The sequence below is a fragment of the Zingiber officinale genome, chromosome 4A, assembly GCF_018446385.1.
Source record: "Zingiber officinale cultivar Zhangliang chromosome 4A, Zo_v1.1, whole genome shotgun sequence".
Classification (NCBI taxonomy): domain Eukaryota; kingdom Viridiplantae; phylum Streptophyta; class Magnoliopsida; order Zingiberales; family Zingiberaceae; genus Zingiber; species Zingiber officinale.
Genome location: NC_055992.1, coordinates 101,660,543 through 101,787,675, shown reverse-complemented (window position 1 = coordinate 101,787,675; position 127,133 = coordinate 101,660,543). Strand labels below are relative to the sequence as shown.

Sequence of the window (127,133 nt, the reverse complement as noted above, 5' to 3'; positions counted from 1 at the left end):
GAAAACTAGGGCCGCTAAAAGATATAGCACCGCACCAAAGGGATTGGCAATGTACACATTAAGCATTAGATTGGGTATGTAAACACCAACCTTCATCACAGCCTCATATGATCTCAGGTACATACACTATCTTACGAACACACTGACATACATCACTGCCACTAACGAATGTCACTGTCATCGCTTTGCTTGTGTCCTCCTTGCCTCTTCACCTCCGCAAGCTAAGTCCGGCCAACTCCACGTCGGATATACAAAAATTGAACTGGCAGCCACTTAAGTGGCTACTTGGTGATGAAGAGGTTAGCAATCCCTTGCCCAACGTAGTCCCGAACCACACCACACATGAAATCAATGAAGCTTCGGCCCCTCTCCAGAGCTTTGACCACCAGTAGGCAGTAAGTACCCTCACCAAACCAATGAGTATCGTGGCATCTCCTGGCCTTCACCCTTCCGTGTCTTCTTTCACCCAACGGAACATCCAGCAGTCATGACTAAGGGGGACTCCATCAGCAGCTCAAACCATTTGATCTGGCCCAGAATAGGCGTAGACGACACTGTGCATCCTCCACAATTGGCAGCCTTCATCCGAAACAACAACCATCTTCAGCAAACACTAAGCATGGAAGAAATGTCACTGCACCATCTGAAATTATCTCTTTCCATTCTGATCAGACATCACGGCGAAGCACCAGCAAGTGCCCATGCTCTGGCCACCCCGCTAGCCCCTCCATGCGGGAACAAGTCTCATCGGCCAAGGCAAGGGGGTGACTCTATGTTAAACAGAGAAGAGTTTTGCTCAGTGGCGTGTGAACCAGCAGTCCTCCATGAAGCCCAAATGCCTCTAAATCGATCAAGCTCCCTCACCAATTGATTAAAACCTATAGTGAAACAGTGGCTTGATGCGCATAGTACCCGCCTCTGGCTGAATCGATCACGTCGCACGCGCTAATCGATTGACAAAAAAGTGAACAATGAAAATGACGCGCACAGTGCTCGTGAATCGCCAAATCAATCCAAGATTCTCACCAGTCGATTACGCCGTGTGTAATTGATCAATGAGTTGATCAACTCCCACCTTCATGAATCTCGAATCGCAGCAGCACCCATCTCTCTTCTTGCTCGTTGCCAGCAGCCTCCCTTCCCTCTCCTCTGCACTGTCCACCATGCTGGATCGTCTACCGACCAGCTGCCTTTGCCTCTCCATGTGAGCTCCCATGACCAGTGGGAGGTCGTGAGCGTATTACGGGGTAGAACTTGTTACAATGGGCAGGGGTCAATTTTCGACAAAGTCGAATGAATAATCCTCCCCTACAGTAGTTAACAATAGTTTCTCCATTTATCTCCTTATATATAGCCATGAGACCAATAGTGTGGGACCATTAGGGTGACGGATTCGACCTTTTTACTATAATAGTATATTTTCAAGTAGATTGATGCATTTGACTTGATCTCGTCCAAAAGTGGAAAAGATGGTTAGCTAGGGACGTGACTCTACGATTAACTTGATGAAGACTTCACACGGTCCTACAAGACAAGAAGTGTTGTACCGAGACGAGAAGGGGTTTCCAGCGTTGTCCCTCCAATGCTCAAGTCAATCCTTGATACAGTGGAGAATAGTGGAAAAATTGTAGCAATGAGCATGTTGAATAGCAAAGCAATGCATACCTCCGCCTGTGGATGGAAACCTCCTTTTATAGTGTCACTGTAGTGTATATGCAATGAGAATGTACGTTTTTCAAAGTGTTCTAAGAAAAGATAAGTCAAAAAGTATCCTTGATGCCTTTTTTTAAACGAGCACACAAATCTCTGATATGACAGGCTAAAAGCTTCTAAAGTACAATTTATCTGTTAGACATGCTCTGTTATCAGTGGCACAAACCTCCAAAAGAGCACAAGGAGATAAGCAGGTGGATCCCCCTGTTGGCCGGCCAGGAGCCACTCGACGGGGATAGAGGCTGCTCGGCGAGGACGTCTCAACTCAATCGCATCGAATAGAGCCACTTTCCTTCACTTAGGTTTCCTATTACTGAAGGGCTGCCTTTCACTCGACCGACCATGACATCCGATCGATCAAGACGGTAGTTAGGGGATTCATTGTTTGTCTCTTAGCCCCAATCGCAGGTTTTCCGCTTACGGCTGTTCAGACGACCTCATGTGTCCGGATGACCCTACTCATTTGGCTAACTATACCCGATTGGTGGACCTGGGCTTTTGACTGTCTTGACTTTGACTTCCACATCGGTCGCTCTTCACTGCTTTGGCCTATCTTTGATGGGGCGCCCGAAGGTGGCAGCCAACTGTACCGCGATGATGACAATTGTGGAGTGTGATGATGACACCCTCAGTGCTAGAATGGGTCGAGAGTAGCAGGCGACAACCACTGAAGGGCAACTATCGGAATGTCAGTCAACTCAGAGATAGAGGGAGGCGTAGCGCATGTTATCAGTGCACAGAGGGTGGAGGCGGCGTCATTGTTCGGCCGTGGACAATGGAGAGGAGGCGTTGATGGGCGGCTGTGGATGCCAGAAAGAAGAGATAGGGAAATGTGTCGTTGGTCAACTGGAGATGAGGTAAAAGGAGTGGTATTCACGTGAGGGAGCAGCCACGCCCGTCGTGGGACTTGATGCAGCGCTGGCGTCGGCGTCCGAAGGCATGTCCGACAATGGAGGTGACTGCACGCATGCGGGGAAGCGACGACAAAGTGTTTGGCAAGCAGTGAGAGAGATAGCAAGCACCCTCTAGCAGTAGCCTGGTCGCGGAAGGGGAAGAAGCGGCGACGTCCTCGTGGGTCCGTGCGATGGCGGTGGCGTGAGGGGGAGAAGGAGGTGTCGGCGTGCATGGCTATCGTGGTGGCGGAAGACCCCAACCCCCTTCTCTCTCCCTTCCTCACGTGAATAGTATCTCATAAATACCAAAACCCTCAACCTATGAAAAAACCAAAATGCCCTCTCTATTCTTCATAATTCCCTTTGAGCCTTATAGATATATTCGCATCACAGCTAATAGGTATTATATAAACCCTGGAGCTTAAAACTTTAAAAAAAAAAAAAAAATCCTAAATTTTAAACCGCGATTATAATCTTGTAACAAAATGAAACAAACCTTACCAAAAAAGAAAATTTCATAATAGACATAAATTAATAAAAACTTTTAAATATCAGAAATATCAAAATTTATCTTAAATGTCTTAAAAATAAAAATTATTAAAAATAGTAAAAAGACTCTTTAAAGCGTCTAAATGGTAGGATTTGGATCTAAAAATTGATAATGACATATTTTTTCATAACAAATATAGATTTTAAAATTTTGCAATGATACAAAACTAGATTCCAAATTCTGAATTAAAAATTTTACCTTGTGAAATATTGGGTCCTTCAATGTTGATCCGACATCATTGAAGGGTGGGAATTCTATTGGAACCTATATAACAGCCTTGAGGTTGAATGACAACGAATGGATGAATAATATATACAACAGTTACAACACTAACGATCACCACCACAACAGATCAAGTGTTGATACCATTTGACACATCAGTATGAACTTGCAAGTGGCCTTGAAAGGAAGAGATACGCCCCCACATGATTGGTACAATGTTAGTACTATAATAATATAGTGTTGCTATAATAGATCATGCGGTGAATTTCTAATATGTAAAATATATTGTGGATCCCTTGATCCCATATAAATGGTTATTGTTGGATAAAATCCTCAATGATGTATATGTTGGGATGTATACTATAAGTCTAGTTTTTGTATGAACATATATTTTTGAGATATTTTGAAATGAGAAACACTTTGATCAAATGTCTGCATTTTATATTTATATATGTCGATGCAGTTGTCCATTTAATTTATATTATAGATAACATGGTATGTAGTGCCATACAGAAGAACATGTTATCAGTTCCTTATAAATTATAAATAGTAGCTCACAACCAAGATGGATAGGGACAAACCATTGGAACGGTTGTAGTGTAATTTGGTAGTAGTTTGTCTTAACTATAAAATTACACTAGTACACTATGTGTGTATTAAGCATGATCAATTGAGGTTGTTCGATTTATACTGACTGCATAAAAAAATAGAACCTCTATTATTATGGATGTGCGCACTCTTAATCTTGATATAATAATAAACACATATACTTAGTATTTATTTCTTTAACTTATCAATGGGTGAGATTTATTCATTAAATCAATAGGCCCAATAAGTTGGGAGATAGTACCATTTATATGGTATATTGTTGATTATAAAAGAAAACTGTGTCCTATTTATTTTGGTTGATGATGCCCCCTTGAGGAGCTCATAAGGATTATCATGTAAACCCTGCAGGTGAACTTAGTCCGACATGATAATAAAATTGAATGGTACTACTCTTGGAGTCAGATGTTAATTAAGTGAGTTGTCAGTAACTCATTTAATTAACGAACATACGATATCTTAAAGACAGGGAGATTAACATACTCATGATAAGTAGGAGCCCATATTGTAATATAGGATTGATGTGGTAGTTCAATAATGACCCTTTAGTGGTATGGGTTATTATTGATGAACTTGAGTTGGGTGTTCGGGTCGAACACAGGAAGCTCAATTTCATCAGGAGGTCAAAACCAATTCCTCCTCTCGATCCTTGTTGTATCCTCTATAAAGTATCACATCCACCCATCCATAACCGGATTTGGTTTAACTTGGTTTGGTTTAACTTAACTTGGTTTGGTTTAACTTAACTTGGTTTGGTCTAACTTAACTTGGTTTGGTTTAACAAAGTTTGTTTAGATTTTTTCTAAACAAAATTTTGTTAATTTTTCTTTCCTTGTAACCAACGACAAGTCTATAAAAAGGAGTATGATGTGGCCTCTAAAACCTAACTTTCTTATTCTCCACAATCCCTTCTCTTCTTGTGGTTGCTGCCCCCTCTCCTCCTCCTAGGGTCGACGGCACAAACCTATTCTCCTCCCCCCTTTCCATCTCCTCCTCCTTGCTTAGGGGTGGCGCCCTTATCCCCTCCTCCTCCTTGGTGGGCGGCGCCCCCCCCCCCCCTTCTCCCTTGTTGGCCGACGCCCCTTCCCATCCACTTGGAAGAAAGAGAAGAAGAGCAAGAAAAGCAAGAAGAGGAAGAAGAAGAGAATGAAGAAGATTAGAAGGTGTCTCATCCTAATGACTCTTTTGTGGTCGGTGGTTTTGGAAGAGAAAAAAAGAGAGTGCTGTTGTCTTGGTAGATCGTCGTCCACATGACGTCCAAGAAGAGGAGAGGAATATAACAGAAGATCAAGATGTCTTTAGCTACGAAGAAAGGTACAACTAGTATTGGACTGCGGCGGTCGGCTAGAAGGGGGTTGAATAGCCTGTAAAAATAATAACAAGAAACCCTTCTCGAGTTTTCCTAAACTAACACTTGCAAAATATAACAGCACTAAATTAAAACAGAAAAGAAGAGGTACACAGGGATTTACTTGGTTACAACCAGGGAGGTTGTTAATCTAAGGAAGATGTCGCACTAGTATCTCCTTTAGGCGGAGAAGCCTCTTACAATGATGAAAGCGCAAAAGAATGAAGCTAAACTCTAAAAGAAGCACACAAGTGTTGGAATTACAATTCTTGAGTTGTTGAAAAGCTTTTGGACCAAGGCTGTATTTATAGCCTTGGTCGGGGCGCCCCGAAGGGGTTTCGGGCGCCCTAGGGGGATAAAACTTTATTCCCAACGAGATGGATTGGGCTTGACATGATCTGGTCAAAAAGCCACTTCTGGGTGCCCGGAATGGTTCCGGGCACTCGGACGGTTCGAGCGCTCGGAATGAATCCGGGCGCCCGGACCACTAAGTCAACCAGGTTGACTTTCTGGTTCGGGTCTTCTGTGTAACGCCCGGAAATTCTCAAAGCTAAATTAGAAATATTCTATGATTATTCTGGAATTTTTAGATATTTTTCCGGAATTTTTATGATAACGGAAGTGGCAAAAACAAATAGAAAACGAAAACGGCCTAAGCGGGGATTGAACCCGAGACCTATGGTTTACGGATAATGTTAGTAACCAGTTGAACCCAGCAGGGCCGTGCTGAAAGGAAAGGGAGGCAACTAAATTTATATTAGAGTTGGGCTGAAATTACCCACTTAATATAAATAGGGAATTTAATGGGTGAAGAGTTATTTTTTTTAACGTGACTTTTCCTCCTCACCCTAGCCACGCCGCCCCCTTCCCTCTCCTTCTCTCGGCGCCAACCACAAGAAGAAACCTAGGGTTCCTTTCCTAGGGCTTCAAGGACACCTTCCGGCGACATCTCCGACACGAGAACGTTCCCCTCCGCGAGAAAAACGCGTAGGCGCAAGAGGATCGTCGAGAAGATCGTCTCCACCGGAGTTCTAGCGAATAGAATTGTAAGGAAATTAGCGTACGAGGTAAGAAACCCCTCACCTGCAGCATAAGTAGCTCCGTTTGGGTTTCCACGCATTAGTTTAGCTATACGCAGATTTTTTTTTATCGACGCTTAGTGTGAAATTGATCCTCCTCGCAGGTTTAGGGATTTAGTGAGCACTTCTAGATGGGTCGGACACGTAATCCCTCTTCAGTGGGGGTTTCTAGACGTTGTCGGGTGCCTAGAAGTGGTCTCCCTAATAGAGAGGAGAGTTGGGACACACTAAGTGTTCGATAAAATAGCTAGTTAAGTAAAAATGCAAATTAGGCATTTTAACCGCTCAGTTGAATGCATTAGAAGCATCTAAATCAGTAAATCAGTTTATTCTAGCTTATATGGGACTACGGTCCAATGGGTGGGCTCCCACAGTCGCCTCTGGGTTTAGACAACCTAGCTCTAGGTTCAGATAACCTAGAAACAGCAGTTTGGAACAGTTTAGCTATATTCAGTATTTTACTTTTCAGTTGGCACTGTACCGGATTAGATATCCATTGGGTTGGACTCCCACAGTCGTCCCAAGGTTCAGATAACCTAGTAAACCCTACTAAATTCGGGACTTGCAAACCCGGGTTTAGTTAGGGATGCGCGCACAGTAAGTACAGTTGCCGGGCCCAACAACACATGATTATTATTTTGATCTACTATGCTATTAGTTTTCAAAACTCATAAAATCAGTTATGTTAGTTGAGTTTGATTTCAGCTTCAGGTTAACTTCAGTTAGCGTAGTTCTCTATTGTTGTTCTATGTGATTAGCTTGCTATGCCATGTTTCAGCTTACATGTTCAGTTATTTCAGTTATGCTTGCAACCATAGTATGCCATGCCAGTACATGTTTTCAAATAGCATTCTTTTAAAAGCATTCTTTGCATCGTTGCATGTTTTAGTGAGGTAGTTGGTTTCTTACTAAGCTTTAAGCTTACAGATTCTACTTTCCTTATACTGCAGATAAAGGTAAAGGGAAAATGGACTAGCAGAGGAAGCTGGAGTTCAATGCAAAGATGGTGTGTGTGGCAGGAACTGGAATAAAAGATTCTCAGGGATTTTAGCCAGCTTAAATAGTTGAATTCTTAGTACTTCTTCCTTCATGCATTTTTAGACCTTAGAATATTTAAACCATGGGAGATTTATTTAATTTGTTAGTAATTATATTAGAATGTTGGTTAATAGTTGCTAGAATATATTTCAATTGGTTTTAGAATTGTTGTGCGAGGTTTTGGCACGCCAGAGTGCTGAAATCAGAGTTTCAGTGCGAAATCAGAAACTCCGATCGATCCATGGATCGATCTGGGGTCCCCGATCAATCCATGGATCGATTGAGGGCTGATTCCGCGAATAGAAGACTTCTGGATCGATCATCCGATCGATCCAGTCACATTCTGTCGTGAACAGAAGGCCTCTGGATCGATCGGTCGATCGATCCAAGCTATTCCTCGCAACAGAAAGGTTTTTGATCGATCATTGGATCGATTGACCTATGTTGGATCGATCAGCCGATCGATCCAAATAAAGTCCCGTGCACAGAAGCACACTGGATCGATCACTGGATCGATCAGTGAGCCTGGATCGATCAGCCGATCGATCCAGATTACAACCCGAGCACAGTAGCAGTCTGGATCGATCCACGGATCGATCCAACAGAGAGCCATCGACCCAGTTCAGTCTGGATCGATTGGGAAGTTCAGTTTCGACCAAGAAACTTAGCAGATCAGCTTCTAGTCCATAGGGGATGTGGGATACACCTTGTATCCTTTAGATTACACCCTTCAGCATATGTAGAACCAAGAATAGTTAGCAGTTAGCAACACAATTTAAATTAGATCAGTTTTCTGCACAGTTAGCACAGCATAACTGTAGCGATCGGCCTTACAACCTAGTAGTAGAAGGTGGGTCGTTACATTCTGCTTCGATGCTGCTCGCCTCGGTCCGGGTCTTCCGCTCTAGCTCCGCTTGCTTGGGTGATCTCTGCCATCCGGAATAGGGCTCACCCGAACCCAACTTCTGGTCTTCTCGAGTAGGCTTCTGCTCCGGCTTCTCATCCCTCGGAACCATCGCGTGCTTCCTTCTCGTCTGCCAGCATACTCATCCGCAGTTTTCGTCCCTCGGTCGCACCTCGTGCCGACTTTCTCGCTAGCTGTGTCCTTGCTCCCTGAGCAATCTTCCGCTCTGGCTTCTCGTCCCTCAGAACCACGGAACGCTTCCTTCTCGTCCGCCGATGTACTTTTCCGCGGTGCCTCATCCCTCGGACGCACCGCGTGTCGTCCTTCTCGCTAGCTGCGTCTTCCGCTCGACTACCTATGCTCCTAAGCTCCTGCACACTTAGACACAAGGTTAAAAACACACAGGACCTAACTTAACTTATTGATCACACCAAAACAACCTTGGGGTTCCAACAATCTCCTCCTTTTTTATGTGAGCAATTCAACTATAGCTAGGGTAAATAGATAAAAAAATAAACTAACTAAGTTTTCAATAAATTGCAAAAAAGATAGAAAATTTATTAAATTTAGTCTACCTCCCCCTAAACCTATACTTTTTCTTCTCCCCCTTTGATCACATAAAAAAAATGGGGTTCAAAGACAAACTCTAAGGGAAAAGATTTGAAACTTTAAAAAAAAATTGCAATAATTTTCAACAAGAAAAAAAATATCCTAAGTTAAAAAATTTATAAGTAACACTTTAGGTAAGAAAACTTTCTAAGTAAAAACTCTAAGTATGAAAAATTTTCTAAGTAAAGCTTAGAGTAAGAGAATTTTTTTAAAAAAAAAAATCCTAACTTAGGAAATTTTGCAAAAATATTTTTGAAAATTTTTCTAAGTAAAAATTTAAGTAGAAATTTCTAATTTCAGAAGAACTTTTAACTTATGCAACTTTAGTTTTACACAAAAAAAAAATTCTAAGTCAAAAATTTTTGAAAAAAAAACTGTTTTAAAAAAACTTTTTAAAGCATTATTAAATTTCAACCTTAATGCTTTATCAGAAAGTTAATTAAACATTTTATTTCAATATTTTGGTTTCCATGTCGTGGTGAGGCACTAGGCCTTCTTAGTTATTGGAGCAACAACCACTTCCTTACACAAAGCTTCATAAAGAAAGTTTAATATCTAATTTTTTTGCTGAAAGCTCTAAATTTAATTAGTTCAAGTTCAAGTCAGACGGGACTTTGGAACCCAATATAGATTCCAGCTTACTAGATTGACTAAAAATTTCTTAAGGGCATATCTTTTTGAAATGTTCCTAATTTGTCCCTTATGATGTCTAAAATACCAATTTAAATTGTTAAATTTTCTAACATTGGTATTAGATGAGCATGCACGGGTTTTCAAGTTATCTACATGTACTTTCATATTATCATTTTCTAATTTCAATTTTTTATTATCTATTTTTTTTAAAATCTTCTAACAGACAAGATTTATCTAGAATTAATTTCGATTCATTATTTTCTTTTTCTAGCATGTAACAGTCTTTAGTTAAAAAATTTACAAATTTGAACATTTGGTCAGGTGGTAGAGAGCGTACCTGACTTACCTTGTCGCCTGCTAATGCTCCCCCTGTTGAGCTGCTCTCTTCTGAAGACTCTCCCCCTTCATCTATGCTCTCGATGTTCATTGAGGATGAGCTTACTTCATCTTCTGGTAGGTACTCGGCTATTAAGGTTGTTCCGGCGATTTCCTCGGTTTCAGATTCCTCCGATGATGATTGGGTGTCCATTGAGGAGTTGGATGCGGCTTCTGTTGGTTCTTCATGGAGCTTTAAGAATTTTCCCCAAAGTTCTTTTGCACTCTAATAGTCATCGATTTTGTCGAGATCTTCAACCGGTAGTACACTTAAAAGGTGAAATTCAGTCTTACCATTCGATGTAAAATCATCACGTTACTTTTTGGCCCAGAGGTGTTTCTCGATTTCCTCTCCGTTCGTATTCTTCGGAGCTTCATAACCATATTTCATTATTAACATTAAATCAAAATCTGTTTTAAAAAATACCTGTATCCGTCGCTTCCAGAATGCGAACTCCCCCTCAAAAGTTGGTGGATAAATGTTAGCTCCGACCATCTCGTTGCTTCAGTCGACGGTTAGTCCTCCTGAGGCGTCCTTGCTCTGATACCACTTGTTGGACTGCGGCGGCCGGCTAGAAGGGGGGTTGAATAGTCTGCAAAAATAATAACAAGAAATCCTTCTCAACTTTTCTTAAACTAACACTTGCAAAATATAACAGTAGTAAATTAAAACAGAAAAGAAGAGGCACATAGGGATTTATTTGGTTACAACCGGAGAGGTTGTTAATCCAAGGAAGGTGTCGCACTAGTATCTCCTTCAGGCGAAGAAGACTCTTACAATGATGAAAGCGCAAAAAGAAAGAAGCTAAACTCTAAAAGAAGCACACAAGTGTTAGAATTACAATTCTTGAGTTGTTAAAAAGCTTCTGGACCAAGGTTGTATTTATAGCCTGGGTCGGGGCATCCCGAAGGGGTTCCGGACGCCCTGGGGGGATAAAATTTTATCCCCAATGAGACAGATCGCGCTTGACGCGATCTGGTCAAAAATCCACTTCTGGGTGCCCGGACTGTTCGAGAGCCCGGAATGGATCTGAGCGCTCGGACCACTAAGTCAACCAAGTTGACTTTCTGGTCCGGCCCTTCTGCTCCGGTGCTGCTCGCCTCGGTCCGGGTCTTCCTCTCCGGCTCCGCTTGCTTGGGTGATTTCTTCCATCCGGAATAGGGCTCACCAGAACCTAACTTCTTGTCTTCTCGAGCAGGCTTCCGCTCTGGCTTCTCATTCCTCTCTTGCCCGCCAGCGTACTCATCCGCAGTCTTCGTTCCTTAGTCGCACCCTATGTCGACCTTCTCGCTAGCTGCACCTCTTGCTCCCTGAGCCGTCTTCCGCTCCGGCTTCTCGTCCCTCGGAACCATCGAACACTTCCTTCTCGTCCACCGGTGTACTCTTCCGCGGCGCCCCGCCCCTCGGACACACCGCGTGCCATCCTTCTCGCTAGCTGCTTCTTCCGCTCGACTACTTGTGCTCCTAAGCTCCTGCACACTTAGACACAAGGTTAAAAACACACAGGACCTAACTTAACTTGTTGATCATACCAAAACAACCTTGGGGTTCCAACAACTAGTTCTTTAATTTTGCTGCGTAATTGGTTTTATTTTCTTCGTGTCGATTTTGGATATCGATTTTGAATACCTACACAAGAGTCTAGCGATCTTGTACTTCGATTAAGGTGTGCTTTGATCAATCAAAAACTTACTTAATTGATCAAACACATGTCTGATCGAGCATGTGGGTTGTTTGGAAAAGTTTTGTGCTTGTACAAATTTTTATATAGGGGATTTACACATAACGGAATTTCTAGCGCCTTCAATTGGTATCAGAGCGAGTTTTTTGGTTTTGTATGATTGGTTTTCGGTTAAATTATGCACTGTTCATATATAATTTAGGCAAGATAATAGTAGAATATGCAAAATAGATTAACTCTGTAGTTGCAGGTGATGTGCGTAAATATTATGATCGTTTATGCATGTTTTAACGCACATTCACTTGCTTTATACGTATATATTCTTTGCATGATCGCCTCTTTTATCATGAACTCATCATATATACTATTTTATTCGGATATCTGCTCTTTGTTTGATTTTGTGTTGACAGGGATAACTTTCAGAGCAAAAACAGCGATTGTCGACGCACCGAAACGAGCCAAAGAACACAGTCGTGCAACCTCGCATGACCGTATGGCCAAACAGGAGAGGAGAAGTGCACGGTCGTGCAACTCTTGCACGACCGTGCGGCCAACCCAGAGGCAGATCAGAGCATGGTCGTGCATACTTGCACGGTCGTGCCCCCCACGACCGAAGCCAAGCAAGGAACGGTTATGCAACCCTGCACGGTCATGCCCAAGGAACCGGACTCGAAGCTCACACAGTCGTGCCAATTTGCACGACCATGCAGTGCAGCCAAAGACAAGAAATGACACGACCGTGCCATCCTTACACAGCCGTACCGCCGCAGCCGCGCCCTAGCCTATAAAAGGGTTTTAACCCTTTTCCTTAAGGGGGGAGAGCCAGGAAGCGAGCCGTAGAATCGATTTGGTGTCGTTCCACGCTATCCAAGACCTCCGTCCAGCAACACTTCATCACCACATCAATTCCAGAAGCAAAGGATTGGATCCAAAGATCATTCGTCGTCGTTGGATAAGCGTCTTTTCTGTTTCTCTCTTCTTGTTTGAGAATTGTATGCTTAACATTATGTCTTCGGGTTTTTCTCCAGCGTCTATGGAGTAGATTCCTTGTTCTAGGATGAGGGAGTAGTTGTGGATTGGTTTGATGTAAGACTCATACTTTTGCCTCATTTCATTGGATGATTTCGCTTACTTTGTTTCGACTACTCGATCTTTATATCGTGTTAATTGATTATATAGGAATTGCCTATCTCGTAGAGAGAATATCCTAGATCGTATGCCCGAGGGGCCCTAGTGACAGGGATAACCCGTTCATAGACATCTAGGGTACTCCCTTGAAAGGAGAGACAACTCCTCCACAAGGAAGTAAGAGACCAAACTAAGCTCCTTATCTCTATCCTTAGTGACATCAATTAGAGTAGTGTTCTTGTGATCTACCGAGACACCCTAGTGACAGGGGTTAACCGTAACAGGATTTCATAAGGATCTTCTTTATTTGGTACCTAAGAATAGATACTTCAGCTTCCGACGAATGCATGTTGATGGGAAATGAGTAAAGGATAAAATGTGATACATCAATGCCACCACAATAAAACTGAACTCCTAGGACTCTTCATAAACAATGTCTATTACTTTTTCTTTGCCAGTTCTCATTTCCGTTTCCAACCCTCTTTTCTGTAGATAACTTACAACCATCGGTAGTTTAGCTAATCCTAAGTGAGCTATCGCTAGTGCTTATAACCAGTCCTTGTGGGGTTGATAATCTTTATTAGTGACGACGAATTCGTGCACTTGCAGAATCGTAACAAGTTTTTGGCGTCGTTGTTAGGGGTTGCGTCTATAACATTAGTGTTAATCATATTAGATTAGACTACACTTTGTTTTTTTTTCCTTTATCATTTCTTTTTCTGATATTCTGCATTTTAGAGATAAATAATTTTATTTTTTTCTCTTTATTTTCTGTGTTCTTATTAAAAAACATAAAAGAATATATAATATTATTTCACTATCTTCTTTACTATATTTTATATTTTATTTTTTCATGCGAAGAATTAATCTTTCAGGACAACTTCTACCGTTTGATCCAGAGATCGATAGGACTTTCTTGAGAAGAAGAAACTTACAAAAAACATTTCAAGCCACACAAGAATCTTCAAAGATGGCTGACAAATTGTTGAAGAATTATGCAGCACGTTATGCATGAGGGGTTCGGTCTAGCATCACTCAACCGGCAATCGAAGCTAATAATTTTGAAATCAAGCCTGTAATAATTCACATGGTTCAGCAGAATCAATTTAGAGGAGAACCGCATGATGATCCAAACCACCACTTAGAGCTTTTCTACGAGATTTGTGGTACCATGAAAGTGAACGGGGTCCCTCCAGAATCAGTAAGATTGTTTCTTTTCGGATTTTCCCTGAAAGATAGAGCAAAGCAGTGGCTAAATTCCCTTCCAGCAAACAACATATCAACTTAGGAGCAGTGTGAGTAGAAATTTCTGGACAAGTTCTACACACTAAGCAAAAATGCCCACATGAGGAACTTGATCGCCAGCTTCAAATAGATAGACTCAGAATCATTATTTGAAGCCTGGGACATATTCAAAGTATGCTGAGACAATGCCCCCATCATGGCCTTGAGAAATGGTTGGTTTTACACACCTTCTACAATGGAATCAACTATCACACGAAGGTATCCCTCGACTCTGCAGCAGGAGGAGCACAAATGAACAAGAGCTTTGATGAAGCTGAAGAGATTATAAAAAATATGGCACAGAACCACCATCAGTGGGCAACTGAAAGATCTGGTGGTGCTTTCTCAGAGAATCCATTAAAGGCATCAGGAAAATTCGACGTAGATGCAGTCACACTCATGTCTACAAAGCTAGACGCTCTGACCAAGAAGCTTGAGGCCATGGGAAACAACACGGCCAATGCAATAATTTGTGTTTGTGAAACTTACGGAAGTATGGATCATGCTCAAGATACTTGCCCCCTACGGTCAATACAAGCACAGATAAACCAACTTGAGCAATGTGATGCGATAGTCAGTTACAACCAAAAGTAGAACAATCCATACTCCAACACATATAACACTGGATGGAGGAACCACCCAAATTTCTCATACCAGAATAATCAAGACTAAGGACCAACAAAAACAAAGCTATCAACCTAGGCAACAGAGCTACCCATCTGGACAACAGACTTATCAACAGCAACCTTCACAGCTGTACCGAATCGAAAAGATGCTTGAAGAAGTGTTGGATCGAGACGCACTAGAGGGGGGGTGAATAGCGCTCGCGGCTATTTCATTCGATTCGTAAAACTATTGGAGTTAAAACACGCAGCGGAAAAGAAAAGTAACAAATACGCAGAATGAACACGAGGATTTATTTCGTTCGGAGCCTATCTCGACTCCTACTCGAAAGCCCGTGGTCGTTAACCGCTTTCGGTGGGCAACAACTATAAGATCGAAAATATTACAAGCTTAATACAATTTAGTGCAATAAGAAAAATATATCGAACAACAGAATCTAAAGAAATGGCACTCTGGGTCGTCGGGATCTTGAAACAACACGTTGAGGTCGTCATGTAAGCAGCGCACAGGAGAAAGAGCTCTAAAAGATTGATATTTTGAAGAGCTGCTTGTGACCTTCTTTTATAGCATGCTCAAGGCGCCTTAAAGCCCATCCAAGGCGCCTTGAGTGAGTCGAATCAGCCGCGGAGATAAGAGCTGAACTGGTCGAACCTTATCACTTGAAGGCGCCTTCACTGATCTCCAAGGCGCCTTCAGCCTCCAGTCCAAAGCACCTTGAGCTTCCTTCAAGGCGCCTCCAACCCCTCTAGACAGCTGGCTTCGGCTTGCACCCGAGGCGCCTCCAAGCTCTATGGAGGCGCCTCGGACACTGTTCATCCGAGGTTAACTTGTGCTCCTTTGGTCCTGCAAAAGTGTTAGTCCCAAACACTTACCCTGCAAGACAAAGTTAGCACAAAACAACAGTAAATATGATAACAGAATATAATGACAGTCTCCGGACTATCCGGGTTTGACTTCGGATTTCCAACCGGAAACCTTAGGTCAACCCGACGCCTACTATTCCCTCTACGGAGAATGCGTCCTCACCTACTCCACTCAGGAGATTTACTTGATGCCAGTGCGATCCTCCAGATCGATTGGACTTTTGCTCGGTGCTCGATGCTTCCGGACTTTCTGCTGGACTTCCGCTTCCCGGCTGGTCCAGTCTTTCATCTGATTCGCGACACCAGGACTTTCCACCTAGGGTTACCCCCCCCTAGGCTTTTGCCTGAAGCACTCGACCCACCAAGACTGTCCACATAGGGTTACCACCCCCTATGACCTAGGGTTACCATCCCCTAGGGTTTTTACCTTGCCTAACCACAGTTAGAGCTTTTGCCTAAGTACACTTAGGACTTTCCTACAATCTCATTCAGACTGTTAGATCACCACACATCTTAACTTTGAATCCTTTGTCATTATCAAAACTTAGGTTCGATCGTCGAATGCTTCCCGCACCAACAATCTCCCCCTTTTTGATTATGGCAACCCAAATTCAAAGTTAAGTAAAACAAATGCATGAATATATTAAAAGATTTTAAGTGAGCAAGCTTAAGTATATAAATTCAAATAAAAGCATAACTTAAGCTAACACTTAAACTTTGTGATGCTCCCCCTTAATACAGGGCTTCCCTTTTTGAATATTTACTTTTGAATTTCCTACTCTCCCCCTTTGCCATTTATCAAAAAATAAGCCAGTTTTAAGCAATTTTTTCTTATTTAAAAACAGATTAGGCTTGAAAGACTGGATAAAAGCTAAATTGACTTTTGAAAAATTTTCACCTAAGTTTAAGAGGCTAATATTTAGTAGACTGTTAAGGACGATTTTAGCCACTTTTGAAACTTAGTTGTTTTTGAAATATACTTAGCTAAATTTTGAAAATCTTAAAGAAAATTGAAGTCTCTTTTTACTTAGCAAAAAAAAATTTTGAAAGCAATGATTTTTAATACTTTTAGGTAAGTAAAAAAAACTTAGCTAGAAAAAAGTTAGATTTGAAGGTTGGCTAAGTTTGAAAAAGTTTGAAGGTTTCTATATGAACTACTCAGCTTAGTCTTTTGCAAACATTGAATTTTGTAAATAGAGCTTAAGTTAAAAAGACACTTAGCTTAATTTGAATAAACCAATATTTATTGTTGAAAATATAGGAGTAAGAACTTTTTAATTTTTAGGACGAAGAGGGAGAAACTAAATATTTAATTTAGTTTATTTAATCATAGGAGAAACTAAATATTTAATTTAGTTTATTTAATCAAATTGGTTGGTCCTTAAGTCCAAGCATGAGTCAAAATTTGTTTTAATCAAGTATTAGAGCCCTAAAGTACAAGCATGGTTAATCTTAATATTTCCTTCAGCAACTGTCTAACCTTTAGCTACTTGTTGATTGCCTAGAGGGCAGCAGCTTTCATTTGGTTAGTCGAGTTAAGTCATTTAATCCAGTTAGTTTTGACTAGAGCTGGAAGACTTGACTTGATTACTGTTAATAAAGTATTTAACGCCCAGACTCATATTGATGCACAGAAATAAGCATTCTTGAGTCCAGGCTGTACCCTATGCATCTCACACCATTCTATGTTTTTCAAACACAAGCAAGGTATACCTAGGTGTTTGTGAGATGCTCTGGTTTAAATCTAGGAGAACAGGATTTCTAGGGTAGAGTCTAAACTAAGTCCAAATTTTGAAAATTCTAAGAAAAGGGGATTTTAAAATCATTATTTTTCCTAGATTTTTAAAAGAATAAGAGAATGAGTTTTGAAATAAGATAATGAATTTTGAAAATTAACATCTATTCTACCCAGCACATTTCTATTTGTTTTCTAAGTGCACTGAACTCAAGTTCAGGTAAGAGTTTTGTGAAAATGTCAGCTAGGTTTGATTTGGACTCAACATAGTTGAGTGCAAGTTGACCTTTAGCTACATGATCCCTTACAAAGTGGTGTTTTACCTCTATGTGTTTAGTCCTAGAGTGGTGAATTGGATTTTTAGTTAGATTAATTAAGCTTATATTGTCAATTAGGATTTTTATATTTTTGTATTTTTAGTTGAAATTGATTTTTAAAAGATTTTTAAAAGAATTTTGAAATTGTTTTTTTAAAAGAATTTTGAAATTGATTTTTAAAAGAATTTTGAAATTAATTTTTTAAAGATTTTTAAAAGAATTTTGAAATTGATTTTTTAAAAGATTTTTAAAGAATTTTGAAAGAATTTTGAAATTGATTTTTTAAAAGATTTTTTAAGAATTTTGATATTTATTTTTAAAAGATTTTTAAAATAGATTTGGAATTGATTTTTTAAAAGAATTTTAAAAGAATTTAAAGATTTTTAAAAGAATTTTGAAATTCATTTTTTAAAAGTTTTTTTAAAAGATTATTTGAATTTTAAATTCCTTAGTCATCTCACCCGATCAAAAATTTTCAATCAGGGAATCTTATAATTTCTGTGAGATGAATTGAGCTTCAATTTAAGGGTTTGGTTTAACTTTGTGTTAGATTCAGGTTTAGCTTTGGGTTCAACAAGTAAGCGTTCTTTGGATAAACTTCTGGGCTATGGTGAGTCACAAGGACCTCATTAATTGTTGGATCGAGACGCGCTAGAGGGGAGGTGAATAGCACTCGCGGCTATTTCATTCGATTCGTAAAACTATCGGAGTTAAAATATGCAGCGGAAAAGAAAAGCAACAAGTACGCAGAATGAACACGAGGATTTACTTCGTTCGGAGCCTATCTCAACTCCTACTCGAAGGCACGCGGTCGTTGACTGCTTTCGGTGGGCAACAACTATAAGATCGAAAATATTACACGCTTAATACAATTTAGTGCAATAAGAAAAATATACCGAATGACAGAATCTAAAGAAATGGCGCTCTGGGTCGTCGGGATCTTGAAACAGCACGTTGAGGTCATCACGTAAGCAGCGCACAGGAGAAAGAGCTCTAAAAGATTGATATTTTGAAGAGCTGCTCGTGACCTTCTTTTATAGCATGCTCAAGGCGCCTTAAAGCCCATCCAAGGCGCCTTGAGTGAGCCGAATCAGCCGCGGAGATAAGAGCTGAACTGGTCGAACCTTATCACTTGAAGGCGCCTTCACTGATCTCCAAGGTGCCTTCAGCCTCCAGTCCAAGGCGCCTTGAGATTCCTTCAAGGTGCCTCCAACCCCTCTGGACAGCTGGCTTCGGCTTGCACCCGAGACACCTCCAAGCTCCATGGAGGCGCCTCGGACACTGTTCATCCGAGGTTAACTTGTGCTCCTTTGGTCCTGCAAAAGTGTTAGTCCCAAACACTTACCCTACAAGACAAAGTTAGCACAAAACAATAGTAAATATGATAACAGAATATAATGACAGTCTCTGGACTGTCTGGGTTTGACTTTGGATTTCCAACCGGAAACTCTAGGTCGACCCGACGCCTACTATTCCCTCTACGGGGAACGCGTCCTCACCTACTCCACTCAAGAGATTTACCTGATGTCAGTGTGATCCTCCAGATCGACTGGACTTTTGCTCGGTGCTTGATGCTTCCGGACTTTCTGCTAGACTTCCACTTCCCGGCTGGTCCAGTCTTTCACCTGGTTCGCGACACCAGGACTTTCCACCTAGGGTTACCCCCCCTATGACTTTTGCTTGAAGCACTCGACCCACCAAGACTTTCCGCATAGGGTTACCACCCCCTATGACCTAGGATTACCATCCCCTAAGGTTTTTACCTTGCCTAACCACAGTTAGGGATTTTGCCTAAGTACACTTAGGACTTTCCTGCAATCTCATTCAGACCGTTAGATCACCACACATCTTAACTTTGAATCCTTTGCCATTATCAAAACTTAGATTCGATCGTCGGATGCTTCCCGCACCAACAAGAAGCTCTCTCAGAGCAAAAAGAGATGAAGAATGAGATTAAGCAGTTGACTCAAAGAATGGAAAATTCTGAGAAACATCAAAAGATGCAAGACAACCAGATAGCCCAGTCCTTCTCAAGAGCACAGGGAACATTTCCAGGAAAGCCTAATATAAACCTAGTAGAACACTATAATTGTATCGAGCTGAGGAGCAGACGAACTTTGGGAGACCCCAAAATCACTATTCAGAAAGGACCTGACTCAGAGGAAGAGCCCTCACCCCCATTGCCCAATCAGATCCAGAACAGGGATGGAGAGGAGATCAACAAGAAAGTTGAAGGAACTCTTCAAATTCTCCCTCAAAGTCAGACAATTTCTTTCCCTCAGAAACTAATAACATCCAAAAGGATGAAGAGTTCAACCGATTCCTGAAGAAGATTAAGAAAATTTGCGTAGAAGTACCACTGATAGATGCACTGCACCAAATGCCGAAGTTCGCAAAATTTTTAAAGGGAATTTTATCTAACAGGAGGCAAAAGGGCGACTTTGAGACTATAGCATTAACTGAAAACTGTAGCACTCTACTTATGATAAATATTCCACCAAAACTTCAAGATCCAGGGAGTTTTTCCATACCTTGCAAAATTGGTTCTGAACTCATACAGAGAGCTTTCTGCGACTTGGGAGCCAGCGTTAGCCTACTTCCGTACTCCTTATGTAAGAAGTTGGGACTCCAGAACATTAAACTGACTACTATATCACTGTAATTAGCTGACCATTCATGTAGATAACTAATAGGAATAGTGGAAGACGTGCCAGTAGAAGTTGATGGATGTATCATACCCACATATTTCATTATCCTGGATATGGAGGAGGATCCCAAGGTACCGATCATTCTTGGAAGATCATTCCTTGCCACAGTTGGAGCCCTCATTGATGTGAAAATTCACAAGTTATCCTTGGATATCGGCAAAGAAAGGATTGAATTTGATTTATCTGATTCCTCTATCTGCGACCCCTCTTCTCAGGTAAATTCTAGCAAGATCAGCATACACAAAGCCGAGGAGTGCAGTTTCCATGAGAGTTCCCCTCCAGCAAGCAATAAGAAATACATTTGTCCTGCACGAGAGAAACTAAAGGTGCAGACTGGAGCATTAACCCTAGGAGGAGAGTCGTGCTTCCACGAGTTTAGTCCACATTAACTGAAACGAGGTCGAGCTAAAGACCTAAAACAAGCGCTTCTTGGGAGGCAACCCAAGGGGTTTTTCATTTTTTGTTCATCATTCCGTTCATCATTTTATTTCTCTAGTAAGTTCAAGTCGAGTACTTTTATTATTTCTTTATTTTTGAGTATTCGTTTTCAGGATGTGCAGAGCCTTCACGAGCTGGTCGTGAGCGTTTCATGGGCATGGAGGCGTCAGAGGAACCAAAATGGTGAAAGGTGAGTCTCCGTGTGCTTAAAGGAGTCGGCGTGTGACCCCACACGGTCGTGCGAAGCAGACAGAGGGACAAAGGCCACGGGTCGTGCAACCTTGCACGACCATGTGGCCTATGCAGAGAAGAGGAGAACATGGGTCGTGCCAATTGGCACGGCCATGCAAGATCGCCAGAGATGAAGAAGACTCAGGTCGTGCCAATTGGCACGGTCGTGCGACCTATGTAGAGAAGAAGGAGGAATGGGTCGTGCCAAATGGCACGACCGTACGACTTTGGCCGAAGGAAGAAAAGAGGAGGTCGTACCAATTGGCATGACCGTGCAGAACCCCACCTAACCCGACCGTGTCTATAAGACACAATTGTACCCCTACTCGTGTGCACCGCCTACTCCTCCAAAAGCCCTAATTTTCATCTCCTTCTCTCCCAAAAAGCCTTCTCCTCCCCACTACACCTCATCAAATCCTAATTCCCACCTCTAGAGTTCATTTTTGCTTAGATCTACATCTAGATCTAACACTTCTTCAAGCCACAAATCCAGAAAGAGAGAAGCAACTTCCCTATTTTCCTTCCTTCTCCTCCTCTCCCATCCTCAAGACCCATCTCCATAAGAAATTCCTCAAAACCTTGCACACCATGTTACAGATCTTGAAGAGACTTCATCGAGGAAGCAGTGGATTTGGCAAAGGAGATGCACCGAGAAGCGACAAAGGCAAAGGGAAGACGTCTTCTTCAAAAGGGAAAGGAAAAAGAGTGGCACGCGACAAAAGTAACGAAAATGAGTTCAATATTACTTTTAGAAATTATGAACAAAAAGCTAGATATGATATCCTTGTCGCTAGAAAAATTATATGCACTAAATATATGGATCCTATTACTATGGATATGCTAGGAATAAGGGATGATGTAGATTGGATGATTAGTTCTTTAGATTGGAATGATATTATGTACGCTCATGCATCAACTTACCCCCGCCTAGTCCTTGAATTTTTGACCTCGATTGATGTTAAATTTTCATCTGAGGATGACTATGTAGGGGTCATAACTTTTAGGATGATGAATAAAGAAGTTCGGTGGATTTTTAGTGATTTTAATAATTATTTTGGTTTACCCATTGGTGGTACCCATGGATTTGATGATGAGATTATATGGAATGAATTTTGGACGTCAATAACCAGATCAAAGGATCCTTACGAACCTTCTAGAGCTAAGGCATCTCGCATGAAAAACTCGACCTTTAGATACCTTCACCGAGTGATGAGCAAAACGATCTTTGGTCGAGGAGAGAGTGATGCAGTGGTTAGAAAGGTAGAGCTATATTCTCTTTGGGCGATGTTGAATAAGGTGGATTTTGATTCCGAATTTCATTTCTTACAGAATTTATTGAGAGCAGTTAAAGCATCTTCCGGGATGATAGTGTTTGGTGGATTGATCACCCAAATAGCATTCAATCTGAGTTGTGAGCTTGATCGATTAGAGGTCATTCATGGAAATGACAAAATCGACATTGATTCTTGTCATGCAATGAAGATGATTTGTCGGGATGAGAATGGGTTTGTCTTCCCTAGGAACAATGGTTTTCCATTACCCCTTCCTTGCCCCAAGCGCACTTCAATTCGCAATCCCGCGAACTGGCTGATTACTGATTTACACCTCGAGACTATTCCCTCCATTATAGAAGAAACCGAGTACCACCAAGAGACCTCGTCATCAGGATTGCCGCACCCTTTCGGATATCCGAAACCTCCTAGGCACTCTTTTGCCTATGGTACGGGACCCTCTAGATTTGATTTTTCTGACTTCCATGCCTCTTTAGACTCCCTTCATGAGAAGCAAAAAATCCAACAACGATTGTTGGAGGGTCGCTTTAAGTTATTTGACGACCAGTTTAGGGAGGTACAGGATCATTTTCAGTTTACTAGGGACTTCTATAGTCAGGTGACAGGGTTCGTTCAGGACTATGAAGTTAACCAGGAAAGAATGAGGAATTTTATGGATGATATGGATATCACTAGATAACAAGTAGATGCCCTTTATCAATATCATCAACACCTTGACCATCTTCCTGGTATGCCTAGATTTCCCCCTGGCACACATCAGGGACCCCCTTATCCCCCGCCACCGTATTGATTTCATTGGGACGATGAAATGTGTAAGTCTAGAGGGGTGTTGTGTCTATCTACACATCCTAAGTCGAGTCAAGTTTTTCTTTTCTCTTTGCATATTTTACTAGTTTCATATTTCTATTTGCATCTCATTTGCACTTTGCTTTGTTTATTCGTTTCATGTTTCTATAAAAAAAAAACTAGTTTTGAGGCATACTTGAGAACATCAAACCTTCTACTTTTTCTGCTACGTGCCCGATAGCAAAATGACCAGCATTTTCTTAGTTCATGCGTTGTCAAGATAGTGTTAGTATGTTTGGTGTATCTCCTTTTTCTATCTTTAGTAGCATGAAATAAGCTAAGTATTGTATGGATTTTGGTATAAGTTTAGGCCTAATCTTAAAGATCTTATTTTCACTACACTTAAGTACTTAACATTGAATAGTAGAAATATTTTTGAAATAGTTATGATTCATCCAAATTGTTTAGTACTTTTGTTCCCATGGTGATTTCTTAATTACATTTTGGTTACTGGATGACCTCGGATCATGGAAGCTCATTTGGAAAAATCTAAATCCCAACATATGCATCTCGTATTTGTGACTAGTGCTACACCTCTTTAGCACCAAAAAAAAAAGAAGAAAAAACAAATATTGAATAAGGGATAAAAAAATAGTTGTCGTGACTGGAAACTAACAATTCACCTCTTTGAGACCGAGTTAGGTTACTGGGGAAATGAATGTTATGTTTCTCTTGATTCTGAGTAGTATCTTCTGAGACATTGTGTAATTTAAGGAAAACGAACCAAGTGTGAGGCAGGTAAGTACCTATCACCGGGAACATTAGGAACTCAATTGTATGACGACTTAACTAGGGTGGAAAATTGAAACTTAAAGAGTTTGAGTTACTCATTGCACCGAGTGTTGGTTAATCCTAGGAAAACGTACCGGTTCCACTGTACAAAAATTTTTGTACAAGTGTCAAACTTTTCCTTAAATAACCTATTGTGTTCTTTAGATGTTAAATCAGGAATCACAGACGGAAATTAACATCATTGATTCCAAATTTAACTTATCTGCTCTTAATGGTTTAGATTTGAATCGCAAGCGGAACTTAACACTATTGATTCAAATCTACCTAAACTATTAATTCCATAAATATTAATTTCCAAAATTGGCTTCCAGGACTGCATGGCGAGGCACATGGCCTTCTTGGATATGGGAGCAACCACCACCGCCTAGGCAAAGCCTTTTAAGAAAAGCTAATATTTATTTCCTTAAATAACTTTAGATTAACCAAAAAGAACAATCAAATCACAAATTCGAAAAAGAAGAAAACACAAAATCGAAAAATAAATTCGATAAACTGGATCTAATTGTCTCTTGTATTTAGAATTCATACAAAGAAAAATAACTAGTATGATGTGGAAGAAAACTACTAGTTATACATTCTCTTTGTAAGCTAATGACCTCGAGATCTTCTGTCATATTCCTCGCCTCGCCTTGGATGTCGTGTGGGCGACGATCCTCCAAGATGAACACCACCCAAAAGCTTCCTCCTTCTTCTTCTAAAATCCGGCCACCACCACCACCAAGGAGAAGAGGGCAAAGGGAGAGGAAGAAGGGAGAGGCCCGGCCACCAAGAGATCACCCAAGCAAAAGAATAAGAGTTGTCTCTCATGAAGCCCCCTCACCCCTTCTTTTATATTACTTGCCCAAAGCAAATAAGGAAAAACTTTTTACAAAAAATAAAATCATCCAAGAGTTTTTCCTTTTCCCTTTTTATTTTTCCTTTTCTTTCATCTTGATTGAATCAATCACCAATCAATGGTTGAGATCAATCCTATTTGGTTTAGGATTGGGATTGGCCGGCCCCTTGCTTGGACACCAAGCAAGGTGGCCGGCCACCATATTTAGGAAAGAAAAATAATAATTTTTATAAAATTTTACAAGAAGAAAACTCTTATAAAACTTTACAAGCTCTCTTTCCTAAAGTAAGAGTTAAAAAAGGAAAGTTCTAAAAATTAAAATCATGTTTTAAAATTTAAAACTTCTCTTATAAAATTTTTTTTTTTAACATGGTGATAGAAAATTTAAATTTTAAAACTTCTTTTCCCTTTTTTTCTTAAACCATGAGGATGGTTAAAAAAGGAAAGTTTTAAAATCTTTTAAACTCTCTATTTAAACATGTGGCTTAATTCAAATAAGGAAAGTTTTAAAAATTAAAATCTCTCTTTTAAAACATATAGTTTTCTACAAAAAGAAGATTTTAAAATTTTAAAACAACCCTCCTATTTGAATTAATGTTGGTCGGCCCTTACAAGCTTGGTCACCAAGCTATAGGGTGCCGGCCCCTATAAGAGGATGTGGCCGGCCATTGCTTGGTCACCAAGCAATGGTCCGACCCCCTTCTTGGACACCAAGAAGAGCCTTACATTTGGATGGACTTGAGGCTATAATGAAGCTACAACAGGGACCTAGAGGAGAAATTGGTTTTGGCCTTCCGATGAGCTTGAGTATCCCATGTTCGCCCCGAACACACAACTCAAGTTCATCGATAATAACTCATTCCACTAGAGAGTTATTACCGCACTACCGCACCAATCCCAAATTACATTATGGGCTCCTTCTTTTCATGAGTGTGTTAGTCTCCCTGTGTTTAAGATTACGAATGTCCACTAATTAAGTAAGTTACTGACAACTCACTTAATTAATATCTAGCACCAAGAGTAGTACCACTCAACTTCATTGTCATGTCGGACTAGGTCCACTTGCAGGGTTTAACATGGCAATCCTTATGAGCTCCTCTTGGGGACATTCTCAACCTAGATAACTAGGACACAGATTCCTTCTATAATCAATAACACACACTATAAGTAATATCATTTCCCAACTTATCGGGCATATTAATTTATCGAGCTAAACCTCACCCTTTGATAAATCAAAGAAATAAATATTAAATATATGTGCTTGTTATTATATTAGGATTAAGAGCACACACTTCCATAATAACTAAGGTTTAGTTCTTTTACTAAGTCAGTACAAAAAGAACATACCTAAATGATCCTACTCAATACACTTAAAGTGTATCAGTGTAATTTATTAGTCAAGATAAACTAATACTTAATTACACTACGACTATACTGATAGTTTGTTCCTTTCTATCTTAGTCGCGAGCAACTGTTTATAATTTATAGAGAACCGACAACATGATCTTCTAAGTGTGACACCACACTCCATGTTGTCTACTATATAAATTAATTGAACAATTACATTTAATAAATAAATACAGATATTGACCAATGTGATTCTTTTATTTTAACAAATAAATGTTTACAAAAGCTAGGCTTTTAGTATACACTCTAACAATCTCCCACTTATACTAAAAGACTAAGCTGTCATATCTGTTGCCTTACATCTGATTCCCATCCCCACCACATGTCGATTAAAAGCTTTCGCCGGAAGGGCCTTTGTGAAAGGATCTGCTAGGTTATCTTCTGATGCAATCTTGGCGACGACAACTTCTCCTCGCTTGACGATGTCTCATATCATGTGGTACTTACGCTCAATATGTTTACTTGCCTTATGAGCTCGTGGTTCTTTCGAGTTTGCAACTGCACCGCTATTATCACAATAAATTGTGATGATCTTGGGCAAACCAGGAATCACATCTAAGTCCATTAGAAAGTTCCTGAGCCATACAACTTCTTTGGCTGCCTCAGAGGCTGCCATATACTCAGCTTCCATGGTTGAGTCCGAGACGCATTTCTGCTTAACGCTCCTCTATGCAATGACTCCACCTCTTAGAGTAAACACATAGCCTGATGTTGACTTACTATTGTCCCTATCTGATTGAAAGTCCGAATCCGTGTAACCCACAGTTAGCAACTCTTTTGCTTGGTAAACTAGCATATAATCTCTAGTTCTTCTCAAATACTTCAATATATGTTTTATCGTTGTAACGCCCACCCTTCTTACCCAACCAAAGGTGGCGCTACGTTCTTATACTACTTACGTACATGCTTTAGTTATAACAGCGGAAGAATAAAAACTTTAAAGAATTTAATTTATTAAGCATAATATCACATATTCTGATTTGTTCAAAGGTGCATATGTTGATTCTATAACTAATCATATTAATTTGTCCGGATCGTTCTTTGCCGAGCCACCACCACACACATCACTATCTGCTCCTCCTGTTGCTCCTCTAGCTCATCCAGCTTCTTTATCTGCGGTACAAGGAAAGTAAACTGTGAGCACTCATGGCTCAGTAAGTTCCTTTCCTACTCACTAAAACCGAAAATCATCGTATATTAATATCATGCATAGTATCATAAGCATATGACATACAAGGGTATCATATTCATATCATAATATCACATGGCATTATATCTAATCATCAGATAATTCAAGCACATATGTAGGCAATGCATCATGAATTTGAAAACTTTATACTTATAAGTACTTGAAATTAATATCATCATTGAGGGGATCCCGGTTTGTACCACATACATCATGCGCGCGCTTCTTAAGTAGGTCCAAGGTAGCAAGTCTTGAACCCTACCATACATACATACTAGGCCCGAGTCTTACTCCATCGACCTAGGGCATTCAGAAGCCCATTACTGACGAGGCCCGAGTCTTATTCCATCGACCCCGGGGCATTTACGGAGCCCACCCTTGGTACAAACCATACAAAATAACATATCATGCATAACTATCATATCATGTCCTTAACAATCTTTCATGCATTTCCTTTTTCGTTTCTTTTCATTATGTATAGCATTTCCTTATGCTATCACATATCATGGCATATTACATAATATAATTTCATTCCTTCATTATGTATAGCATTTCCTTATGCTATCACATATCATGGTATATTACATAACATAGTTTTATTTCTTCATTATGTATAGCATTTCCTTATGCTATCACATATCATGGCATATTACATAACATAGTTTTATTTTTTCATTATGTATAGCATTTCCTTATGCTATCACATATCATGGCATATTACATAACATAGCATTTCTTCATTATGTATAGCATTTCCTATGCTATCACATATCATGGCATTTACATAACATAAATTTCATTCTTTTCTCATTATGTATAACATTTCCTATGCTATCACATATCATGGCATATAACATAATTTCATAGCATATCCTAGGTTTCTTTCCCTTTTTCTTTTATTTCCTTCATGGCCGAAACCTACTAGTCCTTAAGCTAGGTCTCTTAAGTGACTTAAAGCATGGAAAGCTTAAGTAAATATCATGGCAAAAGTTACTAAGAATATCATACATAAAATTGGATCATAAATAAGCTAGGACTCTTGTGATCTTACTTGTCTTATATCATGTACTCATTTTCTACATTCCAATTAAACATGAGAGCATTAATCAACTTTCATATCATGACCCCACAAAGGTCTTGAACATATTAACATTTTGTTTAAGCTTTTCTAAGCTATCCATTTCATCATGGCCGAAAACCCTAAGAAAGAATTCATGAAGTTCCAACAATATTCAACGTACGAATCTTTTAAGATCTTTGTATTCTATCACATAAGCATGTTTATTTAAATTTAAGGGTCTTCCTAACCCTAAACCCTTCCTTGGCCGAAATATAGGAGTGGGTTTTCTTTTATTTTCAATTATCTTCTAAGCAAGAAAACTAATACATGATCCTTAACATTTCATAGGGAGAACCTCGTACTAGTTGGGTAAAACAATAATTTCCCTAGCCTCTTAAAAATATTTTTGGCCGAAATTCTAGGGTTAAGTACTCCTTTGATCAAGCATCATATAGGTGTAAAAACATGAAGAAGATCCCTTTTCTATGGCATAGAAAATCTATCATGTAGTGTAGACTTAGTTACACCTCACTAGATTTCGAAAGCTCTTCTTAACCGAATTTTCTCAAACTTGTTTCTAGGTTTTAAAATCCTCATAAAATCTGAAAAATATATAAAAAGCCTTGTACCACAGGTGAGGGGAAGCTTACTGAATTTTCTTAAATTCTTTCCTAGGTTTTCTAATCCTTATAAATCCGAAAATCACATAAAAGCCTTGTACCACAGGTGAGGGGAAGCTTACATTCTTCGCTTAAGTTTCCTAGAGTTGAGAACTTGCTTGTGAACCTTTCTTCCTTGCTTGCTTTGCTCGGCACCAATGGAGGAGAGGAGTGGCTAGGTCTTTTGGTGGAGAGGAGGAGGAAGAAGAGGCTTCTCTTCCTCTTGTGTTGCTCGGCAACAACAAGAAAGAAAAGAGGGGGAGAGTGAGGAGGAAGAAGGTGTTCTTCCTCTTGTGTTGCTCGGCAACAAGAAGAAAAGAGAGGGGAGAGTGGGTCTCGGCACAAAGGGAGGAGAGGAGGATGAGTGGGTTGAGGATGAAGTTGAAGTCCCCCCTCCATGCCTATTTATACTAAGATGAGGGGAGGAAACTTGACTTGATTCATCCTCCCTATTAATTTCTCCCCTTAAATGACAAGAATATTCTAAAGAGATGCCTTTTGTGTTCTCTCTTTTCTTTCCCTTAATTTCTCTCTTTTCTCTCCTTTAATAAAATTTTCTATCTCTCCTCTTACAATATCCTCTTCTATCCCACTTGGTTAACACATGCATGCATCCACAAGAGAACCAAGGATCAAAACTTGGTTATGCATATTTTTACTTCTTTTTACTTCCTTTTCTTTTAAGTAAAAAGAATCCTTTCTTATTCTTAACTACTTAGTCCTTTCTCTCCTTATCAATAATTCTCCTATCCCCTTTGGTATCCTATACATGTTCCTTACAAGAGATCCAAAGTTCAATCTCTCTTCTAACATTTTATTTTCTTTTGTACATAATAATTCGTATATTACTATATTATGCATAAATATTTCATACATATATATATTATCTCATACTTCTTCCTTTTGTCCATATTAATTTCATACCTTTTAAATCATGCATAGATGATTTATATTCTCAACTTTATTTTTCTTTCATAAAGTTTTAATCATCTAAATCCATCTTAATATTTAACTTAGAATATTTACACCTTCTTTTCATTCGTACTCTCATTATCCTCACTTTCTTATCTAGGCTTTCTAGGGGTGTTACAATCGTAGTCCAATGTCCTTGTCCAGGGTTACTCTGACATCTGCTGACCATGCCCACGGCAAAACAGATATCATGTCTTGTACACAGCATTGCATACATAAGACTTCCTACAGCCGAAGCACAAGGAACTGCCTTCATTTCCTCCATCTCCTTTGATGTCTTCCGAGACATCTCTTTAGATAAGGCTACTCCATGCCTAAAAGGTAAGAAACCTTTCTTGGAGTTCTGCATGCTAAAACGAGCAAGGACCGTATCTATATATGAAGCTTGGGATAGACACAACATTCTTTTCTTACGATCCCTTATAACTTTGATCCCAAGAATGTGTGCACATTCTCCTAAGTCCTTCATATTAAATTGTTTGGACAACCATACCCTTACGTCCGATAATACCTTGACATTGTTGCTAATTAACAAAATATCATCTACGTATAGTACAAGAAATACCACCACGTTTCCGTTACACTTCTTGTATACACAAGACTCATCCGGACACTGGATAAATCCATCTGACTGGATTACTTCGTTAAACCGGATGTTCCAAGATCTTAAAGCTTGCTTCAATCCGTAAATGGACCGATTAAGCTTGCACACTAGATGCTCTTTGCCTTTTTCAATGAACCCTTCTGGTTGCTTCATATGGATGTTTTCTTCAAGACTTCCGTTAAGGAAAGCTGTCTTGACATCCATTTGCTAAATCTCATAATCCATATGAGCAGCAATGGATAAGAGTATCCGGATAGACTTAAGCATGGCTACCGACGAAAAAGTCTCCTCATAGTCGATTCCTTTTTTCTGAGTATACCCTTTCACAACAAGCCTTGCTTTGAAGGTTTCTACCTTCCCATCTATCCCTCTTTTCCTTTTGTAGATCCACTTACATCCAACGGCTTTTACACCATCAGGTGGTTCTACAAGCTCCCAGACTTTATTAGAGTACATAGACTCTATTTCAGAATTCATTGCCTTTTGCCAAGATACTGCATCTATATCTTGGAGTGCTTCATCATATGTCCGGGGATCAGGTTCATGTTTACCTGGGATCAAGTCCGAAGACTCTCCCAAAAACATGAATCTCTCAGGTTGCCTTACAACCCTCCCACTAAGACGAGGCACCGTCTGTGGTTGTGTATCATGTGCAACACGTGTTGCAGTCTCTTGTGGTACTTCATCCTGTACTGTTGGTACTGAAGTGGATGTGCCCTCTCTAATTTCTTCTAGAACTATTTCACTCATAGGCTTATAGTTCATTACATAATCTTCTTCTAAAAATTGAGCATTGGTGCTAACAATGATCTTCTGATTTTTAGGATTATAAAACAAACCACCTTTCATTCCCTTAGGATATCCAACAAACAGACAAATTTCTGTACGTGATTCCAACTTGTCAGTATCTCCCTTCAGCACATGTGCTGGACTACCCCATATCCGGATATGATTTAGACTAGGCTTACACCCATTCCATAATTCCATGGGAGTAGAAGGAATTATTTTAGAAGGTACCATATTCATAATGTACACTGTTGTTTCTAAAGCATATCCCCAAAACGAATTTGGTAATTCTAAATAACTCATCATCGATCTAAGCATTTTCATAAGAGTCATATTCCTTCGTTCTGCCACACCATTCTGCTGGGGTGTACCAGGTGCAGTCAATTGGGATTGAATCCCGACTTCTAATCAGTAATTCCTAAACTCTCCAAAGAGGTATTCGCCACCACGGTTAGACCGTAGTGTCTTGATACTTTTACCAAGAAGTTTCTCCACATCAGCCCTATATTCTTTGAACTTGTCAAAGCATTCAGACTTACGGCGCATCAGGTAAATGTATCCGTATCTTGAATAATCGTCTATAAAGGAGATGAATTATTCATAACCACCTCTTGCCTGGATAGACATAGGACCACACAAATCAGAATGGACCAATTCTAACGCATCTTTGGCTCTATACCCCTTGGACTTAAAAGGTCTCTTGGTCATTTTACCTTCCAAGCAGGATTCACATGTTGGAAAGTTTTCCAACTCTAATGAACCCAATAGTCCATCGGCTACAAGCCTTTGAATCCTACTTAAGTTAATATGTCCAAGCCTTAGATGCCAAAGATATGTTTGGTTCATTTTCGAAGGTTCTTTTCTCTTATTAGAGTTAGAAGATGTGTTATTAATTTCCATATTTTGCTTTGTGGGAGAAATTGGATTTAAAGTGTATAAATTGTCAACCAATGCACCAGAACAGATAATCACCTTATTTCTCTTTATAACGACATTGTTACTAAAGGAAACTGAATATCCATCCATATACAATTTAGAAACTGAAATTAAATTCTTTCTAAAACTGGGTACATAAAGACAATTTCTTAAAATCAAATTTCTATTCCTATCAAAAGATAAGTAGACATCTCCCACTGCAACAGCCACCACCTTAGTAGCATTGCCCATGTAGACGGTTATCTCTCCATCAAATAATCGTCGGGTTTCCTGGAACCCCTGCAATGAATTACAGACATGATCAGTGGCTCCTGTATCTACACACCAGGTACTGATAGATAACACCGCTAAACATGTTTCAACTACTAGAGTATGAGATATACCTTTATTGTTCTGATTCCTACGAGGACAGTCCACCTTCCAATGTCCAGACTTCTTGCAGATGAAGCACTTGCCCTTCGGCTTCTTCATTCCAGCTTTCTGTCCTGTACTCTGAGGTTTATTCACCTTCTTTGCTGAAAAGACCTATTTCTTCTTCTTCTTGCCTTTCGACTTAGAAGTAGAACTATTTTCAGCATAGTGAATCTGAGAACTATGACGAAATATTCCTTCTGCTGCCTGTAGTTCTGTCAGAAGTATCGCCAACGTATACTCTCTTTTGTTCATGTTATAGTTCAGGCGGAACTGCTCAAAACTTCTGGGTAGCGTTTGGAGAATTATATCGACCTGGGTTTCCCCATCGATTTCTCCTCCAAGGACTTGTATTTCATTCAGATAAGCCATCATTTTGAGGATATGGTCCCTTACGGGTATCCCCTCAAACATGGTGGCTGTCATTAGCTTTCTCATTGCCTCTTGCCTAGCAGTCCGACTCTGGTGCCCAAAGAGTTCTTTGAGATTGTTCATTATATCATAAGCTATTGGTAAATCTTGATGCTGATGTTGCAATACATTTGACATTGATGCCAAAATGTAACACAGCGCCATCTCATCAGCTTTTACCCATTTCTTATGATACTTAATCTCCTCTGGGGTAGAGTCACCGTCAGGTGCATCAGGGCAAGCCTCGGTCAGTACAAACTTATAGCTTTCAGCAGTAAAAACTATGTCCAGGTTTCTTTTCCAATCAATATAGTTGGGACCAGTAAGTTTGTTCTCTTTCAGTATAATGGCTAGTGGGTTGAAAGTCATCCTAAGAATCACAAAAATAAACTTTGGTCAAGACTCTAAATTTAGAATAATATTGATTCCTCAAACAATACTATTTTAAATTAACCAACATCTCAAATCACCGTGAATATTGCATGCTACGTTAGTGTGGACGTATACAAATTCAATATTTGTAAGAGGAGGGTGTGACCCATTAATTTTATTATCCTGTCATCCTAACTTTATGACAAATAAAATTAATAGTTGATTTCACTTTGGTCACACAAGACAATAGTAGTGACTCCGTTAGGAAGGATACTATTGAATGCGTCTAAATGTATACCATTACTTGATACTAAGTCTATTAAATAGGATTGTGCCCCTTCAGTTGGAGAAGATCACACGCTCCTAAATAATTTCCTATAACCATCCATAAAAGGAAGTTTGATCTAGTGATCCGCAACAAACCCATCCGTTGTGGAGGGAGGCACTCAGAGCCAACACGCAGGCTTGTTGCATCACTTACAAACCAGTAATTGAGACCATGGGATTTATTAAAATCCCTCTCCCACTTAGTTATTTAAAAATGAGGATTTTTAACCTATCCTAGCATACATCACATGCATATAAACATCACAGTAAATAAAAGCAATAAATTTGGAAATTAATTTTCCAACTATTATGGCATTTTCCATCACTGTCTTCAGTATGCTCCAACCCTAGCTGCTGCCATCTTTAGCCACCGCCATCGGGTCGAGTTGTCGCATCCTTCTTGTTTCTTATTCCGCTGCGCCTCTGGTGCTCCAAAAGTACCACGCCTTGCAAGAATCCGATACGCGATAAAAATAGAATTTTACATATATCGATCCTATATTCCACGAGGGAATGTACATGTATTTTAGATCGAACAAAAAATAAAATTCTAAAAATAATACAGCTCCTGCTGTATTTTATACATACAATCATGCACACAAATAATGCCCTTGACATGTCCAAGGGTCCAATCACACACAATATCAATAAGACATAATAGTTGGAGCCTGCAACCAAAGAGTTAGCACATCCTACTACTATCCTGCCTAAATTATGTATGACATGTGCATAACATATTTGAATTCTAAAAATACACAGAGGCAAACCCTAGCTCTGATATCAATTGTTGGTTAATCCTAGGAAAATGTATCGGTTCCACTGTACAAAAATTTTTGTACAAGTGTCGAACATTTCCTTAAATAACCTATTGTGTTCTTTAGAAGTTAAATCAGGAATCGCAGACGAAACTTAACATCATTGATTCTAAATTTAACTTATTTGTTCTTAATGGTTTAGATTTGAATCGCAAGCAGAACTTAACACTATTGATTCAAATCTACCTAAATTATTAATTCAATAAATATTATAATTTCCAAAATTGGCTTCTAGGACTACATGGCGAGGCACATGGCCTTCTTGGATAAGTGAGCAACCACCACCGCCTAGGCAAAGCCTTTTAAGGAAAGCTAATATTTATTTCCTTAAATAACTTTAGGTTAACCAAAAAGAATAATCGAATCACAAATTCGAAAAAGAAGAAAAAATAAAATCGAAAAATAAATTCGATAAACTAGATCTAATTGCCTCTTGTATTTAGAATTCATACAAAGAAAAATAACTAGTATGATGCGAAAGAAAACTACTAGTTATACCTTCTCTTTGTAAGCTAATGACCTCGAGATCTTCTGTCGTATTCCTCGCCTCGCCTTGGACGTCGTGTGGGCGACGATCCTCTAAGATGAACACCACCCAAAAGCTTCCTCCTTCTTCTTCTAAAATCCGGCCACCACCACCACCAAGGAGAAGAGAGCAAAGGGAGAGGAAGAAGGGAGAGGGTCAGCCACCAAGAGATCACCCAAGCAAAAGAATAAGAGTTGTCTCTCATGAAGCCCCCTCACCCCTTCTTTTATATTGCTTGCCCAAAGCAAATAAGGAAAAACTTTTTACAAAAAATAAAATCATCCAAGAGTTTTTCCTTTTCCCTTTTTATTTTTCCTTTTCTTTCCTCTTGATTGAATCAATCACCAATCAATGGTTGAGATCAATCCTATTTGGTTTAGGATTGGGATTGGCCGGCCCCTTGCTTGGACACCAAGCAAGGTGGCCGGCCACCATATTTAGGAAAGAAAAATAATAATTTTTATAAAATTTTACAAGAAGAAAACTTTTATAAAATTTTACAAGCTCTCTTTCCTAAAGTAAGAGTTAAAAAAGGAAAGTTCTAAAAATTAAAACCATGTTTTAAAATTTAAAACTTCTCTTATAAAATTTCCTTTTTTAACATGGTGATAGAAAATTTAAATTTTACTTCTTTTCCCTTTTTTTCTTAAACCATGAGGATGGTTAAAAAAGGAAAGTTTTAAAATCTTTTAAACTCTCTATTTAAACATGTGGCCTAATTCAAATAAAGAAAGTTTTAAAAATTAAAATCTCTCTTTTAAAACATATAGTTTTCTACAAAAAGAAGATTTTAAAATTTTAAAACAACCCTCCTATTTGAATTAATGTTGGCCGGCCCTTACAAGCTTGGTCACCAAGCTATAGGGTGCCGGCCCCTATAAGAGGATGTGGCCGGCCATTGCTTGGTCACCAAGCAATGGTCCGACCCCCTTCTTGGACACCAAGAAGAGCCTTACATTTGGATGGACTTGAGGCTATAATGAAGCTACAACAGGGACCTAGAGGAGAAATTGGTTTTGGCCTTCCGATGAGCTTGAGTATCCCATGTTCGCCCCGAACACACAACTCAAGTTCATCGATAATAACTCATTCCACTAGAGAGTTATTACCGCACTACCGCACCAATCCCAAATTACATTATGGGCTCCTTCTTTTCATGAGTGTGTTAGTCTCCCTGTGTTTAAGATTACGAATGTCCATTAATTAAGTAAGTTACTGACAACTCACTTAATTAATATCTAGCACCAAGAGTAGTACCACTCAACTTCATTGTCATGTCGGACTAGGTCCACCTGCAGGGTTTAACTTGGCAATCCTTATGAGCTCCTCTTGGGGACATTCTCAACCTAGATAACTAGGACACAGATTCCTTCTATAATCAACAACACACACTATAAGTAATATCAATTCCCAACTTATCGGGCATATTAATTTATCGAGCTAAACTTCACCCTTTGATAAATCAAAGAAATAAATATTAAATATATGTGCTTGTTATTATATTAGGATTAAGAGCACACACTTCCATAATAACTAAGGTTTAGTTCTTTTACTAAGTCAGTACAAAAAGAACATACCTAAATGATCCTACTCAATACACTTAAAGTGTATCAGTGTAATTTATTAGTCAAGATAAACTAATACTTAATTACACTACGACTATACTGATAGTTTGTTCCTTTCTATCTTAGTCGCGAGCAACTGTTTATAATTTATAGAGAACCGACAACATGATCTTCTGAGTGTGACACCACACTCCATGTTGTCTACTATATAAATTAATTGAACAATTACATTTAATAAATAAATGCAGATATTGACCAATATGATTCTTTTATTTTAACAAATAAATGTTTACAAAAGCTAGGCTTTTAGTATACACTCCAACACCGAGCACAAAGAACTTTTGATTAGGTCATACTTAGGTTACTCCACAATCATGCTTATCAATGAAACTAGTTGATAGAGTTAGACGAATGCACTAGGAATTATGAAACACTACCAGGCGCTCATGAACATAGTTTGCATCGTTTTGCTTGAGAACAAGCAATGGTTCAAGTCTGAGGGTGTGATATGCGTAAATATTATGATCGTTTATGCATGTTTTAACGCACATTCACTTGCTTTATACGTATATATTCTTTGCATGATCGCTTCTTTTATCATGAACTCATCATATATACTCTTTTGGTTGGATATCTACTCTTTGTTTGGTTTGTATTGACAGGGATAACTTTCGGAGTAAAAACAGTGATTGTCGATGCACCGAAATGAGCCAAAGAACACGACAGTGCAACCTCGCATGACCGTGTGGTCAAACAAAAGAGGAGAAGTGCACGGTCGTGCAACTCTTGTACGGTCGTACGACCAACCCAGAGGCAGATCAGAGCATGGTCGTGCATACTTGCACGGTCGTGCCCCCCACGACCGAAGTCAAGCAAGGAACAACCATGCAACCCTGCACGATCGTGCCCCAGGAACCGAAGCTCACATGGTCGTGCCAATTGGCATGGCCGTGTAGTGCGGCCAGAGATAAGAAAGGGCACGACCGTGCCATCCTTACATGGTCGTGCTGCCACAGCCGCGCCCTAGCCTATAAAAGGGTTTTAACCCTTTTCCTTAAAGGAAGAGAGCCGGGAAGTGAGGCGTCAGAGATAGAATCAACTTGGTGTCGTTCTATGTCATCCAGGACCTCCGTCTAGCAACCCTTCATCACCACATCAACTCCAGAAGCAAAGGATTGCATCCGAAGATCACTCGTCGTCGTTGGATAAGAGTGTTTTCTCTTTCTCTCTTCTTGTTTGAGAATTGTATGCTTAACATTATGTCTTTGAGTTTTCCTCCGACGTCTATGAAGTAGATTCCTTGTTCTAGGATGAGGGAATAGTTGTGAATTGGTTTGATGTAAGACTCATACTTTTGCCTCTATTTCATTGAATGATTTCGCTTGCTTTGTTTCGACTACTCGATCTTTATATCGTGTTAATTGATTGTGTAGGAATTGTCTATCTTGTAAAGAGAATATCCTAGATCGTACACTTGAGGGGCCCTAGTGACAGGGGTAATCCATTCACGGACATCTAGGGTACTTCCTTGAAAGGAGAGACAACTCCTCCACAAGGAAGTAAGAGACCAAACAAAGCTCCTTATCTCTATCCTTAGTGACATCAATTAGAGTAGTGTTCTTGTGATCTACCGAGGTGCCTTAGTGGCAGGGGTTAACCGTAACAGGATTTCATAGGGATCTTCTTTATTTGGTACCTAAGAATAGATACTTCAGCTTCTGGTGAATGCATGTTGATGGACAATGAGTAAAGGATAGAATGTGATACATCAATACCACCACAATGAAACCGAACTCCTAGGACTCTTCATAAACCAAGTTTATTACTTCTTCTTTGCTAGTTCTCATTTCCATTTCCAAACCTCTTTTCTTTAGATAACTTACAATATCGGTAGTTTATCTAATCCTAAGTGAGTCATCGCTAGTGCTTATAATCAATCCTCGTGGGATCGATAATCTTTATTACTGACGACGGATTTGTGCACTTACAGAATCGTAACAGCAGGCATCCTAGTTCCAATTATTATGGCCTATTGTGTTTGTATGTGATTTGAACCCTCGGACATGTCGAGGGTATTTTATGTGTGCATGATTGTAATTATTAAATATAGCCGAAGTTGTATTAGTTTATTTTACATTTTGTTCAATCTAAATTACAAGTACATTTCTTCGTGAAATATAGGATCGATAAATGTAATTTTTTTTATTTCTTATTGTTGCGGTTTGCTATGCGTGGTGCTACCTTGAGGATCGGAGGTGCTGCGAAGAAGGAAGCAGGATAGATGCGACGACATAAACCCTAGGGTCGGCGGCTAGGTTTGTTGGGGCAATTTCCTTAGGTCAAGGTTGACCAGTTTGACTAAGCTTGAGATGAGTCAAGCTTGAGTCAGGATTTGAGTTTTGATGTTTGACAATATAAGGAGATTGCTGGAGCAATTGTCCGGCTATGGAGATGGTCAAAGGGTTGACCAGGTTGATGAGAATACAAGTCAAGTAGGTCAAGGTTGACAAGAGACTTGACTGGGAAAGTCCTAACTGGAGGTTAGGCATTTGGAAAGTCCTGGTGAGGAGCCAGGCAAAGGGAAAGCCCTAGTGTGGAGCTAGGCAGGAGAAAGTCCTGGTGAGGAGCCAGGCAACGGGAAATTCCTAGTGTGGAGCTAGGCAAGAGAAAGTCCAAGTGTGATCTTGGCAAAGGAAAAGTCCTGGTGAGGAGCCAAGCAATTGAAAAGTCCAAGTGTGATCTTGGCAAAGGAGAAAGTCCTGGTGAAGAGCCAGGCAATTAGAAAGTTCAAGTGTGATCTTGGCAAAGGGTGTAAGTCCAAGCATGTCGTCTTGGCAAGATAAGTCCTGTGTAACTTGGCAAGGAGAACCCGACAACTAGGATGAGGCCGAAGGAAGCTCCTGAAGGCAAGGCGTGAAGGATGGGGAGACATCCGAGGGACGTAAGGCTGATGGAGGAGGCTAGAAGGCTAGTTCGAGGTTGGTCGGGAGTGGTCAAATGCTAGGCATGGAGATCCAACATGTCACGGTTGACTAGGAGTTGGGTTAGAGACTTTGGACTTGAGATTAAGTCAAGTCCAAGCCGGTCAATCAATCGGGCGATCGATTGAACAGGGTCTAAATCGATCCATCGATCGATTTGGACTGTGCTACGATTGTGGGAAGGCCCACTCGATTGGGATGTGAAATCGCGAGCACAGAGACTTTCCCAATCGATCGGGCGATCAATTGGGAGCTACCAATCATTTGGTCGATCGATTGGGTAGCAGAAGCTCTCACGCGGACGCAAGAGCACAGAAAGGCGTTGAATCGATCGGGCGATCGATTCAGGCAGTCCCAATCGATCGATCGATCGATTGAGAATTGATCGTTGTGCAGGATGCAAGTGATGAACGACTGCGATGGAGCGGTGCTGATGTGGCAATCGATTGGGGTTGATTTCAATCGATTGGAGGCACTGTATATAGCCTAGGCGGAGCATTTTCTTCACCAAAACTTTGCGTTCTTCTTCCTGCGAGCTTACAGCGATCTTCACAGCGATTTCTCCAGCACTAATGCCAGTTCTTGAAGGCACTTGAGAAGCATCTTCAACGTTCAAGAGGCAACAACAAGTAGAAAGAAGAAAGGTGTATTCACTTTTATTCTTAGAGTTTCTTCTTGTATTTGTGTTTGTGTTGTGTGTGAGTTTGTACGAGGCTTCTCCGCCTCCGGCTACAACCGAGAAGGAGGGTTTTCATAGTGGAGGAGTGTGTCGTGTGTAGATCCTTGGATTAGTCACCTCTTCTTGAGGTGGATACCGAGTAAATCTACTTGTTAGCATTGTGTGAGTCTTGTATTTTATTTCCGCTGCATATCATCATCAAGACGCAACTGACAAGTGTGCGACGAGACGCTATTCACCCTCCTCTAGCGGGCACATCGGTCCCAACAATTGGTACAAGAGTGAGGTCGCTCTTCTATGGACTAACCACCAAAAGAGCAAGAAGCTAGAAGAAGAAGAAGATGGAGTCCGAATGACCGCTCGGATGGGACATCCGGATTCCACCACCGTATGACAAAGAGGACTTCAATTTTTGGAGAATTCGGTTGGAGACACGGTTCCAAATCGATTGGAACCAATGGGTTGTTTTGGAGGACCCATTTGAAGCTCCAACGGACAAGAAGGGTAAGCACCTCCGACCTCGACATTGGAGCGAGGAGCAACGGGAGCAAGCGGAGGCGGATAAGAAGGTAACAAAAATTTTGTTAAATCTATTACCTTCTAATATCATTGTGAGTGTAGGTGAATGCACAAGTGCATGTGATCTTTGGAAGAAGATCATTTCCTATCATGAAGACCCGTCACAATTCCAAGGAGTAGAGGAGTCCAAGGAGAAGGGCTCATTGGTCCAAGAAGAGAAGGACCAATCCGATGTTGACACAAGGTCAACATTCAAGGAGAAGAAGGAAGATGAGGAGAGATCATCCACATCTTCAAGAGACGAAGAGGTGGAAGCATCCACATCTTCAAGAGAGCAAGAAGTGGAAGCATCTCCATCTTCAAGTGGAGAAGAAGAATTAGAAGATGATGCTACCGTCACAATTCAAGCTACATCAAATGAAGGATCAAGTGTCATCCCTACAAGCAAAGGTATAGAAATTTCAATTATAAATAATAAAAGTCATATCATTTGCTTTGAGTGTAGGGAACATGGACACTATAAAAGCAAGTGTCCAAAATTGGCCAAAAAGAAGGGCCAAGTGGCAACCAAGGCTAAGGAGAAGCCTAAAGTGGTTGGTCCCACGGAATACAAAAGCAAGGAGCACATTGTGTGTTTCTCATGTAAACAAAGAGGACATTACCGAAGTCAATGTCCTAAAGAGAGGAAGCCAACCAAAGTCAAAGGAGGAAGCACAAGCCTAGGGGGAGCTTCCAAGGTAAACACCAAGGTATCATTTAATGAATTTATTCCTTTGACACAAGATAAAAAACATGCTAGAAATAATTCTTATCATCCTAATGTTATTTATCATGAGAATAGGAGACATAATGGCTTTAAGGATAAATATATTCCGCCTCATGCTAGATTTACCACACCTAAGATTAGGGAGGTAAATAACAACTTAGGCAATAACACCAAGGACTTTAGATATATGCCTAAGAATAGAAATGCTCAAGAATTTAAGGAAAAATCAAAATCTAGGGATTTATGGAGTGAAAACCAAGTCTTGAGGACAAGACTTGATAATCTAGAAAGGACCCTAGCAAGAATGGAAAACATGTTTAGGGGTCAAAATGAGCATAACCTAGGAAAAGCTAGATAAGAGTCATCCAATGGCTATAAGGGTTTGGGATACAAACATAAAGTCAAGAAGGATGTGACTTCTTTTCATAGGGTTCCATATAGCTATGGGGCCAACCCTAGGTGTAGAAGTCAAATCAAAGATACTAGGGAAGGAATCCGTAATTGCACTTTTGATAAGACCTATGTGACTAAAATTTTTAAGAAGTCTAATAAAGTCACAAAGAAGGTTACAAGGGAAGTTATTCCTAGAAGTGACCTAGTAGAGGTGACCAAGGCTTCTAAGAAGCCTAGAAAGGTCCTTATGAAGGTATCTAGGGAAGTCATCCCTAGTGAGTACCTAGAGCATCCAAGGAGTACCAATAGGTTTTGGGTTCCTAGGAGCATATTCTCTACACCCTAGATGGGTTTAGAGAGTGTCAACTTCATTTGAAAAGGTAGTTAACCCAACCTTGGTAAAGTTGACACTTGAGAGCATTTTCAAGGTTATTGTTAACCTTTGAAAATGAGAATGATTATTAGGGTTACTCTTTGAAAGAGTAATATATGTGTCAAGTTTTGAGGATTTTAAATTAGGTTAAATTGGCACACTTGAGAAAGCAAAAGAAATGTCAAGTTAGGACTTAGATAACTTCTTTAAGAGTTAAGAGAAAACCTAAGTCTTAAATCTAAGAAGATTACTCTTTAAGAGAGTAACATGTGCCAAACAAAATTTTGAGCATTTAATTCTTAATTTCAATTGGCACAAATAGGAAAGGGTAAAAGACATGCCAAGTTGGGTTGTAGCATTTCTTCAATAGGCAATCTAGGATTAGAATTTAAAGGCTTAGCTAAGGGATTAAGAATACTTAGATAGTCTATCTAGGTATATTTTATATATGCTAATTTGCCATGTTTTGTTTGTCCATCATATGTCATGACATCATATTTATTTTTCCATTCATGATTATTATGAAAAATACAAAAAAAAATACCATGTCATGTCATACATACATCATGTAGTTATAGGAAATTTTCTTTTGAAAACTACTTCTTTTTTATGTATGTCATAAAATATCATGCATCATGTTTAATTCCTTGCAATTAAGGACCAATGGCATTCACTAACAAGTAACATCCTTGGCGGATGTTTATAACCATCAAAATGCCTAGGTAGATATGCATGATTCCTTAGTTTAGGGCAAAACCAAATATACATCTCACAAAGAACCATAAGGTGACTTATATGTGTTTTAGTATACATTAGGTACATTTGAGACGTTAGGATGGTGAACAAAACTCAAGATATTTATTTAGTGCATTTTGTTGAGTTTTAGGTTCATCAAAACACATAGTTATGTGTTTTCCAATCATTGGGAAAGCTAATGTACAAGTCATGTGCATTGAGCCCAAAGAACATGGTTGGATATTGGTTTTTAAAATATTTTTAAAATGCTTTTGAAAACCTTGGTGAAGACTATCTTTTGATAGTATTCATCATTGAAAAGTTAGACACAAACTAGGAGAAAACATTGAAGTTTTCAAGAGTTTTCAAATTTGTGTCACTCTTTGAAAATATGAAGTATTTTCATAGAAAACTATTTTTCCTTGATAGAGTATACCCTAAATAATGTCTAAATGAGTTTCATGATTTTTAGAGGTTTGTAGAATTTTGGGGGAGTTTCTGAAGTCTGTTGAAATTGAGTTTCAAAGAAATCGAAAACCCAATCGATCAGTCGATCGATTGGGATGGATGGTTTTAATCGATCAGTCGATCGATTGGGAAGCCAATTCCCATGAACAGAGGGTCAGTGGATCGAGCAGCCAATCGATTAACCCAGGCTAGATCGATCAGCTGATCGATTCAGAGGGAATTTCTGTGAGCAGTAGCTTGCGGAATCAATCAATGGATCGATTGAAGTGATTTCAATCGATTGAGTCCCAACTTCAATCTATTGGGAAGTCTGATTATGGCTGGAAAAGCCTGATTTCAGCACATTAAGCCACTTCAGATTCCAATAACCATTCCAAATCCCTTGAAATACATTTGTATATATTTAGGGGGAGTTTTCTTGATGAAAACAGGTATGGATTGGTTAAGATAAATCAAAGTGAAGTTTAGGATGGGGTTTAGTTTCAATTTCGAATTTTGGAACCTCAAAACTTTAAGTTTTGATTTTCAAGGGTTATTAACCATTCCTAACCCTTTGGAATACACTTGTATACATTTAGGGTGAGTTTTCATGATGAAAGCAAGTATGGATTGGTTAAGGTAGACTTAGGTGAAATTTAGGTTGGAGTTTAGTTTCATTATTGAATTTTGAACTTCAAAACTTCAAGTTTTGGTTTTCCTAACTGTTTAGGAACTCCAAGTTATTGTTGGTGTCATGATAGAAGTTTGACCATGGTTTTAGGGGGAACTACTCCTTGAATGCATGAAAATTTATCTTCAATGACCTTGGAAGGGGGTTAAACCTTCGTGATGGATAATACTCAGGGTCAAGTATTGGGGAACAATGGAAGATTGGTTATCTTCATTGCTAGGATGATAAATGCTCTCGGATGAGCATTATGGAGTAGGTTACTGCTCAAGGGGGAGCATTGGATTAATGAAGAGAATCGGACCTTCATTGGTAAAGTGGAAAATGCTCTTGGATGAGCATTGAAAAGAATATTATTGCTCAAGAGGGAGCATTGAATACAATGAATGAGAGTTTCATTGGGAAGTTGATGCATGCTCTAGGATGAGCATTGTGAAGTGAAGTAGAGCTCAAGGGGGAGCTTAGGCGGCAATGAAGAATATGAGATATCCATTGTGGGGTTGCTAACAACATATGAGGTTGTAAACAACGTAGAGTTAACTCTTATGGAGAAGAATTTGTTTTCAGTTTTTGATGTGTGTCAAAGGGGGAGAATGGAAGGTTAAGTTAGGCTTTCATCCCAAGCAGGGGGAGTTTGCCCTGTAGGAAAGGGAGAAAATGAAGGAAACATTCATTCATGCCTTGTCATGAAAGGGTTAAGGGTATGGGATTTAGCCTTGTGATAAAGAAGAGGTTAAGGCTATGGGATTTAGCCTTGGTGTAAATAAGTGATTAAGGCTATGAGATTTAGCCTTGGTATAAAGAAGAGGTTAAGGCTATGAGATTTAGCCTAACTTAGAGGTATTCTCAAACATCAAAAGGGGGGAGATTGTTGGAGCAATTTCCCTAGGTCAAGGTTGACCAGTTTGACTAAGCTTGAGTTGAGTCAGGATTTGAGTTTTGATGTTTGACAATATAAGGAGATTGCTGGAGCAATCGTCCGGTTATGGAGATGGTCAAAGGGTTGACCAGGTTGATGAGAATACAAGTCAAGTAGGTCAAGGTTGACAGGAAACTTGACTGGGAAAGTCCTAGCTGGAGGTTAGGCATTTGGAAAGTCCTGGTGAGGAGTCAGGCAACGGGAAAGTCCTAGTGAGGAGCTAGGCAGGAGAAAGTCCTGGTGAGGAGCCAGGCAAAGGTAAATCCCTAGTGTGGAGCTAGGTAGGAGAAAGTCTTGGTGAGGAGCCAGGCAACGGGAAAGTCCTAGTGTGGAACTAGGCAGGAGAAAGTCCAAGTGTGATCTTGGCAAAGGAAAAGTCCTGGTGAGGAGCGAGGCAATTGGAAAGTCCAAGTGTAATCTTGGCAAAGGAGAAAGTCCTGGTGAGGAGTCAGGCAATTGGAAAGTCCAAGTGTGATCTTGGCAAAGGGTGTAAGTCCAAACATGTGGTCTTGGCAAGATAAGTCCTAGTGTAACATGGCAAGGAGAACCCGACAACTAGGATGAGGCCGAAGGAAGCTCCTGAAGGCAAGGCGTGAAGGATGGGGAGATATCCAAGGGACGCAAGGCTGATAGAGGAGGCTAGAAGGCTAGTTCGAAGTTGGTCGGGTGTGGCCAAATGCTAGGCATGGAGACCCAACATGTCACGATTGACTGGGAGTTGGGTTGGAGACTTTGGACTTGAGATTGAGTCAAGTCCAAGCTGGTCAATTGATCGGGCGACTGATTGAACAGGGTCCAAATCGATCGGTCGATCAATTTGGACTGTGCTACGATTGTGGGAAGGCCTAATCGATCGGCCGATCGATTGGGATGTGAAATCGCGAGGTCAGAGACTTTCTCAATCGATCGGTCGATCGATTGGGCAGCAGAAGCTCTCACGCGGACGCGAGAGCACAGAAAGGAGCTGAATCAATCGGGCGATCGATTCAGGCAGTCCCAATCGATCGGTCGATCTATTGGGAAGTGAGCGTTGTGCAGGATGCAGGTGATGGACGACTACGATGGAGTGGTGCTGATGTGGCAATCGATTGGGGTTTATTTCAATCGATTGGAGGCACTGTATATAGCTTGGGCGGAGCGTTTTCTTCGCCAGAACTTTGCGTTCTTCTTCCTGCGAGCTTACAACGATCTTCACAGCAATTTCTCCAGCACTCACGCTAGTTCTTGAAGGCACTTGTGGAGCATCTTCAACATTCAAGAGGCAACAATAAGTAGCAAGAAGAAAGGTGTATTCACTTTTATTCTTAGAGTTTCTTCTTGTATTTGTGTTTGTGTTGTGTGTGAGTTTGTACGAGGCTTCTCCGCCTCCGGCTGCGATCGAGAATGAGGGTTTTCATAGTGGAGGAGTGTGTCGTGTGTGGATCCTTGGATTAGTCACCTCTTCTTGAGGTGGATACCAAGTAAATCTACTTGTTAGCATTGTGTAAGTCTTGTATTTTATTTCCACTACATATCATCATCAAGATGCAACCGACAAGCATGCGACGAGACGCTATTCACCCCCCCCCCCTCTAGCGGACACATCGGCCCCAACAAGGTTTTCTCCTCCTCACCTGGTTAGGGTTGGCGGCGGCTAGGGTTGGAGGCAAACAGAGGACAGCGATGGATGAGGTCATAATAGTTAGAAATTTATTTTCATATTTATTGCCTTTATATGCTGTTTTGTGTGTTGTGATGTGTGTGCTGTGATGTGTGTGTTGTGATATGTGTGCATATTAAAATTCCTCAATTTAAATAACTAAGTAGGAGAGGTATTATTTAAATAAATTCCACAATCTCCATTACTGATTTGTAAGTGATGCATTCAAACTTGAGCATTGACTTTAAGTGCCTTCCTCCATATCGGATGAGTTTGTTTGTGGATCACTAGATCAAACTTCCTCTATGGATGATTATAGGAAATTATTTAGGTACGTGTGATCTTCTCCATTTGAAGGGGCACAATCCTAATTAATGGACTAAGTATCAAGTAATGGTATATACTTAGGCGCATTTAATAATATCCTCCTTGTCGGAGTCACTGCTATTATTTGTGTGACTGAAGATGAACCAACTATTAATTTTATTTGTCATAAAGTTAGGTTGACAAGATAATAAAATTAATGGATAAAACCTCCTCTTACAAATGTTTGAATTAGTATACGTCCATACTATCATGACATACGAAATTCACGGTGTTTTGAGGTGTTGGTGAATTTAAATTATATTGTTTAAGGAATCAATATTATTTTAAATTCTAAAAGTTTTGACCAAATACTTTATTTTGTAATTCTCAGAATTTCAAAATGGTTTTCAATCATCTTGCTGTTATTTTAAAATAAAACAAAATTACTGGTCCAAATTATATTGATTGGAAACAAAACTTGGACATTATCTTAACTGCTAAAGAATACAAGTTCATACTTCTTGAGATCTGTCCTAGCGTGCCTGATAAGAATTATAGTGAAGAGGAGATAGAGGACATAGAAAATGGGACAAGGCAGATGAGATGGCGCGGTGTTACATTTTGGCTTCTATGTCAAATATGCTGCAACATCAGCATCAAGCCCTACCCATTGCCTATGACATGATGCTCAATCTCAAGGAACTCTTCGAACACCAGAATCGGGCTGCCAGGCAGGAGAACAATAAAGGTGTATCTTATTCATTAGTTGTTGAAACATGTTTAGCGGTGTTATCTACCGGCACCTGGTGTGTAGATACGGGAGTCACTGATCATGTCTGCAATTCATTGTAGGGGTTCCAGGAAACCCGGTGACTACATGAAGGGGAAATCATCGTCTGCATGGGCAATGCTACGAGAGTGGCGGTTGTTGCAATGAGAGATGTTTATTTATCTTTTGATAGGAATAAAAATTTGATTCTGAGAAATTGTCTTTATGTACCATGTTTTAGAAAGGACTTTATGGATGGATATTCTGTTTCTTTTGATGATAAGCGGTTGTCAAGAAAAATAGGGTGATTATCTGTTCTGGTACATTGGTTAACAATTTGTACACTCTTAATCCAATAACTCCCATGATGCAACAAATGGAAATTAATAATACATCTTCTAATTCTAATAAGAGAAAGCAACCTTTGAAAATGAACCAAACATATATTTGGCATTTAAGGCTAAGTCATATTAACTTGAGTAGGATTCAAAAGTTAATAGCCGATGGACCTTTGGGTTCATTGGTGGTGGAAAACTTTCCAACCTGCGAATCTTGCTTGGAAGGAAAAATGACCAAGAGACATTTTAAGGCATAAGGGTATAGAGCCAAAGAAGTGTTGGAATTGGTTCATTCTGATTTGTGTGGGCCTATGACTATCCAAGCAAGAGGTGGTTTCAAATATTATATCTCTTTTATAGACGACTATTCGAGATATAGGTACATTTACTTGATGCGCCGCAAGTCTGAGTGCTTTGATAAATTCAAAGAGTACAAGGATGATGTGGAGAAACGTCATGGTAAAAGTATCAAGACACTACGGTCTAATCGTGGTGGAGAGTACCTCTTAGGAGAGTTTAGGAATTACTTATCAGAGGTCGGGATTCAATCCCAATTATCTGCACCTGATACACCCCAACAGAATGTTGTGGTGGAACGAAGGAATAGGACTCTTATGGAAATGGTTAGATCAATGATGAGTTATTCAGAATTATCAAATTTATTTTGGGGATATGCTCTGGAAACAGCGGCGTACATTATGAACTTGGTACCTTCTAAGTTAGTACCCTCTACTCCCACAGAATTGTGGAACGGGCGTAAGCCTAGTTTGAAACACATTCAGATTTGGGGTAGTCCAGCACATGTGCTGAAGAGAGACGCTGATAAGTTGGAATCACGTACAGAAGTTCACTTGTTCGTGGGATATCTTAGAGGAACGAAAGGTGGTTTGTTTTATAGTCCTAAAGATCAAAAGGTCATTGTTAGCAACAATGCCCGATTTTTAGAAGAGGACTATGTAATGAACCACAAGCCCATGAGTAAAATTGTTCTTGAGGAAATAAAAGAGGACACTTCTACTTTAGTACCAACGGTACAAGATGAGATACCATAAGTAACTGCAACACGTGTCACAAATGATGCGCAATTATAAGTAGTGCCTCGTCATAGTGGGAGGGTTGTTAATGAAAGATTCATGTTTTTAGGAGAGTCTTCAGACTTAATCCCTAGTAAACATGAAGCTGATCCCTGGACATATGATGAAGCACTCCAAGATAAAAATGCAGCATCTTGGCAAAGTGCAATGAACTCTGAAATAGAATCTATGTATTCTAATCAAGTCTGGGAGCTTGTAGAACCACCAAATGATGTAAAAGTCATTAGATGTAAATGAGTCTACAAAAGGAAAAGAGGGACAGACGGGAAGGTGAAAACTTTTAAATCAAGGCTTGTTGCGAAGGCGTATACTCAGAAAGAGGGAATCGATTATGAGGAAACCTTTTCACCAGTAGCCATACTTAAGTCTATCCAGATTCTTTTATCTATTGCTGCTCATATGGATTATGAGGTTTGGCAAATGGATGTCAAAACAGCTTTCCTTAACGGAAGTCTTGAAGAAAATATCCATATGAAGCAACCAGAGTGATTCATTGCAAAGGGCAAAGAGCATCTTGTATGTAATCTCTATCGGTCCATTTATGGACTGAAGCAAGCTTCGAGATCTTAGAGCATCTAGTTTGATGAAGTGATCCAATCTTATGGATTCATTCAGTGTCTGGATGAGTCTTGTGTATACAAGAAAAGTGACGGAAATATGGTGATATTTCTTGTACTATACATAAATGACATTTTACTCATTGGCAACAATGTCAAAGTGTTGTCAAACGTAAGGGTATGATTATCTAAGCAGTTTGATATGAAGGACTTGGGAGAATATGGACATATTCTTGGGATCAAGGCAATAAGGGATCGCAAGAAAAGGATGTTGTGCTTATCCCAAGCTTCATACATCGATACTATCCTAGCTTGTTTTAGCATGCAAAACTCCAAGAAAGGTTTTCTACCTTTTCGGCATGGAGTACCTTTATCTAAAGAGATGTCTCCTAAGACACCAAAGGAGATAGAGGAGATGAAGGCAGTTCCTTATGCTTCCGCTGTAGGAAGCCTAATGTATGCAATGCTATGTACGAGACCGGATATTTGTTTTGTCCTGGGCATGGTTAGCAGATATCAAAGGAACCTAGGACCGGGACATTGGGCTACCGTAAAGCATATATTAAAGTACTTGAGAAGGACTAGAGATTATATGCTGGTTTACTAGGCAGATGATTTGCTCCCTGTGGGTTACACGGATTCTGACTTCCAATCAGATAGGGACAATAGTAAGTCAACCTCAGTATATGTGTTTACTTTGGGAGGTGGAGCCATAACATGGAGGAGTGTTAAGCAGATATGTGTTTCGGAGTCCACCATGGAAGCTGAGTATGTAGCAGCCTCTGAGGCAGCCAAAGAAGTTGTATGGCTCAGAAACTTCTTGATGGACTTAGATGTGATTCCTGGTTTGCCCAAAATTATCACAATTTATTGTGATAATAATGGTGTAGTAGCAAACTCGAAGGAACCAGGAGCCCATAAGGCAAGTAAACACATTAAGCGCAAGTACCACCTGATACGAAACATCGTAAAGCGAGGAGAAGTTGTTGTCGCCAAGATTGCATCAGCAGATAACCTGGCAGATCCTTTCACTAAGGCCCTTCCGGTGAGAGCTTTTGATGGACATGTTGAGGGGATGGGAATCAGATGTATGGCAGCATAGTCTTTTAGTATAAGTGGGAGATTGCTGGGATGTATACTATAAGTCTAGCTTTTGTATGAACATCTGTTTTTGAGATATTTTGAAATGAGAATTACTTTGGTCAAATGTTTGTATTTTATATTTATATGTCGATGCAATTGTCCATTTAATTTATATTATAGATAACATGGTGTGTGGTGTCACACAGAAGATCATGTTATCTGTTCCTTATAAATTATAAATAGTAGCTCATAACCAAGATAGATAGGGACAAACCATTGGAACGGTTGTAGTGTAATTTGATATTAGTTTGTCTTGACTATAAAATTATACTATTACACTATGTGTGTATAGAGCAGGACCATTTGAGGTTGTTCGATTTATACTGACTGCATAAAAGAACAGAACCTCTATTATTATGGATGTGCGTACTCTTAATCCCAATATAATAACAAACATATATACTTAGTATTTATTTCTGTAACTTATCAATGGGTGAGATTTATTCGTTAAATCAATAGACCCGATAAGATGGAAGATAGTATCATTTATATGGTGTATTGTTGATTATAAAAGGAAACTGTGTCCTATTTATTTTAGTTGATGATGTCCCCTTGAAGAGCTCATAAGGATTATCATGTAAACTCTGCAGGTGGACTTAGTCCGACATGATAATAAAGTTGAGTGGTACTACTCTTGGAGTCAGATGTTAATTAAGTGAGTTGTCAGTAACTCATTTAATTAACGGACATACAATATCTTAAACACAGGGAGATTAACACACTCATGATAAGTTGGAGCCCATATTGTAATATGAGATTGGTGTGGTAGTTCAATAATGACCCTTTAGTGGTATGAGTTATTATTGATGAACTTGAGTTGGGTGTTCGGGTAGAACACAGGAAGCTCAAGTCCATCAGGAGGCTAAAATCAATTCCTCCTCTCGGTCCATGTTGTAACCTCTATAAAGCCTCGCATCCACCCATCCATAACCGGGTTTGGTTTAACTTGGTTTGGTTTAACTAACTTGGTTTCGTTTAACTTAACTTGGTTTGGTCTAACTTAACTTGGTTTGGTTTAACAAAGTTTGTTTAGATTGTTTCTAAACAAAATTTTGTTAATTTTTCTTTCCTTGTAACCAATGGCAAGTCTATAAAAAGGAGTAGGATATGACCCCTAAAACCTAACTTTCTTATTCTCCACAATCCCTCCTCTTCTTGTGGTTGCCGCCCCCTCTCCTTCTCATAGGGTCGGCGGCACAAACCTATTCTCCTCCCCCCTTTTCCTCTCCTCCTCCTTGCTTAGGGTCGGCGCCCTTATCCCCTCCTCCTCCTTGGTGGTCGGCGCCCTCCCCCCCTTCTCCCTTGGTGGCTGGCGCCCCTTCCCATCCACTTGTGGACGGCGGCTTGAAGAAAGGGAAGAAGAGCAAGAAAAGCAAGAAGAGGAAGAAGAAAGAAAAGAGGGTGGTGTTGCCTTGGTAGATCGTCGCTCACACGACGTCCAAGAAAAGGAGAGGAATACAGCAAAACATCAAGAGGTCTTTAGTTACGAAGAAAGGTACAACTAGTTCTTTAATTCTGCTGCGTAATTGGTTTTATTTTCTTCGTGTCAATTTTGGATATCGATTTTGAATACCAATACAAGAGGTCAGCGATCTTGTGTTTCGATCAAGGTGTGCTTTGATCAATCAAGAACTTACTTGGTTGATCAAACACATGTCTGATCGAGCATGTGAGTTGCTAGGAAAAGTTCTGTGCTTGTACAAATTTTTGTACAGGGGGTTTACACAGAACGGAATTTCCAACGCCAACAGTACATCCCTTTTATATCAAAGGAGGGAGCTACTCTTGAGCTAGGGTAGACTCTAGCTAGAGATGATAGACGGGCTAATACGTAACAGAGTGGGTTGGCCTATGGTAGGCCAGATATTTGGCGTGGCAGGGTGGACCAATCCATCATCTTGGAGGATTAGGAAATCCTTAACACAACTCAATCCAAGTTGAGTTGTAGGTTTGGAGGGCCAACCCAAGGGCCTATCAAAAATTTAAAAAAAAAAAATCATATCTTCAACATTTTACTTCAGAAACATTTTATCAAACAAATGTATTAAAAAATATGTATGTTAAATATAAATAGAGACAAACAAGTATTCATGTTTAGTGTAAAGTGTTGTTTTTTATTTAAAAATTATAACAAAGAAAAATAATAAATTGACATGAAATTTGGCTTACATGTGTCTTTCAACCAGCAGGCTAACCCAAGTCTATCGTGGGCTAACCCACACGAGTCACGGGCTTGGACGGGTCGGCCTGCGATAAGATTGGGTTGATAAAAATTCAAAATCAATCTGTTTAAATTATTTGACGGGGTAGGCCAATCTGATGAACTCAATCCAAATTGACAGCTCTAACTCTAACCTCACCTATTTCTTGAGTTTTTCAACTATACCTCTCTTTATATCCGTAGGATCGACACTAAAAGAATCATTATAATAAAGAATCTAATTTTTTTTAAGTTTCCCAACTACAAACATAGACAAATTTGTTATTCCTTAAGTTCCCAGATAGTCCGCGCTAGGTTGTCAATGGTCAATCTAGATAGTTTAAAATCCGGGTTAGGCCCTTGCATCGAGTAGTCCTGGTGAGCCTGTGGGACTATCAACCCCTTGAAAGAAAGATATGCACATAGTTGATTACTATATTTATACTTTAATTATTTTTTATTAAAATAAAATATATTTTAAAATATTTGAAAACTTAGGTACATGTTGAAAAACTATTAAAAAGATATTACACCCTAATTATTTTTCCTAAATTACTTTTCTTATTTGCCCTAACCAAATGTTAAAAAATTTTAATCAACTATTTTTTGACCAAGACTATTATACAAGTATTGAACCGTTTAAATAAAAAAAATATTTTGAAAGAAAAAAAAAAGTTAGAATGAGACATTCTTTTAATATTTTTTTTAAAAAATAAATTTTGTCGAACATTAATAATCTCAGCTCCCACATCCATCTCAATCCATCACCATCCTACAACTATTCAATTGACTTCCTAGAAAACACGTAAAACGTGTGGATTGATAATTTCTGTCATAAAACATGTAAACCATGTGGAATGACAATTTCTGTCATAACTATTGCTTGTAAATTAATGCACTATTGTCTATGGAGAGACTATTCTTTGGAAATGCTAACTATTTATTATCATTCTCTGATGCATATTTCTTCTTCTTTCAACTTAAGGTGTGCAGATACAGATTCTCCAATGAGTCCATCATTGCAGCTCATGCATTCCGTCATAGCTGTTGCTCCTAAATGTAGTAAGTTCAATGCTCAGTATACAAGGCTTACTTACAAACTGTTTTTCATATTCTCCTTTATTTTTTTTTTTTTTTTTTCCTTCTTCATCGATTCAAAATTATCTGTTCAACAGTTCCCGGAATGCCAATCTTTAATCTTAATATTTTAAGACGATTATGATTTACCGTTCGAAATCGTCATTACAGTTTCATTCGTTGATTCAAAATTATTATTATTTTATTTTAAAATATTTCAATATTAAAATCTTCTATTTTATCTTTTCAAAGTTAGAGCTTCAAAAACGTAGAAAGCAAATAGATGGTGAAGAATATTATACTAAATCCTTAAGTATTTTTGTTTTTTTATACTCATATTTTTTAATTTAACATTAATATTATTATATTTTAGTCTTATGAAATATATATATCACATAACTTATATCTTTTACTTAATCTTATATGGATGATATATATATAAAATTAAATAAATTATAATTCTTAATAAATTTTTTATTGAAATATCATATAAGTCAAATAATTTTTATAAACTCAATATTAAATGAATAAAATGATAAAATAAGACTAATAAGCAATTACGAAAGTTAAATAAGGTTAATAATCACATCAAAGAATTTATAAAATTAACTTTAATAAAAAAAGGTAGAATAGTATTATTAAAATATTATAAAATTGTCAGGTCAAACCACTAGTTGAACCGTCTGTTCACTAATTAATTAGGGATCCAATCCTTAACTAGCTCGTCTCTAGACAGGTCAATTACAAGTCGGACCAGTTGAATCGGGTCAACAGATAACCTGTCCATTGACCTGGTTCAGGTTCTAGGTTAGGTCTGATTTGGACACGTACGTCTACTGCAAGCATCTATAAATAGAAAACCAATGAAAATCCTTCACACCAATAAAAGGATGAATGTTCTAACAAAATTCTCTCATGTAATCTTTGTATTCCTGCTAATTGGTGCAGCACTTGTTGATCTAGGGCACAAGATGCATAGAAGTGGCAGCAAAACATATATGGTGAAGTAGTTTTGTTTGTATTTATCGTCTGAATATGATGGTAAATCTTTGTTGTATTTTTCAAATTAAATTTATTATAGTGCCAGGGCGGATCAATTGAAAGAATCAAAGTACAATTCCAGAAGATCCAACTTTCAGCTTCATCTTACGACACTGCATGGGTAGCTATGGTTCCTTCTCCAACTTCTCCTAACCATCCATGCTTTCCACAGTTCCTTGATTGGATAATAAAACATCAACATTCTGATGGATCATGGGGACTCGATCACTTCCAACCCTTTCTTGTTAAAGACTACCTGTCTTCGACATTAGCTTGTATTATTGCTCTAGAACGCTGGAAAGTTGGTCAGGAACAAGTCAGGAAGGGTAAGTGATGATAAACAGTGTTATAGCATTTGATTGATATATGTTAAATGACAAGTCATGTTGTTACTGCAGGTCTGAACTTTATTGGGAGTAATTCTTCATCCATTTTGGATGAGCACTTGCAGTCACCTATTGGCTTTAATATTATATTTCCCGGCATGCTTGAATATGCCATGAACATTGGTTTAGATGTTCCTATAGAACATCATGAGATAGGTAACATGCTCGGCCGACGAAATGCAGAACTACTCAGGTTGGAACTGTACTTTGTAGTTTAGAACACAAACTGTTCTTTTTTTCTGTTTGTAATTTCTTATATACAAAAAAATTGCTGGTCTTTTGTTGAACTTTAATATTTATAAAAATCTTGCCATTTATAACTCCTTTTTCCTAAATGTTCTTAGAGATTACTGAAACAGACTTATTTGTAACATGTAAGAGAACAAGGAAGTTGCAACGCAAGAGAAGCCTACTTAGCATATGTTGCCGAAGGATTAGGGAATGCACACGACGGGAAGAAAACTATGAAATATCAGCGAAAAAATGGATCATTGTTTAATTCACCTGCAACTACTTCTGCTGCACTGATTCATCATTATGATTCTAAGGCACATGAATACTTACATTCTCTTCTATTGAAGTTTGACAGTTCAGGTGATTGAATATTCTCATATCCTACGAAAATGGAAGTGGATTTACTAATTTTTACATATTTATTACTTTAAATTTACTCGTTGTTTCTTCACAGTTCCTACATTATATCCTGTGGATGTGCATACACATCTTCATCTGATTGACAGTATTGAAAAGTTGAGAATAGCCGAACACTTCAGACATGAGATAAAGAGCATATTGGATAAAACATATAGGTGCACTGTTAGATATTTAATTCTTTCAAATAGTTATGATTTTTTTAAAACAAAGTTTCCTTCTAAGTTCTAACATATGCAGAAGCTGGTTACTTGAGGAAGAAGAAATATATTCAGATGTAGCCACATGTGCCATGGCTTTTCGCCTTCTTCGATTGAATGGATACGATGTATCTTCAGGTGATTGCTATATCTATGTTGATATCGAATCAAATGTATGATACTTATTGGTGACTGTGATGTTGGTTTGATTTGGTGTAGATTGCTTAAGTCCGCTCGGTGATGAGCACTATTTTAACAATACATTGCAAGGATATCTGAAAGATGTCAACACTGTATTAGAATTGTACAAGGCATCACAGATCAAAATATTTCCCTACGAGCAAGGTTTAGATAAATTAGCCTCCTGGTCAAGAATGTTTCTGAAAGAAGCATTAACCACCAACCGAAATCCCCAACACCAGATGGGTTTACAAGAGGTAAATGGATGTTACTTGCAAAGAAAAATCATGTCTGAACATTCACAAATTTGGAGTTTTGTTCAGGTGGATTATGCTCTAAAGTTTCCGATTTGGTCCAATGTGGAACGTTTAGAGCATAAAAATGCCATTGAGAACTTCACTCTTGGCAACTTACAAGTTCTCAAAACTTCATACGAGTAAGATTCCAATATAATGTGTGGCAACAATGATATCTTCAGCTTTCTGCATTATGCTTCTGATTTTTTTTGAACCTCCAAATAGGCGTCATAGCATACAGGATAGAGATCTAGTGGAATTGGCATTGGGTTCCTTCAAAACTTCTCAGTGTAGATATCAGGAAGAACTCCAAATGCTCGACAAGTATTTTCACTATTCAATTAAGTAGATGACTAGATAGTTTAATCCTCCTCTTTTTTTTCTTTCAGTGATCATATTTCTTGAATGTGACAGTTGGGTGAAAGATAACAAACTAGATCAACTGGAATTTGCCCGGCAAAGGCATATTTTTTGCTATTTTTCTGCTGCTGCAACACTTTTCACTCCTCAAATGTGCGATGCTCGCATATCACATGCCAAAAGCAGTGTCCTTGTCACTGTGGTCGATGACTTCTTTGACATAGGGGGATCTATAGAGGAGCTTCGCGATCTCATTTCATTGGTGGAGAAGTCTGTGCTGTTTCCTGTTATTTGATCTTGCGTTATACTGTTCTCTAAAAGGTTCACAAGCAAAATCTCCGTTTGCTATTGATAATAGGTGGGATGCAAGTTGGGAAAAGGAGACCAATTCTGAGCAAGTTAAGATCATTTTTTCTGCTCTGTTCAACACAGTCAATGAGCTTGTGACCAAGGCATCGGCATTGCATAAGCGAGCTATCACCCACCATTTAGTTGAGGCAGTAAGATCTGAAAACTTTAAAAAAAAAAACAAAATCTTTACTTTAATTAAGATTGTAACAGATGATCGTATCGTTAGTGGCTTAGGTTGATGAATTCCATGATGCAAGAGGCAGAGTGGCGGATAACTAAGGAAGTTCCTTCACTGGATGAGTACATGAAGAATGGGGTTGTGTCCACTGCCCTCGAACCAATTATTATCCCAACACTCTGTTTTCTTGTTCCAGAACTTCCTGAAGGTGCCTTCAGAAATACAGAACACGAGAATTTGCTACGGTTGGTGCGCATATGTTTGCGTCTGCTCAATGACATGCAAAGTGTTCAAGTAAGAGAAACAAATGCATTAAGTTGGATTGATGTTTCTCGTTATTCTCATTCTTTTTTCGTTTACTACTTGTATGAGATTTTTTTTTCCCCTTAATTTGTTCACCGCAGATAGAAGGTATAGAAGGGAAGCTGAATGGCGTATCACTACGCGTTCTCCACAGTGGCGGTTTGATGTCCGAAGAAGAAGCAAAGCAGCAGATGCATGGGGAAATAGAGTCTGCCAGGACCGAGCTCTTGAGAATGGTGGTGCAACAAGATGGGAGCGTTATTCCCAGGCCTTGCAAGGATCTCTTCTGGAAGACATGCAAAATAATGCACCTCTTCTACATGAACAACGACGGGTTTACCGCGCTGAAAGAGACGGCGAGGGCTGTCAACGCAGTCATTCGTGAACCCATAAAAGCCAAGCTGATATGACAACAATATCAACGAGATTGAATTGAGAGAGGCAGCATTGGTTTGTTTGGTGTTTTACGGTTCTTCTTTCAGAACTTGATCATTTAGATTCTGATCGGACAGAATCAATAAAGTGAAACAGAACGGCTCGCTTGATTCCGTCTCAGTTCTTGTTTCTCTACCGTCGGAATCAATCATCAGTTCATGGGGAATTACGTCTCCACAACGTGGATTCTGTCAAAATTGCTCATTTAATTTATATGAACTCCACTCTTGGTTGTCCTAGTGATTGTTCCTAGATTCTCATGCATAGATTACGAGTCCCACAAGGAACACGATCGTTCTTCCTGCATACTCGGAGACAAAACCAGCCACCTTCTTATTTTAATACGCCTCCAATGGCGATCCTTCTGAGGTCTTTCCCTCTTTGAATATGTTGCCCTCTCCGTCCAGCTATCATCTTTAAATCCACTCCGACGCAGTCTTCTGTCTCTTCAATTGATTGGTTTGGCTTCATTCTCTCTCTCTTCTCTCCCTCTGGAATGGCTTCCATCTCTCGTGCTCTGCACTGCCCTGCTAAATGCTGCTCCGTCAAGGAGAGCGGCGGCTCCAACAAGAAGAGCTCCGTCGCGGTGAATGGAAGCGGCTCGCTCCATGGCCTCAAGGCGGCGGCCGCCGAGGTGGCGTATCCACTTAGCGCCGTCACCGACAAAAACATCATCGCACGCCAGAACATTCCGAGAGAGAAGCAGCTGGTGGACCCCTTCCGGCAGGGCGTGATCATCGACGGCGGCGTCAGGTACCGGCAGACCGTGGTGATCCGGTCCTACGAGATCGGGCCCGACAAGACCGCGACGCTGGAGACCATCCTCAATCTCCTTCAGGTGAATACTGAATACTGAAACTGAAACTGAAGCTGAAGATGATATGTTCATGGCGTGTTCTTGAGTGATTTGTCTGGATCAGGAAACGGCTCTGAATCATGTTTGGATGTCTGGTTTGTTGGGGGATGGATTCGGAGCTACTCATGGGATGATGAGGAACGACCTGATTTGGGTGGTCACAAGAATGCACGTCCTTGTTGATGAGTACCCAATTTGGTAAGTTCATCAGTATATGAAGGAGGTTTGAGTAGCTGAAACAGCCCCTTAAATGGTCTGATCCTTTTCTGGGACAAGTGAATTTTGTAAACTGTCCTTTTTATATATCTGACCATATCATGATCATATTGAATTTTTGCATATTGAGCCATATTCTTTCATCATTTTTATTGACAGGGGAGAGGTGGTGGAGATCGACACTTGGGTTGGAGCATCAGGGAAAAATGGGATGAGAAGGGATTGGTTGATTCGGAGTCGTCTCACCGAACGAGTCTTTTGTCGAGCTACAAGGTATGTTTGATGCCCTCCTTTTTCGATTTTGGTTGATTTTTCTTTCATAGGTCTTTTGATGGTTCGAGTTGGGTTGTAGCACTTGGGCGATGATGAACCAAGAAACTAGGCGACTTTCGAAGATGCCCGAAGAGGTGAGGGATGAGATCTCTCCTTGGTTTATCGAAACGCGGGCGGTCCAAGAAGAGGCACTCAAGAAGATCGATAAGCTAGATGACAATGCGAAGTATGTGAACTCCGACTTGAAGGTGAGTGATCGGTAGCCTAAGATCGACTTGTAGTATCGAAGATATACTTCAATGCTAATTTTCTAATGAACTTCGTGTAGCCGAAATGGAGTGACTTGGATATGAACCACCACGTAAACAATGTGAAGTATGTGAGGTGGATGCTTGAGGTAGTTGGCACACTAAAACATTTGATGTATCAAAACCTTAGCTACTAATTAACTTTGGTGATTCACTTGTATAGACTATTCCCGATCAATTCATGGAAAATCATCAACTCTCGAGCATTATCTTGGAGTACAGAAGGGAGTGCGATAGTTCCGATACGGTGCAGTCTATTTGTGAACCCGACGAAGAATCCATCCCTCGCGACGATAACATAAGATTCCTCACGGGATTCTCTCTCGCTCCGGAGTTTCTCGATGGTAGTGGATTGTTGGGAACATTCGACAAATGGCCAACGAGGTATACCCATCTCCTTCAAGTCAAAGGTGAGAAAAATGATAAGGAAATTGTGAGGGGAAAGACCTCATGGAAGAAGAAGATGTTCAAGTTTTCAAATTGTGATTGATAGTGTTGTTAAAAATAATAAAGTTTCCCCTATCTTGAGCCACACTCTTCTTCAAGCTCACACTCAGAAGTAAGTTTTGCGATAAAGTGCTCTCGACAAAGTTAGACCATATGATGAAGTTAATCCTGACTCAAAATCAAAAATAAATATATTATGACAAATAATAAATTAATCCACTGAACTAACGAAAACATATTCAATATTGTCTGTATAGATATGGTAGAGTCGTAAAATATTTAGTGTATTTATGGGATGTCTAATTAATTAAAGGATGACATATTTATCAAAGAATTAGAAGAAATATATATATCATGAAAAACACTTTTTTCCAAGCAAACAAATTTTTTGTCGTTTTCCGATAATTCTGCAATTGTCAGAATCTCTTCCCTCGACAGCTCCACCTCTCTCTCTTCGTCGTTCAGTGATTCCAACTGCTCGCCTTCGTTGCTCGCGTAAAAAAACAAAGATTCCAAGTATTTTTCAAATCCATTAATTTTGGAGAGCGTCAATTTGATAAAAATTTTATAAATAAGAAAATCTTCACGGATACTCATATAAACAGCCAATATTTTTAAGTTTATCGTGATGAAAATCTCTATAGTACACTATATAAATTTTAAATATCTCATTAATCACTTAGATGGTCTAATCTATATTTACCAAAAAAAAACATAAAAAAAATTTTAAGTATTGTTCCGGATATGAATGTGGCATGGGAGGAATTAAGGGGAGGTCAAAGGGCATTTGGGTAATAGAATGTTTAGGTTTTCTTTAGGGGAGAGGAGGCCTCGCGTTTTGGAAGGAGGGGCGCCGCCAGGGAGAGGGGGAAGAGGGTTCTGTTCGTGATTTTTGCCGCCGCCAGCCATCAAGGAGACTCTTTCTCCTCCTCTCCTCCCTCGCCGGCAGCCTCCGCGCGCACAGCGCCTCCCTCGCTGGCAGCCTCCGCGCGCACAGCGCCTCCCTCGCCGGCAACCTCTACACGCAGAGCAGCCCTCCTCCAGCACTTACCGGCAGTCCTGGTGCCGACTTTGCCTAGTGTTCCGGCCTACGCGCCGTTGTCACATTCCGGCCTGCGAGCCGATGTCGTACGCCGGTCGTGTCGCCGTTGTATTCCGATTGTGTGTCACCTTTCAGATTCATGCCACATTCGGCTCCGCGTTGTCACCTCCGGACCCAGCTCCTCTTCGGTCGGTTCAGAAGCATCCACCCTTCCGGGTCACGACGACTCGGTCAGTTTCACGACCAACTCACTCATCCATCCGAGGGCGCCCCCCTGGGCCAGGGTACGTTCTCGTACCTTCTTTACATTTATTTCAATATTCTATTATTATCCGGATATTTATGCATCTGTGGGATTCGCCTCGAGCACCGAGGTACCAGAGACCGGGGGAACCCGGTCGCTGGATACAGGTACAGTTGACCGTCAATAAAGTGGTATCATCAAGCGGGTCAGATGCAGCGAACAACCTTGTGAAATATACTTTTCTCGCCCCAATAGGTGATAAGATGGAGAAAAAAGCCTCGAATGGAGAACATGAAGATGGACCAATAAGCTTGCCACAGCTTGATCCATTGGTTTTTTTTCTCTCCAATTATATGACTTATTAGTCGCCGATCAAGACCCCGAGCCATTCGGCCGGTATATGATATCCGAGCCCGGCGCTCGATGTGAAGGCCCGGTGCAGTATCCGAGCCGAGCGCTCGATGTGAAGGCCCGAGCTGGTAGGGTATATGATATCCGAGCGCTGATGTGAAGGCCCCGAGCTGCCTGGGGATATGATATCCGAGCCGATGTGAAGGCCCGAGCTGCTCGGTATATGATATCCGAGCCCGGCCGATGTGAAGGCCCGAGCGTTCGGGGTATATGATATCCGAGCCGGCTCGATGTGAAGGCCCCCGTCGCCGAGATATGATATCCGAGCCGGCGCCGATGTGAAGGCCCGAGCTGCTCGGGTATATGATATCCGAGCCCGGCGCTCGATGTGAAGGCCCGAGCCGTTCGGTCGGGTAGCCCAGCGCTCGATGTGAAGGCCCCGAGCCGTTCGGCCATCCCAGCGCTCGATGTGAAGGCCCGAGCTGGTCGGCCGGGTATATGAGCCAGCGCTCGATGTGAAGGCCCGAGCTGCTCGGCCGGGTATATGATATCCGAGCCAAGCGCTCGAGGCCGTTCGGCCGGGTATATGATATCCGAGCCCGGCGCTCGATGTGCCCGAGCCGTTCGGCCGGGTATATGATATCCGAGCCTAGCGCTCGAGCCGTTCGGCCGGGTATATGATATCCGAGCCCAGCGCTCGATGTGAAGGCCCGAGCCGTTCGGCCGGGTATATAGTCTCACTAGGAGACCGACGAGCACCGTCGTTAAAAATCGAGAGTCGGGTCGGCGACTATAAACCTCCCGGGCGACCGACCAAGAGTCGGGACGCAGTCGGGCCGACGACTATAAACCTCCCGGGCGACCGACCAAGAGTCGGGACGCAGTCGGGCCGGCGACTATAAACCTCCCGGGCGACCGACCAAGAGTCGGGACGCAGTCGGGCCGGCGACTATAAACCTCCCGGGCTGAAGACCTCTGCACGGACCAGCATATCATATATTCTCTCCCCTGTTCGGGGTCGAGTTATCACTGAAGGCCCCCGAGCCGATCGGCCGGGAGGTTTATATCCGAGCCACAAGCTCGAAAACGAAGGCCCCCGAGCCGTTCGGCCGGGAGGATTATATACGAGCCAGCGGCTCGATGGCGAAGACCCCCGAGCCGATCGGCCGGGAGGATTATATTCAAGCGATCACCACCGGTTTCGGACCAGTTCAGCGGACCAGCACATCATATGTCTTTATCCCCCGTTCGGGGTTGAGCGGCCTTCACTGGTCACGGACCAGATTCATGATCATCTATCTCCCCCGTTCGGGGTCGAGCAGTCGTCCGCCCGGCATCTATTTGACCGATCGACTTCACCGCGGTCGCACACGCGGCATCGTCCGCCCGGCATCTATCTGACTGATCGACATCATCACAGTCGCACGCGCGGCATCGTCCGCCCGGCATCTATCTGACTGATCGACGTCATCACAGTCGCACACGCGGCATCGTCCGCCCGGCATCTATCTGACCGATCGACGTCACCACGCATGGCATCATCCATCCGGCATCTATACATCCGATCGGCAGCACTACGATCGTTCGCACGACAGCGTTCGTCCGACATCTATCCATCCGATCGGCATCATTCCGATCACTCGTTCAGCATTGCCAACTCCTCGCTACTCGACTGCCGGACCAGCATTTTATGTTCGCTCGTTGACCATTCTCGATGCTGCTCATTCAGCACGTCAGGCCAGCATTTCATGATCGACTGATCGTCATTTTCTCTGTCGCCCGTTCGGCGTTGTCCGCTCGCCGTCTACTCACTCGATCGACATCTTTCCGATCATCCGTTCGGCCACACCGCTTGATCTAGGTCGCACGCCCGGCCTCGTGCCGGTCTACTCAGCGTCCCACGTGTCGCTCGGTCGGCTGTCAGTTTACATATCGAGCACTCAGCGTGTTGTCGTTCGCTCAGCATCTTCCGCTCAGCGTCTATCCACCCGATCGGCATCACTTCGATCGTCCGGTCGGTATCTTCGTGGCTGCGTACTAGGCATTGGTCCGGTTATAGATTTGATCCGCTCGGCACGAGTACTATCTCATGCGACACCATTATTATAGCGACCGGTCGCTGGAGACAGTATACTTTGGGTTCAGCGATTTGATTTTGATATCATGAGCGGTTCAGCCCTGGGCGATAGACTTGTCCAGTCAGTCGGACTCACGCCTCCTTCGACTAGACTTGAAGGGGAGGCTTGTGTTCCGGATATGAATGTGGCATGGGAGGAATTAAGGGGAGGTCAAAGGGCATTTGGGTAATTGAATGTTTAGGTTTTCTTTAGGGGAGAGGAGGCCTCGCGTTTTGGAAGGAGGGGCGCCGCCAGGGAGAGGGGGAAGAGGGTTCTGTTCGTGATTTTTGCCGCCGCCAGCCATCAAGGAGACTCTTTCTCCTCCTCTCCTCCCTCGCCGGCAGCCTCCGCGCGCACAGCGCCTCCCTCGCCGGCAACCTCCGCGCGCACAGCGCCTCCCTCGCCGGCAACCTCCGCGCGCACAGCGCCTCCCTCGCTGGCAGCCTCCGCGCGCACAGCGCCTCCCTCGCTGGCAGCCTCCGCGCGCACAGCGCCGCCCTCGCCGGCAGCCTCCGCGCGTCGTACGCCGGTCGTGTCGCCGTTGTATTCCGATTGTGTGTCACCTTTCAGATTCATGCCACATTCGGCTCCGCGTTGTCACCTCCGGACCCAGCTCCTCTTCGGTCGGTTCAGAAGCATCCACCCTTCCGGGTCACGACGACTCGGTCAGTTTCACGACCAGCTCACTCATCCATCCGAGGGCGCCCCCCTGGGCCAGGGTACGTTCTCGTACCTTCTTTACATTTATTTCAATATTCTATTATTATCCGGATATTTATGCATCTGTGGGATTCGCCTCGAGCACCGAGGTACCAGAGACTGGGGGAACCCGGTCGCTGGATACAGGTACAGTTGACCGGAGGAGGACTTCTGACGATCTGGTCAACGTAGCGGACAGATCATCAACCGGGTCATGGGGATGCGGTCAACCTTCCAGACACGTCACACCGACAGATTCGTTTTCTCAGCCTCCAGACAGGAACAAGTATAAAGCAAGAGAGTGCCCGTTTAATAATTTTAAAAGAGGATGTCTTTTGATATACTTATTGTCACTGAAAGGGGCTTTTTTGGTACACAAATATGGGGCAGGGGCTTGTATGCAAAATAGGCTCGGAACGGCAAAACCCTCCGTTGTAAAAAGAAAACCTTTCGTGTTGCGGGGGAATATTTGAGCACTGAGGGAGTGAGACTGGCGAGCTGTGCTCCAATGACCTCGACGGCGATCGCGAATGGTAGCCCTAGGGATTGGGAGTCCGGTGGCGGTTTCCGATGTGCGAATGGCGGCTGCGATCGCGCGAAGGCGGCGAGGTGGGTCAAGGCAGAGCAGGAGCCGGCGGCCGCTAGATCTCCAGCGAGAACCTGTGCCGACTGCAGCGCATCGGAGACGCCGTTGTGGCGGGGCGGTCCTGAAGGGCCTAAGGTCGCGATCTATTCTCCTCCCCTGTTCGCTTCACATTTCTCAGAATTCACCGGCGTAATTTCGAATTTGGTTTCTTGAATTTTCTAGTTTTTTTTTTTACTTGGGGCTTATCGATCGAACTCGCAATCAGCGATTGTTTCTTCTTCGGATCGCGACCTGATAACCCTCCAAATCCAACCCTACAAACTACTCAAAATGCTCGGATGTTTTCGGCAGTCTCTCTGCAACGCGTGCGGGATTAAGTACAGAAAGAGGAAAAAGGCACTCGAACCTGCAGCCCGCGGAAATCCCAATAGACCGACCAGATCCGGCGGCCAGATGAGGGAGGCGCCTTGCCCGGAGGAGTTAAAGAAGAGACAGCGATCGAAGCAGGAGAGGATGCTGAAGCTGCTGCTCATGCAGCACGAGAAACGGCGAGGCAGGAGTGAGGAGGTGAAGAGCGCAACGGCGGAGCACGGCGAAGACGTGGAGGAGGCTGCCCTCCTCCTGATGTCACTCTCCTCTGGTCTCTCTCTCCATTCCTAGCACTGCCGCCGCTTCCTTTTTGAGAGTACTAGTTGCAGTACTCTCTTTCCATGTAGTTTCTAGTTCAAACAAGAAGAAGAGACAACAAAAATGGGAAAACAAATATCAAAAGTCCCAGTTTTTGTGCCATTAAGGTTAGACCTGATTCTCCGGTAAATGGCTGAAGAGTTTAATTTAGATTTACTTGGGAGGATGGAAACTGAGGAAAAATTAATTTCCATCGCGTAAAACTTTTACTTTGTAAAACAATGGATTATATTCCTTTTATCTTATTTACTCAATAAGCCGAAGATGGATTAAGCCGATGATTTTTTTTTAACATATTTTTTATGCATCCAAATTAGACGGAAATCCGCTTCTCTTTCCTCCCTTCTTCTTTCTTTTATTTATTTTTTTTTCTCCTCGCAATCGCAAACACCCATCGCTATCGCGAACGCCCCTCGCGCGGCAGTGAGGTCGCCTCATGCAGCTGCGCGCGGCTGAGGGAAGTGGACCTCATGCGGTCGTAGGCTACGACCCGACGCGTGAGGTCGCCTCCGCGGGCAACGGTCACGCGCACCATCGTGGGCGTCCGTCGCGCTCGGGGCCGCGGGCAATGGTCCCGCACGAGGTTGCCTCGCCGGCCTCGAGTTGATTCTTCCTTGTGTTTTTTTCTGCAAGGATTTTTTTTTCAGTCTTCGATTCTTTTTCCTTCCCCTTCATCTTTCGGAGTAAACATAGAATACTAATGCGTCGGATTTTAATTCTTTCAGAAACTGCCTTGTGGATGCACAGCAAAAATTTCACGCGATGGAAATATTTTATCGCTATTCACAGATAGCAACGGATTAGAAACAGAAATATTTTATTGCTATCGTCAAAGAGCAAGATTAGCGACTAAAATTAAATATTTGTTGCTATAAATAGCAATGGTAATTTAATTTTTAAGTGAGATGGAGTCTTCGTTTGGCAATTAGCAACAGAAAAGTGAATTTTCTGTCACAAATAGCGATGGAAAAGGAAATTGTCTGTCACAATTAGCAACGAAAAAAATAAAATTTCTGTCGCTAATAATCGAAATAGAATGGAATTCCCCCTCAACAACCAATTTTCTATTGTCAATCTTGCCATCAAATTAACAGCACATCCCTATATTTTTTTTTCATTTTCACTATTTACATTCAAATCTAATATGCTAAAATTATCATAAGCGATGATTTTCATAATAAACTTATAACATATCGTAATAAAACTCACACCACATCACAACAATGTTACAATACAAGAAACTCACAACATATCACGACAATATTACAACACAATAATCCATATAAACTAAAAAGTACATAGATATACATATAATATTAAATTCAAACACATGTCCAAATCCAATAAATAAAATCCATAGTAAATTAAAAAATTCAATAAATAAAATCCATAGTAAATTAAAAAATTTACTGAATCTTCAAAGACAGTTTATATCATCTAATACAATAGATCCTAATTAAAATAAGGAGTAAAATTAGCTTCAATCCTGTATGAAATATCATTTGATAAGCTATAAAAATAGTAATAAAAATGCGATGCTAAATCACATAAGACATAACTACTTATCGTAAAATGATAAACAAAAGCAGATGGCATTCGATAAAAATACATGTCTTTCAAGTTAGTGGATGTCCGGATACAGTGATAAAAATATGCAATATCTAAAAATGATCATGGAAAATTATAATATAATTGGAGATACATGTAATTCAAAAAAAAAAGTAATAGCAAAATTTTTGACTTAAATACAGAGAAAAATTAAAAGTTAAGAGAAATGATAATATACCTTAAAATGATCTATTAAGCAGGGGAATGATTAGGATCCTTAGTCTCATGAGACTCCAAATGATGCGAGTGTGACATCTATGAATCCGGAGTGAATGTTGTTGTAAATGCTTGCATATGACAAACTATCTCCTCAATTCGAGTCTGTTGCTCGTGTTGGGATATGCCCAATGCGGTGTGTTAAAAACAAATTTCGTAAACATACATAGCGGAAGACTTAACGATAAATAAACTAATTTATTACATCACACACACCACATGCATGCAAGATACAATTGCACAGACAAGATCAAAAAATAAAATGAAATTGAATAACAATTATTCTAGGTATACCTTACGGATGACCTGTAAAGAGAAGGGCATCAATCTTTTACGACATTATCAAATCTCGCATCTATTCGTATCCACACGGGACTCTTCAAGGCAACTCCAAGAGAACAAGTTTCACATTGGGAAGGTACTAGCCACGAGCGAAGGAGAAGGATCAAGAAGAGGAAGAAGAAGCAAAAGGAAGATATTCTTCCTTTGGGTGGCTCACAGCAACAAGAGAAGAATCTCTTATTGTGGCTGGCGGCAAGAGAGAGGAAGAGGGAGAGAGATATTGAGTTCAGGTTTCCAAAACCTAATCAAGCCATTAATGAATTGTGTATTAATTCTCTTTTAACCATATTAATATATAGTTCTCATTAATGAGTTAGATTAGAAGACTCAAATCCAACTCATTATGCCTTAATCAAAAATTAGTCCATTAACCCCTTAGTTTGGTTCACAACTAAATCAAGTTGGTTCAGGGTTAAATCAAATGGTTCATGACTAAACCAAATAGGGATCAACTCTTTTATAAGAAATGTGGTCCATCTGTGCTTCCGTTCCGACAAATATTTTCATATTTGTCTTATGTATGGTCCAACCAAACATTTATCTCTTAATATGAGAGTCCTATTCTCTAACTTGTTTTATGTCCTTTAGAGACTCGTAGTGCATGTGACCCAATAGGTTCCCAGTTTATCTTGGTTATCCATAATTAATTACATAATTATGAAATGATCATGAGTGACACCTAATAGTACATCATGATCCTTAATTAACTAGAAAATCACAGTTGATCTCAGAACTAATTATGAACCCTTCAGCAGCTACAGTGAGTTATTGCTCATTCCTTTCACTCATTTTATATCCACTTAGTTCAGAACATAGTCTATGTGTCTGCCCTCGCTAGGCTGACTACGTCACACCTAACCCAAGTAATACTTCCTCGTTCTACAGATTCAAATTATTTATACATATATACAAGAGTCTCATACTCTTAACATGTGATGCTTTGGCTAAAGACTTTGAGTAATAATCCTAACGAGTGGTCATAGGGTATACGTCTCCTTGCAAGGAGTTGTGAATCATCTATGAGCTATTCAAATACCTTCAGGCACTTCAACTTATACTCAATCATCTCAGGTACATACCTCCAAAAGATATTTGCCTAAGATATTAAAGTATAAGTCTCCATGACTAAGATAACTTATATACCTCAAGTTGAATGAAACTTGCACTCAAACTGCAGTAAGAAACATCACAAACATATCCATATAGGTAGAGGACCATATATAGTCTTACATCAAGTCACTCCAATGAACTAGTTACCATAACTAGCGTCCACGTTTAACTTTCGACATCCCAATGTCTCTAGCTAGTAAAAAACAACTGCTTGGTCAAACCAAGGAAAATAATCCGTGCTAGTCTTATAGAACTAATGATGTCCAAATGCACTAATTAGACGACTAGGAAAATTCCAATATGTTCATAATTGCACATGTAGAGATAATCACGAGTTATGATCCAATCACAAATTCTCTCATGCTATGAATTATATTGTGGATATTCAATAAATGAGTTTAAGACTATTCAAACATATAATATGCACTCAGTGAATCTATATTTATCAAATAAATAGTAAAATCATAAGGCAATTGTCTTAGGACATCCCTCAAAATTTAACACTCCCACTTGACCTCATGCCAATCGTCACAGTGTCCTAAACAGTAAACATGGAGGTGACTTAAACTTATTTTGTGGTAGAGCCTTTATCAAAGAATCCATCAGTGGAAATTTTCTCAAATTATATTTCTTTCCTACTAATGATTGTTGGAACTTTGACGATCACTAGAGGAGGTGAATAACATCTCACCCAAATCGTTCGTTTCCTATAATGTTAATGCACAGTGGAATACAAAACAAACCAACAAATAGAAAGCTAAACTAAAACAAGAAGAATGAAGATAAGAAAACCACAAAGACACGCTTGTTTACGTGGTTCGGAGATTAGAGCTCCTATTCCACGACTGTCCGTAAGGTGGATGATCCCGATCCATTAGTGGATGATTCTCCGGAGAGTTTCTGGCTAGCTCGCATAGCTCCTTGTGGGTGGAGAAACTTTGCTACAACCTCGCACAAGACCACAGTAAATCATTTGAATACTTGAAGACTCTAATTAGGGTTAATCACCACTAATTTCGTCACCTTTCTCAAGCATCCAGAGCTCCATTAAATAGAGCTCGGATAGAAACATCCAAGCAATGTTTCCACCACTAGTCGACTGCCATACTTACCAGTCGATTGACTTTCGTGGATTTCGATCATTATAGGCCAACGACTCGATACCCGTTGATTGATGAAAACACCAGTCGACTGCTACAGTAACACTACAGTAATGTTATAGTAACACTATAGTAATGTTTGACTGCTATAATACCAAACGACTGTTTTCACAACCAACGAGCAAAGAAACATTCTGTTCCTTGTCCCAATCAACTGGTCAAACCCTAACCCTAGGATTTGACCCTCGAATACATTCACTCAATACTCGTCCTCGTCCGACCAACCTAGACCTAACCTTCTAGCCTCCTCCATCAGCCTCGCGTCCCTCGGATGTCTCCCCATCCTTTATGCATTGCTTTTTGGAGTTTCCTTCAGCCTTGTCCTAGCTGTCGGGTCTTCCTTTACCAAGAGGCTCCTCACCTCCGGGACTTCAACCATTCTTAAGTCACACTTAGATTTATATTACCAAGACTACATACTCCTCTTGGACTTTTCTCCTTTGCCAAGATCACACTTGGACTTTCCTTATTATACCTGTATCTTGCACACTTATAATGTATATCAAATATAATAATAAACTTAACTTAAACTTTTTCCCAAATATCAAAACCTAGGACATCTAGATTACTCCAACAATATCCTCCTTGTATATGTTTGGCAACCCGTTTAAGTTAGGGAAACATAAATATAATAATAATGCAAATAAACATGTATATCTACTCATGCATAAGTCATGGAATCTAACCCTAGGCTCTCCCTTCACCTAAGTTTTCCCTTGATCTAGGATTTTCTACAAAGTTAAAATTCTCCCCCTTTTCCAACAAGTGAGCAATTGCTCCCCCTGTTGGTGTAGGAAGCATCCGACGATTGAACAAATGTTTTGATTACGTTAAAGGGTTCAAGTTAAGTTGTTTTGTTATTTAATATGCTTGAATGAGCTTTGTAGGAAAGTCCTAAGTGCTCTTAGGTAAAAGTCCTAGCTGCGGTTAGGCAGGTGAAAACCCCTAGGGGATGGTAACCCTAGGTCCTAGGGGGTGGTAACCTTATGTGGTGGAAAATCCTAAGGGGTGATAACCTTAGGTCCTAGGGGGTGGTAACCCTAGGTGAAGGAAAACTCTAATGGGTGGTAATCCTAGGTGGAGGAAATCCTTAGGTCCTAGGAGGAAGAAACCCTAGGTGACGAAAATTTCAAGGGGGGTGGTAACCCTAGGTCCTAGGGGGTGGTAACCCTAGGTGAAAAGTCCAGTCGGTTTGGAGGATCGGACTGACATCAGGTATGCTCTCTTGAGTGGAGTAGGTGAGGGCGCGTTCCTCGAAAGAGAGAACAATAGGCGTCGATTCAACCTAGGGTTTCCGATTGGAAATCCGAAGTCAGAACCGGACAGTCCGTGACTGTCAAGCTTTCACATTATTATGTTTATTGGGTGGACTAACATATTTTGTAGGGACAAAAGAGCAAGATTAGCCTCGGATGAACAGTACCCGAGGCGCCATCATGGAGCTTGAGGCGCCTCGGGTGCGAGGCAGAAGCTGCGCTGGAAGCAACATTGGAGGCACCCTCATGAAATCTTGAGGCGCCTCAAATGGCAGGTTTGTCACGCCCCAAAGGAGTTTCTGCCAGACAAAAATCCAGCAGCATCTCCCCTGTACCAGTGACAATCTGAAGCATCACTACAAGCAAAATACATCAGCCACATGCGGCTGGAATATTTATATACACAACCACGCAGTTATAATAACAACCCACACGGCTGGAATGAAACAATCACAACCACGCAGTTATATATAAAACAGCTCACACGGCTGTACTAAAACACAGCGGAAAAACGAAGGAAAGCCCACACAATACAAATAAATACAATACATGCCGGCACGGCTTAAACACAAATACAACACCAAAACCATAAGATAGCCACATGGCTATACATAAATACAATGCCAAAAATAAGAAAAGAATATACAAAAGAAAACAAGCACGGTCTTCGGATGTGACGTAGGACCCGACAGACAGGATACTCCGAGCGACACCAACCATCTACAAGCTACCTGAAAACATAAATGTATACATGCGGTGGTGAGTATAGGTAACTCAGCGGGTAATAGAAAAGACAGTGCACGGTCTACAAATAAAACAGGGAGATCAAAAGTATACAGTCTCAGTAGGGAATAAAGAACATGATCATACTATCATAATTAATGCACCTAAACATATCTGACATAATAACCTGACATATAAACTGTACAAACCACAACTAACATAATGACAGATACATACCCAATCTGGAATCGACACATGGTACAATGATCAGTAAACTCACCGGATCTGCAACAGATATACCCGTGACACCTGTGCAATATAAGTACGACTGCATATACATGTAAAATAAATGACATGTATGCAGTATGGCAACCAAATGCAAAAACCATATCTCAATCAAGTGCAACAACGACAATCACATGCAACTAGTATCTACTAGGCATGTATACAAATATAACCCCCGGATGCACCGCGCATCATATGCAAAAGTGCATGCATGCTCCATGGTCACCCCCGCCACCTCTCCAGATACCACGACCCCTGTATGGCCGAGAGGCTTGGGTCTGTGACGACTGTACTACCCTCCAGCCCACTATATAGTGGTCGAGGCGGATAGTCCGCTAATAGCTATCTAGCTACATAGCATCAGGGTCCCTGACTGCTCACAACGCCGGATCTCACAAAAACCTCGTGACCGGGTGGCACGACAGGACTAGCAGCAACTGCTCCAGCTACCACTACCCATGAGTGGCCGAGTGTGCGGTGCTATTCCCCAAACCAACTGATGACTCTCTCAACCACAAGGGAGATAATGGTCATCAGATGCAATGAATGATGAACATGATATATATATATATATATATATATAATCATCATCCATGCAACCACCCCAAACCTCATAAATACCTCCAACAAGAGTATAATCGTCATGATATCTCCACGTATCCCACAAAACATATGTACACACTACACATGTATAATCAACCAAAAATCTCCAATAATCCCACCAGACACATGTACACAAAATATAAGTACAATCAACATGTATCCTCTAGTGAAAACACAACAGACATGTGTATACATCTCAAACATACAATCAACACAACTCCTCCAAAAGTACATGACAAATACGTATGTACACACCTCATGTAAATGCACGGTCAACAAGATGACTCCTATAACACATACCCACCTATGTACAGTCCACATCATATACCCAATCAGCATGGTAATACCAACAACCCGACAAACCCTACAGGACATACTCTACACGTGTAATCACAACAGAGCAGATATCAAGAGTGGAGACTGTATATGAATTAAATAGATCATCACAAGGGTCAAGCATAAGTATCATGCAGGAAAAACAGCAACCGATCATGATATAAGATAAAGCAGCCTAAACCATCACATAATAGCCATGCACTAAGATCAAGAAAAACTACGTAGAGGCCAAGGAAGAAATACCCGCCTTGATATATCTCGTATCAACAGAACCACCCACAACGTGATGAACATCCCCTATCAAAGTCCTGCATAAATCAATACATATATTTCATTTAGCTAAATTCATATAATTAAATAGCTAAATAAAATCCCTAACCCAATTGGATAACTCCACTCAAATCTAATCTCTGATTAATCCTCCAAATAATCCTCAATCCAACTCCTTCTAGATCCAAACATAATCCACAATCTATTAACCAATCCAAAACTCACTAATCAACACATCTTGAATCCAACTCATAATCAATCCAATAATCTTAAGAATGATCACATAACAATCTATATCAAACAAATCACCATATCCATAAATTTTAACCCAATACAAACCCTAATCACTCCAACACATACCAATAACGATCATGTATCCATTTACATAAATCATTCGCCAAATACCCCTCACAAATCCAACTCATTCATAACTCTCACCATAAATCCTTCAACCACTCCAAACATAATTTATAAGTCATCAATCAATCCAATGCACCTTAAATCAACTCTACAATCCATCTACACTAATCCAATCAAATGTAGAAATGAAATTAATCTTCAAAACTCATCCATCCACAACCAACCAAACAACTATAGATTACAACATCTCCAACATAATCCGATACAAATCTTTAACCACTAACCATCATAGAAATACAACCAAAACTCTACACATAGCTTATCTTGAACCAAAACCCCCAATCCAGATTTAAAAATCTTAGCCAATAAAGGAGTAAAGATCAGATATCTATACCTCATCCAAGATCTGTTGGAGCCGCTCCTTGTCCACCAGAAAACCAATTGAGCAGTAGAAGCAAGATCAAGCTCACATCCAAAACAAAGGTAAGTGACCGATGAGTATGTAACAGTGGAGCCGCTGTTAGAGCTCATCACTGGAGCTGATGGCTGGGGCTAAGTGATACTACTGCCCCATTACGTCCAGTACTCTAAACAAGAGTTGGCTGACCAGAATTCAACAGGACTGTAGTGCGGCAGCTGAGATTTGCAACCCAACATGGTGATCGTATAACATCAGCAACCCACAGTCGAACAAAAGAAAGGGAAGAGATAAAGAAACTCACCTTCCCCTTTGTGAACCAAGAAACTTTTCTAGTGACTGTGATTTAGGGAATTCTGGTCGGGAACTTCTCATCGAAGCAAAGGGGAAAATATTTGATGCCTTCTCCTAGACCAGATCAGAGAGAACACCTTAAACAAATTCAATTCCTCAAGATCCTTAAATCTACAACATTTTCCAGCGACACCTTACCTCAACAGAACATCACCTGTTCATCCGAGACCCTATCAGCCGCAAGAAGTGTAGAAGGCTGTGATTGGCTCAAGAGAAGCAACAGATTGAAGAGGATGAATGAGGAGATTAACCGGCTGGGGACGACGCGAATCAGAGCCCTCGCTGTGCCCTAGCCCCACCGAGTTGTTGTCGCGTGCACCAGCACAGCCGAAGAGATAGTCGCTCTGTCAAAGAAGGTCGGAGTCGTCGAGTATCGGGGAAAAGGAGAAGAAGACTCGGATCGGCAAGTCTAGGGCACAGCGATAAGATCGGCAAGAGGAAGGAGAGGCTCCACACCTTGAGAGGGAGAGGGGGAAGGAGGCTCGACGTCGATGATCGGGCGGAGAAATCGCCGGAGAAGAAAGGGGATTTCGGGCGCGAGGTCGAGGAAGAGGAGATCGGGGAAGAGGGGGTGGGAATCGGCGAATTTGGGGAAAAAAATAAAAGAAAATGAATTTATAATTGAAAACATTTTCTCACTTAAACGGGTATCCCAAACAGGCTTTATCTGCACCCGTCGATCGATCCCCTCAAAACCCTCCGTACGAGCTCCGAAAAATTTCCCAGAAAATTTCTAAAAATTCTGAAAAAAATCCAATAAGATTTTTCATCCAGTAATATTTATTATTTATTTTGCTATATCTTACAAGGTTGGAGGCACCTTCAAGGTTAATGGAGGCGCCTTCAAGAGGATAGACAAAGACCTCTTCTCAGCTCATCCACGTGGCTAACTCGGCACATTGGAGGCATCCTCAAGGGACTTTGAGGTGCCTCCAACAACCTATTTAAGAAGATCTTGACCAGCAGCTTGAGACATCAATTCCCAAGCAATCCTTCTGCAACAAGCTACGAAAGAGACGTTCCGATTTAGCTATGACAAGTCCTCGACAACCTGAAGCTACGATTTTACATTTTATTATTGTCAGTATAATATCTCTCTGCATTTAATTGTAAACACTTATTGTACTGAATTTGTGATATTATAGTTGTTGCCCACCGAAAGCGATCAACAATCGCGGGCCTTGGAGTAGGAGTCGCCCTAGACTCCGAACCAAGTAAATTCTTGGTGTCTTTGTGTTTGTTTTTCTTATTCCGCTGTGCATTTACTCGTACGTTTTCCGAATACGAAAAGTGAAAGCCACGAACTCTATTCACCCCCCTTATAGCGCTTCTCGATTCAACAATTGGTATCAGAGCTAGACCACTCTGATTTGATGAAACCACCAATCAAGTAGGGGGTTTCTTTTTTGAAAGAAAATTTGATATCGTATGTGTGAAACCACCAACACGCCTTTCGTTTTCCCCTCCAAAACTGTTTTTGAAAAATTCATTTTCATCTTTTCACCTTTTGGTCGGTATTAACGAAATATCGCATTTTCAAAAGTTTGAAATACTATATTTTTTAATTTTTTAAAAATATTTTATTTTCCCCGAATTAGTAAATTGCTATTTTTACTTTTCTCCCACACTACTAATCCAAGACAAAGTCTTAGGATATTTGTTCTTTTTTACTTTTTATGTGCGAGATTTTTCACTATAATGGCCCATCAAGAAAGCTACAGCACAGCCCGCCCGTCGCTTTTCTCCGGAGAAGATTTTCGCTACTGGAAGACCCAGATGGAGTCGTACCTCCAAACAAATTTTGAAGTCTGAATGATCATCAAAACTGATCTGGACCTTCCAATGGACAACACTGGCAAACCTATTTCATGAGAGAACTAGAACGCTGCACTCATAAAGAAAGTAGAAGCAAACGCCAGAGCAACGTATATACTTCAATGTGACTTAACCAATGAGGAGCTGAACCACGTCAGCCCTTTCTCAAGTGCAAAATAATTTTGGCAGAAGCTGATTGAGCTACACAAAGGTACTTCCAATTCGAAAGTAAGTAAGCATGATTTAATAGACGAATTATTTGAGCAGACTAATACTACTCCGGGTGAGGAAGGTGTTGCGTTGGTTGCAGGTACAAGCAAGACAAAAGAGGCCAGAAAGAAGAAGGTGTTGAAGGCCACATGGTCCGAGTCATCAAACAAATCTGAATCTGACCAAGAAGAACAAACACTCTTTCTTGCTCTATCGATACAAGCGAATATCGTCGAAATAGATTTTGAGTTCGAGTCCGAAACCAAGAGCGAATCAGAAACCGAGTCCGACCGAAGCCACGGATCTGTATCCATTTTCGAAGGGCCAAACACCACTATAAGTTCTCTATTTGTCGAGGCTAAATTAGACAATATACAAAACCTAGTTACTTATTTTTGTTAAAGAAATTAGCTAAATCCAACGTCTGTGTCAAGTCACTCCAAAAGGAAATAACAACCCTTAAGGAAGTGACTAACTCGAGTACTTTGACTGAGCCAGTTCAAATTGGAAGCTCAACTCAAGTCCAACAACTTGAGGAAGAAAATTTCAATTTGAAAACTCAAGTTAAAGAACTTAAAGACACATTGGAACAGTTCACGTTAGGTTCCTAGAATCTTAATCTGATTCTTGGAAAACAAAGAGTCGTTTACAATAAATCTGGACTTGAGTTTAAGTGTAAATGAAAATTCAAATCATATCTGTCAATTATGAATAGATCAAATAGAAACATAATCCAAACATGGGTTCCCAAGTCAAACCTGACTAATCAAGTCAGACTTGGATAATATTGGGTCCCCAAGGATCAAGTATATTACCTTGATAGACCATATCGAGGCCATGATCCAGGGGAATCCAATAGAAAAACTATTTTAATAATTGTTTGATGATTGTTTATTTATTATCGTTGTAATATGCATGTTTAAATTAGGATAGATTGAGGATCTAGGCGTAAATTACACTTGTTTAGTTAAACCTAGGGGTTTTAAAAGAGAAATTAAATATATGTTTTCTTTGAAAGGCTCTGTCTAGAAGTAGTGGATGCTCCCATACCTAAGAAGGCGTAGTGCATCGCCACCGCCTGGAGCCAATTTTCGAAATGTATATTTAATTAACCAATTGAAAAACCTAAGTTTAACTCAAATGTAAATTAATCATTAGAAATAATCTAAATTAAAGATAATCATCTCACAAAACTACTAAAGAATATCTGATGGACAACTTAGAATAGATGAGATGGACCTAGGATTAACTTAGTCGAATTAAAATTAACCGAATTTAATTCAATTTAATTTTATTTACAAAATTATAACTAATTTTTAAAAATCATAATTAAATTGATAATTATTTTAAAAATCATAATTAATTTGATAATTATTTTAAAAATTATAATTAAATTGATAATTATTTAAAAAATCATAATTATTTTAAAAATGATAATTAAACTGATAATTATTTTAAAATCATAATTAATTTCATAATTATTTTAAAAATCATAATTAAATTGAATTATTTTTAAAATCGTAATTAATTTGATAATTATTTTAAAAATCGTAGTTGAATTGATAATTATTTTAAAAATCATAATTAATTTCATAATTATTTTAACAATGATAATTAAATTAATAATTATTTTTAAAATAATTATGATTATTTTAAAAGAAGGGCCTTAGTGAAAGGATCTTTCAGGTTATCATCTGATGTAATTTAGGCGATAACAACTTTTCCTCGTTATACGATGTCTCGTATTGGGTGGTACTTGTGCTCTATGTGTTTATTTGTCTTATGGGCTCATGGTTCCTTCGAGTTTGCTACTGCACTAAATAATTTTGGCAAACTAGGAATCACATCTAAGTCCATCATGAAGTTTCTAAGTCATACATCTTCTGTGACTACCTCAAAGACTGCCACATACTTAGTTTCTATGGTGGAGTCCGAAAAGCACCTATGTTTAACACTCCTCTATAGTTATGACTTCACCTCCTAAAGTAAACACAAAACCTCGAGATTGACTTACTATTATCCCTATCAGATTAGAAGTTGGAATCCTTATAATCTACAGGGAGCAAATAATCTGCCTAGCATATAATCTCTAGTCCTATATGCTTTACAGCAGTCAATGTCCTTGTCCAGGATTACTTTGATATTTGCTATCCATGCCTACAACAAAACAGATATCCGGTCTCGTATACAGCATAGCATACATTAGGCTTTCGACAGCCTAAGCATAAGGAACTGTCTTCATGTCTTCTATCTCCTTTGATGTCTTCGAAGACATCTCTTTAGATAAAGTTACTCCATGCCTAAAAGGTAAAAAACCTTTATTGGAGTCTTGCATGCTAAAACGAGTTAGGATTGTATCGATATATGAAGCTTGGGATAAGCACAACATCCTTTTCTTGCGATCCCTTATCACTTTGATCCCAAGAATATGTGCGCATTTTTCTAAGTCCTTCATATCGAATTGTTTGGACAACCATACCCTTACTTCTGACAACACTTTGATATTGTTTTCAACTACCAAATATGTAATCTACGTATAGTACAAGAAATACTACCACGTTTCAATCACACTTCTTGTATACACAAGACTCATTCGAACACTGAATAAATCCATAAGTCTGGATTACTTCATTAAACCGGATGTTCCAAGACCTTGAAGCTTTGCTTCAGTCCATAAATAGACCGATTAAGCTTACATACTAGATGATCTTTGCCCTTCGCAATGAACCCCTCTGGTTGCTTCATATAGATACTTTCTTCAAGACTTCCATTAAGGAAAGTTATCTTGACATCCATTTACCAATCTCATAATCCATATGAGCAGCAATAGATAAAAGAATCCGGATAGACTTAAGCATGGCTACCGGTGAAAAAATTTCCTTTTTCAATAAGCCTTGCTTTAAAAGTTTCCACCTTTCCGTCTATCCCTCTTTTCCTATTGTAGACCTATTTCAGTATTCATTGCTTTTTGCCAAGATGCTGCATCTTTATCTTGGAGCACTTCATCATATGTCCAAGGATCAAGTCCAAAGACTCTCCTAAAATATGAATATTTCAGGTTGCCTAACAACCCTGCCACTATGATGAGACATTGTTTGTAATTGTGCATTATTTGTGACACGTGTTGCAGTTTCTTGTGGTATCTCATCTTGTACTGTTGGTATTAGATTAGACGTGTCCTTTATTACTTCCTTATGAACAAATTCACTTATGGGCATGTGGTTTATTACATAGTTCTCTTCTAAAAATCGAGCATTGATGCCAACAATGACCTTCTGATTTTTAGGACTATAAACCTCCTTTCGTTTCTCTAGGATAACTCATAAACAAGTGAACTCTTGTTCTTAATTCCAACTTATCAGTGTCTCCCTTCAGCACATGTGCTGGACTACTCCAAATCCGAATATGCTTCACACTAGGCTTACGCCTATTCTATAATTCTGTGGGAGTAGAGGGTTCTGACTTTAGAAGGTACTATGTTCATTTCCGTTTCTAGAGTATATCCTCAAAACGAATTTGGTAATTCTGAATAACCCATCATTGGTCTAACTATTTCCATAAAAGTCCTATTCCTTCGTTCTACTACACCATTTTATTGGGGTGTACCAGGTGTAGTCAGTTGGAATTGAATCTCGACTTCTGATAAGTGATTCCTAAACTCTTCTAAGGGTACTCGCCACTACGATCTCACCGTAGTGTCTTGATACTTTTACCTTGACGTTTCTCCACATCAACCTTGTACTATTTGAACTCATCAAAGTACTTAGACTTGTGGCGCATCAAGTAAATATATCCATATTTTGAATAGTCGTCTATAAAGGAGACAAAATATTTGAAACCACCTCTTGCCTAGATAGACATAGGGTCATATAAATCAGAAGGAACCAGTTCTAACACATCTTTGGCCCTATACCCCTTGGCCTTTAAAATGTCTCTTGGTCATTTTTCCTTTCAAGTAAGATTCACAAGTTGGAATGTTTTCCAACACTAATAAACCCAAGAGTCCATCGACTATAAGCCTTTGAATCCTTACAATTTGGTGATGAGCGAGACGCCACCTGCTTGGCACTATACAATCCGTCCACCGCCGATAGTTTCTAGTTGCCTACCTTGACCCAAAACTATAATGTAAGTATGAAGGTGAATCTAAGGGAGATCACAGTCAATTTTAGCCGGATTCTGACTACAATCTGAAGTGTAAATTACTAGGGGCCGGGAAGAAACTAGGGATTGCGGATTAGAAGATTTGGACTCGATTTTTTCTTTTTAAAAAAAATTATAAGAGACTAAGAGAGTGCTTGAGAGAATTTTTACTTATTTAAAAATAATTCTTACATAATTTTTTTTTTAAAATTAGTGTGAAGCTTGTGTTTGAAAATAAAAGTCAAAAGTTAATATAAGATAAAGTTAGAGTATTTGATGAATAATTATTTTCGAATTTAATTTTTTAGTTAAATAACGTGATATTCTTAAAGTATATAAATTATTATTTTTAATTATCTAAATATAACTTTGACAATAGTTTATATAATTATTATTATATTTAAATATGGTATCAAAATTAATTTTTTTATAATGAGAAAATTATAAAAATAAAAATGACAAAATTTATATAAATACATAAAAAAATATGTATAAAAATTCTAGAAAGAGAAATTACATAAAAAATATAAAATATTATTTTACAAATAAATATTGTAGAAGTGTGGTGATAATTATGTAAAATGATAAATTTATTAAGGTTAAATATGTGATGATAATTATATAAAATGATAAATTTATCGAATATATAAATGTCAACTTTTAATTTTATACAATAAATAAAAAGAACAAAAGAAAGAAAAAATATTCTAACTTTTGAGTAAAAGACTGAAGCACATCCATAAACACTCAAAAGTATTTTGATGGAGCTAGAATCTAAAAATGCTTAGTAAAAATTTTACCAAATACTCTCTAAATAAAATAAGAAACTGAATAAAAAAGTTTTTAAGAAATATTAGTTTTATAATAAAATACTCAAAGGAATAATAAGACATCCAACTTTAAATCTCAAATGGAATGAATATTTTAGAGGTTGTATATTATATTTTAAATTTATTAGAAAGACGAATTAGAAAAAAAATCTCAAATTCTTAGATTTAAAAAATATATATTATTTATTATTTGGATTTTATCGAATTTAATTGATAACTTTACAAATTAGTTGTGATTTAATAATTTTTAAGAAAAAAAATAACCATTTTATTGAACCAGTAGCAGGCTTATAGTCAAAACCCTCCGCCTCCAACTCCTCTCTAGGGTTTACTATCTGGCGGAAAGCATTCCTTGTTTTTACCTGCAATGTCTTCTTCCTCTTCTTTCTCTACCTTCGCCTCCATTTCCAAGCGCCTGTTCTCGCTCTCTCCGGTACTTCCACTCCGCCAGCAGCTCCTCCACGTCGCCGCTTCTTGCCGCTCCTATTGCACTCCGCTATCTTCTGGAAACTGCTCTGACGCAGACCCCGAAGAGTCCTTTCCTCAACCCGACGATGCCGCCGCTTCGAACGAGATCCCCCAGCGGCGCGCCCCTTTCCAGCGCCCCCTCGAGAACGGCCTCGATCAAGGCGTCTACAAGGTACTGTTTTGCAGCGAGTCATTTCATAAATCTAAAATTTAAATATGGAGGCTTGTTTTCCTCGCAGGCGATTCTCGTCGGGAAGGTCGGGCAGAAGCCGGTGCAGAAGTATCTCAGGAGTGGACACGCTGTGGTGCTCTTTTCGCTGGGGACGGGAGGAATCCGGAATAATCGCCGCCCCCTTGACAACGAGGAGCCGAGAGACTATGCCAATCGATGCTCCGTTCAGTGGCACAGGGTCAGCGTGTACCCCGATCGGCTTGGCAACCTAGCTCTCACTCACGTTAAGCCAGGGTTAGTTGAAGTTAATATTATCTGATAGTTTTCTGATTCTGTTGGAGTTGTTAGGCATTGTGAAGGAGTTCAAAAGCAAGAAAATTGATCCATATACAAACTTTGCCACTGCAAATTTTGGTTTCACCATGTTGATAATCTTTAGATGTGGCATGCTTGAATGTGATAATATGTTATGTTTGTTTTTTACTGCAATAACTTTGACCTGAACATAATTAGTTGTGAATGTTCTTTACAAAAATTCCCTCCGTCAAAGAAGCACATGATAGAAATTTGAGAATAGTCGCTTTGTTCTTGTTTCACAAGTTTATCCTGGTCAGTAGACACATACATGATTTGTGTGTGGTTCTGATTTGTGCTTTTTCTTAACTTCAAGTATAAGGGCTAGTTCTACCTCAGTAACTCATCTGTTTTAGTAGAACAACTTGAATATTGGGCTTGCAAAAGATGTAACGCAAGCTTTCAATGCGTAAAAACACGGTGAAGATGTAAGACAAGGTTTTACTACCTAACATCATGATTTGCCAATTGATTTCTGCACTAACCTTTAACATATATGACTGTCTAACCTCCTCAAAATCATATAGAAAAAGCACTGTTGTTAGTCCATCCAAGTCAAGCCATATGTATTAACTGCAAGGACCATTTCATCATTATCTGAAGCCATTCTAGTATAATATTTCTGCTATTTAGGATCAAAATTATGGCGTATGCTGCATTTATGTTAATGAACTATAGACACAGACACACTTACAGATCACATCATTTTTTTTTATGTGCATGTCACATTGATTTGTTTTCATCGTATATCTTGCCAGTGTTTTCAAGGTAAAATTACTATTCGCAGTGGTGATTATCTTTTCTCTTTTATTGCAGATCAATCTTGTATGTGGAGGGAAATCTTGAGACTAAAATTTTCACTGATCAAGTTACTGGTTTAGTTAGACGAATAAGAGAAATTGCTATTCGACGAGACGGTATCACTCTTTCCTTTTCTGTTGCTTTAGTTTTCAAGAATTGAGAAATTGCTGTCCATTTTTAACCTGTAAGTATAAACTTGCACCACCAATTATATGCTTATTATTCTGAAAGAAAAGGTCAGTAGCCTATTAAAACTACAATTTAGAAATAATTTTAGCTTCTCAATCTGCAAACACCTCATAGAGTTCTATGACATCAAATATCCAATTGAAAATTTGGGTGGATTTAACTGCCCTAGATTAAACGAGGAAGAGCTTATGGATTTAGAGTCTTCCTTAATTCATTCTCTATGCAAAATAACAATTTTTTTTTCTCAAAAGTTAGGTCATAATATCCATACAGCTTTAACTGATAAATAACTCAAACTGTTGATTGATCTTTACTTTACATAGATACCAAGTGCCTGAAACCTTTTGTCGTTTTACTTTACATTGATCTTTAATCGTAGAATGACACTGTTATCATTTTTCCTAACGGTTTCAGGTCGTCTTCTGTTCCTCGACAATGGCAACACAGCTGCTGAACCAGAAGTGCCAAAAAATGTGGGTTATTACTGAGAAGCATGATCTGGATTCACCCACTCCAAATGCAATAAAGCATAGAACACCTTAAAAGAGACTCGTATCTTTGCCTTGTTGTTCCAAAAATTTCAACTGGACCAAACACTTTGGGGATTCTGACCTTGGGACATTGTATTTACTCTTCCAGCAGTGGTTGGGAAATGTCTGTTTCAACTTGGCTGACGATCTTTGTTCCAGCTATTTGAAGGGTGGCTGTTGGTCGATTTGATTTACGCCAAATTGTTCTTGTTTGATGTGACTTATGAACAATTTTAGTTGACGTTTCAATCACTTTGATTTTATGAGTTTTAAAGTTACGAGGCTTGCAATACTTTGAGGCAGACCTGATCATCATCTTCATAACGCAGCGTTTATAACTTTAATATATATATATATATTTTTTATCAAATTTGTTAAAATTACTAAATTTAGTTAAAACCGCTACAACTTTTACTAATATTACTCTAAATGTGAAGTAATTTGATTAAAATTAAAATCGCTTTAACTTTTTATTAAAATTATTTTAAAATATTATAGCAATTACGATCATCGTGTATAATACTGTTGCAATAAATATATTTTCGGCAGTAAATATGTTTTCGGAATAAAAAATACAATAAGGGATCTTGTTAGATGAAAATGGATATAAAATAATAAATAAAAAATAAGCATGAAAACTTTATATCAAATTGGGCGTTTGGTCTAGTGGTATGATTCTCGCTTTGGGTGCGAGAGGTCGCGAGTTCGATTCTCGCAACGCCCCGTTAAACGTTTTTTTGGAAAAAAATCTTAGCATCTTGCAATAGGAAATGGAACAAGAAACATAACTGCACCTTTTAGCAAAACCGAATTATTTGGGCTATTTTGGGTAAACTCAGACAGCGATTTGACTGATTGGATAAAGCTTCGCGATTACGATTTCCCGCAACCAAATAAAAAGGCATAATTGGGACAAGTCGGGAGAAAAATGACAAGGCAACGGCGGTGACAGTCACTGCGACGCCAGTGCGACAACAGCAAACGCGTCTGCATCAAGCAAGCCGCCGAAAGAGGAGAAAAGGAGGAGACGGCGATCGAGAGAGAGAGAGAGAGAGAGAGAGAGTGGCCGAGGAGAGGGGCACATGGCGACGTTGCATAGTTGGCGGAAGGCCGTCGGCGCGCTCAAAGACTCCACCACCGTCGGCCTCGCGAACCTCAACAGCGATTTCAAGGTAGCAGTCCAAATGACTCTTCTTTTTCCACATCTTTCTTGTCTACTGGTGTGATCCCTGAATGCCGCCCCGTCTTTTCTTTCTCTCGGTCGAAGGATTTGGATGTGGCCATTGTCAAGGCTACCAATCACGTTGAGTGCCCGCCCAAGGAGCGCCATCTGAGGAGTCAGTTCTTTACCTTTTCCATCCGATTTTTTTTTTCTTCTGGTTTTCCTATCATCAATTTCTTGTTTTCTGGACTGCAATGAGTTGCAGAGATCTTGGAGGCCACTTCGATCACCCGCCCTCGCCCGGATGTAACCTATTGCATCCACGCCCTTGCACGGAGGCTCGCCAAGACGCGCAATTGGACGGTACCCATCTTTCCCTTCTTCTGTTTCCTTGGATTGTTTCGCCCCTTCTTTTTCTTCATCCCCTTAAAGAGAATGAACCTTGTAGATGATTGAGCCTGGATTTTGGTGTTATGTTCGTTGGATTGGAAGTAAATTCGATTTTTGTTTAACGGATGCATAGGGGGATCTGGTACAGTGTGTTACGAACTTCGAAGAAAGAACTTTTCTTGCTCTTTTGGAACCATAAGATTTTGAGGGATTATAATTTTATTTCTATACCAACTTTTGGAAGAAAAGATGGGAATTAAAATTCTGTTATCCTGAAAATTTGAGAGATTTAATGATCTGTTCAAAATGGGTTGGATATATCTTTTGAGTAGAGGCTTTTGAGGAATTCTTTTCTATTGTGGAATTGGTTCCAAACAAGTTATTAAGGCCTTTATAGATACTTGTTTGAAAAGGAAATGAAGAAAGGGAGACAGGGGGGGACATTAAATCCTCCAATCCGGCATTATAAATCCGCACATGATACTAGGGCACGGAAGTGAAGTTGAATATCATTGAAGTACCTGTGTCATCTCATGCAATTTTGATAGGATAATAAATTGCAGCAGGCATATCATGTGTAGCTGTAGTCAGATGGTGGTAGAAAGCTGAAACTAGATTTAACGAAAACATCTGCTCTAGTTTGTCTGATGTGTCCATCAGTAGCTTTTTATGGAGTTGAAGTTTGAGATCTGCTCTTGAGGAATAATTACATTGATGCACGATTCAAGTAATATAAGATCCCCTAATCTTTTGCTTGACTGATTGACTTTTTCCAGTTAAGTTGAATTTCAAGGACTTCCATGGTTGCACCACCACATTTCATCTATTGCAGAACATTCATGTGGTCAATGTTAGCAGATACAACTAGTTATGATCTTAAAGCAAAGAATAATAATATTCTGGAACTTTCGTGCAGTCGATGTTAGCAGTTAAAACTAGATTCCCAGATTACCCTAGAATTATAATTATAAAATCATTATGAATTGGGGTGGTTTTTAATGCTTTGTCTTGAATTTTATATTGTATGAATTCAGATAGATTTCTGTACCTAACAAAGATGCTTGAGAGGCTACCCAGGCATCTTTATAGAAATAGTACAGGTGACATACCACATTAATTTGCTAGATTCAAACTACGTGCTAAGTGTTTCACCTAGTCTCATTTTAAAGTGTCATCTCTACTATTTTCTATTATTATTATTCACTACTTGCCCGAATAAATGGTGCCATGCAGGTGGCATTAAAGACGCTTATAGTAATCCATAGGGCTCTCAGGGACGATGACCCAACATTCCGAGAAGAGCTGTTTAATTTCCCACAAAGGGTCCGAATTCTTCAATTATCAAATTTCAAGGATGATTCAAGTCCTATTGGTATTTTCTTATACCTTCATAAATGAGAACAAATAGAGAACCTATGTTTCAGTGCTGGATCTTGCAACTAGTTTTCTTATATTATTGGGAAAAAATTTATTTATTTGAACAATTGGCAGCTTGGGATTGCTCTGCATGGGTGCGTGCTTATGCTCTGTTTTTGGAGGAAAGACTTGAATGTTTCAAGGTCTTGAAGTATGATGTTGAAGCTGAGCGTTTGGTACGACCTGATCCAAGTTCTGAAAAGGTCTAGACAATTATCTGAACAAGCAAACATGTGATTATATGCAGGGAAATTTCACTTCAAATTCTGAATTGTTCTACTCATCTAACATATTTTCTGACAGGGGCATAGTAAAACCAGAGAGCTGGAAAATGAAGATTTATTGGAGCAGTTGCCTGCTTTACAACAGTTATTATATCGCCTTGTTGGATGTCGTGTAATCATCACTGGAGCCATTAGAGAAATATAACTAATATTTATGTTGTGCACAAATATGCCAATAAGATTCATGAGATTTAATTTTTTTCTACTTCCATTTAATGGATATTCACACTAGCTTTTGGTTTGTTGTGCAGTCAGAAGGGGCAGCTGTTAGCAACTATGTTGTTCAATATGCGCTTGCTTTGGTGAGCCACTTGCTTCTGTGAAATCTTATTACTATTTTTCTCGCTCACCAAGTTATACATTTTTATGAACATACTACATGTATTGATTTTTTCTTGGAAGGGCTATCATAGAGTTCTGTGTCTAGTCAAATTCAACCAAGTTCTTTGATGGTTTATAGTGTTTTGCAACTGCAAGAAAAATCTGCTGTCATACTGTTGAGGTCAGAAAACTGTTTTTACTTGGAGATGCGTCTTTGGACTAGATTGAGTTTCTTCTTGAATAACTCATCGTTTTGGTTATCTAGAATGAAAGATTTATCTATAATTGCTCTTAGTGCAGGAAACTGCTTTCATTTTCCTACACGTGCTGTTATTTTCCAACCATTTATTTATTCTTCTTTTCTATTTCTGTGTAATCGAGAGTGAATTTTCCCCTTTCAATTTTTTTCTCTCTTCATATGGTAACAGGTACTGAAAGAGAGCTTCAAAATCTATTGTGCTATAAATGATGGCATCATCAACCTTGTTGACAAGGTATTGTCGTGAACTTCTCTTCTTGGTGGGGTTTGCACATGCAACTTCTTGAAAAAGGACAATCAAGCCTTTATTTTGACTTAGATATCTAGTTTTATCTCTATTGCAGTTCTTTGAGATGCCAAGACATGAAGCAATTAAAGCCCTTGAAATCTACACAAGGGCTGGTCAACAGGTCTATGATATTTGCAATTATCAAATCCTCTGCCACTTAAATAACTTAGTTTCTACTTGTGACTGCATTGCTGTCGGTTGTTTCTTAGTAATCATGTTCAAGATGACTTGAAGCAACATAAATCAAGGAAACTTACATTCTCTCTATTTTTGGCTTCTAATGTAGGCCTTTTCTTTTCAGGCTGCAAGTCTTTCAGAATTTTATGAAGTTTGTCGTGGACTGGAACTCGCTAGAAATTTCCAGTTTCCGAACTTGAGGGAGGTAGTTGGTTTCAAGTGTTGTTCTAGCATTTTTTACGTTAATAATATGGATTAATTGAATCTTTATCTAATATATTAGCCTCCACAATCATTTCTTGCAACTATGGAAGAATATATTAGAGAGGCTCCACGTGTGGTTTCGGTCCCGAGAGAAGCATTGGTAAATAACTATCTTCACTAATACTTTTTTTCCACTTTAACTTGGGTTGTTACTTTTTGTCTTGCGTGCTTTAATCGATATATTCAAGTACAGTTTGTTGTTTCCAAATTTTGCTCTTTGCAAATGCTTCGTATGCAGTGGAATTTTATTCAATATTTGTATTTTGTTCCTATTGAAAAAAATGTGTTTTTCCCTTTTATCGTGTGCAATTTTGATGTGTAAATTGCTATGATTACTGGACTTTACCTTCAGCTGCAAAATAGGAAATGGATGTTTTAAGTGGTAGGCCTGTTTATTTAATAAAGTAACTGTTAATCTTTCTTGCAATAGGACTTCCCAGAGAGACTCCTCCTAACGTACAAAGTAGAAGCAGTTCCTGTCACAGTTGAGGAAGAACAGCCATCTCTCGAAACCAATTCAGCAACACCCATCACTGAAGATGCATCACCTGCTGCATCCCCCAAGGCACAGAGTTTGTCGACCGTAGATCTTCTTGTAAGTTTTTACTGCAAGGATTTTTTTTTTTTTGGATTTGCTATTCATACCTGATTGCAAACATTCTCTTGGTGTCAGGGACTAAATGAAGAAAATCCAAATGTATCTGCACTAGAAGAAAGTAATGCATTAGCCGTGGCAATCGTCCCAGCCAGTATGCATATGAACTTCCTTGAACTCATAATTTTCTATTGCTAGATTCAATGCTGAAGGGATGGTGAAGAACCCCCTAAATGCCTGCAGGTATTGCAATCGAATCTGTCAGTATTCAGGATAAAGGATTTGATCCAACAGGATGGGAACTTGCCCTGGTGAATACTCCAAGTGACAATAGTGCTGCTGTCACAGAAAGCAAATTGGTTAGTCTTTCGGACATAACCCCACTCATTATATATATAAAAAAAGATGATCCTGTATATCATCACAAACTTCTATGAACTCTTGCTCGTTCTTTATCTTTTTGGCAATGACTTGCAGGGTGGTGGCTTTGATGAGCTCACACTGGACAGCCTATACGACGAAGCAGTGTACAGGCAGCAACCGGCGGAGCTCTATGCAGCACCACCCCCAAATCCATTCATGGTGGCTGATCCATTTGCAATGTCAAACCAATCTCCAGCCATCCAAATGGCTGCCATGGGCCAGCAGCAGCAGCAGCCGATGCCCATGTACATGCAACCCAATCCCTTCGAGCAGCCTCTCTATCAGCAGCAGGAGGAGGCTGGCTTGGGGATTGCACCAAATCCCTTCGGGGATGATGGTTTCGGAGCCCTCCCAGGAAACACTCACCAACAGAGCAATCCTTTTGGGGACCCCCAGCTGATATAAGCCCAGCCACCAAATCCCTTCGGGGGTGTTGTGAACAAACAAACTGCATGGGTGAGAAAAGAAATTCCATCTTAGTTCCGTCTGTTGTCTTTCTCACCGTGACACGCTACTTTAATTATTCGACCGTTAGAAAAGGCCAAGCGGCGATAAATGGGACTCCACTCTCCCACCACGTGCCCGTTGACGTTGCGATCCAATCCACCTCCGCTGCGAAAGCTACAGCGAATAAGGACGCGACTTGGAAGCCTTTGCCGACACTTCGCCCCCGCGTGTGATATCAAAAATGTCTTCTTCCACGTGTGATATCAAAAATGTCTTCGAAGACGGCCGATTGATTGATTTCGTCTCCACTGATGCCGACGTCGAAAACAAATCTTATTTATGGGGTGATATTTTAACAGGAATTAATTATTCTATGACTACAGAGTCTACACTTTGTGAATGAAAACGGCTAAAATTGATGGTTCGTGGCTGGAAGCGTCCACATGTACTGACGCCGTTAAATATCCGTTTCCCTTTGCGCTGTCTCTCTCTGCGCTCTACCAACTCGTCGACTTCCGGCGGAACTCGTCGATTTCTGCTTTACTGATTTCATACTCTCTTTTTCGTCGAGCCCTGCTCCACTGGACGCTGTTCTTTTATCGGATTTAAATCTCTGGCGCGCCGTCGTCGTCTGAGGAACGAATTAGTGTCGGAGGAAAAACACATCGCGGCAGGATTGGAAGGTGGTAGACACTGTGTTCTGCGAGTCCGATCCGCGGATCCTTGCGTACGCCGTCTCGTTTTATCGCTCTCTGTATTTTTCTTGGCAGTCTCGACAGTGGGAAAAATGAAAAGAAAAGAAATCCACCATTTTTTTTTTAATGTTTTGAATATGCGTTTTTCTTTGATAGCGTTGGAGTTTCTCTTTTTTATTTGTTGCTTTGTTGATGATATAATGGTATGTTTTATAGTCAGTTTCTGGAAATTCTCCGGCTATGCAGAACGTCTTAAGGATTTGTTTGTTGTTACAGACATGAGAAAGTAGTTCGTTGAATATTTGAAGGACTGTAGGAGTAGGACCAACAGTTGAGACTGTGACAAGATGACTTTCGTTTAGGTGTTTGGTTAAAATGGTCTAGGTACTTGCCAGGCTGTGGTAATTGGTTTAGGTTTTGAAAAACTAACTAAGTTCCCCTCCTTTGATTTGGTTTTTGTCTGAGTGAGTGAATAAGCAAGGTTGCTATGAGGCTTGTGTCATATTGGGAAGACTGATGTTTGGTAAGTATTTGTCACCATTCATATCTATAGGAATCTTCACCTAATTTGAATTTAGCAGTGAATTTCGTCAACCATGGCCCTTTCCTATCCGTGCAACTACATTCCTGTCTGCATCCCGTTTATGGTTCGAAGATTTTATTAAAATGTTTATTCTGTTTGAATTGATTCAGAAATTAAAAGGTTTAATCTGTTTAAACTGATTCAGAAGTTTTGACCTGAATCATTTTTCATTATAAAACACAGTTCACGTCAATTGTAGTAGGTATTGTGGGATTCAGGGATGTGTGAATTACGAGACACTTAGCACTTTTGGTAGTCTCATCCACAGAATGTTACTTTAAGTTGATTTATTTATTTTTATTTAATGCAAAAAGAGACTGTTTAGATTTCAACAGAACATAAGTAGTTAAACTAAAAATCATATGTTGATACTGACACGACAAAAACCTATTGTTTATTATTCAAAGGGGGTATTTTTTGTTGCCGAATAAGTATATTGTAAGATTTGTTTCTATAGTGAATAAAGTGCATTCTAATTTACCTTCAAATGACATACATTCACAGGGAACAAGTCTTGTTGGAGGTAGTTATGGCCACAATTGCTGACATAGGGTTTGCAGCAGGCATTAACTTCCTCACTGCCTTGGCATTCCTCGTGGCATTTGCTGTTCTAAGGATCCAGCCAGTAAATGACAGAGTTTATTTTTCAAAATGGTATCTTAAAGGTACAAGAAGCAGTCCACCTCATGGCGGAGCATTTGTGCAAAAGTTTGTCAATTTGAATTGGAGGTCATACTTGCGATTTTTGGAATGGGTGCCGGATGCTCTCAAGATGCCTGAACCAGAGCTTATAGACCATGCAGGACTTGACTCTGTGGTCTTCTTGCGAATATACTTGATTGGGTATTCTACCTAAGTTTTGGATTTTATTTCATTTGTTATTGCTGGTTATCATTTATATTACACTAATACAGAAATATCAGGAGCAGTTAGGTGTGATACGTTGAGAATAAATATGTAATCTAATACGACATAGATCATACAATTGCACAAATTGAATCAATTAGAGTTACTCTAAAGGTATTTGACTCTATTTGAAGCTATAAAAGACTATCTATTTGTTCAACTATTGTATCTAAGTACAACTTTTCACTGAAACATTGTTTGTTTTTATTGAGTAAAGAGGACTTATGTTCACTATTGCATAGAAAATTCTACAATCTTCTTTTGCCTTCTTTTCTCCTTCTGCTAGGAGAAGTCAAAAGAATTTATTTTTTGCACAATTCTTTGGCCTAGGTTTTGAGTTCACCCAAATGGCTGTCTTGTCTAAATCACGCCTCATGGACCATATTCCTACTGGGTTCACCATTGTCTTGAACCCTAGAAGACAGTTTGTTCATGCAACATAAGATTGTCAAAGGGAATCACATTTTCAGGCATGTTGTTTCATTAATTAAATTGTTGTAGATAAGATTAGAACATTTTGTTCACATGAGAATCTACCAGACAATTGAGATTTTCACAATAAGCTGAGGAAAGCACATTGTTGGCATAGCTCCTTTGTATTTTCAGATTTTCAGTACTTCGGATGCTTTGTGATGTACTAGTTTTCCCACAATTGTTTACAAATTACAGTATTTGTTTGTTCATTTTGTCGCCAATCCCTTTGAGTGCTCATCTGGTTTTCCTTTTCTCCATTGCAGACTTAAAATCTTTATTCCCATTGCAATCCTGGCATTTGGTGTTCTTGTCCCTGTAAACTGGACTAGTAATGGACTAAAAGATTCAAAGAGTTTAGAATACAGTGACGTTGACAAACTATCAGTATCCAATATCTCTACTGGGTCACAGAGGTGAGCTATTATGATTTTATCAATAGATCAGTTAAATTTACTGATCATGTATGTCCTGCATTTGTACTGTTTAAAAGAATCCAAAGGGAAATAATAAGTTAATTCAATAGAAATAGAAAAAGGAAATTTTGTGCAGGCACACACACTTCATCGAGACAATATGCATCGACACAATGAATATTCATGCATCGACACAATGACACCGGAGAAATTATGTAAAATTTGATAATTTATTGGAATAATATATTTTGACTATGCCACTAGAACATGGATGGAAATATGATCATAATACAAATTATGTTTTGAATCTCATGTTGTGCCTCCAACAGGTCAAACTCTACACTTCTAGTAAATTATCAAAACCTGATACTATCATGTGTAACCTATTTTGATCATGTCTACGAGTATTGTTCTGTGCCTTCACTTGACGTGACACACATTAAGATGAATTCATCTAAAGTTTGTTCAATCGATTATCTAATTGCTACAGTCTTACTTTTAGAAGGAAACAAGTTAAAAAAAGATTGTAGCAGTAAAATTTATTTGAATTCATTTCAATATACACTGAATAAAAAATGAGTAAAAGATATTTTTATTCAACAATCTAATTTATACAAAGTTATTAAAGGTAGAAAATCAAAGTGAAACAATATAGTAAAATCTAGCTAAGTTCATTTTGATATGTTGTATCATATGATGAAGCACAATAAGTATCATATAATACAATAATATTGTAATTTAAGTGACTATCCAATTGTTGTATTGTTATTTTTATAAGTACATAAAATGAATGGATATTAAAGGAGAAAATCATCTAAAACAAAGATTGTAGTAAGAAAATTGATATCAATTCCCTCGACGTGCATTTAAAATAAAAAAAAGAGTAAAAGACATTTTTAATTCGACAATCTAACTTATGCAACCTTATTAAAAATAGAAAATCAAAGTGAAGAAGATTAATTGTGTAAAATCTATCTAAGTTCATTTCAACATACTTTATCACATGTTGAAGCAACAGAATTTTAATATAATTGACTGTCTGAATATTTTAGTGTTATTTTCAGAAGTAAATAAAGTGAATGGATACTTATGTAGAAATAATCTAAATTTCATCTTCATATGCTTTGATGCTTGTCAAAGTGTGTCAAGTGTCAACACAACACGATGTTGTACTAGCTTAGTTATGGCATGAAACTCAGGCATGGAGCAATATTTTAAACCTTATAATAATTAGAACATTAATAAATAGATAATTATTTGAATGTATGAAATGCAATCAAATTTCCATCCACCTAGTGGGATAAGACTTAATTGTTGTTGGTTTTGTTGTATGAAATGCAGTCAAATTCAGGCCAATTGACAACCCATTATGTTATAATCACAAGTTGGAGACACTAAAAAATATTACATGTACCCTTGGGAAACTCACTCTAGCCTTGATGCCAAGCTAGATAAGCTTTTGTTGCAACATCAACTTCCAACAAAAGTGCTATCTTGAAGCTGGTAGAACTACATCACGAGTGCTGCCAACTATTTGTACTTGTTTATAATTAGTCAAATTTTCTTCCTTCTTGTTATCATGAAGACATACCTTTATTTCTTATCTCCTGAATACTTTACAATGCATTTTTTTCTTGTAGAAACTGCCTGTATGTTGTTTGCCTCACCTTTGAGTTGACAAAGCTGACTTTGTCTTCAACATGCTCATTTTTGTTACAGGTTTTGGACCCATTTGGTCATGGCATATGCCTTTACCTTTTGGACATGTTATGTTTTGAACAAGGAGTATGACAGTATTGCATCAATGAGGTTACATTTTCTTGCATCAACGAAACGCCGTCCCGATCAGTTCACTGTAAGCACATCCAAGATTTCTTAAAATTGCTTTATATGCAATTGTCTTGAGTATTGAGATTGTAGAGAATGTTCTCCCTTTATGTCTGTTTTTGGCATTAGCTAGTCTTAATGAACTATATCACTTGCCATCTTTCAAGTACATTGGCATATAGTCAAGGTTTAAAATTTTGACTCATGTCGAGGTTTCATTCCTGGACCGGAACGATACGGTTTCGGTACCGTATCGTGCCGTACCGATATCCTTTCGATATTTTTTAAATATAAAATATATTAATTAAAAAATAAAATATTTAATATAAATATTTAAAAAATAAATAATATAAAAAATAATCTTTAAAAAAAGAAAAGACTTGAAAATAGATAAATAAATAAATAAATAAAAAATGTTATTATAATTTTTAAATTAAAATAAATGAAATATAAAATTAATTAGATAATTTTATTAGGATTTAATAAAGCATCTTTATATTATCTCCATCATAGCTAGGAGTTGATTAAAATAATTAACCTAAGTTTAATTAAAAAAATCTGAAATCCAACACCACTCGCGAGCTCGTGCGACTTCGGCGCTGCCGCGGGGTTGTGCGACCCCTCAACCATGGCCGCAGGGATCGTGTGACTCCTCCAGCGCGACCGCGGTGGTCATGCGACCCCTCTACAGCGGCTATATGCGACTCCTCTGCTGCTGTTGCGGGGTCGAGCGACTCCTTTGCTGCAGCCATGGGGTTGCGTAACATGTCGCAGCTGTCGTGAGTTTTGGTGCTGGGGTCGTGCTGGTGCCAGTCGCCGGGCAGAACGAGATGTTTCGCCGTTTTAACCGTCTCGGCACGACACTTTAAACCATGCATATAGTTCTGTTATTTCTCCTTTGTTCAAGCATGCACTTATTGAAAGCTGATAATAAAATATAAATGAATAAACTGATCTCTTTCTTGCCTCTTAAGCTTTGGGAATAAGTGATCTAGTGTTTGATTGTTGTCACTGTATAGTGTTTTACAGCTGTGTTGAGTCAGTCCACTTATTGGGTTTGACTAGGCCAATATCCATAATTATATAGTTTGTGTTATTCATGTTTAAAAGTGGGCTCTGCTTTTCTGAAGTTGGTTCAATCTCTAGTAATATTTGAAGTTTGTTTTTTTATTGTGTTTTGAAAACCTGACTAGAGGGTCGAGACATTAACTTCCTGGGTCATGATTTTCCTGGATGAATGGGCCACAATTCCATTTCATAAGGATGCTTTCTAATGCTGCAACAGGCCAGTTCAGTCAGTCTTTAAGACATTGTTTTATCAGATAAAGATGACTAAGATCATTCTAGTGATACATGTTGGTTTATCATACATTTTATCACAAGATATTTGAGGGTATCTCGAGTGCATTAATATATTATGTTAGGTTGGCTATGTGTTGTGACAGTACATGTATCATCACTTGTGCTACTACCTAACTTTGTCATTCATGAACATTAGATAGTGTGCCACATTAGATAATGTGCCTCATGTCATGAGTATATATATATATATGGATATTAATGTTTGTTGAGACCAAAAGCAAAAAAATTTTATTAGTGAAAGTTCCACAGTTCCTTTTTTTTCTCTCTCTTATTTGGAAACTGACTTTAGAATTAAACATTTCAGGTCCTCGTTCGGAATGTGCCACCTGATCCAGATGAGTCAGTTGATGAGCTTGTTGAACATTTTTTCCTTGTCAATCATCCTGATCAATATTTAACCCACCAGGTATTCCTAATAATCCTTTCATGAATATGGATGAGCACTATCATCATTATGTAGTACACAGCTTCATATAGCAAATCATGCTTGTAAAACCATTGAAGTGTTTCTTATTCAATCTAATCATATCACAATATGCATCAGTATATGTCTTAGAATATTTGGTTTGAGTTAATAAACAGTTTGGGGTTTTGCCATTGCATGTCTATGGCCAGCTAGACACTGTTATATGAGTCTTTGATCCATAATTAAGAACTAAGTAGTGAACCTATGGTTTTGCCAATTTGAGTTGGGTGCTTTAATCATCTCCATTGCTGCTCAAAAGTTTGTTCTAAGTGATTATAGCTTTGATCATTTGATGTGTTTGTTTTAATGATCTTTTTGGTTGCATTTCCTTTAAACTGTTAAATCCTTGTTGAGAAGGTAGATCTAGATTTTCTCGTTATGTATCAAGCTATATGTTGTATAATGATGATAGTATCAATTCAAAGTTGCATATGCCAAATTTGTTTTAAAAATAGTCATTACAATTCAAAAGTGCAATTTTGTTGAATTATACATTTGATGTTGCATCTCAGTTATCTGGAACAAAAGTGACCTGATAATATGTTTGTTTTTATTAAATTAAAAAGTTTAGTTTCTTTTGAAAATAATTGAAATAAGGTAGAGAAGTAGTTTCTTAGACACCTTCTTTGGTGATGTCAGCATTTATTATTCTTCTGCTAAAAATTTGCTCATCTTTTCATCCTTATTTTCCTTTTTTAGAGATTTTGTTCTCTTACATCTTAGTTTCGTTTGCCCTTAGTTTTCTCCTTATTGTTATTTTGTAACAATATATCAGTTAACTCCTAAATTAGTTGCAAAGGTGAAATCCTTTCTAGATGTCACCACAAAGTTAAAAAAAATGGACCTGCAAATAATCACTGAGGGGAATACATGCTTGTACGGTGAATTTGGGTGCCCAATTTCTACTCTGCTAAATCGTTGCTAATTAATGGCTCGTGTTTGAGTGTATCTGAGTAAGATGTGCTGTGGTCTAGTGAACCAACACAAACAGAACAGAATACCATATTTTTGTGTCTAAATATTTCAACCTACGGTCCCTCAATCAAGACACTAATTAGGATTCATCTTGTTTCAAAAAGTATAACATTCCACTTCCACTTAAATTTAGCACTATGGAGATATTCACTTTGGTTCATTAGAAATCAACAGAAGTGCATTATATTATACTTGATGCAAATATGGTAAAGGAAGATGAGTGCATCTACCATAAGGATTGGTGAGAGAATTGCTTGAAACTATTTTTCCCTCGAAAGGTTTTTGAATTTTTCTTACTGTTTTGTATGTATAGGTTGTGTATAACGCAAACACACTGGCTAAGCTGGTTAAAGAGAAGGAAAAAATGGTGAATTGGCAAGATTTCTATCAATTGAGATATGAACGTAATCCATCAACAAGACCTACTCGCAAGGTTATTTGGAGGATAATTTCACTCCTTTCTTTCAAATAAATTCCAATTTTCATTTTTTAGCTGTATGTGTCAGACATCTATCCAGAATTTGTTGGATCATTGATGCTTGTATTTGCTCTAATTTTAACAGACTGGTTTTCTGGGACTGTGTGGTGACAAGGTGGATGCGATTGAATACTACACATCTAAGATTGATAAGCTTTCTGAGGAAGTAAGTGATACTAATTGGATCCTTTATCGGATGGTTATTGTGCATTATAGTACTTTTGCTTAATAATGACATCGTACCATGAACCAATTTTTTTTTTTTTTTGTCTAGTCTTTGGATAATAGTCATAAAAAATTAAAGTGTAAGCTTAGTTGCTATATTCTAAAGTTTGACATATTGATTATTCCATACTTCCATTGAATGTAAATTTATATCCAAGTTCATACTTTATCTTGAAGTCAAGGTGCTTCATGCACATAGACCCTTATCAACAAATGGCAATGGTCCTTGTTGTGCTTATATTGAGGGGTGCAACCTTGCCTTGTTTAGAACTTAGTCCCCATAAGTAGACAAGTTAGACTGCCATAAGCACACTAAAAATGCTATTGGCAACATCTTTCAGTTGTTGGCTCTGAAGGACTAGGGTTAGGAAAAAGATGGAGGAAGAAAGATGAGAACTCATTTTGTCAATTTTGAATGACATTCTCTTTATCAACCATTTTAGAAACTCCACAAACCACAAGTGGTGGGTGGAAACTATTAAGCGGGTGGATAATGAGATGTGGTTTGTAGATGTTGCCCAGATCAGTCACATGGTATCATGCAAAGGCCAGTTTAAGGAGATCACAGAACATTGTCTTTGAAGTTTCAAGTCATCTTATTTCCCTGCCTACTATTTGCACAAGTGACCAGAATCTCCTGACAATAATCAGACACATGAAGCATTAGAGCATTGATGCTTCCCTCACAACCTGATGTTGGCACTCAGCAGACTGGTGGTTACATAGGCCAATTTGATACTCTGAATTGGGCTTCAAAATACGAGAGCATCTAAAGTCTAGAGTTGAAAAATCAAACTGTCAAACAGAGACTTAGGCAAGGGAGTAGGGTACGTGACCCTTAACCCATTTCATGGTGCCCTTCTCTAGGCCCTTAACCCATGTTTGATGCATTGGCAATCTGCGGGCTTCCCTGACAAATCATGCATCCAAATCAGCTAGCTTGTCTCTTGTAAGTGCCTAATGTCCATCTGGTGCATCTGGTTGGATAGAGATTAGAGACCCACATTGTTTTTCACAACAGTCTGTGGTAACTTTTGTTGCTCGTTTCTAACTTTGCAGTCTACATCCTCTCACTCGAGATTCAATTTTGTAGATATATGTTGGTGGATCTTTCATTGCAGGTTAACATATGTCCTACTGTAGTTTTTTTTCCTGTTTTTAAGATTTTGCTCTTTAAACACTCCCAAGGGGAAATTGAATAAAATATTAATTTGTAATTGTATGGACCAATATGGATGAGATTGATAGTGTACCAAGAACCAGCAAATGTTACATGCTGGTGGATTCTATTCTATCATCTAAAAATATATTATATTTTTTTTATTGAATTAAGTTTTCCTATTAAATTCAATAGAATATTTGTTGTTTCATATTTAACTAACTATTCCAATTTGCTGTAAAATATATTTCCAGGAAGCTGCTGAACGTGAGAAGATAGTAAAGAATCCCAAGTTTGTCATGCCAGTTGCATTTGTTTCCTTCCGAACACGGTGGGGAGCAGCTGTTTGTGCACAGACACAACAAACTAGAAACCCAACATTGTGGTTGACTGAATGGGCTCCAGAACCACGTGATGTTTACTGGCATAACCTAGCCATTCCTTTTGTTCACGTTGCAATCAGACGATTGATAGTGACTGTTGCTGTCTTCTTTCTAACATTCTTCTTTATGATCCCAATAACATTCGTTCAGACCCTTGCAAACATTGAGGGAATTGAGAAGGCAGCTCCATTTTTGAAGCCATTAATTGAAGTGTGCGTATATTTCACTGTTTTGCTTTCATGCTATTTGATAAGTATGGTTACCATTTAACTATATTTCACTAGATTGTATCTGTTTATTATACTCCATACTCCATATCACTTATGATAGAACCTGAGCCATGTAATTTCATGAGAAAAAAAATATAATAGGAGATCTCCTAGAATTGGTGGTGGTCATCATTTTGTTGAACCATTTGAAACTTAAGTTTGAGGCGTGGGCATCATAATTTCCAAACCATAAACTTCTAGATCTGTTCATGAAACTTCTTTTCCTACAATGTATTATTAACAGAAGTTTAACTCACAAGTACAAGTTCCTTTCTTATGATTTCTAATATATATTTGTGATTGCTTAAACTGGAAAGAAATTTTAAATTTTAGAACTCAAGTTGCTGAAATCAATCAGAGATTTCTATACATGATTTCTAATCTATATTTGTGATTGCGTAAACTGGAAAGAATTTTAAATTTTAGAACTTCAGTTGCTGAAATCAATCAGAGCTTTCTCCATCAGTAGACTAAACATTAACACTATTGCAGGACATTGTATCAGCAATGTTTACTTTCACTTATATGATTAAATTTCAGACTATTTGGAGGCATAGTTGAGAGTTTTATGGATTACTCCAGATATACTAGCCAGAAATTTGTATTATTTCAGTTTGTAGGTTTGACATAAATTCCTATGAATTTAAAGGCATTTCCATTGATGATATTGATTTGTTTCCTTTGAAATTATCCTGGTTGTTTGTTAGAACTCTAAACATTGTAGTCTGGTCAACAATATTGTCGTGAATGAAACTGTTTTTTTGATGGAATACTTTCCCATATGAAGATTACAACATAAATGGAATAAGGTATTAGCTTTGGGAGTAAATTCCTGTGGAATTATGCCTTTTTGCCTTTACTTCCGACTTACATCCATTTGCATATTACACAGGCCTGTCATTAAATCATTTATCCAAGGTTTTCTCCCAGGAATTGCTCTGAAGATATTTCTTATATTTCTGCCAACAATATTGATGATCATGTCCAAGTTTGAAGGACTTGTATCCCTGTCCTCCCTTCAGCGGCAATCTGCATCTAAATATTACCTCTTTCTGCTAGTGAATGTATTCTTAGGGAGTATTATTCTTGGAACAGCTTTTCAGCAGCTAAATAGTTTTATTCATCAGTCAGCAACTGAGTATGTTCTGCACTTTCCTTCTATTTAAAAACCAACTTAATGATGCTTTTGTAGAGCTATACTTTTAGTTTGCATTTATCTTTTCATATTGACAGAAGCAGTACTTTAAACTTGAATTTGCGTTCCATTGGCTCATTATTGAGCCTATACATCTATATCAGCAAGTTATCACTGAAATTTCAATTTATATAATGATTTTCTACACATTTCAGTTAAAAAAAAAAAGGGCAGCCCGGTGCACGAAGCTCCCGCTATGCGGGGTCCCGGGGAAGGATCCATTGTACACAGCCTTACCCTGCTTTTTTGCAAGAGGCTATTTCCAGGATTCGAATATGTGACCTTTTGGTCACATGACAACAACTTTACCATTGCGCCAAGGCTCCCCTTCAATTCTGTTTCTACACATTTCAGTTGATGAATAAAATACATAAATCTTCTTTTCCTGATAAGGATGTATTGATATCTCTCTCATATGAAGTACAATCCAATTCTGTCAAACTGAAGCTTCTTCAGAGTGCCCTGGAGTTTTTTGAACATGTTCAGAAGTCCCAAAAAGTGCAATATACTATGGTTCCCAAAAACTCTGATAAATGATGATCTTAACTCATATATTTGAATAATTTCTCAAATACTTTAGGACATGTGGTTTTGGAAAATAACGGATGGTTGAAACAAAGAGAGTTTTGTATCCCCTCTTGGTTAAAAGGAAAATATTAGATCTGTCATATTTGATATATAGGCTGTCATATTTAATAGATGGGTGTTGGCCAATTAGGAAGCACCATGTACAAGTGTACATAATATAGTTAACATGGCTGTATCACTAAAATGATATAAGTGAAAAAACTAATATTCATTATAAATTAGGTGAAAAGGAAACTATTGTTAATACTATAAAATATGGTTTAATTAATTTCACTATTATATAACTATATAGTTTTTATAGAGTTTAGTGTAGGGATTAGACTCAATGGAGGGTTTTCAAATTGAACCTTGGCCTGCTGAAACGGTAATAGTGATTTTCCTTTGTTAAGAATTGCAAGTATTAAGTATCACAGAATTAAGGCGTGTTACAATCAATCTTGAATGCAATATACATGATGCTTGACTTTTGGAAATCTAAACTCTTTTTTTTTCTTCAAATATAAGTTGAAGCATGCTTTGCTATGCAGAATCCCGAAGACTATAGGTGTATCCATACCACAGAAAGCAACTTTCTTCATCACTTTTATCATGGTTGATGGTTGGGCTGGAGTTGCTGGGGAGATTCTTAGATTGAAGCCTTTAATAATCTTCCACTTGAAGAATTTCTTTCTAGTAAAGACTGAAAAGGACAGAGAAGAGGCAATGGATCCAGGAAGCATCGAGTTTTCTACATCTGAGCCTCAGATACAGCTGTATTTCTTGCTTGGTCTTGTGTACTCTGCTATCACACCCTTTTTACTTCCATTCATACTAGTATTTTTTGCTCTGGCATATGTTGTCTTTCGCCATCAGGTGAGCAATTGTGAAATTCACATCATTCCATACACTTATAGTTTGCAATGGTATCAAATATTATGGTTGACTTGAATATTTTATGTCAGTTAACTAGACATTTACCTTAGTTTCTTTACATCATAAATAATTATAATAAGTTTGGAGCCATGAACTTGAGATAATAGGTCTTTCCTTTAGCAATGAACAATCAGTATCCATCTTCAGCACGATATACTTGGTAGCGGCTGACGATTATGTTGCTTCATTTCCTTTAGGAGATAAGGATGCATAAGCAAAAAGAGATGATATAATGGGTACGGAGTAGTAACAGCAGAATAAAGTATTTAGACAAAGATCTCAATGGCCTTCCTAGGATGTCATTTTCACATAGATATATAGCCCAAATATCAATATCAAGTCCTGCTAATCATGCTTTTTTGGGGTTAGCTACATGCATTGTATCCTTCATTGAACTTTATGCAATTCTGTATCACTAGGATTAAACTTTTAAATCATTAATTATTATATGAACTATATAGTTTTTGTCTCTCTGCCCCTCAGACTCACACCTTACTTTAAAAACTTGTCAAACTATAAATTCTAATGATCATCATACTATCTTATCTTAAACATGTTCTTAGAAAATCTATTCTGATGTATATTATTCTTGTGATCTAGATTATTAATGTGTACAACCAAGAATATGAGAGTGCAGCAGCATTTTGGCCAGATGTTCATGGCCGCATTATCTTTGCACTGGTCACATCTCAGATTCTTCTACTTGGACTCCTAAGTACAAAGAAAGCTGCTGAATCAACACCTTTCCTCATTGCGCTTCCTATATTGACTATATGGTTTCATAGATTTTGCAAGAATCGTTATGAACCCGCTTTTGTTAAATATCCACTTCAGGTATCTCTTTACTGCAGTTTTTTTTATTTGTATCACTTCAATTAATATTTACTGTAAATATCTTCATAATACATAGACAATTCTTTTTTCAAAACTGGTATTCAAATTTTCTTCATGATTATAAATTTAAAAATGAAACTGAAAGGCTCCTTTTTTATTGTATGTCTTGAATGTTTCTATTCTGGTTAGTATGAAGCATGAAAGAAACAGTAGTGTTCACAATATGGCAAGGAGCCCAATCTTTAGGTTTGTTCTAACAAGAAAATTGTGTTTATTCGTTTCTTTTTCTTTCAGGAAGCGATGATGAAAGATACATTAGAACATGCTCGGGAGCCGAATTTAAACTTGAAAGCATACTTATCAAATACATACCTACATCCAGTGTTCAAAGAAGATGAGGAGAGTGATGAAATCTTTGCATCTGACGAAGAGAAAGATTATGATAACGTCCTGGTACCAACTAAGCGCCAGTCTCGTCGAAACACCCCGATCCCCAGCAAACATGGCCGATCATCGCCACCTTCCGATATCGATATCATCCCATTACATTTGTAGGTTCCTGTTCTATCTTTTCTAGTGAAAAAAATACGTGGAATTTGCAAAGTTGATGAATCTGGGCATGATCTTTGCATCGGTTTATTACAAGTGCTACGACTGGTTTGAAAGATTGAGCCAATACTTGATTTGTTAAAAGTTGGCTTACAATTCTTTCATCTGTGCTGACAAATCTGTATCAGTTCCACTTAGATTGATTTTATAGAGTTTGTTTGCACAGTTGAAATAAGGAAATATGTACATTTGAGCTTCGTTTTTTCTGTAGGATAAAGTTCATGTAAATTAATTAATTATTTACGTAATATAAGGATGGAGAAAATATTAAAAATTACCGTTTATACTAAAAGTTTCAATATATCAAAAATTTTGATACGGTATTTATTATATTATTTTAATTTTTTTGATATCGATATCGCACTACAAAAACCCATGTACTAGCGATGGAAATAGCAATGGATTATTTACCCAATCGCTAATAGTAACAGATAACTTATTCGCCATCGTTATTAGTGACAGAGTGTTTAATTCGTCATTAATTATACAATAAAATTTAAAAAATCAACCGATCATTGGTGATAGAATATTTAATTCTATTGTTAATAGCGGCGGATTAAATATTAATCGTCGCTAATAGCGACAAAGTAAATATTCCATCGTTAAAATTGAAAAAATATAGGCTTTTTATAGTACACGGGTCGAAATAATTGTTTTGTTGATGTGACAATTTAGGGTGCCTCCATTGGCGCAAGATGCCTCCAATAGGATAAAGTTTGCTAATGTTCGGCTGATCTAGTTGAATGGAGGCGTCTCGGTTCATTGGAGGAGCCTCAAATCATATGGAGGCGCCTTAGTACAGCTAATGTGGACTCCATTGCTTATCTCCGTGGCAACAACTCTAATGTCATTCTAGGCACCTTGGTTGATCTGAGACGCATCGGCTATTGTTTATCTGATCTAAGGCATCTCTAGTATTGTTCATCCGAATGGTGAATCTCATCATTGACCATTCTTTGTTCCGCTAGCTTGGGTGATGCTCTGGTCGTCGAAGTTGAGCTCACTCAAACCCAACTCCGACCTCCTTGAGCAGACTTCCTCCTAACTTCTTGTCCTCGGATAAGTCACGCGCGTCCTTCTCGCTTCACCAGTGTACTCTTCCATAGCTCATCATCCCTCATATGCATTGAGCCCGTCAACTCCCTTCTTGTATCATCCTTCTCGCTGCTGCGTTTTTCACTTGACTTTTTATATTCCTAAGTCTTTGCACACTCAGACACAAGACATAAAATGCATAAGGTCTAATTTAACTCGGTTGATCACATCAAAATTAACCCAAGGTACTTACAATATTTTTCTTTTTGACGTGCATCAACTCAAGTTAAGATTAGGTAATCAAACAATAAAACAATAAATGATTTTTTGATTAAAACAATTAAAAAGATGAAATATTACAATCAAGTACAAGCAATCCCCTTAACTTAATCACCATAATTTCTCCTCATTTGATCATATAAAAAAACATGGGTCAATAAAATGGAAAAAGAATATATATATATATATATATATATATATATATATATATATATATATATATATATATATATATGGGCCAATTCTTCCTAAGAAGCCCTCATAGCAGCCTCCTTAAGGTTCAAAGTAGATAATTGTTCAGCCAGTGTGGTTGCGTGGGTGTCCTTCAATGACTGTAGTTGGGAGGACAATTGAGCGATTTCAGAGGTATACTTCTCCAACTTGGAAGAGAGCTCATCGCCATGGGCATTGGTTGATAGCATCTGAGACTGAAGACTCTCCACATCATCCTTGTACTGGTGGGATTGCTCAGTCTCAATTTTAAGTGATTGGCGGGTCTCTTCCAATTGGACAAACAAAGTTTGTATCTTTTCAGCCACCAGGTTGGGAGATAACTCGGAGACCTATTTCTTCAGCACCGCATTTTCTTGGATTAAGGTATAGAGCTGTCAAACGGACCAACCCATGGCGGGGCGGGTCGGCTCGTGGCGGGCCAACCATTTGGCGGGGCAGGGTGGGCTGACCCGTCAACTTGGCGGGTTGGGAAATTTCCAACCCAACCCAATCTAAGGCGGGTTGCGCGTTTGGCGGGCCAACCCGCGGGCCTATCAATTTTTTTAAAAAAAATTTAAAAAATATTTTATATTTTCAACGTTTTACTTCGAAAATGTTTCATTAACCAAATGTATCCATAAACATGTATTTTACATATAAATGAACACAAACGAGTTGTTATGTGGGATAAAAAGTATTATTTTTATTTCAAAATTATAATAAAGAAAGATAATAAATTAGTAAAAAACTTAGCTTATATGTGTTTCTCAACCTGCGGGCCAACCCAAGCCCATCGTGGGCCGACCCGCGCGGGTCGCGGGCCTAGGCGGGTTGGCCCGTGGCGGGCTTGGGTTGATAAAATTCCAACCCAACCTGCTTAAATTGTTTGGCGGGGCGGGCCAACCCGACGGGCCCAACCCAAATTGACGGTTCTATTAAGGTATATAGCAGATGGGCTATGCTCATGTTATATATCCAGCGTTGTAGAACAATGAGCATTAAGAGGATACTTAAGAAAATAGGATCGTAAAGGGAAATAAGGGTACCTTCGTCTCCTCAAAAGAGAATTTATCAGCCACTTCAGAGCGATCGATTCCTTCAATTAATTGGCGCACCTCCTCCCAAGCTGTAGTGAAAGACCCTCCCAAGAGTATAGGTAGAGTAGCAGTAAGGGAAGAAGTGGAAGATAAGTAGTCTGAATCGAAAGGGGACAAAAAATAAGGTATGGTGAGTTGGGGGGGAGGGGCAAGGTCATTTGTTCAGGAAAATTTATAAAAAAGGCAGGCGAAGAACTACCATCGGGAATATGTATGGTTATAGGGGAAGAAGAAACAAGAGTATAATAAAGGGCTGAAAGAGGGAGATCAGGAGAAGGAGGAGCAACATTTACGCGGGGCGGGGGGGGGGGGGGGGGTCTTCGGAATGGGAAACAGATTTTTGTTTTGGGGACGGAGCAAGGGTCAGTTTACGTCTCTTCTTGGTAGGAGCTTCTTCAGGAGATTTCTCCGTAGCCAATGGAGAGGCAAATTCAACGATTGAAGGAGGATTAGGAAAACTCCCTTCTAGAGTTGCATCCTGAGAACTCGAAGCACCCTCTATACTAGCAGGGGCTTCAGGAAAAAAAAGGTTGATTCAATGTCGTGAGGAGTTCTCGCTCCTTAGCTTTAACTGTTTCCTCCGCCAGACACAATTGCTCATCAATCGTAGCTTCAAATAGAGCATCCACTACATAAAGTGAAAAATATCTTAGTTAGTAAAATAGGATTTTAACAGATAAAAGATGACTTACCAAGAGAGCCATGAAGCCCTATTTTGACAGGGCTCAATCCAAAGAGATAGAGGAGGTCATCGCAAATCTATTTGTGAATAAACATGCGACAACCTGATAGCTTTTTTGAATAAGTAGTAAAGGAAGGATCTCTATGCAATTCCTTCACGTCAGGAAGAGAGGGAAGAGATGATTCCAAGAAGAAGACCAAGGGATGAGTTCAAGAAATTTCACAAAGAAGAAGCGTGATTTCCATCCCTTGATGGAAGATGACATCTCCTCGAAGAAAGTCATTTTGGGCCTAGAATGGAATAGAAAAACACCAAGATCTGACCTTTTAGGATAAGAAAACATAAAAAAGTTCTGAGGAGTGGGAGGAATATCAAAGAGATGAAAAAGCATGAACATACCATAAAGATAACGGAAGACATTTGGTGCGAATTGTTGCAAGGGGATATCAAAGTACTTACGTATCTCTATCAGAAAGGGGGGAATGGGAAAACGCAAACCGACTGTTATTTGATCTTTGAAGAAGGTAACGTGATTATCAGGAGGGAGGTGAGGGTGAGAATCAGAGTTAGGAATTATAATGCTATGGGTTTTGGGGATCTCATATAAAGCACGAAGAGCAAACCTATCAGCTTTACGAAAAACAGAGGAGGCCTGGGCGTACCAAGTAGAGAAAGACTCTTCAGCCATAGAATAATGCAAGAATACAAGAAAAGCAACTTACTGAAGATTTGAGAAGGAGGAACGACACAAGAGGACAGGAGAAGAAAAGAGGTCGGCAGAAACTGCGGAAAGCCCAAGCAGTAGTATCAGCAGAAAGCTTGAGGAAGAAGACGAAGGGGTAAGAACATAAAGGGTTTAGGGTTTTTTTCAAAAATATTGAGTAGCAAGGACCGCTGTTAGATGGGGAAGAACCCTCACAAGAGAAGTCGTTGATTTGCCAAGGGGAGAATGCGATAGGGTGTTACTGAAAGAGCGTGCGAACCATTACGTCAGGAAGAAGAAATAAACGACACGTGTCAGAAATCCATGAACGAGCATTTATGATGGACATAACAAATTTAATCATACTTGGACTATCATCACAGTACCAAGCACCTCCAAGAGAAGTACCAAGCACCTCCAATATTCTCTTTCCATTGAAGAACCAATTAACAATGAGGAAATGTGGAAAAAGGTGTTCAATTTTCTAGGCGTAATAAAGAGAGGAATGAGGAGAAAATATAGATAAACTAAAGCGAGGCCTGGCTCCAAATAGTCTGACCAAACACAAACCCGACCAGTTTTGATAAATAAGTCCAAGAACCCAGTTAAGTGCATACTCGCTCAGGAGTATACCTAAAATTCTTCGTTTAATCACTTTTAAAAGTAGTTGATCACCTGATTTTATACACATCCCTCAAACATAAAAGCTCATGATATTACTATCAATGAATTTACAATCATAACCTTCAAGTTTCCATAAACAAATACTAGTTTGATGGAAAATAACCTAAGCAAAGTATGGAGCAGTAAGCCGACTCATTATCATGTTCTTTGGCATGAAAATCTATCACCCAACAGAACCTAATGAGAGCCACCCGATTGCTTTTCCCGTCCTAAATGGGGACGGGTGGTGGAGTGGCAGCCCGGACAGAGGGAAGAGGCTGGTCCTGTCCTCTGGCACTTGTGGGGTTCCCCCTCACAAACATGTGATTGAAAGATCCTCTCTGACCTAATCTGAGCCAACTCGGCTTGTAGAGATCCACCTTACCTTTCTGTTGATCCAGAGCTCGTTGTTGCTGAGATATTAGTAAACCATCTGCATGAGCTTTTCTATTTAGAGCGGCTACCTCTGAGGTATGCTGGACTCTTAGATTATCCAGCTCCTCAATCTTTTGCTTCAACTTCGAGTAGACTCTATTCCTCAAAGCCACTTCTCATTGAACCTGTGCTTGAGCTGATAGCGGACACGCCTCTAGTTCATGTTGAGAGGAACGATGTAAATCCAGGGCTCGCACGACCTCGTTTAAAAATTTCTCCTTCTCGTGCATCAATTGATCCCAAGGAGGAGGATCTAAAGCCATGATTTCCAATAAGACTTTCAGAAAGAAGGTAGAACAAGAGTAGAATAAGAAAAAGCAGGGCTGGATGTTGTAGAAGGAAGGATCACACACTTATTTAAATAGATGGAAGTATCATGAGACCATTGTAGCAGAAGTTACGGGATCATAATATCAGGAGTCACGAGATCATTGTAGCAGGGATCACGAGATCACTACCACACTCAAGTCTAGTCAGTCGGGCACACCTCCTTTAACTAGACTTGAAGGGGAGGCTAGTGATATGGGTTATAAGGAGTGGAGCCGGTGTAATAATGTGAAAGGGGATATAAGGAGAAGAAAGAAGAAGTAAGGAGTGTTAGGACCGAAATGTAGCTAGAGGGGGGGGGGGGGGGGAAATAGCTCTTCGCGATTGTCGTGCTCTTCGTTGTTTGTTTCTTCAAAGATATGCAGCGGAAATACAAGAAACAACACATACAACGCTAACACAAAGGATTTACTGGGTATCCACCTCAACACGAGGTGACTAATCCAAGGATCCACCCACTCACACACCCTCCACTATGAAATTACTACTTTACGGTAACTACCGAAGGCGGAGAAGCCTTACAAGCTCTCAGTACAAGAAGAAGGAAAGGGAAAATAAAATACAAGCCAAAGCTTACAAGTTTGCACACGAAACCCTAACCCTAACTTCTTCCTCGCCTCTTGACTTGGACGTGCACCAGCACAAGCCTCCAAGAACCTTTAAGAACTGGTGATCTGAACCTAAGAGAGCTGCTGTGGAGATGCTGTAACGATCAGAGATGGAAGCCGTGAGTTCTCCCGAGAGAACTGCTCGTCAACAGCTAAATACGACACCAACGGTTTAATCCCAATCGATTGGATTGCTCCCAATCGATTGGGGAGGCTTTGGATTGATCGACCGATCGATCCAGAGTGCCTTTGTGCTCTCTGGAATTGTCTGGATCAATCGGTCGATCGATCCAGGGCTTATCGTCAAAAATCACACCCAATCGATCGCCCGATCGATTGGAGGCTCCCAATCGATCGGCTGATCGATTGGGAGGCTTTCTGTTCGCACGACACTTCTCCCCAATCGATCCACTGATCGATTGGGAGGAAGTTTGTCGCGGGGACTCACCCAATCGATCGGCCGATCGATTGGGCATGAGACAATCGATCGGCTGATCGATCCAGCTCTTGTTTTTGCCTAAAACAAAGTCCCAGGTCCCCTAAACCAACATCCGGTCAACCATGACCTGTTGGTACATTATGCCTAGCATCCAGTCACCCTTGACCTACTAAGACTCTCTCACCAAGTGTTTGGTCAATCCCTTTGACCCACTTGGACTTTTCTCCTCATGCTAAGTGTCCAGTCATCCTTGACACACTTGGACTTATCTCCACCAGGTGTCCGATCAACCATGATCCACCTGGATTTTCTCGTGCCAAGTATCCGATCAATCTCTTTGACCTATTTGGGCTTTCCAACACCAGATGTCCGATCATCCTTGATCCATTTGAATTTCCCGTGCCTGCTTCACTCACCAGGACTTCCCATTTGCCTAGCTTCACTCACTAGGACTTCTCATCTGCCTGACTTCACTCACCAGGACTTTCTATCTGCCTAGCTTCACTCACCAGGACTTTCCATCTGCCTAGCTTCACTCACTAGGATTTCCCATATTGCCTAGCTTCACTCACTAGGTATTTCACCTGACTTCACTCACCGGGATTTTCCATACTACCTAGCTTCACTCACTAGGACTTCCAATCTGCCTGGCTTCACTCACCAGGACTTTCCTTCTGCCTAGCTTCACTAACTAGGTCTTCTAATCTGCCTGATTTCACTCACCAGGACTTTTCAATTAAGTATCCGGTCAACCTTGACCTACTTGACTTTCCTTCACAATCTCCCCACATGAACCATCGCACCTGCAATCTCCATGTGTTGTCTACATGTATTGTCAAATATCGAAACCCAAACATCAAGACTCAAGCTTGACTAAATTCAAGCTCAGTCAAATAGGTCAACCTTGACTTGAGGAATATTGCACCAACAATCTCTCCCTTTTTGGTATTTGACAATACCTCTTTTAAGTTAGGCTAATCTCATAGCCTCAACTCCCTTCATGCCAATATGAATGAGGATTCCCTTCATTCTCCTCCTTTTCTAGAGTGCAAACTCCCTCTTAGGTAATGAATGTCTAACTTAACCCTACATTCTCCCCCTATTGGCACACATAAAAAACTCTCTCCCTGAAAAGTTACCCAACATTGTTTGCAACTTCCCTTGTTCACAACACAATAACGAAGGTCCCATACCCTTCATTATTCTTAACAATCATCCTTGAGCATATACCACTTGGTATATTCACATGAGTCAAATGGAAGTCCCATACCCTTCATTATCATCAAATGCTCATCCGTGAGTATACACCACTTGAATAATGAAGATATCCACTCTCCATTACATTCAAATGCCCAACCTTGAGCATTTTCGCTAAAGAAGGTCAACCACCTTCCAAGGTATATGAAAAATAAATTTTCATGTCCTTAAAGAGTAACTCCCCCTAAAGACATGCACGTAACTTCTGTCATTGCACCAATAATGACTTGGAATCCCTAAACCTTTAGGAAACCCAAGTTTAGAAGTTTTGAGGTTCAAAAATTTAATATTGAAATCAAACCGCAACCTAAACCTCTACTTAGTCTTTCTTAACCAATCCATCCTTGTTTTCATCATGAAAACTCCCCCTAAATGTATACAAATGTGTTTTGAGGGGTTAGGAATGGTTACCTAGACTAAAGGTGGTTCAAGAATGCTGAAATCAAGCTTTCTCAGCTAAAATCAGCATTCCCAATCGATTGGAGTTGGGTCCCAATCAATTAAACCCATCTGAATCGATCCACTGATCCATTCAGACTGCGTGGATCGATCGATGGATCAATCCAGCGAGCTTTTGCTCGCGAGAAATGCCTTCTCAATCGATCGCCTGATCGATTGAGGCACTCCAATCGATCGGGTGATCGATCGGAGCTCTGAAAAGTTGAAAATTTATTTCAGTGAATTTCAGAAACTCCCCTGAAATTCTACAAAAATTGAAAAATCATGAAAATTTATGTAGACATTCCTTAGGGCATATACTATTAAGGAAAAATAGTTTTCTAAGAGAATACTTCCCATTTTCAAAGATTGATACAAACTTGAAAACTTTTAAAAACTTTAGTATTTTCTTCCAAGTTTGTGCTCAACTATTCAATGATGATTACAATCAAAAGATAGTCTTCACCAAGGTATTCCAAAAGCATTTTAAAGACATTTTCAAAACCAATATCCAACCATATTCTTTGGGCTCAATGCACATGACTTGTACATTAGCTTTCCCAATGATTGGAAAACGCATAACTATGTGTTTTGATGAACTTAGAACTCAAAAGAATGCACTAAATCAACATCTTGAGTTTTGTTCATCATCCTAACATCTCACTTATATTTGATGTGTATGAAACCACATACAAGTCACCTTATAGTTCATGTGAGATGTAAAGTTTGGTTTTGCCCTAATCTAGGGATCATGCATATCTATCTATGTATTTTGATGTTAGGAACATCCACCAAGGATGTTACTTGTTAATCAATATCATTTTTCCTTAATTTCAAGGACTTAAACATGATGCATGATGCGTTATGGCATACATCAACGATAAATAATTTTCAAAAGAAAATTTCCTATGACTACATGATGTATATATGACATGACATGGTATTTTTATATTTTTCATAATAAGGCATGAATGCAAAAATAAACATGATGTCATAACATATGATAGAAAAACAAAGCATGGAAAATTAGCAAAAATAAAATATTTAGAATAACTATCTAAGTATCCTTAAACCTTAGCTAACTTAAAGTTTAAACCTGGATTGCCCAATATTTCTCAAGAAAATGCCAAAATCTAATTTTGACATTTCTTTTACTTTTCCTAATTTGTGCCAATTTAAATTAAGCATATTCCTCAAATTTTGACACATTTTACCACTTTTAAGAGTAGCAAATTTAAGTTAAGGCTTAAATTGCCTTGAATTTCCCAATAAAATGCCAAAATCCCAACTTAGCATTTCTTTTACACATGATTTCTTGTGCCAATTAAAATGACATCCAAATACTCAAATTATGGCACATTTTACTCCATTTAAGAAGTAAATGATAATCCTTTTCATTTTCAAAGGTTAATAATAACCTTGAAAATGCTCTCCGAGTGTCAACTTCATCAAAGTTGGGTTAACTACCCTTCTAATCAGAGTTGACACTCTCTATCCCATCTAAGGGGTAGAGAAAATGAACCTATTGGTGCTCCTTGGATGCTTTAGGTATTCACTAGGGATAACTTCCTTAGATACCTTCCTAGTGACCTTGTTAGGCTTCTTAGAAGCCTTGTTCACTCTTTCTAGGTCAACCCTAGGGATTGCTTCCCTTGTGACCTTCTTAGTGACTTTCTTAGACTTCTTAGAAGTCTTAGTCACGTTTGGTGTTGCAAAAATACTTCTAGGAATAACTTCCCTTGTATTTTTGACTTGACCACTAGGCCTAGGGTTAGTTCCATAGTTATATGGAACCCTATGGTAAGAAATTGCATCCTTTTTAGTCGTAGGTTTGTATCCCAAACCTTTACGACCATAGGATGACCCTTGTTTCTCTAAACCTAGGTTTTGACTCTTGAACCCTTGTGTATCATTTGTGATCTTTCTAAGGGTTCTTTCCATTTTGTCAAGTCTTGACCTCAAGACTTGATTTTCCTTCCATAACTCCTTAACCTTAGATTTTTCACTAAAATCTTGATTCTCCTTTTTCTTAGGCAAATACCTAGAGTCCTTAGAGTTCTTGCCTAAATTTTTACCTACCTTCCTAACCCTAGGTGTGGTAGTCTTAGCATGGAGAGCCATATGTTTTTCTTTAATGCTATCATGCTCCCTATTTTTATGGTAAATAGCATTAAAATGATATAAATTTGAATTAACATGTTTTTTATCATTATTTAAAGGGGTAGGCTCAATAAATGATACCTTTCGTTTTACCTTGGAGGCTCCCCCTTGACTCGTGCTTCCTTCCGTAGGCTTGACCGCCTTCTTCCCCTTAGGACATTGACTTCTATAATGTCCCTTTTGGTTGCATAAGAAGCACACAATGTGCTCCTTATTCTTCTTTGTTGTGGGGAAGGTCTCCTTGGGCTTCTCCTTGCCCTTTGGTGCCACTTGGCCATTCTTTTTGGCCAATTTAGGGTATTTGCTCTTATAATGCCCATGTTCCCTACACTCAAAATATATAATATGATTTTTATTCTTAATTGAAACATTTATACCTTCATGTGTAGGGATGACATCTTCTCCTTTTGATTCGGAGGTAGAGACTTCCTCTTGTTTCGACAGTGATGCTCCTCCAATAGATTTGACTCGACTTGTGGAGGTGGAAGTTTCTTCATCCTCTTCTTCTCTTGACCCAGATGTGGAGACTTCTTCTTTCTCCGGTGTCAATGATCTACACTCCCCCTCAATCCTGGAGGTGGAGGCTTCATCTTCTTCTTCATCCTCTTGTACATGAAACAAGGAATATGCTTCTTCCTTGCTCTTTTGGTTGCACTCCTTTGAGGATGAGGCTTCATGGACTTCTTCTTCGGAAGTTGAGCATCTCTCAACTTCGGAGTCCTCTTCCTCTTGATCTTGGCCCATGGAGTCGCCCTCTTTGGTTCTTCTTGATTTGGTACAGTGGAGGGTTTTTCATGAAGTTTGACCAACTTGCTCCACAATTCCTTTGGATATTCAAAATTTCCAATTTTGCAAAGAATGGTGCTTGGCAATAAATTAACCAATAATTTGGTTACCTTGTCATTCGCCTCGCACCTTTGAGTTTGTTCTTGGCCCCATTTGCTCTTTTTGAGGATTTTGCCCTTTGAATTTCTTGGAGCCTTGAAGCCTTCCATGAGAGCAAACCATTGCTCTATCTCCATCATAAGAAAATTCTCAATTCTTGATTTCTAAGAGTCAAAGCTTGTCATTGTGAACGGTGGAGGCACCCTTGTATCGAATCCAAGTCCATCTTGGAATTCCATTTTAAGTTGAGCTTCTTGAATTCTTTGACTTTGATGAATTTGCTTCAACTTCTTCACCCTCTAGCTTTGTTGCCCCTTCTGGCGATGATTCTGGTGAAAAGCAACCTTGTTCTGATACCACTTGTTAGGACCGAAATATAGCTAGAGGGGGGGGGGGGGGGGAATAGATCTTCGTGATTGTCGTGCTCTTCGTTGCTTGTTTCTTCAAAGATATGCATCGGAAATACAAGAAATAACACATACAACGCTAATACGAAGGATTTACTGGGTATCCCACCTCAACACGAGGTGACTAATCCAAGGATCCACCCACTCACACACCCTCCACTATGAAATCACTCCTTTACGGTAACTACCGAAGGCGGAGAAGCCTTACAAGCTCTCAGTACAAGAAGAAGGAAAGGGAAAACAAAATACAAGCCAAAGCTTACAAGTTTGCACACGAAACCCTAACCCTAACTTCTTCCTCGCCTCTTGACTTGGACGTGCACCAGCACAAGCCTCCAAGAACCTTCAAGAATTGGCGATCTGAACCTAAGAGAGCTACTGTGGAGATGCTATAACGATCAGAGATGGAAGCCGTGAGTTCTCCCGAGAGAACTGCTCGCCAACAGCTAAATACGACGCCAACGGTCGAATCCCAATCGATTGGATTGCTCCCAATCGATTGGGGAGGCTTTGGATCGATCGACCGATCGATCCAGAGCGCCTCTGTACTCTCTGGAATTGCCTGGATCGATCGGTCGATTGATCCAGGGCTTATCACGAAAAATCGCACTTCCCAATCGATCACCCGATCGATTGGAGGCTCCCAATCGATCGGCTGATCGATTGGGAGGCTTTTTGTTCGCGCAACACTTCTCCCCAATCGATCCACTGATCGATTAGGAGGAAGTTTGTATCGGGGACTCACCCAATCGATCGGCCGATCGATTGGGCATGAGCCAATCGATCGGCTGATCGATCCAGCTCCTGTTTTTGCCCAAAACAAAGTCCCAGGTCCCCTAAACCAACATCCAGTCAACCATGACCTATTGGTACATTATGCCTAGCATCCAGTCACCCTTGACCTGCTAAGACTCTCTCACCAAGTGTCTGGTCAATCCCTTTGATCCACTTGGACTTTTCTCCTCGTGCCAAGTGTCCAGTCATCCTTGACACAGTTGGACTTATCTCCACCAGGTGTCCGATCAACCTTGATCCACCTGGATTTTCTCGTGCCAAGTATCCGATCAATCTCTTTGACCTACTTGGGCTTTCCAACACCAGATGTCCGATCATCCTTGATCCATCTGGATTTCCCGTGCCTGGCTTCACTCACTAGGACTTCCCATTTGCCTAGCTTCACTCACTAGGACTTCTCATTTGTCTGACTTCACTCACCAGGACTTTCCATCTGCCTAGCTTCACTCACTAGGTCTTTCACGTGGCTTCACTCACTAGGATTTCCCATATTGCCTAACTTCACTCACTAGGTATTTCACCTGGCTTCACTCACCGGGATTTTTCATACTGCCTAGCTTCACTCACTTGGACTTCCAATCTGCTTGACTTCACTCATCAGGACTTTCCTTCTGCCTAGCTTCACTCACTAGGTCTTCCAATCTGCCTGGCTTCACTCACCAGGACTTTCCAGTCAAGTATCCGGTCAACCTTGACCTACTTGACTTTCCTTCACAATCTCCCCACATGAACCATCGCACCTGCAATCTCCATATGTTGTCTACATATATTGTCAAATATCGAAACCCAAACATCAAGACTCGAGCTTGACTAAATTCAAGCTTAGTCAAACAGGTTAACCTTGACCTGAGAAATATTGCACCAACAAGGAGGTTCGGTCAAGATTAACTCATTCGGTGATGTAATCTCGGGCGATCGAGTAGACGTACGGACCTAAATAGCCAGGAGGAACTTGGCTTAGCGCGGTCGGTAGAACAAGCCCTGACGAACATATACATAACTTGCTCGGTAGTGTAATTCCGGGTGACCTAGCAGGCGTATGAACTTAAGTCTCCAGGAGGAACTTGACTTAGCACGACCGGTAGAATAAACCCGGACGAGCATATACATAACTCGTTCGGTAATATAATTTCGGACGACCGAGCAGACGTACGAACTTAAGTCGCCAGGGGAAAATCGGATTAGCGCAGTCGGTAGAATAAACTCGGATGAGCATATACATAGCTCGTTCGGTAATATAATTCTGGGCGACCAAGAAGACGTACGAACTTAAGTCACCAGGAGGGAATCGGCTTAGCACGGTCGGTAGAATAAACCCGGACAAGCATATACATAACTCGTTCGATAATATAATTCCGGGCGACTGAGCAGATGTATGAACTTAAGTTGACAGGAGGGACTCGACTTAATACGATCGGTAGAATAATCCTAGACGAGCATATACATAGCTCGTTCGGTAATATAATTTCGAGCGATCGAGCAGACGTACGAACCTAAGTCGCCAGGAGGGAGTCGACTTAATACGGTCGGTAGAATAATCCCGGACGAATATATACATAACTCGTTCGATAATATAATTCCGGGCGACCGAGCAGACGTACGAACTTAGGTCGCCAGGAGGGACTCAGTTTAACGCGATTGGTAGAACAACCCTGGACGAGCATACTCATAATTTGCTCGGTAATGTGATATCGGGCAGGTATACCAATACGCACATTTAGAAGGCTATTAGTATGAAATCAACCTGGCAAAATCCGGTCGGGCATAAAAACACTCACATTCATTAAATCTCGTGAACATAGCCAGTAAGGAGTATTACGACCAAATATATGTGATGCATGAATAATATACAATCATATGACAGTTTGGCGGGAAACGACTTCTAGAAACTCCTGTAAATATGTTAGATGACAAAGAAGGTACATCTGGGGTACGAAAAAGATTCCTTAAACTATTATTGCATGTACTTATGTCATCTAATAATAAACTCTAACAAATTGGGGTCCACTTCATTGTTAATACAGTCTGACCTGGCTGTTGTTTTGATGTTGACGCTGATTTAAGTTTGTATCAGATATTAATTAAACTCAGACTGATTAATGATCAAGGTTGATCATGTGGAGAGGAAAAGTCCAAGTACGGATACTTGGCACGCGAAGTCAGAGAGGGCTCGGTAGCTCGTTCTCCGGACTAGGTCAGAGAGGGCTCGGTAGCTCGTTCTCTGGACCGGACGATGTCGGAGAGGGCTCGGCACCTCGTTCTCCAGATTAGGTCAGAGAGGGCTCAGTAGCTCGTTCTCTGACCCGAACATGGAAGTCGGAGAGGGCTCGGTAGCTAGTTCTCCGGACTAGGTCAGAGAGGGCTCGGTAGCTCGTTCTCTGGACCGGACGAAGTCGGAGAGGGCTCGGCAGCTCGTTCTCCAGACTAGGTCAGAGAGGGCTCGGTAGCTCGTTCTCTGAACCAGGAAGACGTTAGGGTTTAGGGCTGGGAAGCTCTAAAACCAACAGAGGCATTGGATCGGTCTATTGACCGATCCAGTGATACTTTGGCTGTCTGGATCGGTCTGTCGACTGATCCAGTGATACCTTAGTTATCTGATCGGTCTCGTGACCGATCAGTAAGAAGCGATGTGATTCAGAACAACAGGGGATCAATAGGGGGATCGGTCTGTGGACTGATCCACCTATAAGCTGATCGGTCCACAGACCGATCAACATCATCCCAGACCTATCAGGATGTGTCCTGATCGGTCCAGAGGGTTATGGATCGGTCTGTTGACCGATCCACAACGATGTCGTTTGTCTTCTGCTGTTTCTCTGCGATTTCTGATTCATCTGATCTAACCATCTGCTGTAAGATTTTTGAGTTACAGGTTGCAGGTGTCGTGCCAATGCTTAAATTCAAATTAAGCTCCATCAGAAGAATAAGACCAAGTGCTCTTTCTGCTGTGTTTCGCTGCAAATGGTGCAATTGGAGCGTCAACGTTCACTGGCTGCGATCAGTTGGCAACAGCTTGACTCTTGCTTATTGGTTCGAGCTCAGAGACACCAGTGAAGACCATGGATGGTATTGGTGTGAGTTCAGAGAACCAGATGAGGAGGAAGAGTGATTGGCAACGCCTGAGTTGGTCGCAGTGATTCGATAGAGGTGACAGTGATTCGGCTCTGGCTGAAGACAGTGAGAAAGCAGAGAAATAAGAAGGAGGAAGAAGAGAGGTTTGAAAAAGGATTTTGAAAAACTCTCTGTCGATCAAGCAAGAGTGCTGTGTTTTTGAGCTCTTGGCTGAGGAACTTCTTCTGTCTTTGCGCTTTGCTTTCACCGTGGCTGTAAGTTTATTGTTCATTCCTTTTAGCCACTAAACTCTGTAAGTCTTGTGCTTCATTTCAAATCTTTTCTGAGACTTTGTGGAGAGGTTACTCCACCGAGAAGGAGAAATACTTAACCGGAATCTGTCCGGGGTGTGATCTACCGAAAGATCAAGGGATCGTCCACCTTACGGATATGCCGAGGAGTAGGGGCAAGTTATCCCCGAACCTCGTACATCCTTGTTGTGTTAGTGGTGGGTTGTTTCTTTTCCTTGCATCAGTTTTCCTTTTACTTATTTCCGCTGTGCTAACAAACTTTTGTGAGGAGATTAATTGAGTTTTTAGAGGAGGCTATTCACACCCCCCCTCTCTAGCCATCCGAAGGTCCTAACAAGTGGTATCAGAGCAAGGCGCTCTTCATCCGGATTAACACCCTAAAGAGCAAGAAGATGGCTATGAAGGAAGGTTTTAGCACCAATCGTCCACCCTACTTCGACGGAGCGGACTTCCAATATTGGAAGAGCCGTATGGAGTATTATCTCAAGACCGACATCTCCATGTGGTTCTCGGTCAAGGAAGGGTTCACACCTCCGAAGGACGAAGAAGGTAAGGAACTAGAGTCGTCAAGGTGGTCCGCCGAGCAAACTCGCAAAGGACAAGCCGATGCCAAGGCAGTGGTCACTCTACAATGTGGGATAGCCAAAGATCAACTTGTCAAGGTAGGTCCATTTGTGAGCGCAAAAGATTTGTGGAACAAGCTCATCGAGCTCCAAGAAGGAACTCGAGACTCTCGGATCGCCAAGAGAGACTTGTTCCTAAACCAACTACAAAATCTCACCATGAAGGAGAACGAAACGGTAAGTGAACCGGAAGGTTCAAAGAGATCATCAATGGTCTTCATTCCGTAGATGAACGCGTAGAGAATCGCGACCTTGTAAGGTACGCTCTCAAAGCCTTTCCGAGGAATGTCTTGTGGTCATCTATGGTAGATGTCTACAAGGTCTCCAAGGACCTTTCAATTGTTAAATTAGATGAATTCTTTTGTGAAATGGAACTTCATGAACTTGCTAACAAGGGTCAAAAAAAGAAAGGTATTGTCTTAGTTGCAGGAGAAAAGAGCAAGGATGGGAGAAGGAAGAAAGAAAAGAAGAAGGAGAAAGAGATTCCTACATCCTCATCCTCCTCTGAGTCCGATGATGAAGGTGGATCATCATCAAGCGAGATGGCCAACTTCGTAAGGAGAATCATGAGAAGGAGCCGGAGATACAAAGGGAAAGGTAAGTCTATTGATCAAAATATTGATAAGACTAATGTTACGTGTTATGAGTGTAGCAAGAAAGGACACTATCGGAGCGAGTGTCCAAAACTCAAGAAGAAGGAGGAAAGGGCCAAGAAGAAGAAAGCTCTCAAAGCTACTTGGGATGAATCCTCCTCAAGCTCATCGGAGGAAGAGAAGAAGGAGAAAAACACTCGTCAATTAGCGCTCATGGCAAGGGAGGAATCAGATTCCAGAAGTGATACATCAGCCGCGGCTTCATCATCTTCGGATGATGAAGAGGTAACTTCTCCTCATTTAGAAAAAATGCTATAAAACTATTGCACATTTATCTACTTTGCTTAAGAAATCAAAAACTGAAATCAAATCATTAAAAGATGAAGTAGAACACTTGAAGACTCTTAGGGAAGATGAGGTTGATGACCTACATTAAGAGCTTCTTGAGGATGAAAACAAAGCCTTAAAGAGTGAAGTTGAGAAACTCAAGAAAATGTTTGAGAAATTCTCAACTAGCTCTAAGACCTTAGATATGATTCTAAATGCCCAAAGGGCGGTCTACAACAAGGCTGGGTTAGGATATCAACCTAAGGAGTCTAGTTTCATTTCCCTAGTGTCTAGAACCCAATTTCATAGATCACATGCTTCTAGGGTTCATGAGACTAGGAAGGGTGTGACCAAGGCATGGGTTCCTAGGTCTTTCATTATAGATGCATTAGGTCCCAAGATTTGGGTACCTAAAACATCTATCTTTCGTGTCTTGTAGGCATTTGTCAAGGGGGAGCATCTATCAACTTGGTTTGTTGATAGTGGATGCTCCAAGCACATGACCGGGGACAAGTCACTCTTTACTACCCTTCAAAACAAAAATAGAGGTAATGTATCCTTTGATAATAATGGTAGCCTTAAGGTTATAGGAGTTGGAGATATTCATATATCCGAATGTCTCCAAATCAAAAATGTCCTTCTAGTCAAGGGGATGACCTTTAATCTCCCAAGTGTCAGCCAATTGTGTGATACGGGTTACACAATTGAGTTTCATTCAAGTCAATGTCTGGTCAAACACATTGACACACTTGACACGGTACTAGTAGGCACAAGGGTAGATAACATTTATCAAGTATTTTTTAAAAGTGCTACTAATGCCTCTGCTAAGTGTTTCATGTCAAAAGAAGAAGAATCATGGCTGTGGCATAGGAGGTTGGCCCACGTAAACATGAAGAATATTCGAAAGCTGGCCAACAAAGGATTAGTGCGAGACTTACCAAGCATCAAGTACCAAAAGACAAAATTATGTGATGCATGTCAAAAGGGTAAGCAAACAAAAGCGTCTCATAAAGGTAAAAGCGTTGTACATCTACTGCTTTAGATTTATTGCATATGGATTTGTTTGATTGCAGTAATGTTATTTCATTGAATGGAAGTAGATACTGCTTAGTGATCATTGATGATTTTACTAGATATACATGGAATTTCTTTTTGAAAAATAAGGATCAAACCATAGATGTTTTTGTTTCTTTTTGTAGAAGAACTGAAAATGAAAAATCAACAACAATTAAAATAATTAGAAGTGATCATGGTGAAGAATTTCAAAACCATAGATTTTTAGAATTTTGTCAAGAAAAATGATATAGACATGAGTTCTCTACTCCAAGGACCCCACAACAAAATGGGGTTGTGGAGAGAAAGAACCGAGTCTTGCAAGAGGCTGCACGAAGCATGCTCAATGAGTACTCACTACCGAGCTACTTATGGGCTGAAGCTGTAAATACCGCTTGCTATGTGCAAAACCGAGTGTTGATACATAGGTTTTTAGGAAAAACTCCCCATGAACTTTGGTTTGGGAAAACCCCTACAATTAAACATCTTAGGGTGTTTGGTTGTAAGGTGTTTATCTTGAACACCAAGGATCATCTTGGAAAGTTCACGGCTAAGGCTAACGAAGGGATACTAGTCGGGTACTCTCTCATCAGCAAAGCCTATCGAGTCTACAACAATAGGACTAAATTGATTGAAGAGTCCTCGGATGTAGCATTTGAAGAAATTCCTAAATCAATTGATCAATCAAGGGATGTAGGAGAAATTCAATTTGAACTTAGAAATCTAAGTTTAAATGATCAAAACATAGAAAGAGTCGAAATTGACTCCGATGATGATGAGCAAAGGCAAGAGAGGGCTCAGTCTGATCCTTTGCCTAATACTGAGCCCTTGCCTGTGTCTAGTGAGACCACTCATGAGGCACCGCCAACACCAAGGTAATCTAGGATAGTCTCTAGTCATCCCCAAGACCAGATTGTGGGAGACATTCAACAAGGGGTTAGGACTAGATCATTCTTTAGAAATGAGTCTAATGAGGTCGCCTTGATCTCAGAAATCAAACCAAAATTAGTTGATGAGGCATTGCACGATCCTGATTGGATCATAGCTATGCAAGATGAGTTAGGTCAATTTGAAAGGAGCCAAGTGTGGGACTTAGTTCCTAGACCTAAGAAGACCATCATTATTGGAACCAAATGGGTCTTCAAAAATAAGTTAAACCAAAAGGGAGAAGTCATAAGAAACAAGGCAAGACTTGTAGCCAAGGGCTATAGTCAAGTCGAAGGCCTCGATTATGATGAGACTTATGCTCCCGTGGCTCGATTAGAGTCCATTCGTTTAATGCTAGCTTTTGCTGCACATAGAGGCTTCAAGCTCTATCAAATGGACGTTAAATCAGCCTTCTTAAATGGTTTCATTAAAGAAGAGGTCTATGTTGAACAACCACCGGGGTTTGTGAATACCGAAGCTCCAAATCACGTGTACAAGCTCAAGAAAGCTCTTTATGGGCTTAAACAAGCACCTCGAGCATGGTACGAAAGGTTATCAACTTACTTACTAGAAAAGGGTTTTGTAAGAGGTCAAATAGACCCAACACTATTTCTGCGTAGAGATGGTGAAAACATATTTATAGCCCAGGTGTATGTCGATGACATAATTTGTGGCTCAAATAACAAGGGCTATTTGAATGAATTTATTACTCACATGGAAAGTGAGTTTGAGATGAGTCTGGTAGGAGAATTGACATTCTTCCTTGGACTTGAAATCAAACAAACTCAAGATGGCATCTATGTCCATCAGACGAAATACACTCAAGAGATGCTCAAGAAATTCAAAATGAGTGACTCTAAGGAAGTATCCACTCCAATGGCGACGAACACTCGCCTTGACAATGATGAGAATGGAAAACCAGTTGATCTAACGCAATATAGAAGCATGATCGGTAGTCTTCTATATCTCACAGCTAGTCGACCGGACATACTTTTTGCTGTGGCCATGTGCGCTAGATATCAAGTATGTGCCAAGGAATCTCATTTAATTGCAGTTAAGAGAATCCTGAGATACCTTAAGGGCACAATTAGAGTAGGTCTATGGTACCCTCGTACTGAGTCTTTTGATTTGATAGGTTATACCGACTCCGATTATGCTGGGTGCAAATTGGATCAGAAAAGCACTAGTGGGGGTTGCCAATTTTTAGGTTCATCATTGGTTAGTTGGTCAAGTCGGAAGCAACATTGCGTTGCTCTCTCCACAACCGAGGCTGAATACATTGCCATGGGAGAGAGTGTATCACAATTGTTGTGGATGATCCACACCCTAGAAGATTATGAGCTTTCATATAAGGGAGTGCAAGTGTTGTGTGATAACATTAGCACAATAAACCTAACAAAAAATCCAGTCCATCATTCAAGGACCAAACATATTGAAGTGCATCATCACTTCATTAGAGATCACATAGCTAGGGGAGACATTGCACTCATATATGTTGAGTCAAAGTCAAAGCTAGCCGATATTTTCACCAAATCTCTTCCGGAAAATGAATTTAGTCATTTGAGGAGAGAATTGGGAATGTGTTTGGCTCAATAGGTCATTAGGACCAGGTCATGATCAATAAGGACAATTAAAACGATAAGAAAAAAAGAGGGAAATTAATTTGGGTAACTTGGGAACATCTCACACAAACTATAAGGTTTAAAAAATTATTTTTGTTTGCTAGAAATGGGGTGAGATGCTAGGATCAGCCGAATTATTCAAAATGTATTATGCATCCCTTGAATAATTAGGTTGAAGAGACATAAATTGAGTATGGAGAAGACCATTACATAATTCATGTGTATTTGGTTCCTAGATCTTACTCATATATTCCAACCAAGGAAACTTGGTTGGACCTTTACCTAGAAATTATGTAACTTTGGTTGATGGACTGTTTGATACCTTTGATCGATACTTTTCATGATTTTGATTGAAACTAGGACAAGTCCTTGAAATAATGATAGCAATTTAGTTATATTTTGACAAACTTGAAACTGAACATAACAAGGTCGAAAATTTCAGTTTTCAAGCCTTGAGTTGTCTGTTTTTCTAAATGTCTGAAACTTTCGGGCTATAAACAATTTCAGACCATAATCTTTAGGAAATAGTTATGCTTGTAGATTCTTCAGGTTCTAGGTACTAAATTTGAAAGTTTTACTGGAGAAACTTCTACGAATTATCGAACACCTCTACGAATTTCAGTTACTGAAATTACTGGAGAAACTTCAGTATTAGACA

At 39.6% G+C, this 127,133-nt stretch overlaps 6 protein-coding genes, 1 non-coding gene and 1 pseudogene across 9 annotated transcripts; 7 read left to right on the top strand and 1 right to left on the bottom strand.

Annotated features, from left to right (window-relative positions):
- Positions 1 to 14,157: 14,157 nt before the first annotated feature.
- On the bottom strand, positions 14,158 to 14,228 carry LOC121974059 (annotated as a pseudogene).
- Positions 14,229 to 14,316: 88 nt separating this feature from the next.
- LOC121972559 (ent-kaur-16-ene synthase, chloroplastic-like) lies at positions 14,317 to 58,896 on the top strand. The gene is made up of 17 exons (XM_042524212.1): positions 14,317 to 14,557; positions 20,297 to 20,526; positions 20,863 to 20,939; positions 54,314 to 54,390; positions 55,354 to 55,406; positions 55,487 to 55,772; positions 55,845 to 56,025; positions 56,212 to 56,426; positions 56,521 to 56,641; positions 56,724 to 56,821; positions 56,903 to 57,120; positions 57,187 to 57,299; positions 57,385 to 57,483; positions 57,574 to 57,789; positions 57,878 to 58,019; positions 58,097 to 58,342; positions 58,453 to 58,896. Exons 1-17 carry the CDS (start codon positions 14,317 to 14,319, stop codon positions 58,759 to 58,761), a joined length of 2,922 nt encoding a protein of 973 aa, XP_042380146.1. The 3' UTR covers positions 58,762 to 58,896.
- A 386-nt stretch (positions 58,897 to 59,282) lies between these two features.
- Positions 59,283 to 60,955, top strand: LOC121972558 (palmitoyl-acyl carrier protein thioesterase, chloroplastic-like). Its single transcript, XM_042524211.1, has 6 exons — positions 59,283 to 59,624; positions 59,707 to 59,840; positions 60,018 to 60,131; positions 60,211 to 60,379; positions 60,460 to 60,528; positions 60,603 to 60,955. The coding sequence occupies exons 1-6, from the start codon at positions 59,283 to 59,285 to the stop codon at positions 60,927 to 60,929; spliced, it is 1,155 nt and encodes a 384-aa protein (XP_042380145.1). The 3' UTR covers positions 60,930 to 60,955.
- A 4,818-nt stretch (positions 60,956 to 65,773) lies between these two features.
- On the top strand, positions 65,774 to 66,867 carry LOC121973502 (GATA transcription factor 16-like). 2 transcript variants are annotated; one of them, XM_042524914.1, is made up of 2 exons: positions 65,774 to 66,060; positions 66,148 to 66,867. In XM_042524914.1, exons 1-2 carry the CDS (start codon positions 65,848 to 65,850, stop codon positions 66,583 to 66,585), a joined length of 651 nt encoding a protein of 216 aa, XP_042380848.1. In that variant the 5' UTR covers positions 65,774 to 65,847; the 3' UTR covers positions 66,586 to 66,867. The 2 variants fall into 2 exon arrangements, with proteins under 2 accessions (XP_042380848.1, XP_042380849.1); XM_042524915.1 differs by having other exon boundaries at positions 65,776 to 66,060; positions 66,277 to 66,856.
- A 16,075-nt stretch (positions 66,868 to 82,942) lies between these two features.
- LOC121970367 (single-stranded DNA-binding protein, mitochondrial-like) lies at positions 82,943 to 85,443 on the top strand. Its single transcript, XM_042521050.1, has 4 exons — positions 82,943 to 83,291; positions 83,359 to 83,585; positions 84,462 to 84,562; positions 85,050 to 85,443. Exons 1-4 carry the CDS (start codon positions 83,019 to 83,021, stop codon positions 85,121 to 85,123), a joined length of 675 nt encoding a protein of 224 aa, XP_042376984.1. The 5' UTR covers positions 82,943 to 83,018; the 3' UTR covers positions 85,124 to 85,443.
- A 374-nt stretch (positions 85,444 to 85,817) lies between these two features.
- Positions 85,818 to 85,889, top strand: TRNAP-UGG. The gene has a single exon. It is a non-coding gene; the product is annotated as a tRNA-Pro (tRNA).
- Positions 85,890 to 86,066: 177 nt separating this feature from the next.
- Positions 86,067 to 91,243, top strand: LOC121970366 (putative clathrin assembly protein At2g01600). Its single transcript, XM_042521049.1, has 15 exons — positions 86,067 to 86,337; positions 86,433 to 86,502; positions 86,593 to 86,690; positions 87,951 to 88,089; positions 88,209 to 88,336; positions 88,437 to 88,529; positions 88,669 to 88,719; positions 89,167 to 89,232; positions 89,342 to 89,407; positions 89,588 to 89,668; positions 89,747 to 89,827; positions 90,158 to 90,322; positions 90,401 to 90,476; positions 90,566 to 90,681; positions 90,800 to 91,243. Exons 1-15 carry the CDS (start codon positions 86,248 to 86,250, stop codon positions 91,148 to 91,150), a joined length of 1,671 nt encoding a protein of 556 aa, XP_042376983.1. The 5' UTR covers positions 86,067 to 86,247; the 3' UTR covers positions 91,151 to 91,243.
- Positions 91,244 to 91,620: 377 nt separating this feature from the next.
- On the top strand, positions 91,621 to 105,742 carry LOC121970365 (calcium permeable stress-gated cation channel 1-like). 2 transcript variants are annotated; one of them, XM_042521048.1, is made up of 12 exons: positions 91,621 to 91,875; positions 92,975 to 93,313; positions 94,114 to 94,263; positions 95,983 to 96,118; positions 97,757 to 97,858; positions 99,207 to 99,326; positions 99,457 to 99,537; positions 101,010 to 101,350; positions 102,300 to 102,545; positions 103,718 to 104,042; positions 104,703 to 104,936; positions 105,231 to 105,742. In XM_042521048.1, exons 2-12 carry the CDS (start codon positions 93,000 to 93,002, stop codon positions 105,489 to 105,491), a joined length of 2,310 nt encoding a protein of 769 aa, XP_042376982.1. In that variant the 5' UTR covers positions 91,621 to 91,875; positions 92,975 to 92,999; the 3' UTR covers positions 105,492 to 105,742. The 2 variants fall into 2 exon arrangements, with proteins under 2 accessions (XP_042376982.1, XP_042376981.1); XM_042521047.1 differs by having other exon boundaries at positions 91,622 to 91,919.
- Positions 105,743 to 127,133: the final 21,391 nt, after the last annotated feature.

Excerpts from the sequence above, each read along its gene's own strand:
- LOC121972559 (XM_042524212.1), top strand. The coding sequence starts at position 14,317 with ATGAACAAGAGCTTTGATGAAGCTGAAGAGATTATAAAAAATATGGCA. Across the intron at positions 58,020-58,096 it reads CCCACCATTTAGTTGAGGCA|TGGCTTAGGTTGATGAATTC; the intron begins GTAAGATCTGAA and ends TCGTATCGTTAG. Across the intron at positions 58,343-58,452 it reads ATGACATGCAAAGTGTTCAA|ATAGAAGGTATAGAAGGGAA; the intron begins GTAAGAGAAACA and ends TGTTCACCGCAG.
- LOC121972558 (XM_042524211.1), top strand. The coding sequence starts at position 59,283 with ATGGCTTCCATCTCTCGTGCTCTGCACTGCCCTGCTAAATGCTGCTCC. Across the intron at positions 60,380-60,459 it reads ATGTGAACTCCGACTTGAAG|CCGAAATGGAGTGACTTGGA; the intron begins GTGAGTGATCGG and ends AACTTCGTGTAG. Across the intron at positions 60,529-60,602 it reads ATGTGAGGTGGATGCTTGAG|ACTATTCCCGATCAATTCAT; the intron begins GTAGTTGGCACA and ends TCACTTGTATAG.
- LOC121973502 (XM_042524914.1), top strand. The coding sequence starts at position 65,848 with ATGACCTCGACGGCGATCGCGAATGGTAGCCCTAGGGATTGGGAGTCC. Across the intron at positions 66,061-66,147 it reads GCGGTCCTGAAGGGCCTAAG|TTTTTTTTTTTACTTGGGGC; the intron begins GTCGCGATCTAT and ends TGAATTTTCTAG.
- LOC121970367 (XM_042521050.1), top strand. The coding sequence starts at position 83,019 with ATGTCTTCTTCCTCTTCTTTCTCTACCTTCGCCTCCATTTCCAAGCGC. Across the intron at positions 83,292-83,358 it reads TCGATCAAGGCGTCTACAAG|GCGATTCTCGTCGGGAAGGT; the intron begins GTACTGTTTTGC and ends TTTTCCTCGCAG. Across the intron at positions 84,563-85,049 it reads AATTGCTATTCGACGAGACG|GTCGTCTTCTGTTCCTCGAC; the intron begins GTATCACTCTTT and ends TAACGGTTTCAG.
- LOC121970366 (XM_042521049.1), top strand. The coding sequence starts at position 86,248 with ATGGCGACGTTGCATAGTTGGCGGAAGGCCGTCGGCGCGCTCAAAGAC. Across the intron at positions 86,503-86,592 it reads CAAGGAGCGCCATCTGAGGA|AGATCTTGGAGGCCACTTCG; the intron begins GTCAGTTCTTTA and ends AATGAGTTGCAG. Across the intron at positions 88,530-88,668 it reads ATCGCCTTGTTGGATGTCGT|TCAGAAGGGGCAGCTGTTAG; the intron begins GTAATCATCACT and ends TTTGTTGTGCAG.
- LOC121970365 (XM_042521048.1), top strand. The coding sequence starts at position 93,000 with ATGGCCACAATTGCTGACATAGGGTTTGCAGCAGGCATTAACTTCCTC. Across the intron at positions 97,859-99,206 it reads ATCAATATTTAACCCACCAG|GTTGTGTATAACGCAAACAC; the intron begins GTATTCCTAATA and ends TTGTATGTATAG. Across the intron at positions 99,327-99,456 it reads CAACAAGACCTACTCGCAAG|ACTGGTTTTCTGGGACTGTG; the intron begins GTTATTTGGAGG and ends TAATTTTAACAG.